The 144,179-nt window shown below is 42.5% G+C and overlaps 2 protein-coding genes and 1 non-coding gene across 6 annotated transcripts; 2 read left to right on the forward strand and 1 right to left on the reverse strand.

Moving 5' to 3' along the window:
- Positions 1-5,047: 5,047 nt before the first annotated feature.
- On the forward strand, positions 5,048-27,968 carry Seh1l (SEH1-like nucleoporin). Of its 3 annotated transcripts, none has more exon segments than NM_001394994.1 (9): positions 5,048-5,288; positions 9,503-9,553; positions 12,943-13,089; positions 14,190-14,401; positions 16,631-16,729; positions 21,024-21,164; positions 21,692-21,849; positions 24,383-24,533; positions 25,651-27,968. In NM_001394994.1, coding segments are annotated over 9 exon segments (1,083 nt in total). In that variant the 5' UTR covers positions 5,048-5,177; the 3' UTR covers positions 25,664-27,968.
- Positions 27,969-31,958: 3,990 nt separating this feature from the next.
- Cep192 (centrosomal protein 192) lies at positions 31,959-116,363 on the forward strand. 2 transcript variants are annotated; one of them, XM_087592730.1, is made up of 44 exons: positions 31,959-32,034; positions 32,506-32,676; positions 34,275-34,442; positions 35,558-35,686; positions 37,443-37,582; positions 40,410-40,462; positions 42,017-42,137; positions 43,275-43,420; positions 45,494-45,854; positions 46,833-46,976; positions 49,845-49,909; positions 50,898-51,107; positions 54,415-54,538; positions 55,669-55,799; positions 60,031-60,853; positions 61,140-61,260; positions 64,386-64,554; positions 66,421-67,324; positions 68,490-68,638; positions 72,690-72,920; positions 75,616-75,741; positions 75,920-76,063; positions 76,179-76,239; positions 77,168-77,307; positions 77,399-77,491; positions 78,336-78,454; positions 79,567-79,743; positions 81,229-81,319; positions 82,553-82,729; positions 88,153-88,413; positions 88,795-88,910; positions 90,503-90,612; positions 92,278-92,422; positions 95,448-95,638; positions 96,075-96,198; positions 98,057-98,162; positions 99,000-99,207; positions 101,955-102,034; positions 103,015-103,110; positions 109,959-110,078; positions 110,515-110,636; positions 112,433-112,562; positions 113,093-113,151; positions 115,945-116,363. In XM_087592730.1, exons 3-44 carry the CDS (start codon positions 34,279-34,281, stop codon positions 116,081-116,083), a joined length of 7,320 nt encoding a protein of 2,439 aa, XP_087448856.1. In that variant the 5' UTR covers positions 31,959-32,034; positions 32,506-32,676; positions 34,275-34,278; the 3' UTR covers positions 116,084-116,363.
- LOC120098367 (small nucleolar RNA SNORA33) lies at positions 82,120-82,248 on the reverse strand. Its single transcript, XR_015643179.1, has one exon. It is a non-coding gene; the product is annotated as a small nucleolar RNA SNORA33 (small nucleolar RNA).
- Positions 116,364-144,179: the final 27,816 nt, after the last annotated feature.

Raw genomic sequence — 144,179 nt, forward strand, 5'->3', positions numbered from 1 at the left:
ACCCTGGCCTCTAACTGACAGCAATTCCACCGTCTCAGCTTCCCACAAGTTAGGCTTACAGGTGTGAGTCACCATGCTAACGTTGAGTTCGAAGATTCTGACTGCTGTGGCTTTGAGGGGGGACAGTGTCAACAGTGCACCAGGGACTACTTCCATTCTTCCAGCCTGAAGGTAGAGAACAGTATCCTACACTTTCACACCTCATAGTGTCCTGTTATACTTTTGCTCTTTTTTTTTTTCTTTTTTCTTTTTTTCGGAGCTGGGGACCGAACCCAGGCCCTTGTGCTTGCTAGGCAAGCGCTCTACCACTGAGCTAAATCCCCAATCCCTTTTTTGTTTTTGATTTTAGATAAGATCTGCTTGTAGCACTGAATCTGTGCTTTGTGTCTCTACCTCCTCCTCCCCTTCCTCCTCCTCCTTCTTCTTGGTTTTTTTTTTAAGATTTATTTATTTTATGTATATGAATACACTGTAGCTATCCTCAGACACACCAGAAGAGGGCATCAGATCCCATTACAGATGATTGTGAGCCACCATGTGGTTGCTGGGAATTGAACTCAGGACCTCTGGAAGAGCAGTCGGTGCTCTTAACCGCTGAGCCATCTCTCCAGCCCTCTTCTTCTTGTTTTAAAAAGTGATTCCAATAGCTGCTTGAAGCAAGCATTTATTTATTTAGTACACTGTAGCTGTCTTCAAACACACCAGAAGAGGACATTGGATCTCTTTACAGATGGTCGTGAGCCACCATGTGGTTGCTGGGAACTGAACTCAGGACCTCTGGAAGAGCAGTCGGTGCTCATTACTGCTGAGCCGTCTCTCCAGGCCCTGCCTCCATCTTCTGAGTGCTGAATTTACAGGTACGCATCACCATACCTAGAATTGTTCATTTTAATTAGTTCCTCCGATACCTTTGAAACTTTTGTGAATATGTGTTTCAGATTCTCAATTTGAAATCTGTTGTTCTGATTGGATGTTTATATATAACATCAATTTCAAATCGTTTTAAACTTCTGTATCTAAGGGAGTCAATGTTGAAGCTTTTTTTTTTTTTTAGATTTATTTATTTATTTATTTTTTTGGTTCTTTTTTTTCGGAGCTGGGGACCGAACCCAGGGCCTTGCGCTTCCTAGGCAAGCGCTCTACCACTGAGCTAAATCCCCAACCCCAGATTTATTTATTTAATGTATATATATGAGTACACTGTAGCTGTCTTCAGACACACCAGAAGAGGGCATCAGATTCCATTATAGATGGTTGTGAGCCACCATGTGGTTGCTGGGAATTGAACTCAGGACCTCTGGAAGATCAGTCAGTGCTCTTAACCACTGAGCCATCTCTCCAGCCCCAAGGTTGAAGTTTAATGAGCAAAAAGAATGCAGTGACTGTCATTTAAACATGAATCTGAAGCATTCAAAATGGAATTCAGGTTGTCAAGACAGAAGCATGGCAAAAGAATGTCAGATGGCCACGGGAACCTTTGTTTTTCTGAAAGTAAAGTCTCAAGAAGGAAGAACAGAACTGGCAGGCTTTATCCACCATATTTAGAGCTGCAGATGGAATTGTTTAAAGTAGCAGACATAATGACTAGTCACCAATTGTGTTAATCCTTGAAGCGGTGTGGGTGCTGACTACTGTTAGTGTCAAACATAGGTGCAGGATGGTTTTGATACCTGTATTTATAATAAAAAGATGTTTGGGGTTTTGAATTTCTGTTAAAAGCTGTTCTCGTTTGTTACATGTAACAGACATGATAAGTTGTTTACAGTCTTTGTTTAATAAAACATGCTTAGAAGTTTTAAGTGAAGACAACAAAAAGGAAATAGGTGTTGGATATGTGATTTTGAGATGAAAGTTAGTCTTAAAATGTAAATAAAATATGGAATGTGTCTTCAAAAAAAAAAGAATGCAGTGATATTAAAAATATATGTGCAAAATTACAGGTGTTTCAGAGATCCCTAAAACAATACAGGGCAATACTCTTAGTTTTCTACCAGAATTTGATGGTAAGACCTTATTGTTAAAGACATTATTTTGGTTACAAAGCATGGAAAAATCAAACTGTTACTGATTGGCAGACTTCTCCCCTGCTGGGTTCTACTAGAAGGTGCTATATAGGTGGCTATGGAAGAAAAAACTAATAGTCTTACCTAGCTGTGAGCCTTGCAAACTATAATAATGACTGGTTTGGCAAGATATACCCATGGCTGCAGTAGTGGCATAAATGTTATTGGGTAACAAATTGCTTTCTGATTGGATTTAGGGCCTGCTCCATGGGAGGAAATTCATGCCTAGTGTATAAATTGTGGTGGGAGGTCATTGCTGGGGAAATCATCAGCTGTTGGGCTACTATTATTACTTTGCTGAATGGACGTGGTGTAAATATTGCTTTTTTATCTCTATACCTATAGATTAGTGCTGCTCTCAGTCCTTAGCTGGAAAGCTTCCTTTTTATTGAATATGGGGCTTAATACAGAGATTCGCAACTGGTCAAGGAGCAGAGAATAACTATCTGTGGAGTGCTCAGCCATAACCGGGGCATCGATAGTCACATTCTGTCTCCCAAGTCTCAGGATACGGCCCAGAAGACGGGGTGAAGAGACTGTAAGAGCCAGGCATGGGGAGGACTGCTGTGAAACTCTTTCCTAGACATTGCTCTCATGACTGGGGAGCAGTGACTACCTGCACAAGATCAAGGCACTCAACAATTCAGCATGGTTGGGGACAGCCTCACACGTGGAAGGGTTGGTGAAGAGGGAGTGTTTTCTATTAGCATAGGATCTTTAGGACAATGAAACAATTATGTATGATTTTGGAATGGTGGATCCACTTCCTGCTTGTCAAAACTTATAGAATATACACCAAGGATGAGCCCCATGTCAGTTACAGACTTGGATGCTGTTTATGGTCTTACTGTAGGGTCACTGACCATAACAGTAACACATGTGCCTTCTTGTGCTTTAAACACTTATGTCTGCTTTTTCTTTTCTTTCTTTCGTTTTTTCTGAGAAAGGGTTTCTCTGTGTAGTCCTCTGTTGATCAGCCTTGAACTCAGAGATCTGCCTGCCTCAGCCTATGGGTGCTGGGATTAAAGGTGAGCACTGCCACTGCCCAGCAGGTCTAGTCCTTCTATCCCATATTCTACTTTCAGTTAATGTTTACTGTCTGTATTTAAACTTGGCTTTCAGGAGCTGGAGCAATGGCCCAGCAGTTAAGCTAACCGGCTGCTTTTGCAGAGGACCTGGGTTCGGCTCCCAGCACCCACCACCCACCAGGCAGCTCATGACCATGTGTATAACTCTGGTTCTAGAAGATTCAACCTTCTCTTCTAGCCTCTACCGGTACTGCATACACATGCTATGCTACAAACATGCAGGAAATCCACTCTTAAAATAAACTAATCTTTAAAAAATTATAAACCTAGCTTTCTTAAATGTTTATTTTTGAAAGTATAGATTTAATTGTACTTTTTTTTTTTTTGGTTCTTTTTTTTTTCGGAGCTGGGGACCGAACCCAGGGCCTTGCGCTTCCTAGGCAAGCGCTCTACCACTGAGCTAAATCCCCAACCCCTTTAATTGTACTTTTATATAGTGTGTTTTGTTTCTGGAAATTAATGTCTCTGGAAATGAATGGTTAGATCCAATGGTTAGAGGACTTGGGGGTCTACCTCTAAAATAGGAATATAATCTAAAAAAGGATTTTTTTTTTTTGGTTTTTTAAAGATTTATTTTATTTTATATGAGTACATTGTAGCTGTTTTTATACATACCAGAAGAGGGCATCAGATCTCATCACAGATGGTTGTGAGCCATCATGTGGTTGCTGGGATTTGAACTCAGGACCTCTGGAAGAGCAGTCTAAAAAAGAATTTTTTTAAGAATTTATGTCTCTTCGTGTGTGTATCCGTTGTGTGCAGGAGAGTGCAGATCCTCAAGGAATCCAGATGTTTCAGATTCTCTGGAGCTGGAACTAAAGGTGGTGATGCATTCAAGCCATGCCTTAAATCTTATTAATTTAAAGAAGAGTAAGGAAAACTCAAGACTGGTAAGATCATTTCACTATCGGTCTCTGCGGGTTTCTGTACAAATCCATCAGGAACAAGTGCGATTTTGAGATCCTTTAGAGTCTGCTTTTTAAAGCGATTCCTATTCTTTTTTTTTTTTTAAACATTTATTTATTATGTATACATCAGCTTTCTGCCTGCATGTATGCCTGCAGGCCAGAAGAGGGCACCAGACCTGATTATAGATGGTTGTGAGCCACCATGTGGTTGCTGGGAATTGAACTTAGGACCTCTGGAAGAGCAGACAGTGCTCTTAACCTCTGAGCCATCTCTCCAGCCCGCGATTCCTATTCTTAAACATCTTTATTTTTAGGTGTATGCATGTTTCACCTATATGTGCACCGCGTGCATGGAGCCAAAGTCGGGAGTTTGATCCCATGGGCGTTAAACAACCTCTCACCTAAAACCCTCGTTGAAGGAATGTTCCACCACTTCCTGAATTTGACTGAATCTCCTGACTTGAGCACTTCCCTTCATAGGTTTCTCTTTGCTATTTTTATTTCATTTACTTCTCCATTAAAGACTGGCTCCATCAAAGTAAATATTGGGCATCATTTTGGGTCTTGCCATCACCCCGGGTGACTTTCTAGAACTTCTTTTTCCTCATTCTGGTTTTGCTGACCCTCGAATCTGTTGTACTTGTGCCATCTTTCAGCACTGACCGCTGCTTCAGGTCCTCCACTCCTCATCTCAATTTCTTCCTTCTGGAAGACTTTGTGCTCGATGAGCTTGACTCCCTAAGCGACAACTCTGGGCATCGCCATCATTCCTAAGAAGCTCTGGTTAAACAGATGAGCCTTCCATTCAAATCTGCAGCGGGACATCTCTACTCGCTATGTGTACCGATCACGTGTTTACGGAGGCACACACCCCCTAGGCTGACCCCGGAAGGCGCTTTCATTTTTCCATCCTCCTGCGTCTGCAGGCTCCGTCCGTGGCTGGAACAAGGTTTGGACACAGGCTCCGCCTGCGCAGGGCGTGTCCCTCGGGGCGTGGCGCGCCGGAGCGACGCGAGCAGGCGAGGGCCGACGTACCGTACGTGCCTCTGCCGCGGTCCGGGGGCTGCGGGCCGCACCGCCGCCCTCTCGGAGGCGGGCCCGGGCAGACGGCGGCGGCCATGTTTGTGGCGCGCAGCATCGCGGCGGACCACAAGGACCTCATCCACGATGTGTCTTTCGACTTCCACGGGCGCCGGATGGCCACCTGTTCCAGCGACCAGAGCGTCAAGGTGCGCGCGGCAAGCTCGACTACCCAGGGCCGGGCACAGAGGGGAGGGAGGCGGCACAGAAGGGACTAACCCTGACCGAGGCGTGCGAGACACAAAGCCGCGGACGCCGCCACGCCGGAAGCGGCGAGAGCCCTCCCCGTCGGCGGATTGTGGGGTCACGGCCGCCCGCGCTCGGGGCGTTTTCCTACCGCGCCTGCGCGGGGCGGCTCTCTGCCTCGGGGCACTGAGCGCACGCGCACGCTGGGTCTGCGGAGTGGGTCGCGGCTGTAGTCTAACGCGTTTGGCCTTCTCGTGGGGATGTGTGTCTCATTTCAGTGGGCCTCGCCTGTATTCCTTTGCCCAGGACGCATGGGATTCCTTGAAGGGATATTATTATTATTACATGCCAGTTACACACACACGTTTTCTAGACCTGGCAGTAGCCCTCCAGTCTCAGTTTCAGCCATGCTGGGGTTACGAGTATGAACTCCTTCACGACGCCAGAATAGCTGAACACCAGCTTTTAATTCTTGTTCGTGTTCAAGTGGCCTCTGAAGGTGGTTATCACAAGTGTCCGTTGAATATGCTCCGATGTACTTTTTTGGAAACAGAGTCTCAGTCCTGTAGCCCTGATGATCTGCCTGCCTCTGCCGAGAGTGATATGATTAAAGATGGGAGCCACCAGGAACGACTCCATTGCCCTAACCCCACAATTTTAAAGACTTATTCGTGTGAGTGTTGTGTCTGAATGTGCACTGCCCGGCGTCTCTGCAGGTCGATAGAGGGAGTTCAGATTGTGATCCTTCTTGTTGGGAGGACTGCGCCTGGTTCCTTGGTTGGCCAACGAGCACAGCTGATGTAGGTAGCAGACATCAAGTTATAGTCTTTGGGAATGGTATTTACTAAGATAAATATGGCAATCTTGGGAGAGGACGTAATTCTGCATTGCAAAACTTACGTGCATATACACTACCAAGACAAGCAGTGAAGGCTACCAAACTACCTTGAGCTTTCCCAGCTTGGCCTCAGGACTGCTCTGTTCACACTGTTGGAAGTAGGCAAGAAAAGAAGTCTCTCGAAGCCTTTTATTAGATCTTTATCACACTAGGAGAGATGACCTACAGCTGACTTACTTAGCCTGAGCAGCCTGCTTAGAGAACCAGAGAAGCTGTCTTGAGCCCCTCACTAGGTCACTAGGTGGAAATGGTTGGTGGCTCATCCAAAGTTCCTCAAAGCTCTTAAGAGTAAAAAGTGCAGGCGGCCGGGCTGGAGCTGTGCCTTCAGGAGGGCAGTCAGGTGCAGTCTTGGAGGACTTGTGGAAGAGTTCCAGATAGTTGGTACTTGGATTAAGGGCAGTTAGGTTGTCCAGAGCACATTTTCTTATATTTCTCATTTTTCGACACTACGTCGCAGCCTAGGCTGTCTTGGAACTCTCTGTGTAGAACAGACTGTCCTGGAACTCACAGAGGTCTACCTGCCTCTGCCTCCCAAGTGCTGGGATTTACAAGTGTGGGTCACTACTCCTGGCTAGAGTACTTTGTGTTACTTATACACCTTTAAAAAAAAAAAATCTGGGGGTTGGGGATTTGGCTCAGTGGCAGAGCGCTTGCCTAGGAAGCGCAAGGCCCTGGGTTCGGTCCCCAGCTCCGAAAAAAAGAACCAAAAAAAAAAAAAAAAATCTGTGCAAATGATAGACTTTCTCTTTAGAAAAAGTTCCTGGGCTGGAGAGGTGGCTCAGTGGTTAACAGTACTGACTGATCTTCTAGAAGTCCTGAGTTCAAATCCCAGCAACCACATGGTGGCTCACAACCATCTGTAATGAGATCTGATACCCTCTTCTGGTGTCTGAAGACAGCTCCAGTATACTTACATATAATAAATTAAAAAAAAAAAAAGAAAAAAAAGAGAAAAAGTTCCTGTGGGCTGGAGAGTGCCCCATGAGTAAGAATGAGTACTCCTCTCCAGAGGGACTAATATTCTGAGGCTCTCAACCATCTGTAACTGCAGCTCCAGTAGATCCAGTGCTGCCTTCTGGCTTCTTTGTGGTCTTCACTCAACATGTGCACGCGCGCGCGTGCGCACACACACACACACACACACACACACACACACACATACATGTAAGTGGTTCTTTAAAGAAAGTAACTAGTAAGTTCCTTGCTGTCTGCACACTGATTGTATTTACCAGTCTTTTCTATTCTTTGAATGATTTTTACTGTCTAAAATTTTAAAGAATTTCATCGAGCTGGATGTGGTAGCACATACCTTTAACCCCAGCTCGTAGGAGCCTGAGGTAGTTGGATTAGTTCCATGCCAGTGTGGTCTTATATAGTGAGTTCCAGGACAGTCAGCACTGTGTAGAGACCCTGTCTTAAAAGCAGAAGGCTAGGAGGTGGTGGTGTACGCCTTTAATCCTAACACTCAAGAGGCAGAGGCCAGCTTGGGTAACAGCAAGTTCCAGAACAGCCAGGACCTCACAGTGAGAAAAACAAAACAGACAGAATTTTGTCAAGTTCATTCTGGATAGTTGAATGTCAGTGCTGACTTTATAAGGGTCATTATTTTTATGAGTGCATGTGTCCGTACCAGGATGAGGTCTGAAGGAGCTGATTCCTTGGAGTTGGAGGCAATTGTGAGCCACATGTGGGTGCTGAGAACTGAACCAGGGTTCTCTACAGGAGCAGTGCTCTCAATTGGTGAGCCAGCTTTCCAACTCCTTCACTGTGTGTGTGCGCGTGAGTGAGTGTGTGTGTGTGTGTGTGTGTGTGTGCGCACGTGTGCGTGTGTGTGTGTGTGTGTTGTTAGCTTTACATGATAAATTACTTTTTTTCCCAATATTGCTACATTTTCTTAGTAATTACCAGTCCTTAATACATTTTTGATAGATTAAATTGGGACTTTTTTGTAATCTATGATTTCCTTGGTGTTTTTATTGAGTATTTTACTTTAGCTTTGTTTCACATACTGCTGATCAATGTTATCTTGTTTAATTTTTATTATTTTATATGAATGGATAAGTGTTTGCACATGTATCTGTCCCTCTAGGGCCTTCAGAGGTCAGAAGAGGGTATAGGGTGCTGGGAATTGAACCTGGGTCCTGTAGGAGAACAGCAGTGCTCTTATCCCCTGAGACATCTCTCTAGCGCTGGTTGATGCTATTTATTTTCTTTTGCCACATTAAAATTTGTTTGTTGGGCTGGAGAGACGGCTCAGCGGTTAAGAGCACTGACTACTCTTCCAGAGGTCCTGAGTTCAATTCCCAGCAACCACATGGTGGCTCACAACCATCTGTAAAGAGATCCGATGCCCTCTTCTGGTGTATCTGAAGACAGCTACAGTGTACTCATATATAATAAATGAATAAATCTTTTAAAAAAAATTGTTTGTTACCTCAAAGTGAATAGCCACCGTGTGTGTGTGTTTCCCCAGTCATCTGGTCTGGAATTTAGAGAAATACCTGCTTCTGTCTCCCTAGAGTTAGGATTAAAGGTTATGCCACCAAGCTTGGCCCCACTGTGCTCTTGCAATCAGTTATAAAAATGTGGGATGCAGTGTATCTGAAGACTGTTTTCACTTCTAACTTGACACTGTATCCAGTAACTTCTATCGTCATCTCTCAGCCTCCTGGTTGCATCGTCCTGGCTTAGATGGAACAGGATGACTGCCTTTGTTTATGTTGTAAGCAAATTCTTTTTCACAGTTCACTTACTTAGTGCCAGAGTTCGTATGTTCATTTTTTATCCTTTCTGTTGGTGAGTTCAAAGGTTAAAAATGGTTTTCAGGGGCAGTACTGAAATGCTTCTATAGTTCTGAAGCACAAGCAAAGTGTGGGTGCCTTAGAAAATGTGTCAGGAAGTGCCCTTCCAGCATGATTGCAGGCTTCTGGCTGTGAGTTAGGTGCTGGTGAATGGCCAGTTATGTCAAGTCAGGTGTCTGTAACCAGAAATACACACTAAAAAGTTCTAAACTGCTAGGAACAGTGTTTTCATTAGTCAAGTTCCTCAGTAGAGCATAGTTGGGGTAGCACATGAGACTCTGGGCTCAGGCTTAGTCTGTACACCACTAGCACCTGGGAGTACCAGGGTTTTGGGGAAAGGGTGGCGGGAGGAAGTGGAGGACTGCGGTTGAATGTTAGAGCTCAGCTTCAGTGCTGTGGGGTTGGCAGCCCGAGGGTGGGTGCGTCCTTCGTGGAGTGAGGTCCCTGGCTGTGCTCATTTGCCTTTGCTTTCTTACAGGTGTGGGATAAGAGCGAGAGCGGAGATTGGCACTGCACAGCTAGTTGGAAGGTCAGTGTTTTACATGGTTGAGAGGACTGAAATGTTTGCTGTTTTAGTGGACTGACTTGGTGCTCAGCTTTGAGAAAATGATAAACCTGACACAGTGTTCGTTTCTTGGAAATAGAGTTTCTGTTTTTTAACTTACCGTTTTGTTATTAAAGTAATAGTAAATTTGATAATAAGGAAATTTGTAGGTCTGGCCAGTGCCTTGGGAGGCTGAGGCAGGAGATTGCCATGAGTTAGAGACCAGCCTGGATACAGAGTGAGACCTTGTCTCAAAACCAAAGAGTGCAAAAATAGTGGTTTTGTAGCATTCTGAAATAACTACCTCTAGGGTTTTAGCATATTTCGTGTTTTTTCCCTTCCTCTTACTGTCCAACTTTATGTTCTTTCTCAAACAAAAACAAAAACGAAAAAATCCATAAAGCCCGTCTAAAACCACAAAATGAAAATTAAAACAAGCAGAAGACTAAGACAAAAAATGCCAGAAGAAAGCAAAATAAAGCAGAAACTTCATAAAATGACCATGGAGATCTTTGTGTTGGCCATGCTCCTGGGCACGGGGCCTGCCTGAGGTGTGGTTGATATACACAGTGAGTCGCCACCGGGGAAAGCGGATTTTCTCTTTGCTGACAGCTTTCTGTTTAGATAGTCTCATGTCTAAGGTGGGACCCTATGTCCAGTTCTCTCAGCCCTGGAACCTTCCTGGCCTGAACCTCTGTATGCTCTGTAGTCTGTGTTTGAATGTGCACTGCTCCTGTTGTGCTAGAAGACACGGTTTCCTTGGTGTCGTCTGTCACTTCTGGCTGGTAAAGTCTTTCTGCCTTCTCTTCAGTGTAGATCCTTGGCCTGGGAGGGAGGGTTTGGATGACAACATCCCATGTAGGACCAAGTGCTCCAAAGTCTGCCACTCCCTACCTTGTTGTGGGACTCTGTTAACTCCCATCGACCGCAATGAGCAGCTTCTCTGATGAGGGTCGAGCAAGGCACTGATCTATGGGCATAGCAGTCTGTCGCTAGGAGTCATTTTATTAAGATCTTTGTTAGAATAATACTAGTAATTGACCTATCCAGTTCTTGGCCATTTTAGCAGTGTCAGGTATGAGTTCTGTCTCAGGGAGTAGGCCTTAAGTCCAGTCAGAAAGTGGTTGGTTTCTTCCACAGTATGTTTTCTGCTGTGTTTTAATTTGTCTTGCAGATGGGTCACTTGTAGGTCACCCATGATTTATAGCTGGGTGACTCCAACGGTGACTTTCAGGTACTAACATGAGTTTTAGATTTAAATCATGGTCTTACTTCTAGTTTCAAAAATTGGTCTAAAGAGGTCCCTACATGACTGTCATTGCTTGAGGATCAATCTGTTTCCTCCTCAATCTGGTCCTCACAGAATGTTACTGGTCTCAGAAACAATTGCTATATTATTTATTTTCTTATTTATGTATATATTGACAGGATCTCTCTACATAGCCCTGGCTGTTCTGGAACTCACTTTGTAGAATAGGCTTGCCTCAGACTCACAGGGATCCCGCTTGCTTCTCAAATGCTGGGATTAAAGGTGTCCACCACCATGCCTGGTTTAAGAAGTCTCATGTTATTGAGAGCAGAGAAAGTATTAGAAATACAGAGGAGTTGTTGGGGTCGTAGCTCCGTTAGTACAATGCTTGCCCTATCATGCACAGAGCTCTGATTTGATTGGCAGTTGTGCAAAAACCAGATGTGGGCTCATGCCTGAAATCTTAGCACTCACCCTTAACCCAGCACTGGGGATGTGAAGGCGGGAAGAACAGAAGTTCTGGGTCATCCTTGGATACATAAGGAATTCTAAGCCCCCTGGGCTACATGAAAACACATGATAAAATAACAACAACAAAGAAACATTGAAGTGTGAGGTTTTGTAAGTGTAATGGGTAGAGTGATTGTTACATCATCTAACAAATTCCTTTCATGGTGAAATACATCAATCTGTTTTCTTTCTTGACAGCATGAGGACGCACAGTAGTAATATATGTCTATACAATGAAGTGCTCCTTAATGAGCTTTAAATTAGATGTATTCCTTGACTTAAATGGAGTTATTTACCAATAAACATAAATTAGGTTGTAAGTTGAAATGTTTCTAGCATATCCATCTTGCCTAGCATCCTGCATCAGTACAGCACACTCCGGATCCTTGGTTGATCCTGACTGATCAAGGGTTAGGGCTTCTTAGGTTTGAACTTAATGCTTTCATCCATAAAATAGTTTCTTGTTTAACTTCACATCAAATAATTTAACCATTTTGTTGTTACTTTTCTGTGTATTGTTTGCTTTTAAGATTTATTTTTATTTAAGAGTTTCCTGTCTATTTAGAAATACAGAGGAGTTGTTGGGGTCGTCGCTCCGTTAGTACAATGCTTGCCCTACCATGCACAGAGCTCTGATTTGATTGGCAGTTGTGCAAAAACCAGATGTGGGCTCATGCCTGAAATCTTAGCATCAAGAGCTTGCAGTGTCCTCAGGGGACGGAAGGCATCAGATCCCTGGAAATGGAGCTACAGATTGTTGTGAACCACCATGTGGGTGCTGGGAACTGAACCCAAATCTTATGTGAGAGCAGCCACTACTCTCACCCGCTGAGCCATCTCTCCAGCTTTCTGTGTTAGCTCTTGAATCAAATAATTCTGCAATTGTGAGGACCCAAGTTTGGAACCACATAAAATGTGTGTGGGAGGCAGCTTGTTCTTGTAATCCCAGTGCTAGGGTGGTAAAGCCTAGAGGATCTACAGGAGCTGGCTGGCCAGCAAGTCTAGCCAATCAGTGAGCTCCAAGTTCAGTGAGAGAGATGGAGAAAACACGTGCATGTGTGTGTATGCACATGCACACATTCAAACTAAGGTAAAGATAATTTAAAAAGAATACTAACTCTAGGAGCTGATGAGATAGCTCAGCAGTTAAGAACACTGACTGCTCTTCCAGAGGTCTGGGATTCAGTTCCCAGCAACCACATAATGACTCATGCCACCTACAAAGGGATCTGATACCATCTTCTGGCGTATAGGTGTACATGTGGACAGAGCACTCATACATAAGAAAAGAATAAATAAATAAATAAATAAATAAATAAATAATCCTCTCCAAGTCCACTATTCTAAATATCTTCCAAAAGTTCTGTTTTTAGAAATTAACTTTCTATTTAAATGTTACATTGCTGTCTTTCTTGTCTTACTGAAGTAAAACTTACTTGTGTTCTATTATTTTTATTTATTTATTTTTTTCCGGAGCTGAGGACCGAATCCAGGGCCTTGCGCTCCCTAGGCAAGCGCTCTGCCACTGAGCTAAATCCCCAACCCCGTGTTCTATTATTTTTGCAAGTAAAATGATATGTGTGAAGTGAGTAAAATCAGTTTGCTTTTTAAACAGACACATAGTGGATCTGTATGGCGTGTGACATGGGCTCATCCTGAGTTTGGACAAGTTTTGGCTTCCTGTTCTTTTGACCGAACAGCAGCCGTATGGGAAGAAATAGTAGGAGAGTCAAACGATAAACTTCGAGGACAGAGTCACTGGGTAAGATGCGTTCCTGTTCCTTCTTCCATATTCTCCTGTTTGTTTCACTTTGGCTTGGCTTGCTAGGTCTTTCATTGTTCCAGTGGGGAAACCAAAGGATTTCTTTGTACCAGATTCTGTGTATTTTGTATGATTTGTATAGTAATTACTATATGGTTTTAGGCTTCTGGTTTGTAGTTATTTTGCAATGCCTGGGATTGAACCCAGGGCTTCGTGCACTATCACTGAGCTATAGTCCAAGGTCCCCTTCCCTTCGCCTACTTTAAATTCTACCTCCGCCTTTGTCAGGTGATTTTACCTGTGTGCTGCTTAGATTCCTCAACTCTCTCTTTCTTTTTTTTTTTTTTCCGGAGCTGGGGACCGAACCCAGGGCCTTGCGCTTACCACTGAGCTAAATCCCCAACCCCAGATTCCTCAACTCTTAAAGAAGAGAATTAAACTAGATTATAAGTCCTTTCCACCACTTTCGTTGAAGTTTATCGTATGAAGTGTTTTATTTTCCTTTCAATTTCTTTTTCTCTTTTTTTTTCTTTTTTTTTCGGAGCTGTCAATTTACTTTTCTTAATAATCACACACAATATAAAATCCAAAGCTGTAAAAGGGTGTGTGCGTGCATCTTATCCTGCCTTCTGGTTCTGCTCTAAGGGTGTTTAGTCTGCGGGCGTTTGTCTTGTCTCTGGTGCAGTCCATTCCTTTACTGAAGCCGCAGAAGGCACAGGCCTTACGTTTACTATTAAAGGAGCCCACTTGGTTTGACTCACTGCTTGCAGCACACTTTGTATGACAGCTATGTGTACAAAAGTGTGAACATTTCTGGTGGTGACGAGTCTGCTCAGTGAGATTACTAACATAATACACGATGCTTTCTAAAGGCAGATTTTCTTCTCTCGTAAACTCATAACTGTTCATTAGTTTGTTATGAGATTGCATACGCAAAGTGCTTCACTGGAAATAGAGACCAGGAGTGGCTTTAAGTTCCTGATGCAAGGATGAAAACCTAATAAATGGCGAGTTGTCTGTGTGATTCTAAAACATTTGTTCTTCAGATCCATCATATTTCTTTTTGTGTATGGTTTAAATTGTATTTTATATTTTTCCAGGTGAAAAGGACAACTCTAGTGGACAGCAGAACATCTGTTACAGATGTGAAATTTGCTCCCAAGCACATGGGTCTGATGTTAGCAACCTGCTCTGCAGATGGCATCGTGAGAGTCTACGAGGCCCCAGATGTGATGAACCTCAGCCAGTGGTCCCTGCAGCACGAGATCTCGTGTAAGCTGTGCTGCAGCTGCATTTCTTGGAACCCTTCCAGGTAAGCGCACGTCAAACCTTTGAAAGTCTTCCAAAGCAGGCGAGGGGTTTTTCAAGCTAAGAATTTACTGGCTTAATTTTTCAGATGCTTTTTGTAATACATAATATTATCTAGAAGAAAGTTTCCACTTTCCTATATCCATAAAATGGTGGAACCCATTCAGTATCAATAGTTGAGAACTTCTACAAAATTTTCTATGTAAATAAAAATAAATTAGAATATTTTTAAGAGACAGATCTGTGCAGAAATACCAACCCAAGAAGACATACTATACTCAGTCATGTGTAGAACTCATACATTTTCCTCAAGTTTCTTTTTCTCACAAAAAAATACTTGTGAATAAAATATGAAGACATTTTAGTATATAATTTATTTTAAAGCATCCAATTAATCCCTTAAACAATTAACTAATTGGAAGGATTGTCACCTTATTGCCTATGCTGGTCTAGAACTTGCTGTTGAACTTACTGTCCTGCTTCAGCCTCCTGAATGTTGACATAATAGAAAGACAGTCATCATATCCGTCTCTTCATTATTCCTGTTTAACGCTCCATGTTGAGTGCGATTGTATGACTATGCTGTGGTTGCTTTTAAAAGATTTTAAACAAAGCTATTACTTAATTTTATGTGTATGTCGGTGAACACATGTGTCTGGTGTCCTTGGAGGTGTGAAGTGGGTGTTGGATCCTTGTGACTGGAGTTACAGATTGTTGTGAGTCACCGTGTGGGTGCTTGGAATGAAACCTGGGTCCCCTGGAGGAGCAACACACGTGATCGTAACAGCTGAGACATCTTTCCAGCACCCATATTTGCTTTCTATTTATCTTTTTAATCACTCCGTAAGAAAATCTGCAGATATCTAGAAGAGTAGAAAACAAAACCAAAAGTTCTCTTTTTCTAAAAGGAAATGCTATCATTAGCTTATATTCTAGATTTTGATTCTGGTAGCTACTGTTACATACGTAGATGATTTATTCTGTTGGTTCTTGCTCTGTTAGATCTAAAGTGTTTATATTCACTGATACCTGAATATGACTGGTATGTGTTTTATTTGTGGTAATCTTTATAGTTGTTATGTTGGTAATTAAGTTCTAAACTTATCTTTATTTAGTGATTTATTAGTTCTTAGATTATGACTCCTTGCTTAAACTTTAAAAGTTTTTATTTTATGTATATTGGTATTTCTTCTACTTGTATATCTTTACACCTCCATCAGGCAGTGTCTTTGGAAGCCAGAGAGGGCATTAGATTCTCTGGAACTGAGGTACAGGCCACCATGAGCCAGCATGTATGTGGGTGCTGGGAATCGAACCCAGGTCTTCTGGAAGAGCACCCAGTGCTCCAGTGTTAAGAAACCTTGTAGTCATCCATATAGTCCCAACGATTCCTCTCTTACAAAGGAGAAAATTAGCCACATGATGGTAGTGCATGCCTCATATCCCAGGACTCCAGAGGCAGAGGTGACTCTCTGAGTTTGAGGCCAGCCTGTACGGAGTGAGTTCCAGGACAGCCAGCGCTACACAGTGAAACCCTGTCTTGATAATCTAAAGGGGATGGGGAGGAGAAAGGAGAGGTGGAAAGACAGAGAGAATGGATGAGCTTATTTTGCTTCTGTTTCATGTTGAGCCTTCTCCTTTTGTTCATTTTTGTTACATTGTTATAAATGCATGATGAATATTTATAATATTTGGGTTCTGTGAATACTTAACATAGGTATAGATGTTTTGTCTATAACTACTAGTTGACTCTAAAATTTAACTAGCAGCCAGGTTATGTGAATATTTGTTATAGATATACTTTCTCATGAAGCTGTTGTTTACATAGAATCATCTCTTCATACCTTTAGTTATTACCATAGCTCCTTATAGTTTAAGTTTCCAATTGGATTAGTGGATCTAATCATGTGATGCTTTAGTAACAAAGCTGTAGTTAGCTTTAATAATAAAGAACTACATTTTTCCTGTTGCTGATGTTTGAAGTAAGAAAGTCTCTAAGGTATGTCAGCTGTTGGAATGCCCTTGTTTAGAAGAGCGCTCCTTGAGAAGCAGTCCTGAGGGACAGTGGGAGGTTCTCATGTGCACATGTAGTGTGGCAGGTCTATGGTGGACATCCAGATGTGACGGTGAGGTCAGGCTGACTTGTAGGTTATTCGTCTGCTTGAGTCCAGTTCTTAATTTTAATTAATGCAGTGGCTTACTGTATTACATGAGTGCTTCCCTTTCTTTCCAGCTCTCGTGCTCACCCCCCCATGATCGCTGTGGGAAGTGATGACAGCAGTCCAAATTCAATGGCCAAGGTTCAGATCTTTGAGTACAATGAAAACACCAGGTGAGTACTGCTTTGTTCAAAATTGAGTTATGTTTTAAGTGATTGTTTCTTTATTATCTGCATTGTACATGTTTCATTGTATAGTTACTGGTTTCCTGAGAGACACCAAGTTCTGTGCTATGCTTTCATTTATAGTTGGTGTTTTTTTTTTTTTTTTTCCTTCAAAACAGGGTTTTTCTGTGTAGCCCTGGCTGTCCTGGAGCTCCCTCTGTATATCAGGCTGGCCTTGAACTCAGAGATCTACCTGCCTCTGCCTCCCAAGTGCTGGAATTCATGGTGTGTGCCATCACAGCCTGGCCTGGTTTTTTTGCTTTTTAAAAAAAGATTTCTTTCCGGAGTCTTGCCTGCATTATTTTTCTGTGTGCCATGTGCATGCCTAGTCACATGTCTTAAGGGGTCATTAGATCTCTGGAATTACAGTTGTGGTGGGTGTGGGTGCTGGGAATAAAGACCAGGCCTTCTACAGGAACAAAAGTGTGCTCTTCACTGCTGAGCTGTCTCTCTAGCCCCATTGTTTTTAGCTTTTTGAGACAGTCTCATGCTACTCCCAGTTAGTCCTGAATGAGAGTTCATTCGATTTTCCTATTTCAGCCTTTTGAGTAGGTTGAGCTTAAAGGATGCACCCCGTTTGTGAAGAGGAAACTGAAGAGGAGATAGATAGTATCTGGTACCTCAACCTGTATTACCTTGTAGAGAAAATGGGACATAAGACTAAGGAGTGGGACAAGCTTTCAGAACTAAAAGAATCAGGATGTTGAAGAGTTTTCTACGTGGGGAAACCTGGTTTAAAGATTAGGTTAGGAATGTTTACTTAGCCCAGGACCTACGGGGTGAGTAGAAGTTGGCAGAAAGCCTTTCGTGTGACTAAGACTGTATCCGATAAGACCTGGGAACAAGACTTTGTTAGCCCTGCCACTTTAACAGAACAGGCAGAGGGGACGTGACAGGCAGGCAGACGCAGTAGCCTGTTCCACTGCTGTAGTGTCGTCTTACTTGTCGTGTCCATTTGAGCACAGGGCCAAACGGTACTTTAACTCTTCGTAGGAGTGATAAGTACTTTAGAAGGGAACGTGAGTGGTTGGTGAAGTTATCTAGTTGGGAGATGACAGTGGCTTTGGCATAAAGTAGGGACAATGAGAAAGGGGAAGACAGCAAGGTACTGCAGGTACCTCGTGCATTTATCTCCCTGCTTAGGACATCTGAACACAAAAGCTTTGACACTAACATTCTTCACAACTGAACACACCAACAGCCTGTGGTGAAGTCTTAGGTCAAATATCAAGAGTGACAGGTAGAAAACAGGGTCTTTGTTAGCCGCCCTGTACCTCTTTGTTTTGACAGTCTCACTGTGGAGTCTGGTCATTTCAGAACTCATTCTGTAGACTAGGCCTTCTGTGTGCTGTGATTTATTTGCTCTCCTGTCTCTCCCAAATTCCAGGGATCACCTCTGTACCTCCATACCAGGCACGCAAGGTGCCCCCTTCCTCTGTAAAAAATAAAAAATCTGACTAAGTCTGTCAGTTGGCTATTCTGGATAGGAACTACTTTAGACAACTGTTATTTAAATCTGTTTTTATGAAGTATTTTGAATATTTCAGAAGCACCAGTAAGAGCTGAAGATAAAAACATGAATGAATGTAATTTGGCATGGTGGCACACAGCTGGAATCTCAGCGCTTGGGAGACAGAGGCAGGCAGATTTCAGTTCAGGACTGGCCTGCTCTGCATAGTGAGTTCCAGGACAACCAGAGCTATGTAGAGAAACCCCGTGTGTAAAAGAAACTAAACCAAACCAAACCAACCCCCAAAAGAGAAACGTAATAGTGGCTGTATAGTACAGCGCTGACCATGGTAACATTTTCTTCATGTAGTAGAAAAAGAAGCAGCAGCGTAGTCTTTGACTGAGCCAGGTAAAGTACTGAGCGATAGCTGCCCCTCGCTTTCAAAGTGTTCTGTAGGTGGGGTGGGGCAGGAGCACAGCGTGGAGGGCATTCTCAAGCTCCCAGGCTGCTGAGACTGTGCCGAAGTGAGGTGAGATTTTTCAGGTAGGTATTTCAGAGTGAAGGCTCAAGAGAATTGAAGAAAGGTAGGATGGAGAGCTCTGTCCTGTCTTTGTACGTGAAGGGTTGCTTGGCTGAGTGCTTCAGTCATGTCCATGCTGTTGAACCTAAGAAGGACCAAACTTTTGACATCCTCTTCCCTTTACAGTTTGCTTGATTCCTGGTACAGTCTTATTATGTACCCCTGGCTGGCTTGGACCTTGTTATGCAGATCAGGCTGGCCTTGGAGCCCTGGGAATCCACTACCTGCCTCTGCTTCTTGAGTGCTGGGATTGAAGTTGTGAACCTCCATGACCAATTCATTGTCATCTTATTCTGTTTACTGCTACAGAACACAATGTGAGGATAAGATATTGCAGTCACCTTCAGTTTTTACTCATGCTAGGCAAGCTGGCTACCATTTAGGTTCTTGATTTTTTTTGAGCCAGGGTCTTATTGTGTAAATCAGGCTGCCCTTGAACTCATCGTGCTCTTTCTGCTTGATTGTATCTGTGTACCACCACACCCAGGTCTCTCTTGCAATAGCTTTCCCCCTCTAACCCTAGGCAGGAAAGAAAAGGATAGAGGGATCCGGACAACATTGCCATTAGGCTACTTCCCACTTTTGATTTTGGCTCTAAGGATATCCAATTTCCTCTTGTTTCTTTGCTAGTGACTGCTTAACAAAATGATGGACAGCAGTCAACGGCAACTTACCAACAGTCCCCTCCCCAACCCACCCACCTCTCAGGGCCCTAGCATTTACATACTTTCTCAAAAGTCCTTAGAATTCTAAACATTACATAATTACAGAAACTCTCCTATCAGCAGCTGGCAAAGTCATGGCTCTGCTAGAGCTCAAGGAAGGAAAGCATAGTCTCGGGCTGTGGGCTCTGAGGCTCCGTATCCCACGCCCAGGATAAATATAGTCCCATAATATTTTTGTTTTTCAATGAAAGTAAAATTCTCATTACAAGTACCTTTAACTTTTTCCTCTTTAAAGGAACTTGGTATGTTGCCCAGGCTGGCCAGGAACTCAGTGATCTTTTTGTGTACGTCCTAAAAGCTGAGGTCATAGGTGTATGCCATCAGCCAACTCTCCCTTCCCTCCTTCCTGTCTGAGAGCTCACTATCTAGACCAGGCTGAAGTCCTACAGGTCTCCCTCCCTGTGGAGTGTGGGATTAAAGGCATGAACCACTATGCTAGGCTCTTACCCTTTTTTAACAAAAAAAGGAAAACAAAAAAGGCTAATGAAGCCAGATTTTATTTGAGCTAAGTTTTGATTAAGTATTTTTATGGACTGGTAACCTGTTGGTGGGGTTCGGAGATCTGAAATCCAGTTGTTGGTTTGGTTGTGCTCTGAGGCAATCTTTTAGCTTTTGAGCCTAGGATCCTGGACTGTGGCAGCCACTCTAGGCATCTTCTCTGTTTTGTGTTTTTTTCACTCTGTTTTTTCTTAGAAACATTTTCTCTGTGTAGTCCTGACTGTCCTGGAACTTACTCTGTAGACCAGACTGGCCTCAAACTTGCTTCCTCTGCCACCGTAATGTGGGGATTAAAGGTGTGGGTTACCCCACCTTGTTCATCCTGTTTTGTCTTATCTAAGGGCATTGAACTTTAGGGTCAGTCCTACCCTAATGATAATGAATAAGGAATAGATAAATTAAAAAAAAAATTTTTTTTTTTGGAATAAGATTACATTTGTAGGCTCCAGTTTGGGCCTAGGAGTTAGTTATTTGGGGGCCACTATTGAGTGTTCCCGCAAAAGTCAAGCATTTACTGAGAGGAGTATGAAAAACATTGAGATACATTGATGAACCTTTTCATATTTCTGACTTTTTAAAAAAATTACTCATTTATTTTGAAATGGGGGTCTCCATCCACAGTCCTGGCCGACCTGGATCTCACAGAAGATTTTCCTGGCTCTGCCTCCACAGCGCTGGGCTTAAGTAGTACCCATCAAACGTAGCTCAAACTGTTTTTATTATAAAGATTTATGTGTGTTCATGTACATGCATGTGCATGAGTGTACATATGCCATCTATGTGCTGGTGCCTGCAGAGGCCTGAGGAGAAGGTTGAGATCCCTTGAAGCTGGAGCTGCAGGTGGGTGGGAACCCTGGAGTAGGTGCTGGGACTCCAGCTGTGGTGCTCGGGGACACAGCAAGTGCTCTTGCCCCGGAGCCGGCCGCCTCTCCAGCCTCAAGTTCTGTAGTTTTATTTCTGAAAATTTTAATTACTTTTTCTTTGACTTAGGAAATATGCAAAAGCTGAGACTCTTATGACAGTCACGGATCCTGTCCATGACATTGCGTTTGCTCCAAATTTGGGACGATCTTTCCACATCCTGGCAATAGCAACCAAAGATGTAAGAATTTTCACATTAAAACCTGTGAGGTAAGTTGTAGAGAAATGCAGAATTTGAAAGTACTCTTTCCTTCTGCTTCTCTTCCTCTGAGAGAACAGTAAGGGCTCAGGTCTGCAGACTGAGCCCTCTTCTGAATGTTGTATGTGACCTTTGGAGTGAGGATTTAGTTAATTGTTCCAGTTACTTTCCTTGTTTCTCTGCTTCCTTTCTGCTACTCTGTTGGATTTTGAACCTCGTTTAGGAGAATAATGTGCTCATTTGTGTCTTCTCCCCCTGCTCCCCCCCCCCAAAAAAAAAAAAAAAAAAAGAGGCAATGAGCTTCATCTGTGGGGTGAAATAAGTCCAGGTTTTGGAGAAGTCAAATGAAATGGTGTTTATGTAGCCCGAGGGCTGAGTGGTAGTGGGCAGTGGGCAGTGGGCAGGGGACATAAGTGCACATGTTGGGAAAGAATATGGTAAGCGTATTTATTTGTATTTTTTAGTTCAAATATATGTTTATGTGTGAGTGTATATACACACAAGACTCTTTTTGAGAACTTTGTAAATCTTTTTTTAGGAAAGAACTTACTTCTTCTGGTGGTCCAACAAAATTTGAAATCCATATTGTGGCTCAGTTTGATAATCATAATTCTCAGGTCTGGAGGGTGAGTTGGAACATAACAGGAACAGTATTGGCGTCTTCAGGAGATGACGGCTGTGTTAGGTTGTGGAAAGGTAAGGTTTTTAATAGAGGGGCAGTTGTTACTTATATTTACCTTTCACTTAAAAGTATAAATTCTGAAATATATATTTAAAATTGTTTTTAATATTATTTAAAATAATTGTCTTATGTTTGTACTATTTTGAAATACCAGATTACCTAGTTCATAGAAATTAATGGCCAATTGAATTGTTTTATTTCTATGTGGAAGAAAGCCAGTTTTGAAACTAATTAGAACATGCAGTGTCTTCGGGACAAGCTAATCTGGGTATCTGCTCTATTAAACCTTGACGAGGCCTCCAGTGGTCTTTGGTAAAAGTATTTGCCTCCCATGGGTAAGGAAATGAGTATGAATGTCTGCAACACCCCAGCTCCTTTAGGGAACTGGGGGCAGAGGGAGGAGACTTCTAACCTGGTAAGCACAGCTCAGTGAAAAAACCAGTAGAGTCCTTATCTTAAACAAGGTGGAAATAGGGGCCGACAGCTGAAGTTAACCTCTGCAAGGGTGCTATGGCACACATGTACCCGAACACGCATACACACATACACACAAATGCACGCATGCACACGAACACACACACACACACACACACACACACACACACACACACACTGTCTCTCATCCTCTCAGAGACTTTAAATCTATCATCTTTTTTTTTTTCTTTTTAGACTCCAAAATTCAAGAATACTGGAGTTCTGACTCTGTGTTTCTTGTGTCCCACTGAGGGAACTTGGTCTAATCAGTGACACTGCCTTTGATGTCTGTAGCATCACAGTGGGCTGACTCTAGTCTGACCATCAGCTATAGAACTGCAGTGGGTCATTTGTCCTGAGTGCAGGCTGGCTAAGCCCTGATGGCCTCCCATGTTCAGTCTTACTATATATTCTGTAGGACCAGCCCAGATTTTCCTTTCCTCAATTTGATTTTAAGGATTTCTCTGTCCTTTTTGTTTCTAAACTTAAAGTAGGATGGCCTGGTAGTTAACCATTAGATCCTTTAACTTTAATTTACTGACTTCAGTGACTAGTTTTGCATTCAAAGAATGAGATCATGTTGGATGAACTGCTACACAGAGGTTTTCTTATCAATACACATCTCTGACCATGATGTACACAGTGCCCACATAATGTGCATAGCCTAGAAGACAGCTCCAATCCTTATTTATATTCATTGTAAGAAAGACAAAGAATTTGGGTTTATTTCTTTTAAAGATTTTGTTTTGATATTAACTTGTATTTGTAGAGAGAGGTCAGACGACACTCTTGGGTATTGTTCCTTAGTTATGACTCACCTTTGTGTTTGAGAAAAGGTCTTTCTTGCCGGGAAACTCACCAGGTAGGCGAGGCTGGCTGGTCAGCTGTTGAGCCCAGAGATTTGTCTGTCCCCGATAGTCTGTTGCTGGTTCTCCCAGGCACACTGCTGCATCTGGGTTCTGTCGCTGATCCGGGTCCACACGGCTGCAAGTCAAGCCCAGCCCAGATATTAATAACCTCTTTATCTTTGAGATTAGATAATTGTGTCAGTTATTTGTTTCTGAAAGAAGAGAAATAGTGAAAAGCTTTCATTTTTTTTATTTATTTATTTATTTTTTTTTATTAACTTGAGTATTTCTTATATACATTTCAAGTGTTATTCCCTTTCCCGGTTTCCGGGCAAACATCCCCCTCCCCCCTCCCCTTCCTTATGGGTGTTCCCCTCCCAACCCTCCCCCCATTGTCGCCCTCCCCCCATAGTCTAGTTCACTGGGGGTTCAGTCTTAGCAGGACCCAGGGCTTCCCCTTCCACTGGTGCTTTCATGTTTTTTAAACAAGTAATTGTTTTTGATATAAGATCTTACTCTGTATTGTAGGCTGGTCTGGAGCTCACTGTGTAGCCTAGGGTTGGCCCCAAACTCAGACCAATTCTTCTGTCTCAATTATAAGTCATCATGGTTGCTTTAAATTAGTAGTTCTTTGAAAACCTTATGTATTTCATCTAAAAATTGTACTTACCGCTTACCTAGGAGTAAATGTAGCTTGCTGAAGCTGCGGAAATGCTCAGTTGGTAAAGAGCTGGCTGTAAAAGCATGAGGACCTGAGCTCAGATCTTCAGCACCTATGTAAAACCCAGGCCTACTAGTGTGCAGTTGTAACTCTAGCGCAGGGGAGCCTTAAGCAGCAAGGTTTTTGGAGCTGCCCAGACAGCTGGTATAGCTAGATTGGTGAACTCTAGGTTCAGAGAGAGAGAGAGAGAGACAGAGACAGAGAGAGAGAGAGAGAGACAGACAGACAGACAGACAGACACAGAGACAGACCTTACCTCAGAAACTATGATGGAGAGTCCAAGGGGAAGACGGCCAGGATCAACATCTGTTAACATGTGTAAGTTTATGCACACAAGCATATGCACATGAACGTGAATACAGGCACACGTTATACACAAATATTTTTAGAAATGTAGCCCATACCTTGTTTCATTTCTTGCAGCTTTAGGAGAAGAGTGCTGATACATGTATTCATATGAATAGGTGTTAGTCATGTTAATGTATTTGGCTGTTTTTCTTTCAGCTAATTACATGGACAATTGGAAGTGCACTGGTATTTTGAAAGGTAACGGGAGCCCAGTAAATGGGAGTTCTCAGCTGGGAAACTCAACTCCTTCACTGAGCTCAAATATTCCAAATCTTCAAAATTCATTAAATGGAACATCTGCTGGCAGGTAGGCTCTTCTGTGGGAAACTAGCAACCCCATCCCCTGCCCCCACACACACTTTTTACATGTATGGGTTTTTTGCCTGCTTGTCTATCTGTCCACCACAATGTGTGCAGTGTTTGGGGAGGCCAAAGAGTCAAGTGTTTTGGAACTGGAGTTATGGATGCATGTGAGCCACCATGTAGGTGCCGGGATTCAAACCTGGGCCCTTTGCAAGAGCAGCCATGTTCTTAGTTGCTGAGCCACCTCTCCTGGTAGCCGTACTAACAGGTGAATTTTAAGATGAAATAAAGTAATTCACCAGTAATTGTCACACTTACTCTTGAAATCTCACTCTTGCCTGTATTTAGTGGGCTAGTTGGTTATAATATGGACAGCTTTTAAGTCCATTGAATTATATTCTGAAATTCAGTGGTCAGTAAAGATGTTATTAGCTTTATGATTTCTGTGTTCTTTTCTGCAGCAGTGAAAGGAGACGTGGTTTAATAAGGTTGGCTCTTAGATAGACAGTCGGGTTTCTTCTGTTAGTGCCTGTTGGGTAGGCTTTGTATCAGGTCACGTTGAAGTTTTAATAAATACATAACTCCAGCTTTGTGAGACCATTGAATGAAATGAAATGATTTGTCTTTTGTGCTTATAATAACTAAGAGGAAATGGTAAAATATGAGATCTTGAAGTTTATGCAATTCTGCATACATTTAAAAATTTTTGACATAGTCTAGCCTCAGTTTTTCTCATTCAAGTTTCAAATAATGTAAATTTGTAATATAAAAATTTAAAGATATGCCTTTGGGCATAATTTGGAATAGAGGCTCTGTGGTTACCCTATTGTCATCCTAAGCAGAAGAAAAACATAGATTTTAATTTTCTCAGTTGTTTTGATACTACTGTATTTTTTTAATAAAGAAATCTTGCTGTTTGATTTTGAGGTCTTAGGTATTTGCAACTATAAAAACTTTCCAGTTACTATGGAGAAGAACAAATTATCTTATGAAGGAAAGCATATTAGAGTTAATTTTTCAAGAACCTGCTTTAGGTAGCAGCTTCTGTACTGTGTTTTCTTTAATCTGTGTTCGATGTGTGATGCACTCTCCCTTCTCCATTTGTGTTGTGTCCTTAGCAGAAAGCACAGCTGAGTGCACGCTAGCTGGAGTGACTGTGCTGCTGTGCTGCTTGTTGCATGCACACAGGAATGGAAACCAACTTCTTTCCCTCCCCAGCGCCGTGTGATCTCCACGATGCACCAGCAGCCTGTTCACTACTACACACAGGCCCAAAGGCCTTTAAATGACAGTGTATATAACTTCTGTACTAGTCAGACTCCTGACACTATAAATGGAAAGGCTTTTTGTTGACATATCATCACCAAAACAATTTTTTGGAATGTTCTGGAGACTAACTTGGGTTTAAAAACTGAAAAGATTGCTATTATCCTCATAAGCAGTTGGGAGGAGGGCAAATATAATTTTATTCCATTTGGAAAATATAGGAATATGTCTTTTATTTTCTAAAACAATAAGCTAAAATGATGAGTTTTTATAATTTTAATTTGAAAAATCAAATAAATATTTTCATAAAGATTGTTTTGAGTGGTAATGTGTTTACCTTTTGTAGAATTGCTCTGTAGGTGACATTATCCACACAACTACTTTACAGGTGACATTATCCACACAACTACATCTCTTGTAATTAAAATACTAGTACAGGAACAGATCAGTAACGTGGCACCAGTTGAGCTCAAATAGTTTGTAGCCAAGCAGCACATTAGCAATTGCTGGTTTTATTGGTAGTAAAATGGTGACAGCACTTCTAAGTTTTCATCTCATATTCAGGAGATGGCTGTTTCTAATCTATGCATGAATGTTTATGGTGTGATCCTATACAACTTGGTTTCCTTTAAGACAATTTGGAAACATGAGTTGACATTTTTCAGAAAATGTGCGTGCAGTTAAAATTCCGTGTCTCAGGATTTTTAATGTGTTATTTCAAAGAGTCCCTGTATTCTGAAACTTTTGACTTTGATGACAGTTATACACCTTTTCACTTACTAAACTGCATACATATTACGGGTAAGTTATGAGATGGTAGAATAACAGGCTATAATTCTTTGAGCCTTTTTATGCACCAAAATTCTGTAGGTATTCTAAGTTTTTTGCAGGAAACGAAGCCTGTGCAATGATTGTATTTCTCAAGCATGTGGAGTGCAGTAGCCAGGTCTCCCGGTAGTGAGTTGGAGCTGGTTCTCGGTATCATGTATGCACTAACGTGTGCCTGCTGCTGTAACACATGCAGCTCTGCTGGAAAGGAAGAGCAGATGTGTGAATTAAGGAATCAAATGAGATTAGACACGCTTTCAGTTTATAAAATGAATGTCTCTGTAACATACGTCCTGATGATTTTGGGGGCATTTTAACTTTAACAGATTGTATTTTTTTTTTAAATTTTTATACTTCTTAAGCAGCCTTGATTCAAGTGAGAGTCTTGATTTGTACTGTTCTATCGGTTGTGGCATGAATATACAGCTTTTTTTCCTTCCTTCCAGCATGTTTTCTCTTCTTTGGTTCTCTTTGTATTTACTGCTTTTCTCTTTTTCTTCTGTTTCCCTCCCTCCTTTCCCCCTGTTGTTTTTGTTTTGGTGTTTTGTTCCTGTCTTCATTATTTCAGGTATTTCTTTCCCCCTCTGGATTCCCCACGGGCTGGATCAAGATGGTCCAGCTGTGCCCAGCTCCTTCCTCCTCCTGCTCCTCTGCTAGAGCACTCTTGCGATGCAGACACTGCCAACCTCCACTATCCTCACCCTCGCAGAGGATGCCTCTCTCGGCCTCTTAATCCCTTACCTGAGAATGAAGGGGTGTAAAATCCTGATTTAAAGGCCTTACCCAGATGCTTGTAAATGCTTTTATTCCGGGCTGCTTTTGGTTTCTTCATTTTCTTTTAGAAGATCCTTCCTAGTTAGGCCATGTCTTGCATGTATCACAACTCGAGTGTTTGAAACCAAACCTGTTTGTACTTCTGCACCAGGAAACCTTGGCTTCACTAGTTGGTTACCTTGGACGAGATGAGCTTCAGAAAAAGCAATATTAACTGTGAACGATTCCCAGTATCTGGTTCAAAGTGCCTGTCTTGTACATTCATTCTGTGTGGACTTGTTATCATAGAGTTCAGTTTTGTCTGTTGATGGTAGCTTCAGAGGAAAGCATATCATTGTGAACTTCACTCTGTAATTCAGACATTAAGAAATGTTTGGAATTTTATAGGCTGATGTTACAAATGACTGTAAAATAAATCATTCCTGTGTATAAAGCAGCAAATCATAAGGATATTTTTGTCTTTTTTTTTTTTTAAAGGAAAATGCCTTTTACTACTTGGAATTACTACTTAAAAATTTTGTAACTGTTCTCCAAGTAGGTTATTTAATAAAAGTATTTTAAAAGATGTGAATCTGTTGTCTTATGAAAACCATGTGTACTTGGGTTTTGTGTTTTGAGAGCCTGTAAAGACTGACCTGGAACTGATTCTGTAGCCACACAACCCTTCCTCACATAACCCTTCCTCTCCCTCCTGGGGATTACAGGCTTGCACCATACCTGGCTAAAATGGGTCACTTTAAGATAAGTTAGGTTTAGTGTCCTTTTCCCATGTCCCAACACAACACAAAACAAAGCAAGCAAACAAACAAACCCAAAAAACAAAAAAGGAACAGGGGATAAAGCAAGTGTTACACTTAAAGTTACATTGCCAGATGGGATGGGTCAGTGGGTAAAGATGCCTGCCACCGAGCCTGACCACCCATCTACCCTCCAGAAACCACACGGTGCTGGGAGAGAAGCCGTCGGGCAGTTCTGACTCCACACAAGTAACATATTGAGAGTGAGTTTATACACACTAACACAAAAATGTCATTAAAGATAGAATGTCAACATGCAAATTAACATTCAGAACTGACAAGTGACTTCAGTCTCATTATTCAACGTTATTATGGTTATTAGTTCTTTTGAGATAGGCTCTCTACGTAGCCTGGGTCTTGGAACTCACTGTGTGCACCAGGCTGGTTCTTGAACTCAGATTTGCCTGCCTTTGCCTCCTGAGTGTTGAAGCTATGAACATGGACCACCATGCCCAACTCAGCATTATTTTGTACATGAAGCCAGAAATCAAGCTATAGTAAAACCATGGAGCTAGTAATGGTATTTTGGCCTATTATTTTTTGAATTGTTGAGGATTTACCTTTCAAGGCAAAAGGATATCTTTTCTAAAAGTTGTATTTTAATTATGTCTATGTGTGGGTACATGTATGAGTGAATACAGGTGCTCTTGGTGTCCAGAAGAGGGTGCCAGATTTCCTGGAGCTGGAAGAGTTACAGGCATTTGTGAGCTGCTGGACAGTGGTGCTGTGAGCTTAACGTGGGGCCTCAGCTAGAGTAACAAGCACTATAAACACTCAGTCTTCTCTTCAACCCATAGAGATGTGTATTTAAAAAAGCATTTCATATGTGCATGTACATTAGCTTGGAGAGGATAAAGATGAGATAGAATGGCTCTTATTTTAAAGGAATATTTGAATTGTGTTTAATGTCAAATAAGCCAGACATGGTGGTGCATTTCAGTGGCTCTATTACAGAGTTTGAATGAGACTTTGAGACCATTCTCTGACTTAATGTAGTGAGTGTTTCGTAGCTAGCATGTCCAGGATACTAATGGCGTGCGCTAGAGGATATGTGAAAGATAAAAAGGTAATCAGTCAGCCCACAGATGCATTTTAGTGAGAGAAAACACTTCTGTAGTATAGCGAGTATCAGGGGCTTTGCTTTATAGTCAAGATTGCACAACAGGCCTAAAAGCCACTGGCTCACTTTAGCTGGCAGAATGTGGAAGGGAGGTGGCATTTTCATGGGTGGAAGAGTTAAGGTGGAGACATAGGGCAGTGTTCAGGAAACATGATTGTTGCTTGATTTTTTTTTTTTAATATTTTATTGGGTTAGTATACCTCTACCTCCCTTCCAACCCCTGACACGAGGTAGGAGAGAAAGGTTAGAGGAGGAAGGGGACATAGGCATACTTTTGACTACTTCCTGCTGACTGGGGCATTGGGTTTTGGGAGGCCAGTGCATTCTTTTCATCTCCTGCTTCTCATCTCTTTGCTTACAAACACTTGTCAAACCATAACAGCAGCCTCCACAGCCCTCTGGGGCTCTCTCTCATACCCTCTCCAAAGTCCTGAGGATTAAACCATCTGCAGCTAGCATATATCACACCCTTGCCAGTGAAAGGCAAATCCGTCACCTGCTGTGAAGCAGTCTCTTATCCCATATCTGGGATTAAAACAAAGGTATTCACATACGTGGGCTTTTAAGGAAACCAAAATTCTCACTACACGATATTTAATGAAAGTAAGATTACTCCGAATACATATCCTGTAACTGGGATTGGATATTGGCTGAGGCATTCCACTGAAAGCATTTTGGAACTGGAGCTGTTCTGTTTTTATTTACTTTGTTTTGGATGGCCATCATTTTTACTTCTTTTTTTTTTTTAAAGATTTATTTATTATTTATATGAGTACACTGTCACTGCAGACGCACCAGAAGAGGGCATCGGATCTCATTACAGATGGTTGTGAGCCACCACGTGGTTGCTGGGAATTGAACTGATGACCTCTGGAAGAGCAGTCAGTGCTCTTAACCGCTGAGCCATCTCTCCAGCCCTCACTTTTACTTCTTTGGAAGGTACCACTGGTTGTAGGGCTTCTACTGGCTCTAAGTTCTAAAAAAGATACGCAGACTACATTGGGAGTTTTAGTTTTTCTTTCCAGTTGGCAAGTAAGGTAAGGTACAGGTGTAAGACATTCGGTGCTCCTATCACTTGAGTGCCAAGGGCTTCCATGTGCAAGTGCTGTCCCAGGTGTGCGAATTGATCCACCCAAGGCTCCAGTAATCCCCATTTTACAAACGAGGGCGCATAACCAAGACGAGGGAGGAAGACTCAGTTTACATCTAGGAGTCTAGCCTTAGAGTTCAGGCTTTCCCCCCTGCATATACTTTTCGGTTCATCTGTCACTGGAGAATCAACAAGTTGCTGAGTGTTTTAGGTTAAGTTCTAGTGGTTTGAGGATTGTGAAGATAGTTCTTGAGTTGGGAATCCAGGTGTACACAGCGAGAATGACACAAAGGAACTCCTAGACCCATTGCACAGCTCACCTCCAACTGGGTTAAGATCTTTGTGAAAGAACGGTAGTTTGTATCAATTGCTTTGAGTCCCACAGCTGAGGATTTGTGAAGTTTTTGTTTGATTTTGTGTTTTCATTGGATGTGACAATTACCACAAAAGGAAAAAAGGATGACAAGTGGACAGCGGAATAGAAGATAGGCTTTTTGTTTTTTTATAGTCTCAGTTTTCTAAGGCAATGCCTTAGTATGTACAGGCTGGCTATCCTACTTCCTCAGCCTCCCAAACGCAGGGATTGTGGGTGTGTGCCATCAATAGGCGTTGTTTCCGGAAAGTAGCTCCGAAGAGGTTAACCAAGAGTACCACCAAGAAAATGATCAAGTAAACAGATGCCTTTTCCCAGTCGGCCAAAGTCAGGTACAGCAACTGTGGACTTTGTATTTCTCTCCTACTATGTTCAAGTGTTTTTAAAATGATATGTAAAAGCCGTTAAGGAATTGTTTAGGAGCAGAGGGAGTCCCTTCTTCCCTTTTGAGATTCTGAACTTTTTTGATTTATTTATTTTATGTATATAAGTACACTTGTGGCTGTCTTCAGACACACCAGAAGAGGGCATCGGATCCCATTACAGATGGTTGTGAGCCACCATGTGGTTGCTGGGGATCGAACTCAGGACCTCTGGAAGAGCAGTCAGGGCTCTTAACCACTGAACCATCTCTCCAGCCCGAGATTCTGAACTTTTAAGACAGAGACGATACATTTTTCAGGTAAAGCTTGTGCTGAGCAAAGATGGTGATGGGATTTGTGTGATTTAGGAAGAATAGCAGTTAAAGAAAAAATTTCCCACTGTTGGTACTTTATCCCAGGCGATTAGGTGTAGTTAACTATCTTGACATGTGCACCCCAAGGAATGATTTGTTAAAAGCAAATCTGAAGCTTATGCATCTACTAAGCGGCGATATGAAAATTAAAAAAAAAAAAAACCAAACTAGTGGAGAAAGGCGACTTACGGAGACCTTTGCGGAGATCTCAAACTGAGGAATTAATGTTTTCAAAACGGCGCCTAAGAGAAGAAGGCCTTTCTCACCTATCTGGGCTGCGCGGCTTTGGGCCTTCAAATCCAGTAACGCACTGTCCTTACCAATCACAGGCTTCTGCCCGCCCCTTCCTCGAGCTTAGCCCAATCCGGGTCGGGTTCCGAGGCCACGCCCTCGCTTCCTACAGGAGGGAGGCCTCGCGGGCCTCCGGAGCGCGCGCACGCGCACTGTAGCCCCGCGGATCCGCCCCTTTAGCGGACGTTTTCCTAGCGCTCGTGAGTGGCGGAGCTGGGTGTCGTGGCCTGGTGAGGAGGGTCGTCGGTGCGGAGGACTTGAGGGAGAGGGCAAGGCTGTGGCTTCTAGGCGGCGGCGGTGACCGCTCGGCCTGGTGGGGACATGGGCTGGAGGTTGGGCTGGTCTGTGAGATCAAGCGTCCGCGCGTGGCCCAGGCTCCCTGCCTGGGCTTTGGAACGGCCGCATCCTTGTTTCCTCCGGTCCGGCTAGCGATTGCCCACTTCTGAGGGACGCACCCATGGCCTCTGAGCTTTGCGGTGTTTTCTTCTTGCAAAGTGCTCTGGTGACTGCCTTACCGTATTGTGATGAGCGGTCTTGTCCTTTTGACGGACTGAAGGAGTAACGTTTTTGTTCGCTCTGAGGGAGGGCTCTTATGTCAACCGGTGTCTGCTAAGCTTCATGCACATTTACTCCTAACAGCTAATGCAAAATGAAAGAGTGTTTTTACTATCCCCCTCCATTTGCTTTGCTCTTGATTTCAGACTTCGTGTCGTTAAGCATGAAGTCCCTTCTGAGACAGTCGTTTGGAGGCCAGTTGCATATAAGACAGTATATTTATTTGCCCTTACCCTTCTGAGGTTATGGTTCTGGTATTTTCATTTGGAACGAACCAACTTTTTCTTCAAATTTCAGCGTTGTGCATTAACTTCACGGTAAGTTTTTAAAAGTTATATACGAAATGTCTACCTAATTTTGACATGTATCACAGTGTGCCAGTAGGTAAATGATTGCTGGCAACTCTGTGTTTTGGGTTCTACGGCATGTACTTTTTAAAAATGTGTGGATATAAATAGACCTGCGATGACCACAGGAAGTAATCTTTTATGCACCCATGAATGTGGTTCATCAATTACAAGTAAACTAGTATTTGAAAATTGAAGCCACTCTATTAAGAAAACAGCAAGAGAAATTGAGTAAGTCGTTACTTGTTTAAAATACAGTAGAATGATAGCTACCATTGTATTTTCTTCACGTTACATAATGGCTAATGGAATCATAAGGGAAATTAGTGTGTTTTCCTGTTTAGGAACGTTTTATGAATGTGCTGTATGCATGCATGGATGGGGGTTCTGCTTTGTTTTGGTTAGCTTTGGTAATTTATCATTACCTGTGTGCATATACACATCACAGTTTAACCTGTGGGAGCTGGCTTTTCTTCATCATGTGGGTCCTAGAGTTCTAACTCAGGCTGTCTGGCTTGTGTTTTTAGTTAGTTTGTCTAAAAAGTATTTTTTAAATAGGACCTTCTTCCTTCTAGTTGGTACTGGCTGGTTATCCCAGTCTGGTCTGAAACCTAAGGTAGTCTCGTCTCAGTCTTCTAGATTACAGGCGTACAAGGCTAGACTTAGGATAGTTGGAGCAGTTGCGCAGTGGCTTTAAAATGTAATGAGCAACATGCATTGGGTCGTAGTAGTGGGTCTCAGCTCTAGAGGGGCATTCGAAATGAGGAGCATTAGAAGTAGATAACTGACATAGCAGGGGAAATTAGGATTATCAGAGGTATCCATGTATGCCACAGCTCCTTTGTAGATATCAGAGGACAGCTTATGGGAATTGATTCTCTTCTTGATTCCCGGTGCTTCTTCTACTTTGTGGGTTTAAACTTTGGTCATGGGGCTTGACAGCAAGCATCTCCACCATGAGCCATCGCACCAGCTCTAAATACCAACGTTGTAACTCACCCTAAAAGTCATTAGTTTTATACCACCTTTGCTTTTCTAACTAGCGAAGTTTGGGATTCTCCATATTCTCCACTAAACCGTGGGTGTCTCAGAGGCACCATGACCATCGCAGCTCATATATTAGAAAACATTTCATTGGGGCTGGCTTACAGTTTAGAGGTTTCGTCCATTATCACCATGGTGGACAACATGTAGTCAGACATGGTGCTAGAGAAGGACCTGAGAGTTCTACATCTTGATCTACAGGCTGCAGAGGGACACTGACATTCTAGGCCGAGCTTGAACATCAAAACTCACCTCCACGGTGACGTATTTCCTTCAATAAGGCCCTGCCTCCTAATAGTGCCACTCCCAATGGACCCAGGTTAATGTTTAGTGTGCATGTTCTTAAATGTAACGGAGCAAGGTGTTCTGAGCTAAAGTAAAGCTCAGAGTATTGTTAGTAACCACTCTTTCTTATTGATGTTACAGAAATCTTGGTTTTTAAAAGGAGGCATTGTTCTTTTAATCATTGGAAGGTGTTATGGTAATAACACATTCAACTTATTTTTAAAATGCTGTTGTTGCAGTGAAATGGAAGATTTCCGAGGTATAGCAGAAGAGTCATTCCCGAGCTTCTTAACCAGCTCACTACTTGGCAATAGTGAGGTTTTGGGAAATGTCACTCTTCAATCAAATTTTGGCTTGCCCATTGCTGTCTCTACACTTGCCAAGAACAGACCCAGCACTGACAACAGGTAAGACTCACTTACACAGATACTTTTTTTTCCTGTTTACCAACCATGTAATATACTGAGAGAGTAGAGTATGGGATGTGTTAGGACTTGGGTTTCTGGCTCCCGGTGCTTCTCTCTGGATAACTATTATTCTCTTATTCTCCCAGCTTACTGGCTTTATTTGCTTTCCTGTTTATGTTCAAAAATATGTCTGAAAATAACGTCTATGAATAGTTTTCTAGCTGGAGAAAGGCGACTGGTGAATTGTTTCTCAGTGTTGATCTATGATTGTGGCAGTCATTGCATCTTTTTATTGACAATTTCCCTTTTTTACTTCATTTCAGCCAGCTTCATGCTTTACTAGGTATTGAATGCTTTTGATTTTGTTTTTCTTTTCATAGTACTGAGGCTTGAACCCTGAACCTTGTGCATGCTAAGCAAGCACTTTATCCTGATCTACCTCCCTAACTCATGCTGTATGATTATAAAGTAATTTATCTTGTATTCAAATAATTTTAAATTACTCAGATCAAGTTTCTTATTTTTGGGAACTAAACCACCTTTTATCCTATTTTATTTTTTATATTTCTTATTCTAGTTCTATAACCAAGTACATGTTTGGCTTATTGCATTTTATTTATATCAGTCCACATGTGATATAGGTAGTCTGCACACATGATTTCGTGTATGGTCTTAGCAGTGTGTAAATATGACTGTGCTTAAATATCTGACCACTATTGAACTACCTTTCAATCTAGCAATTTGATGAGGGATAGCATTTTTACCTTTGGGATAAAGGAGTTATGGTAACACTGGGGCTTATTTGATGGTGGGGCTTATTTGATGGTGGTTATTTTATCTTTTAGCCCTATGACATTAGTTAATTTTGGTACAGGTTTCAAGTAGATGAGGCTGGCCTTAAACTCACTATAGCTCAGGATGACTTTGAGTTTCCGGTCTTCCTGATTCTACATAGAATAATGAGTAAGTCTCTGCTACCGTGACACGGGGTGTCGTGCTGGGGTCAGACCCAGAGTTTCATGCATGCTAGGCAAGTGTTCTACCAAAACTCCTATATTGTTAGCCCAACATGAGTTTTAATTGTAAGTAATTTAAATCTTAACAATTTTGTGTAGGTGTCCTGATGTCCAGGCATCGTACTTAATCGAAGGGAGGCTTTCAGTTCCTTCTGCATCGTCTCCCGGTTGCCAGAGTGAGAGCAGTGAGCCGAGAGAACGAGCGCAGCTCAGCTTTCAGGGCGATGAGTAAGTCCTTGCCTTCGTGTGCATTCTGATAAAGCTGGCCTCGGGCTGGGGAAGACGTATAACTTATTACTTCTTAGTGTCTGTAAGAAAGACCTTTCTATACATCTTTTAACTACGTTTTTAGCCTTTAAATTTTTTTTTTCTGACTATAAATGAAGCAGTCGTTGGAAAAGGTAAAGATACAGGCAGTTATTAGGAAGACAAAGCTTATCTGTTAAGAGACACTAGTTACATTTTATTTTTTCATTTTTCTTTTTTAAAAAATATTACATGGGGGGAGAGAGGGGGAGGACGCATGCATGTGAGTATGTGAGTGCCTGATGATATAAGCATGCCTTGGCACTGTATGGGTGTCAGAGGACGCCTTAGTGGTCTGTTTCCTCTGTCCATTACACTGGCCCTGGGAAAGAGGATTTGTGGTGAATAACCTTTACCTACAGATGCATCCTGCTGGCCTGCTATTATTTTTGATCTTTCACTCTTGAGGTAAAAATAATTTATGCATTTGTATGTATACACTGAAGAAAAATCAGACTCTTAAAATTAAAACTTAACTAGAAGTTCTTGGTGGTCTTCGTGTAGACACGCTTAAGGTTTCTGTTTCGTGCTGCGTTTAGTATTGGCCAGCTTGAATGTGCTAGGACATTATTTCCTACTTTCATTTATGTCGTGCACTGCCTCTTGATGGACTTTATGTGTGTTTTCTTTTCAGAGGTTGTTTGTCCATTTGTCATTTATTTGAGACTTTTATGCCATTTGCAGTAATTTGACCCCTGCGCTCTTTTATTGAAGTGAGACTTCCCTGTATTGTCTATGAGTGTGGTTTGGCTTAGTGTATGACAGCTTTAATAAAGGGATAGAGAAGAGTGGGAAGTAAATTGTGGTTAGGGCAAAGGCTGTATGGAAGCATGGCAGGGTTCTTACCTCTTTAACTTGAAGCTAATGGTTTGGTTTTGTTTTTGTTGATCCCCTTACTGAATTTAAGCTTGGTCCTTCGTCTCTATCAGAAGGAAAATTGCTGTTAACAAAAAACATTTTCATCTGCATACAAAATTATACAAACAGAAAGTTAGGTTCCGACCAGGGGCAGGGGTAGAAATAAGCTGGTGAAACCTTTATTTCCCAGTCATGGTGGCATACTATACCCTGGCATCTGGGAGGTAGAAGCAGGAATGTCAAGTCCAGCCAGCCAGGCCTTCAGTGACACCCTCTCTCATAACAACAAACAACTAGAAACCTTTACTAATTCAAAGATTTTATTGTTTTGGCAAGCATACTGTTCTAGTATCTGAAAGTATAACTTATTGTTAGAAATAGTTAGGATTTTAGTTAGGTGGTTGTGGTACACGCCTGTAATCCAAGCACTTGGGAGGCAGGTGGGTCCTTGAGTTCTAGTCTTGTCTACAGAGTGAGTTCTAGGACAGCCAGGGCTACATACAGAAACCCTGTCTTGAAAACAACAACAACAACAACAACAACAACAACAACAAAATAAATAAATAAATAGAGAAAAGGAAGTCGGGTTGTTTTCTACGCATAATACTTATGTGGTAAGAGAAGTTTTCTTTTTCACTTGAGAGGCAGGGTAGTGGTGAGATATTCTCTTTGGATCTGGTGAACTGTGGGAGCCAACATGCTTATCCTGTCCCCAGAATGCATTTCTAGAAAGATGAAATATAGAACTGAATAATAGGTATTTCTATAGATTTATCTAAAGATAACTAATATTTTATTATAATTTCTCCCCCTCAAAAAGTTCGGCTACAAGGAAAAACAACTACGTAGAAAGTGCACATGCTCTCGTGAAACAGAGAGAAGAAGAGGAGCAAGATAACACTGCCTCTGTTCAGGGTCAGAGTCTTCTGGGTGGACTTTCCCTTCTGCAACAGGTACCAGGTATGAAATGTTAGGAAGTATTTCATGTTTATGTTTTAGTGGCTTTAATTTCCCTTTCCTTTGCTTAGCATCTGTCTTCTGCTTTTGCCCTGTGGTAACCACAGAGCTTTGGCATGGTAGAGCTCTCTTGGTGGCTTTCCTTTGCCTTGGGAACCATGCTGTTGGTAGGTGAAGCACTTTTCTGTTCATCGCAGAGACTCCATTGCTAGTATTCTTCTCTCTTCTCCCACCAACTGAAACTTACTTCTGTATTAATATAATGGATAAATTAGAGAGTCTAAAATAAACTCTGGTTTATAAGACAGTCAAGCGTGGACTTTTGGGTGTTTCTTTTTTTTTTTTCGGAGATGGGGACCGAACCCAGGGCCTTGCACTTGCTAGGCAAGCGCTCTACCACTGAGCTAAATCCCCAACCCCAAGCGTGGACTTTTAAAATACTCAAAATTATAATTAAAAATTATTTTAAAATAGGAAAGCTATTTTAAAATAGGAAAGCGTGAGGCTCTGTCAGTAATTACAGCATGCTCCTGCGGTGCTTCCTGTGTGGTACGCTAAATTCTTGCCCTTTTTTTTGTGCCCCTTGTGGTTCTTGAGGACAGTTTTTTTTTTTTTTTTTTTTGGTTCTTTCGGAGCTGGGGACCGAACCCAGGGCCTTGCGCTTCCTAGGCAAGCACTCTGCCACTGAGCCAAATCCCCAACCCCGAGGACAGTTTTGCTATGACCTCTGACTGGCTTTGTACCTTGCTGTGTAGCCAAGGCTCTCACTAACTTGTAGCAATCCTCCTGCCTCAGTTTCCTGAATGCCAGGATGCAAATGTGTCTCACCACACCTGTGTTTCTTCTCCTCCCTCAACTTGTTCTTTTTCTTTGTGAAAGAACTCAAAGCTGGAAACTGAAAACTATACACTTTTGGTTTACTGCAGCAATAGTAGAAATTGAAGCTGCAGTTCAGAACTTACAATACCTTGTTTGAGTGTCAGAAGATTGGTGAGCAAACACACATTTATAGTTTGAAGAACTGTTAGGTGTGTTTGTGTTCTCCTGATGTAAACTGCCAGTTCTCTATGAAGATAGAAGAGATTTGTGTCAGCTACACTTGTAAGCTGTCAAGAAAGTGGCAAAACAGCCAAAGATGTAGAAAATATTTTTTCTGTATATAAATACATATATGTTTAAAATATAAAATATTTTCTGTATGTATTAATTACAAACTATATATACAGAAAGGTACTAGTATTCAGAATATATAAAGGACTTTAAAATTGGAAAGATAATATGTAAAGGGTTTGAGTAGGCATTTCTCTATTGTACACATTGGCCGGTAAACACACAGAAAGGTACTTCCTAACGTAAGTCATCAGAGAAAAGCAAGTCAAAATCATGAGATACTGCTTCATACCCAAAATAGATATATCAAAAAGATGAAAATGGGGCTGGTGAGATGAGCACTCGCTGTTCTCTGAGGGACCCAGATTTGATTCCTCCTGTCTATGTGGCAGCTCACTGCCATCTGTAACTCCGCTTTAAAGAGACCCAGCACCTCTTCTGAGGTCTGAGGGAACTGCAAACGCGTGCACAGACATACAGACAGACAAAACACTAATCACATAGAGTCAAAAAAACTGAAAAAGGAAAACAGCAAGCATTGTTGAAGATTTGCAGAAACTGAAGCTCAAACTTTGATGGTAGAAATAGAAAATGGTGGCTGGGTATGGGAGCACACACTTTAATCCCGACCTGAGGAGGCAGAGGGAGGGGAATCTCTTTAGTTTGAGGCCTGAGGTTCTATATAGCTTCCAGAATAGTCAGGACTATGTAGTGAGGCCCTGTTTAAAACACAAAAACAAAAACAAAAAGAAAAACCAAATCAACAACAACAACAAAAGACCCAAACCAATAATAAAAACAACAACAATGAAGAGAGAGAAAAGAAATGGTGACCTGTTTTGGAAATGAGTTGACTGAACTTAAAACAATCAAATAGACTAGGATATATACTAATCAGACTTCTTAATTGTGACAAATTTCTGGAAAGCCTTAGTTGGAGAAAGGATTTACTGTAGTTTGTGGTTTCTGTACCCTCTGTCCGTGTTTGGCTGATTGCGTTGCTGTGGGCCTGGAGAGAGGCCAAGTCTGTGACTCTGGGTGGCAGGGAGCAGAGACAGTTCTAACTCACGGTGCCTGGGGGACAAACTTAGTCTCACACGTGCTCAGCAAGCTGCCACTGAGCTGTACTCCAGAACTCTCCTTGTACTTACGTATGCTGACTGACTCTTCCTGACTTTGTAAAGTTTCCAGTGTCGTAGAGCTTCTATATGTTTCGACTGCTTCTCTAAGTGTTCCCCTTTGTGCGTGATTACAGTGCTCTTACCACTTGGTAAGCTTAACTCTTAGCTTGCGCTCTGGCATGGCAGGCCTTATTGATATGTTTGAATTGACACGTGAGGGTCATTTGTTTTCCCTGTGTGCCAGGTTTGTTGAAGTGAGGGAGGCCTGTTACTTACAGCTTATTTCTGTACTTGGACTTGTCTGTCTGCCTCATATGGAAGTCATTTCTCTCCCCTTTACTAAATCTCTTATTATTAAAAAGTTAGTTTTGCAGTCTCAGAGTGATACTCAAATTTTATGGCACTGTGTAATTTATGATATCCCATTCTAATAGTTTTTGAGTTTTAGTTGACCAGTGATGGATTCCTGTATTATCATCCTGTATTATCTATTCTGTTTCAAAATAAAAACTGTTTAGTTCTTTTATTTGTTGCTTTTAAATATGATTAAGTTGAAAAACAATTTTTCCCTTCATTTTTTTTTTTTTTTTGTTTAATAGATTCAGCTCTTGATTTTCACTTAAAATCATGGATAAATAATCAAGACCACAAGGTAAATTTTTATATATTATCAATTTCTAGAACTCTGTGATGGAGTAAAAGTTTATATTACACACATACCCTGCTATATTGGAGTAAAAGTTTTTATTAAACACATACACACAGGCACATGCACACATACACACACAGAGAACTATAGAAGCTTGTACATAACAGAACTTTTACAGAAAAAATGGAAATTTAGTAGTGCTTGGTGGTATATTCCAATATTCCTAGCACTTGGGAGGTTGGGGTGGGAAAATTGCTATAAATTTGAGGCAGCTTGGGCTATATGGGCAGACTCTGTCTCAGTTTCTCTTCCTGCTGCTGTGGTGAAAGTGCCCTTTGAAAACAAGGGGGAGGGTTTATCTTAGCCCGTAGCTCTACACTCTAGTCCATGATGACTGGGACTTACAGTAGCTGAAGCTTAGTGAGCTGGTTACAGGAAACCCGTAGTCAGAGCGCGAATGTGTGCATGCTCACGCCCAGATTGCTTTCTCTACGGTTTTGTTGTTGTTTTGTTTGAGACAAGATGTCTCTATGAAGTCTTGGCTATCCTGGAACTCACTGTGTAGGTTGGTCTTGAACTCGGCCTCCCTGTGTTCTGCCTCAAGAGTGCTGGGATTTTAATTATACTATCTTGGATTCCCTGCTTAGGGAGTGGTGCCACCTACAGGAGGTGGGTCCTTCTGCATTTATTAATAGGGTACTCATAGTAGATAACCCCAGAGACCTACCTCCTAGGTGAGTCTAACTTCTATCAGGTTGAAACACTAATCGTTACCCTCTGCCTCAAAAACCAAAGGTAGGAGTGGTTTACCTTTAGTGATGAGGAGAGTCAAATACAGTTCTGTCTAGATGTGGTTGTGTACACTTTTGAGTCTCTCACTCCAGAGGCCAGCAGATCTCTATAACTTCAGGCTTGTTCTACATGTCAAGTTCCAAGCCAGCCACATAGTACAGCCCTGTCTCAAAAATAATAAAGTAGAGGTCCTGGCACTAACGTGTGTCTTTATTGGACTAGCTGAGTCCCGTCCTGTGTAAATGTAAAGTCACATTAACATGCTGTGGTTTTAATCTCAATATTAGACACATTTTGCATGGTTTTAGTATATATTTAACATTAGTGTGAAACAAATGGGACAAGGGCTGGGCTGTCACTGTTTGTGGTAACCCACTCATGCTCTTTAGTGTTGGCTGGTCCTTGGGTGGGAGAGAAGAGAAATAGGTAGTTCTAGATAATGATGGGGAGATTGCCTGGATTAAGGGTGCTTACTCCGGCTTCCGCAGTGCATTCACTTCCTGGAGCAAGCCTTGTATTGCCTGCGTTCAGTTGTGTGTACGTTGACCACGTTACTGAATCTGTATGCTGTGGGGGTAGTTTGATAGTGCCCTGCTCTTTGACTAGTGGGTCAGAGCAGGGGAGTAGAGTAGGGCAAGAAGGGATGGTACTCGTCCATGGAAAACAATTCTGCATTGACTAACGTGCATCTTTCATTTTTTTAACTGCATTGCAGATTAAATACGTGGACTTTTTTGTAGCCTTGTACCATTTGTTTCCTTTTAGATTGCCATGCCTGATGCTAAGAAGTATCTTGAAGCCAAGAATCCAAACAGCGATTTCAGCCATACCAGCCTCTTAGACAATGAGAAACTTTTAACACTGTCAAACTTGGACGATTCCTCTGGTACTACAGAATGAGCGATGCTCTCTGCTTTTCTTTGCCACGTCACTTTCTGTCTGTATTGCAGTAGTTAGTACACTTTTGGTCATTTTCTCCTTTGTCTTTCCCTTCTGCCTGTAACAAGACTCTCGACTTGTTTTGCTTTGTTTTGTTTTTTGAGATAGGGTTCCTCTGTGTAACAGACCTGGCTGTTACCAGGCTGTAACCTTGAACTCTGTAGACCAGGCTGGGCTCAAACTAGAGATCCACCTGTCTCTGCCTCCTGAGTGCTGGGATTAAAGGCCTATGCCATCATGCCTGGCTTTCTGCTGACTATTCTGAGTAGCAAGATTTATGGTTTTACTTTTTTTCAGACAGGCTCTCACTATGTAGGCTTGTCTAGAACTCCCTAGGTAGATTAGGCAGCCCAGAAACTCATAGAGATCTGCCAGCCTCTGCCTCTGAGTCTTGCCATTAAAGGCATTGTTTTTGTTTAATTGTCGAGAGGAAAGTTTATACCGTGTAGTTCACACTAGCCTTGAGTTCAGGATCCTCCTGCGTCATAGATAACTGTATCAGTCAATCTCTCTCTGTCTTGTTTCTTTTCTTCTGTGGTCTGACCTCCTGCATGTTAAACAAGCACTCTACCATTGTATCCTAAACCCTCCTCCCTTCCCTGATTGCTTTCTTTTCTTTTTTGAGACAGACTCTCATGTAACTGTAACCATCCTGAAACTTGTTCTCTAGATCAGGGTGGCCTTGACTTTCCAAACTTTTTCCTTCCTTCCTCCCTTTCATTTATTATTTAATGTACATGAATGTTTTGCCTGCATGTATGTTTGTTTGAGGGTGTCAGAGCCCCTGGAACAGAAGTTACAAATAGTTGTAAGCTGCCATGTGGGTGCTGGGAATTTGACCCAGGTCCTCTGGAAAAGTAGCCTGTTCTCTTAACTGCTGAGCCATCTTTCCAACCCTGTTCCTACATTCTAAGTATACGTCGCCTCATCTGGCTTTACAATAGTTTTCTTATGCTTGGCATTAAAATAAAATTATATCATCTACTACCCTGCCATGTTTTATCAGCCCTTATGATTAAAAATTACGTGTAGTTCAGTTTTTACTTGAAAACCTATCTTATTTTCCATTTTTCTTTATCAATAGATGATGATATTAATGATGAAGAATTTTATGATGATCATTTAGAAGCATATTTTGAACAACTAGCCATTCCAGGCATGATATATGAAGCAGGAGGCCAGGAGTCACCAGAAAATGTTTTTAAGTTCCCTATAAGTAATTCCAGTCAGGTATGTTCTAATCTTTGTTTTTGTTTTTGTTTGTTTTTATGAAGAAATTTGACCTTGTAATCACTGACTTATTAGGGTTTTTTTTTTATGTTGTTTTGTTTTGAGATATGGTTTCATGTAGACCAGGCTACAACTCACTGTGGAACTGAGGAGGACCTTGAACTTCTCATCCATCTGCCTCCACCTCCCCAGTTGCTAGGATTAGAGTTCCATGACACCATACCTGGTTAAGTTGATGGACATTTTATTTAACTTCATAGTAATCTCTCATGTTTGTATGATACCAGATTTTCAGAAGAAAATTGTTGACCTCTGAAAAATACTGAAAAAATATAAAATTACTATTTCTGTGGTTTGTGTCCATTGTAGGTATTGTCGGCATCACTATCACACATTTTCTTGGCTTTAAGCATTTGATGTCATGCATTTAGTTATTCCTTTGAAAAGTTCTTTAACCTAGTATGTAGTCATTAGTAAAGCACATGGCTGGGTGTGGTGCTAGAGGTGAGAGGGTTGGGACTTGAAAGTCAGTTCAGCCGTATAGCTGAGTTCATACCTGCACATACGGGACACATGGGAACCTGTCTAAACATTAAAGAGAAACAAAAAACCCAAAGCAAACATTGTTTTTAAACCTTGCTCAGGGATGTTTCCATGTTAGACTTTTTTCTTTGTTCTGATGCCACCTGGCTTTTCCTGTCTTGGAACATGGCAGGCATTTCTGACGCCTTCCTTTTTTTTTTTTTTTTTTAAATTTATTTTATTTTATGTATATGAGTTACACTGTAACTGTCTTCACATACACCAGAAGAGGGCGTTGTTTTCCATTATAGATGGTCGTGAGCCATCATGTGGTTGCTGGGAGTTGAACTCATGGTCTTTGGAAGAGCAGTCAGTGCTCTTAACCGCTGAGCCATCAAGAAGAGCTGTTTTGGCAAGTGATTTGAGGAGATGCAGTCCTTCAATGGACGGCTTTCTTCTTCTTCTTCTTCTTCTTCTTCTTCTTCTTCTTCTTCTTCTTCTTCTTCTTCTTCTTCTTCTTCTTCTTCTTCCTCTTCTTCTTCTTCTTCTTTTTTTTTTTTTTTTTGTAGTCCTGGGTGTCTTAGAACTTACAATTTAGACTAGGCTGGCCTTGGACTCAGAGATCCACCTACCTCTGCCTCCTAAATGCTGTAATTAAAGGCCTGTACCACCTGGCCACCTGGCTCACTTCTTGAAGGCTTTTATTTATACTAGTTTTATGCAGCTTGTCACACTAATGGGTTTGCTTTTGTAGAGACTTTTATTGGTAACTACAAATGTGAATTTACAGTTCTGTCTTGTTACCTGATGCACAGAGAGGCCTGCTTTTGGTTTGTCAGTCTGTTGATGTGCGATTGCTAGGACCACATTTGTTTAAGGTCTGATCACTTACTTGTTACTTGTCTTTGACTGCACTCAGAATAAGGAAGGATAGCATCTCTTTCCTGGCAGTTGGTTCCTGGTGTCTTTCTTTGGCTTTTTTCATTCTCTTGGCCAAAAGTTGAACATGCTTTGCTGCCTCTTCTGCCTTTTCTTAGTGTGCGGTCTCTTCAGAGCAGGGCATCGGTGTTTGAGTTGTAGGACGAGTTGAGTCAGTGACAGGATGCCGAATCTGGGTGCCTTGGTCCTGGGCTTCTTACTTTGAGGCTTTCTGACAATATATTGGCAGACAGACCCAATCTGTCTTTAAAAAGATTGAAAAGCTTCTGGATTCTTCCAGTTCATTTGGACCCCAGCTGAGAGGGCACATTAGTATTTGTCAGTCTATGTATCCTTCTCTTCTTTATTTTATCTTTTTAAGTTGTGATAACCAAGTTGAGAACTTGTCATGCCCACAGCTCATCTGAGAAGAGTCGAGCCTGAGCATGTTGTACAGTTGGGCTTTGGAGATGCTTAGCTTTGGCTCGTATGTAGTCCAGGATACACCAAGTACTCTGAGGGCATTGACTTACCAATGAGCATTTGAAAGCAGTTGCATGGCTTTGATCATTAAATGTTAAAATGAGTGTGAAACTAAGCTTACTGATGTTCCACTAATAATAATTCTTAAAGGAATGTGGAGGAGAGGCTGTTCTGATGAGGAGGCTGCATGCTGTGGATGAGGTTCTCAGATCTACTTATCATCACTGCACAAATGAAACAAAAGGTGGCTTTGACCCAGCGGACTACATAAAACAGGATTCAGAATCTCCCCAACAAAACAAGTATTTGGCTCCAGATTTAGGAACAGTCCTGAATGTGGATAGATGCTTAAATACAGAGACTCCTACAGTGTCTATTCAAAGAGATGGGAACATTGCATCTTTGGATGCTAATGGCGACAATGGAATTAATTCTCCTGATACTGTTTGGTCACCAACTTGTGAAAGGAGAGCATGTGAATTTTATGAGTCCGGTGCAAAGACTAATGACGGTAAGTAGACTATTTGACGTTAAATGGAATTAGGGAAGTGTGCAAGATGCTTAGGCTAAGCTTCCACATAGAACTCTGATTATTTATGTTGAAGTATTTAAATGTTTTTATGGATTTCAAAAATATTCTTTAACATTGTTTTATTCATAAACAGTATATTTTGAGTATGGCCTCCTCTCCCCTCCCTTCATTCTCTCTGTCGCACTTCTAGCTCCACTTCTCATTTCCCTTCAGAAAAGAGCAGGTCTCTAGGGATGTCAGCTGAGCAGGCCATCAGAAGGTACAATACTGGGCACATAGCATATCAGGACTGGACAGGTAGCCCATAGGAGGAACAGCATCCCAAAAAAGCAGGCAAAAGAGTCAGAGACAGCCCCACTCCCACTGTTATGAGTCCCAGAAAAACCTCAGGCTAAACATGTGGTCACATTCACCCCTCTACCCTCTCTTACCCTCTACTCCTACAAAGTCCTCCCCCCCAAGACCCCATCCCACCTTCATGTCTTGTTTGGTTTTGTTTTGTGTTCCTCAGGGTTTGATCAGAGCCAGTAAGCATGGTTTTGAGCTTGTTCTCTGAAGTATAAGTAACTCCCTAGTAGCTACATTACTAAAGAAAACTTCCTCTTCCCCTCGCATCAGCCCTTGAGTGCCAGAGGTTCCCCTGGGTAGCACAGGACCCCATGAGCTTCTCCTGATTTTATTAGGGGTTTTAACGATTTTTAAAATATACTAGTATTGCATGATTGTTGCTCAGAAATAATAATGTTAAGCAGACATCTAGTGCAAATGTACCTTTCTTTCCCCCCATTATACCTCATTCTTATAAACTTGTAGGTAAACTTGTCTTGTTGCCATCAAAGGTATTTCTCTTTTTGGGGAAATGGATTTTCCTTTTTTAAACCAATTTTGAGGAGACTATTGTTAGATACGTTAGTTGTTAAATGCATCCTTCAATGGTTTTGGAATTTACTCTTTTAGATACAGATCTCTCACAGAATGTAGTCTACCAAAATGAGGATGGCAAATGGGTCACTGACCTTGCCTACTACACATCTTTTATTGATCAACAAGGTGTACAGATGTCTCCAAATAATGAAATGAATGAAGACTTCAGATCTGGTTGTAAGTATGGAGATAACCTCTTTTATTGTGCCAGACTCTTTGTTTATGATGATGGTTTGAATCTAGTTGGCTTGTCAATCATACAAAATCCCTTCTGAAATTGCATTCTGAAAATTCTTTAATACAAGGGATGTAGCAAACAGTTAAAAGGTTTGGTAGAAGGAAACACATTCAGTACCTCTTGTTGTTATAGCAGCTGAACTTTAGGGGAAGAGGACTGCTGTAGTATTTAACCAGTGGAGAAGTTAGGTGACAAATGAGATTATTATTTTAGGTTAGCTGATAATTAGGTTTATATTTTTCTAAAAGTCTGAAATTCTTCCTCTTTAATGTCCATGGATGATTTTTGAGGGGTAGAAAAGGCAACACTAGCGCATTGCAGATTAAATGGGAGATTCCTTAGAAAAAGGACTTTGAAATATAATAGACAGTATTTGAGGTATCAGGCCAGTGGAGTAAACATTGTGTGACGTTTAACTCATGCGAGCGAATTAAGGTTCCTCTGTTACCTTCCTGTGGGCTGAGTTTCTCCTCCTCCTTTCTAGGCTGTTAGAGTTGGTAGGCTGCTGCTTCACATTTTGCCATGGAGTTTTAGCTCTTCAGCAGTAGACTCACAGAGACTCGTCGACATGCCTTGTAATATTTGCATCTGGTTCTGGGGCCTCGAGGCTCCTCATGTTCAGTCGTCCTCTGTTTTGGCGATTGCTTCAGCAGATACACACAGCAGCATTCCGACAGAGTTGCTGGCTGAGTTGGGCACTCTGATTCTCCTGACTAGGAGAACTGTGTCTGTTCTTCTTTGTCTCTCAAGTTTTTAACATGAGACTGTCTACTTGTCCAAAAGGACAGTTTGAATCTAATTAGTCCTTTGTGGGTACGTGAGAGAGCCATGTCCTTGTTTGGGTCATGAGTGAACTTTCCCTTTGGATTCATTCTTCACAATCTTGAAGTAGCAGGCGGAGGCCTCAGACAAGCAGGCCAGGCCCTGGTCTCATGAACGTTTAAAATCCCCTTCGGTAGAGCTCAGCATTCTGGTTTCCCTGGCCTAGAGCCTAGGATGTGTGATCAGGCACCTCATACCCTCATGAGAACAAAGGCTCTCCTGAGGGTCTTTATGGTCAGATAGGAGACCTGTTTCCTGTTGTGTTGGGGTGTGGGACTCTGACCACACAAGTACACAGGCAATCTAGCAGTTGTCTTTGTAACTAACTTGTAAAGAGGCTTTTCAGTCAGATAAAAGCCTGGGTATACATAGACAGCTTTCTTTCTTCTTTTCTTTTTTAAAGATTTATTTTTGTTATTTTTAAAGTTCTATGCATGTCTGTATAGGTTTGTACACATGAGCGCAGGTGCCGACAGAGAAGTTGGATCGCATTTGAAGCTGGAGTTAGAGGTGATTGTGAGTCACCTGATAGTGGCTTGAACTCTGGTCCCCAGACGAGTGGTACATGCTGCTAACCACTGAGCCATCTCTCCAGTTCTAGACAGATTTCTCTCTCTCTCTCTCTCTCTCTCTCTCTCTCTTTCCTTTTTTCTTTTTTTCCATTTTTCCTTTTTTTTTTTTTTTTTTTTTTTTGTTGGCTCTTTGAGACATTGAGACAGGTTCTTTCTACATAGCTCTGACTCCCTAGAACTCAGTATGTAGACCAGGCTGGCCTCAAACTCACAGAGGTCTACCTGCTCTGCCTTCCTTGTGCTGGGATTCAAGGCTATGCCATCACACCCTCTCAGATAAAATTCTTAATTTGTGTGTACTCAACATTTTAAAGCTTAAATTAATCAGAGCCTTGCTTAATTTCAAGAATGAGTATTTATTTTATTTGTGTATGTGAGCATTGTATGTATGATGTGTGTGTGCATATGTGGATAGTCACACACGGTTGCATCTTGTGCGTCATGTGGATGGGGATTGGGACAACCTCAGATGTTTGTCTTTTTTTTTTTTTTAATTTAGATAAGGGTTTCTCTTACCCTCTTATTCACTTCTGAGCTGGCCCATGAGCTTCCAGATTTTCCTGTATCCCTGCAGCACACAGGCATCATAGACATGTTTGCTGCTGTGTCTGGCTTTTTTATGGATATTTGGGATTTGAACTTAGATCTTCCTGCTTGCATGGGAAGTGCTTTACTTACCTACTTAGCCATTTCATGAGTCTGGAACTTTTCTTACTATGGATAGAAGTCTTGCTATTGGCCAGGTTGTTGTCATTGCTCTGGGCTCAAGTGATTCTTGTCCCTCAGCTTCCTGAATGACTGGGTCTGGGCACATGCTGTCCTGCTTGCCCTCAGTTGGAATCACTTGTAAATACTTTCCACAAATCAACTAGGGCAGATTTTCACAACTGAAATCAGTCACAGTGGTGTGCATTTTAATGGAAATTTGACAACCTTACATACTTAATATAATTGTATAAATCATGTGAATGGAAGCTTTACATACTTAATTTGTATTTCATGAACTAGGGAGTTGGCCTAAAGGATAAAAGTGCTTGCTGTACAACAGGAGCGTCTGTGTTCCGATTCCCAGTGTTCGTGCAACACGTGGGTCGGAAGGCGGTTGGAGGCACGCACTTGTAACCCCAGTGAGGGCTGGGTAAAATGGGCAGGTGCTAGGGCTTGACAGGATACTGGAGAAGTGAACTTCAGGTTCAGAGAGACTTTTCTCAAAAATAAGACTTAGAGCACTAGAGAAAGACACCTGAAGGTGACTTGTGGCCTCTATAGCTGACAGGAATACCTGCAGGGGTACACCTCCCCCATATATGCACCCGTCCCCATAACAAAGTGTTTTCTTATTATTTCATTTTTAAATTTGCTTTTTGTGTATGCTAATATAAATGTAATTATATAAACTTGTTTTTCTTTAAGCTGACGCATTGGATTTAATTGCAAAAGATGAAGAAGAATTCAATAAAGAACATCCATTTATACAGGTTTGAAATTACTTGTTCCAACCTAAATTTAAGTCCTTCTTGTATTAATTTAAATTTAGATAAAAAAAAAACCTCCCCATAGCAGTTAGTATAGAATTACTTTAAATTTTTTTTCATGTATAGTATCTTTAACTCATTTGTTCTGTTACTAGCTGAAAACTGATAGGCTAAAATATATCTTTGTAAGGGAATTAGGTTACAGGTGTAGAAGTTACCTGGTACATAGAGCCTTCATTTTCAGTGCTGTACGCAGTAGCAAAAACAACAGAACAAGAACTGACCTTTTTTGTTTGTTTATTGAGTCCTGTGGGAGGGGTGGGATGTGTGGGCTGGCACATGGGTAGAGGTCAGAGGACAACTTTTGGGAGTTGATTTTCTTCTTCTACCATATGTCCTGGGGACCAAGGTGATGTTGTCATTGTCTGGCTAGTGACCTAACTTTTAAAAAAGAATTTTAAAAAGTTACTTTTGGTTATGTAAATATGTGCATAAGTAGGTCACTACCGAGGCTAGTGGGACACATCTCTCTGGAGCTATAATTGCAAGCAACCATGAACCCCAGCTAGTTGTAGGTGCTGGGTCCTTTATAGGAAATAGTTCACACTCCTGACCACTGAGCCATTTCTCCAGATCCTAAGCGTATCTTTAACTTACTTAAAATCATTTCTAAAATTTCCATGGATATCTCTGTGCTTTTAAAAAATCTGGCTTATAGAAGGTAATCCTATTGTGTGTGGTAAAGATGTGTATATTCTAATGTGTGACAGTGTTTGATTAAGTAACTTATTGAGACAGTCCATATTGTAACACAGATACAAAAATACTTCTGTAGTTATTCATCCTTAAGTCTATATAAATGTTTTTTTACCACATTTTGAAAAAGTTAGCTTTTAAGTTTTCCTAGTTTCTTTATTTTTACTTTCACACATTAGAAAAATAAGAAGTCTTGTTGAGGAAAAAAAGAAACAATAACTTTATTTTTTTCTAGGATGAAAAAATAGATGTTCAGAACACTTCGGCGGCACTTGGCGATGCATCCTGGGTAGCAACAGTTAATTACCATTTATTGAGAAAATCACTTGGCACATCAGAGTTTGATAAAGACGATGGCAGCTATCTACGCCTGTCATTAGGAGAGTTCTTTGCAGAAAGATCTGAAGCTCTTGGTTGCCTTGGTGGTGGTAAGGATGTGAAAAGAGTAAGTATGAAATGTGTGGGAAGTGGCGAAATTCACTTAGGTCCATTGTGTGTTGCTGGACCACAAGACCCACGACTGGATAAGCTGTTGTAGCAGCTGCTAGTGGGGAAGTGGGCATGTGTGAAAGAGATGTGTGTCAGAGAAAGCGAATAGAACCAAACTTACTTTAAATAACCCTCTTTTGGCTTTACTTGACCACTTTTCTGAGACCTACCCTAATGTTTTTCTGAGGGCACATCCCTCTTAGAACAAAAGCCTCTGAGAGACCCTACCATCTCATAATCTTGGAGACCAAACCTCAACATATTTTTGTAGAGACAGCCACGATACCAGGTTTCTTTTACTTTGAGTGTTGTAATGGTCTTTTTAGAATATAGCTACATATTCTAGACATTGTCAGAATGGTGGTTAATCTTAGGACTTGTGGTCAGTCAGACCTGGTTTCAGTTTTGGTTCTGCTTTTTAACTAGCTCTATGACACTGAATGGTTTGTCTTCTGTGCCCTAATTTCTCCATTTCTAAAGTGTAATGCTATTTCTGGGATTTTGTGAGACTGAAACATGTTGCTACATATGAAGTAGTTAACACAGCTATGCACCGAGTAACTTTTGGTATTATGGTCGATTGGTAGGAAGAATTCTAGGATTCATTTATTCTAGCCATCTGCAAGATGTTTTTAAAATGTTGGAATGTTTTGATTTTAAAAAAGTGATAGTTATATAGAGTTTTAAAATGCAAGCAGTTCATGTTGTGGTGAGCATTAAAAGGAATGACTGAGCAGAAGCTGTTTCACGCTGCGTTTAGAATGTTGTCTGAGGGGATGACACAGAACAGAGAGGCAGCCATACAGAGATCCAGAGGAACAGTGTTCCTGGTAAAGGAAAACCACGTGGGTGAGGCCCAGAGACAGGTATCAGAGTGGTTCATCAAAGGCAGACAGAGCTAGTGTGAGGGGCTGGGGCGAAGGTAAGTGGGGTAGGACGTTGGTGGGCATCTCAGTCAGAATAGCTTGGTCATGTTGTCTAGGTCCAGTTCCACATTGCCACTGCCTTTGCCAGGAGCCTGCATGGTGAACAGTAAAACACAGGAGGAACAGACGGCAGAGGCTTAGTCAGTGGGAAGAGAGGAGGTGAAGGCTGGGGGCAAGTATGACTTAATTGAAACATGAAGGTGCAAGGATTCAAGATTTATTCTACATAGGGGATTTGAGTTACGACATGACTTAAATTTTTATTGCGGAGTGTGGATTAGAGCATGTGTCAGCTTCCTAGTGAGATGGAGGTGAAGTGGCTGGGATCCGTTTGCACAAAGGAGGGTTTCCTTTGAGTTACGGTTTCACTCCATGGTGGTTTGGCTTTGTTGTTTTGAGCCTGTGTCAGCACTTAACATCCCAGCAGGGGTGTGGCCGAGGAAACTGGACCTCATGGCAGCCAGGAGGGAGCTAGGGTGAGGGACGGGAGAGAAAACAAGGAAAAGAGATAGCAAAGCAAAGAGGGCAGAAGAGGAGAGAGAGAAACAAGGAAGGAAATGGCTGGGGTCCTCATGTCCCCTTCAAGGACATGCACTCAGTGACACAGCTTCTTTTATTAGGAATCACCTCCTAAAGTCCCACCACCTTCCAGGAGGGCCACACTGCTCACTACTTCCTTAGTCCATAGACTGTGGGCCACTCCAGGTCCAAACTGTGGCACAATATAATGAACTCATGGAAGTCAGAGGAAGTGAGATCCCCTGGAGTTGAAGCTACATGAACTGTGAACAAGAGCCGTCACGTGGGTGCTGAAAATTGCCGGGTCCTCTGGAAGAGCAGTCAGTTCTTTTAACTGATGAGCCATCTCTCCAGTCCCTAAATTAATTTAAAAAAATTATGTGTATATGCATGTGTCTGTGTGTATGCATTTGTGCACATCCATATAGTGCCTGTAGGGGTCAGAAGGGGTGTCAGACCTGGGGCTGGAGTTACAGGCAGTTGTGAGCTAGCAGATTTGGTGCTGGGAACCAAACCTGGGTCCTGGGCAGGAGTTATACATACTTTTAACTACTGAGCTGTCTCTCCAGCCCCTCAGAACCTAAACATGGAACTGTGCTTTTGAACTGTCTGATCCATATAGTGAATTAAAAATTGAAATGCTCGAAAGAGGTGGGTTGATTGGGCTTTTAGAGACTATGAAATAAATGGGAAAATAACCATTCCTTTTATATCATCTTTATTTTAAACAGTGTCCCAGGTTGGCCTTGAACTTGTAGTTTTTTTGTCTCATCTTAGTCTGTGTTCAATTGTACTCATGTGACATTACACTTGGCTGTAGGTTGATGTCTATATGCAGGTGAGGGCTGGCATAACGGGATAAAAGGTTCTGCCTTTAAAAAAAATTTACTGCAACACTTGGGCTCTGAACTCTTTTTTTCTTTTCTTTCTTTCTTTTTTTAATATAGGGGATGTAGCTAGCTCTGGCTAACCTGAAAATTGTAGAGTAAGCTGGGCTTGAAGTCATAGACTCCTAAGTGGATGTTGGGATTACAAGCAGGTGCCACCATGCATGGCTTTCTGACCTCCTTCCAAAACAGATGAACATAGCATTAGATCTTAGGAAAAGACGTCTGACTCAAAGGTTTTGCTTTAGTACTGTGTAATTTCATATATTCGGCTTACTGGGTCCAGGGAAGAAACTTCCAAATGAGTGTCAGCTAGAATCTTAAGCCATATTTTAGATCTGTGATAGGAAAGCCATGTAAGAAAAGTGAAAACTCAGTTCTCTTTAGTAAGCTTCTTGAACCTAGATCTTTCTGGAAGTGAATGAAAGGCAGTGGGAGCATGCTTACTCTCAGGACACCTTTTCCTCAGGTTAGTCTCTAGAGCAGGACACGCTGTATTTAGTTTCTACATTTTTACCAGCCCCATTCAGGAGAGCAGCAGTGAACAGTGAGTGCTCGTGACGGTGGCTGAAGGACTGATAGAAGTGCCGCTTCTGACTTGTCTCTGACTTTATAGGAAGGCTTCCTTAACAACATCAGCTACAGTGGTTAAACGGTAGCTGTGGCTGAAGAAGGGTGTTGTCTGAGCATCTCCTCTTCTCCCCATGGTGGATGTAGTTCCCAGGTCTTTCCATGAGCAGACAGGTGCTATCATGGATAACCAGCCCAAAGGTTCTCTCTGGACTCTTAGAGTTCGCCTCTAGTTTTTTGATGTTAAATGGCAAGAATGAAGTTACTTGGATGTTTTAGTAGTAGTAGATAAAGTAATCTAGAGCTTTTCAAAGTGGTTGGAAATTAAGGAAAATTAATTTGTGTTTAATTATTTTTGCAGCCATCATTTGGTTATTTTATTAGATCACCAGAGGAGAGAGAACCCGTTGCGTTAATAAAATCTGATTTGTCAAGAAGTAATTTGGAAAAAGAAGTAACTCATCTTCGCCATGGTTTCTCTTCAGGTATGGATTAAATGAAAGACTTCAAGGAGCCTTTGTCTTAACTTGTAATTGTGTGATCATGTTCTCTGGGTGAAGATGTATACATTGCTTTATAAGATCTCCACATGGGTTGTAGATTTGATTTTTTATTTTTTCACATTCCCCTTTCAATTGAAAGTAGTGAAGAGAGATAAAATTCACTCAAACTTTTATATAAACTACTATTGCAAGTGTGAATATTTAAAATGATCTAGTTAAATTTGGCTTATTAAATTATTACTGTTAAAGAATAATAGAAATTATATTTGTTATCCAGAAAGATTTTAAAGAGATGCTTTGAAATTTAAAGTAGACTACATATAACATTCCTGTAATATCTATAGAATTCTTTTTCTTTTTTGAAGCAGGGTTTCTCTGTGTATCCCTGGCTTACCTGCACTCACTCTGTGGACCAGGCTGGCCTTGACCTCAGAGATCCTAAAGGTGTGGGCTTCCACTCTCAGCTAATAGGAAATGTTTTAAGTTAGACTTTCTTGGTTAGCTAAGTTACTGAGCTGTTTCTTTTTGCTAATCCAATATCTTTTGCTGCTTGGTTATGAAGTTGACTAATAGTGCTCCATCCTTTTTAAAATTATTTTATTGTAAGTATCTGTCTATTTTGTCTGTCTATGTATCTGTACCATGTTCATGCCTACCTAGTACCCATGAAGCAGCTGTGTGTGCTAGGGATCGAATCCAGGTTCTCTGGAAGAAGAGCCAGGGCTTTTTTAACAGCTGAACCATCTCTACACCCCCAGGATGTGCCTGTATTCCAATACAGGACGAAGGATAAAGAGCCTGGGTGTAGTTCATTTTTTTAATCTTTCTGAAGAAGTATATAATTTTGAAATCAATTTTTGAAGCCCAAATATATTAAATTAGTATATATTCGTAATTTAGGGGAGATCAAAATCCACAGACTTCCTTCAGAGTCTGTCCTTTGTCCAAATGTCTGTCATTTAGACATTCTTACGGAGGCCAACCTAACGTTTACAGTACAAGGATATTGTTTTTCCTTGGCGTTTAATCATTTTGACTGGTACTTTCTTTTCAGATTATTTCAAAGGGGTAATGCATGCCTTTAAATGGAATATTGTGTTTATTTCTTATAGGAGACTTGAATGAAAAGTCCCGGGCACAGCTAAGTAAAGGATCAGTTACACTTGAAGCTGAAGAACTGCAGAGAACATCCCAGGTGGATGAAGACGACAGGACACTGACCGCCAGCAGAAGCCAGACAGAGGTAGCCCAAGCTCTCCCTAAAGGGCATCTTAGATTACCTTGCTGTGGTTTTCAAATAAGGTGGCCCAAGGTCATCTGTGGAAAATGTGTGCCCTTATTTTTCTGGCTTCAGTTTTATTACAGTGTCCTTTAAATGAGAAACATTTTAAAATTAGTTTATGAGGTACACAGACTTATAGTGAATGTATTATCACAGTTTGTGTGTCTCAGATCAAGAAAAAGCACACTGAGGTGTGTACAGAAACTCTTTGTTTCTTCCCATCTGATGTCCTTCATGACTTGGCTAGTAGGCAGACTTTCAATATTTACCTTCAGAATCGTGAAAAGAATGAAAAAAAAATAGAGACTACGGTCAATAATTCAGAATTCTTTAAAAAAATTCTTCTAGACAGTATTTATTACTAGTGTACTAGTAATATTAGTTATAGAATTGAACTCTAATTCTTGCCTGTTTTTAACTTTGTGTAAAGACTCACAGCATGCATTCTTTTTCTTTGTCTGTTTTTGCTTTAGTTTTTACTTGCTAGAGGAACATATAGACAGTCATTTTCCGTAGAGTGCTGTGTTCTGTTACATGAGTGTTAGCGAATGTTTGGGATGTTTATGTGCTGAAATGACCTAGTACCTTTGTCTTGTTGGCTGACCCACGCCACCACCCCTGCTCTGTGTCTGTCTCTGTTGAGTGCAGCTGGTGGTTCTCACATGAGGTCTGACTTTCTCTGGTGTAGACAGTACCGTTGTCTCCCAGTGGTCTGTGATAGTTTCTGCTGACATATGTCTTCTCCTCACAGAATGGTATTCCTAACCATTTGAGTGGCTCTGTAGTGGGACGTCTTTGTTTTCATTTGTATTCCTCTGATTGCTAATGGAATTAAGCACTTTACACTTTTATTGGTCTTTTAGGTAGTTTCTTTTGTGAAGTTCCATTTCTTGGATTTTTTTTACATCTTCCAGTAGAATCCTTTTGTCATTCATGAAAGTTTTACCTATTTTCTTCCAGTCTGACTTATCCCTCCTTTTTCCTTCAAGATAGGTCTCACTGTATAGCTCACTGTATAGTTAGACTTGGATGGATTACACTGTGCAGGCTGGGCTCGAACCTTTCTAAGTCTTCCCGTCTCAGCCTCCTTAATGCTGAGATGTCACATGGGAGCCACCATGCCTGGCTCATTAGCCTCCTCACTAACTTTTATTTTTAAATAACTTCTTTAATTTTATTATGAGCATTGGTGTGAGGATGTCAGATTTCCTGGAACTGAAGGTACAGACAGTTGTGAGCTGCCTGCCGTGTGTGCTGGGAATTGAATCTGGGTCTTCTGAAGAGGGGCCAGTGCCCTTAACTGCTTACTCATCTCTCTAGCCCCAGCCTTTTCCTTCAGTGCTATCTAATGTCGTTTATTAACTAGTTCATGCTTTCTCTAGAGTTCACCAACGTGTTGACTTTTTAATAAATCAGATATGCAAGTTAATTGTTTTTGTTCATGTTAAATTACTCGTAAATATTGTTTCTTTGATAGTAAGCCTTTGGCATCTACTAAAATCATTTTCATATAGTTTTAATAAAACAAAGAACTAACCCACCAACAACCTTGTGCTTTTAATGAGATTAGTTTAATTTATGGAACAGTAAAATTCACATCTCTATAATACTGACTCTTCTGACCCATGAACATTTTATATTTCATAATCATTGTAGTTTTCCTCTACATTTTATGATTGGGCAAATTTTCCTTTGTTTTTTGTTAGTTTTTTTCTAAAGTTGTTGAACATTTTAATATTTTTTTCCTTCCTCTGGTTTCACTATAAAGCCCTGGCTATCCTAGAACTCACTATGAGAACCAGGCTGGTCTCGAACTTATCAAGATCTGACTATCTCAACCTCCTTACTGCAGGGATTAAAGGTGTGTGCCAACTAGGCTGGCATTATTTTTATTAATATTTTTTTGGGGAGGGGAAGTTCTTGTAATGTAGCTTAGATTGACCTTGAGCTCCTCTTTCTTCCCCTAACTTTTTGAGATTAATGTGTAGCTCACTGATTATTTTCCACTGAATTATTTCTGTTTTATCTTCCCAATATGAACATTTATCTGGTGGCATGAATTTTCCAGAGAGCACTGCTTTCACTCCATGTTACATGATAATGATACACCATATTGTCGTCATTCAGTTTCCTCCCTTCATCCTTCCCAGTCTACCTGTGCCAAAGCTTTTCTCTTCCCCTCTCTCCTTCCCTTCATGCTTCCCATTTTGGCTGTGCTGAGACTTGAACCCGTGGCTCCACGCATACTTAGGCAAGTTCTTCTACTGATTGACAGCCCCATTCCTCTTCAACATATTTTGAAAAAACTTACTTAGGTTTTCAAGTATTTATAAGATATTCCAGATTTTTTATTTTATTTTTACTATTTTAAGTTATTTCTTTTTTAAATTATGTGTATGTTGAGGGTAGGGTCTGGACGTGTGTGTGTGTGTGTGTGTGTGTGTGTGTGTGTGTGTGTGTGTGTGTGTGTGTGCTGTGCCTACCCCCTGGACTTTGGCGTTGTGGTCAGTTTTGAACTACTTGACATGGGTGTGGGAACCGAACTCAGGTCGTTTGCTAGATATTTCATGCTCTTATCCACCGAGCCATCTTTTCAGTCCAGTTCTCCAGATTTTAAAGTAGTTGGTTTTATGTTGCTTGTTGTGTGTTCCAGATTTTGCTCTCAGTCATTTATTTCATTAGGACATTTTCAGCACATCTGGGTTTGTTCAGTCTTTGAAACCGCGCTTTGTCCTCTGGGAGGAGACACCTGTCCTCCAGCTGCTGCTTTCTTCTTTGTTCAGTAATGTCTACAGTGTGGCCCTTCAGTTATTTAGGCTTGACATCACCACTATAGACTATATGTTTATCTGCTTTTCATTTTCAGTCTTATTTTTACTTTAAATTTTTTGAGGTTGTAGTTTAGGTTCATAGAAATCAAAATTGTCTGCCTGATCAGCTACCATTATTCGTATCTCCCTCTGTTCCCGTTGTTTTTTACTCCCAAGGTTGCTATCAACCATATAAATACAAACTTTTCGCCTTAGGGTTGTCATGCTGTTTTACCCACAATTTTTTATAGTCAAACATAATACATCTGTTTATTTGTGTTCACTTGCATGTTTCTCAGAGACTGTGTAAAGGTCAGTGGACAACTTGCAGGAGTGAGTTCTCCCTGCCGTGTGTCATGTGGGTCTCCAGGTATTGATTTAGGTCGTCAGCTTGGAGGCAACTATCTTTACCTACTGAGCCATTTTGCCAGCCGTTTAAATTTTCTCTTGTTCTTGTTTTGAATGTTTTTCAAGAACAGAGAAAAAGATTTAAAAAAATCCGTTTCACAGCCTTTCTACTTTTCTTTAGTGGCATACTGGTCCACAAATCTGTTTGAAGCCTCATTTCCTCTGAGTTTGCTTTCTTTATTTACTGGTATTCTTTTGGATTGTATGTTATATGAGCTTGTTTTTTTCTATTAATTTTATACATTTTTTTCTGTTACATTAGCAGTTATCCAAGAAATTATAACCTGTCTCCTTGATTAAACAATGTTGAATAAAACTTTCTTCCTCCCACTCTTTCCTTCCTTCCCACCTTCCTTCCCACTTTCCTTCCTTCCTTCCTCCCTCCCTCCCTTCCTTCCTTCCTTCCTTCCTTCCTTCCTTCCTTCCTTCCTTCCTTCCTTCCTTCCTTCCTTCCTTCCTATTTGCTTATTTGTTTGAGACAGCCTCTCATTTGCCCAGATTGGCCTTGAACTCATTGTGTAACTGAGGATGACTGAGCTGATCTCCCGACCACGTCCCAAGTGCTGAGATTATAGACCTGTGCCAGCACACTGAGGAACTGGGATGCTTTTAAATAAGCTGTCGGGTTCCAGCTGCTCTCAGCAGGAGGCTAGCATTGCCTATCCTGTAGTCACCAGAGGCACGTGTTTTGGTATGTGTTTACCATGGATAGTTTATAGTTTTTGCTCTTGGGCCCATCTCAGTTTTATATCTGTGGTTCCCATTATGTCTTGCTGTGCCTAATCTATAAATTAAGTTTTATCATAGGTTTGTGTATTGTCTAGGGATAAGCATGTATATATATATAGCTTGGTATGCCGCCTTGGAACATAGCCCTTGGATAAGAGAAGACCACACTGAATAAAGATTAAACTAATCTGTACATGCCCTTGTAAGTGGAGTTAGTGAATTTAATAAAAGTTTTTTACTTCTAGGACACTCTCTGCAGTAATAACAAGTTTCTGGAATATGAAAACACACTGTCTGGGGGTGGAGACTCTGTCCTTAGAATAAGCACCATTGCGTCAGCCATTGCAGATGTGTCACTGAGTACCGATCCTGCCCAGCTCGTTGCCATGATGAAGGCACTCACAAATAAAAGAGGCAAGACTTTTCAGGATGATGAGAGACAAGACCGTTCCGTCATCTCGCATTTCTTACCTAATGATTTAGAAAAAAGTAACAGATCCAACGCATGTGATATGGAGAAATACCTTATACAAACAGAACTGAGTAGCTGTGAAGGAGCCCAGGGGCCCTTCTCCACAGCAGACACATCTGACATTTGGGATTTATCTGTGCCCGAGCAGCAGACTGTTCAAGACATGAGTATGGTGAACGTTTGTGCTACGAATACAAGGGAGGCAGAAGAAGATACAGCAGCTATTTTCCATGATGAAAATATAGAGAGTGATACTCAAGAATCACTTAGAACAATGACTTGTTCAAATTCAGTTCTTACAAACATAAGAGAGAATAGAAACACAGCCATGCGGGGGGTGACGTGCTCTGCTGGCGAATTACTGGACATGCAGAACAGTGAGGGAGCTGCCTCAGTTTCCATCCCAGCACCAGCATCCAGGAGTGACTCATCACTAAGGGACCCCAGAGGGCCTTCCTTTAGCATTGCACAACAATGTGAAGAAATACAAGATAACATAGAACAGGGAAGGAAGAAGGAGTGTGTCAGTGAGACAGGCAGCGGTGACAAGCACGTCACCTTTGAAGACACTCACGTAGTCTTACCTAAAAGTGTCGGTAAGTGGAGTGACTGCTCACAGTGCAGATGTGCGGGGCGACTGCTCACAGTGCAGATGTGTGGGACTGCTGTTTGGTGCTGTTTTCTGTTCTTTTTTTTTTTTTTCTTTTTTTTTTTTTTGGTTCTTTTTTTCGGAGCTGGGGACCGAACCCAGGGCCTTGCACTTCCTAGGCAAGCGCTCTACCACTGAGCTAACATGCGCTTCCTAGGCCAGCGCTCTAACCGCTGAGCTAAATCCCCAGCCCCTGTTTTCTGTTCTTATTGGAGAATACACCTTTCTTGTAGATTTGCAAACCGCCTCTCCTGATAGTGGTAAATCTGGCTCTCAGGACCAGGAGAGCTTCAGACTGTCTATGTCACCACTCAGTCATTCTTCTCCCAGTGAGATTTCTGGAAACTTCTCAGGGTAAGTGCTTACCTCGACCTTATTTTTGATATTTATTTCTATTATTTGGGAATTTCATGTAGGCATATATGTTTTGATCAGATCACCCCCTACTTAATTATTAATTTAAAAATTTTACACTATGCATAGGAAAATTAAATTATAAAAATCAAAAAGGGGGTTGGGGATTTAGCTCAGTGGTAGAGTGCTTGCCTAGCAAGCGCAAGGCCCTGGGTTTGGTCCCCAGCTCCGAAAAAAAGAAAAAAAGAAAAAAAATATCAAAAAGAAGAAAAATCTCTTATTTTTAGGTTCATTTATTAAAGGTAGTACCTAAAATACTTCGAATTTCCTTACTTCAGTGTTTCCTCACCTTAGTTTATCCTGTGAAAGGGTCTTTGACAGAGCCTACAGCTCAGCTCCTTTTTGTCCATTTAAGCTAGTAAGCTTTGGGCAGCAAACTCCTTTGAGTTCTCTAATCCATTCCCCATAATACATTGTAGATACATACTGTCACACTGATGAGTTTTTGTTCATTTTCATTGTTGTTATTTTTCTTTATGTGGGTGCTGGGGATTCAAGCTCAGTTCCTCATGATTGCCTGCAAGCAATTTACCCACTGAACCCTTTCCCCAGAGAGGAAAAAGTTTATCCCAGCCTGCCCTGCCAGGTTACACACAGGACCTCACTGAGGCAAGTCAGGGCAGTAACTCAAGGCGGGAACCCTGTGAATGCTGAGTCTCTGACAGAAAGAGTCATGCTTAGCTAGCCTTCCTTAGCTAGTCTATGCCTAGGGATGTGCCATTTAAGACAGTGGAGGTAATTCCTCACAGACATACCCACATACCAACCTGTTAAACATAATTAAGACTTTGTTCAGGTGATTCTAGACTATGTCAAGTTGGCATTTTAATGCTAACTGGGACAGGGACTGTCATGGTTTTATTCAGTTTTTCTAGTATATAGTTCAGTGTGTCATTTGTGTTTTACTATCTTTTTTTGTTTTTTATTTGTTTTTTTTGAGACAAGGTTTCTTTGTGCCCTGGCTCTCCTAGAACTCTCTGAGGACCAGGCTGGCCTCTAACTCACAGAGCTCTGCCCACCTCTGCCTCCAGAGTGCAGGGATTAAAGGTGTGTGCTGTCATGTCCAGCTCTAGTGTTTTACTACCTTTTAAAGATTATTTTACTTCATGTGTATGAGTGTTTTGATCACACATGTAAGTGTACCGTATGTACCTGCTGCTTGAGGAGGCCAGAAGATGTCAGAACGCTGTAGAGTTCTGGGCAGTTGTGAGCTGCTGCGTAGTGCTAGGAATTGGGTTGCAAGTACAGCCGGTGCGCTTAACCTCGGGCCGTCTTTCCAGCCCCATGTTTTGCTATTTTAATAACATTGAGATGAACAGTTTTCCTCTAATTTTTAATTCTGTAAATGCTCTTTGGTGACTTCATAAGAGATTGTTCAAGTGTTTTCTCTGTTGACAGATACTAATAAATGAGCACATTTGAGTAGCTACCGAAATCTCAGAGCTGTCTTCTTCTCAAACTGTTTTTTTTTTTTTTTCCCTTTTGAATTCAGGCATTATTTCTGAAAAAATATTTTCCTTCTTCATTTCCTTCTGCCCTTAGGAGGGAATTCACATGATACATTTGTGGAATAAATTTAAAAATTTTTAAATTACACTATCGTGGGAAGGTGCATATGCCTCAGTGAGTGTGTAGGCTCAGAGGGCAGTGGGTAGACGCTGGTTTTCCCCTTCCACCGTGTGAGTCCTGGGGGCATCAAACTCAGGCGTCGGGATGGCTTGGCAGCAGGTGCTGCAGAGCCACCTGAGCAGTGCCCCAGGCTGTGTCGTGCAGCTTTCTTCCCTCCCTCCCATGTGGGCGGAAGGCTCTGACGTGGCTAAAGTAACAGCAGTTTGGGCGCATGCGTGTGCGCTGTCAATAGATGCGGGTTTCATAACAAGGCTGTCTTTATCATTTTACTTTTTATTTTTATTTTTATATTTATTTATTTATTTGTATGGGTCCTAGTAATCGATACCCAGGTGTTGTTTTTGTTTTTGTTTTTAAGCACCATCTGCCACTGTCCCACATCCTTAGCCTTCCTCCATTGGATTTTTTTTTAACTTAATATATTGTGAGTATCTTTCTGAGCCAGAGGATGGTACTCAGCACCATGGTTTAGGGTTTTTGTTTTTGTTGTGTGTTAGCAATGAGAGCAAGCATTCTGCCATTGACTTGTATCCTCAGCCTCACAGCATGGCTTTTGGTGGTCAAGAGTGTTTTGTTGTCCTCTTGTGTCATGTTTTGCCCCATCCCACGGGCAGTCAACAAGGGTCTGGGTCCACCTAGGAGAGAATGGGGGACAAGAGATGCAAAGAACAGACAGCAAGTCAAGAAGTCTGATCAAGCTGACAATTTTTAATTTTTCTGAGGCAGAAGATATACTGGTAGAAGCAAGATGTGGGTGGGGAGGGGTTAGGTAACCACAAAAGAATGGCCAGGATACTGGCTGGGTAAATCGGCCAGTGTGGGGAACAGTAGGGTGGGTTGCTTAGTGACCTGACCACCAGATTTATTCTACTGAGTTCAAGCAGAACTGCAGCTGCAGGCGTGGGTAAGGCTGAAGTATGATGGCCTTCGGTCTAACATGAAGACTGCATCCAGCATCTTGAGGCTGCTCCCAACAATGGTTTAGCTCATCCTACTGTATTATCAAAAATATTCCTTTGTGAAGTGTTTTATATTTATCATTAATTTTTTTCTTTCTGGATGAATTTCTTAAGTACAGAATATCTGAGTCAAGGAGCTTTTTTTAGGTGCTGCTTTATCTGTTTTTATATTTTATTACCTTATCTGTGCTATTTTCTGTGTTTTTGCTCTTTGAGGATAGAGACTTCTTTTTAAAATGGTTTTATTAATTGCTGTTTGTCAGGTACACAATAAATTTTTATTGAGTGAATAGCTAATTGTTATGTGTCTGTATATGGTATTTACTAATGAAAACAAGGCCAGGTAGGTCAGTAGCAGGAATATAGCTGATCATTTTCATTGAAGATAGTAAGCCGGTGACCGGGTTTCTTCAGGCTTACAGACAGGAATGGTCGTTTGCGTACAGAATCTAACACACGCCTGTATTTCTCTCTCAGATGTGCTCTGCAATCTCTTGATTCAGCTTGTCACCAGAGACTCCACTTAGAGAGCGACCTGTCCCAGTTGGCATGTTCCCATGCTGACATGAGCAGGCTGACTTATGTGTCTGGACAAGAAAACACCCTTCCTGTTACAGCTGCTGATGAAAGCTCAGAGGACCACAAGGTGGGTGGCACTTGGACTGTTTCTTTAGTATGGCCTTGAGACCAAAAGTATGACTCAGACTGGAGGTCTGCTCTGTTTAATTTCTGTGCTGTTCTATATCTTTAGACTGGATTAATGTATTTGTATGTATATGTATGTATTTGTACTGTGTCTCTACTTGGCTCCTGCCCACTTCAAAAGAAGTATCTTTGACCACGGTTGAGAGCAGCATTGACCCACAGGGAACATAAGTATTTAGGAGGCGCTTTGGCGACATCAGCACTAGTAGTAGGTCCCTTAGGGCCTGTGGCCTCCCTAGCTGTGCGCTTTTGACCAGGATTACGGTATCAGGTATGACTTCCTTCCCTTGGAGATGCCCTCAAATTTAGTTAGAAGGCATTTGGTTACCTCAGTAACTGTTAGGCCACTGTTGCCTCAATGAGTGCTTCTCTCTTGGTAGATCAGTATTATAGCAGATAGGGTCCCACTGTGTGAACCCATTGATGACCTTCCTCCTGTGATTGGCATAATATCTTTCAGTGTGAAGGTTAACTAATAGGGAGGGAGTTTCCGGGTCAGGTGTAGGCTCTGCAACCGAAGTCCGTTATGTCTTCAGTGATGGCGCTTATCGTCTGCTTGTGGTGAGCAGCCAAAAGCAGTTGCCGTAGCCTGTGTTGTTTTGGGAATCTTTAGGATCTTCCTGACCATTAGCTCATAGGAAGGTATTTCTACACTTGGCACTGGAATTTTCACACCCGTATCTTCTAGAAGAAGCATTGTTCATCCACGCAGGGTACCTCCACTCAAACTCCTTTTAAGATAAACTTACATTCTTAGTTAGCTTACAAAGCAGTGGGGTTCCGTAAGCTTTTGGTATACATTTTTAGTTTAAAATAATCCATTCCTGTCCCCGTCCCCGTCTCTCTTTCAACATGGTGTTTAACTGCCGAATGATGGGGCCTCTCTGCTGCTTTCTTGGGTTTCTAGCCCTCTCTAATCTGATTTTCTTCATCCTCGTGAAGGCTTGTGGTGTGAAGTCAGTCCTTATCACATAGTAATTTACTCCTTGAGGACTTTTTTTTTTTGTTACTATTAGTAATTGACCAATAATCTGGTTTTTCTGTATATCTTTGTTTTTAAAGCTTTGGCTTGGGAGCAGCTTCCAATGCAACCAGAAATAAGTGAGAGTTAAATTCTCGAGTTTAGTTCTAGAGCGTTCATTTTGCAGATCTATAGCTCTTAATCCTCAGGCTGTACATTATGAAGAAATAATAAAAATAACCATTCTGGAGTTTATAAGTTAGAAAAGGCTTAGTATTTACAAAAATTAGTATCTTTACCTCGAAGCATATTCAGTTATAGTGTATGGGAGGCTTGGGCGCTGGCTTTGCACCCACCCAGCCTCCTCTCCATACTGCTCTATAGCTTGTCCGCCCCCGTCATTTACTAAGTTATATTAGTTTATAAAGTTAACAGAGAATCCCTAATTTGAATAGTGTTAGATGACTTTGGTTCCTTAGGTCAGTGTTTTAGCTGTAATTGGTGTGTGCCTTTTACTTCCTTCCTGCTGTAAGATTTTTTATACAGCAATAGGTGTGGTTTACTTGTGTAAACCTGCATTTTATTTTTTTTTTCCTTTTTTTTTTTTTTTTTTAACAGAGCTGGGGACCGAACCCAGGGCCTTGTGCTTGCTAGGCAAGCGCTCTACCACTGAGCTAAATCCCCAACCCCAAACTTGCATTTTATATTTGCAGATACTTTCCTTTGTGCACTGTGTTTCAGGACACCATGTAGATTGCACATTGAGATTTATACCAGCATTGTTTGAATCTGTTATATTTTATTTAATTTATGGATTATTAAAGAAACAAAATTTGTCACATTCAGAGTGATCTCACCAGTGAGCTGAGTACCACAATTGTTCGAGCCAGTCCCACCCCACCAGAGGAACAAACTGTGGAGAAACTAAGGGACAAAATTCCAGGTCAGAATGCAGAACAAGTATCACTGCCATGTGTTACCCAGAGCAAGCCTGGTTTAGGAAACATGACAGAAACTCTTTCTCTGAGGAACGGATTTGAAGATGGAGAACCTAACTTTACATCCAGTCAAAATATTTCTTCCAAAAGTGGGAAACCCTTGGAAACTGGTAAGAAGGAGTCAACATCTAGCTCCAGTGAGCAGGATCTGATTGGCCAAGCTCTCCTGAACAAGGCAGGTCTAAATCACCGCTCTGGGCCAGCCATACTGAACCTCCCTGTACTGAGCCAGAAGACTGTGGGTCAGAGTCAAAGACTAACACCTACTTGTCTGTCAACTGCCAGCAGCGAGTCTAGCAGCCAGATTCCCGATCTGGGCACCTCTGGAAACCAGCATAACCCTGCACCCCACATTTTGGCTCATGCTTCTGTTGCTAAGGTGCAGAACCAGCCTGCTGTGTGTCCTATTCTCTGGACTGGACATTCAGTATACACAGCTCCTGGGGCCCCACAGTATTTGGGGCCTGTCTCTTCGTCTGGGAATGCCACCTTGTCACAGTGCCATGCAGGCATGCAGGTCTGTGGGATTTCAGGCTTCTCTCCTTATCCTCCTGTTGCATCAGAACATTTGGCTTCCGGGATGTATTTAGGACCAAATCTTGCCTCTGGATTGATGGCGCCCTCTTCTGTTTATAACAAATGTTCTACTGCTGTACACCAGAACTTGCTTAGTACAGCAAAGCCATTTCCTGTGCAGTCTGTTGGTACAAACTGTGAAACTGAACCATGGGACTCAGGGATGTCTGGATTTGGTAAGATGCATTTTCTTCTCCAATATTGCTTGTGTTACTACCTGAAAGTTGAATTTTTTCAAATGGGTCCATTTGTTTCAGAAATGTTAGTTGGAATTAATTTCTTTAATTTTTTTAATCTTTAAGATTTATTTTTATGTGTGTGTCTTTATGAGTGTATGCACATATACATGTGCAAGTGCCCAGAGAGGCTAAAAGAGGATCTTGGATCTCTTGGAGCTGGAGTTGCAAGTGATTGTGAGCTGCCTGATCTGGGTGCTGGGATTTGAATTTAGGTCCTCATTATAGAGCAGCAAGTCCTCTTAACTGCTGAGCCAGCTCTCCAGCCCCCTCTCTGTAGTTATTTATTTGTTTCCTTTTTAAAAACACAGGATTTCAGAATGGCTTACACTAACTCTGTGGGGAAAATGACCTTGAGCTTTTGATCTCAGTGTCTCCATCTCCCCAGTGATGGGATTATAAGCATGCATCACACAGCTTATTTTGGGTTATTTCTTAAAAGCTCTTCTTTCCTCTCATATTGAGAGCTTCAGAATGTTTCTATGAGGGGGTTACTGAAGTTGGCTTAGAACAACAGTGAATTGTGTGCTGGTAGTTGGTAGTTTCCTAAGTCTTGTCCTGATGTTTCTTTTCCTGTCCCCGCTTTTGTGATTCTCCTTATTAGGAACATTTCCCAGAATGAGTGAGTTCTCTTCCACTGGTTCTTCCTGAGGGTGACATAGTGAGAGTGAGGGAGTGGACTCTGCCTCCTCTACTGATGACAGACATTGGCTCTGTGGGGCTGGGGATTGTACATACAGCCCACCTGAGTGTGAGGATAGGGACAGGGCTGAAGACAGTGCTGTGAAGACGCTGTAGCTGGGCACAGCTAGAGGCAGAGTCTCTGGAGCTTCTCGTCTCCTGTCAGTGGCTATAACTTGGGAGGGAGACGGGGAATGACAGCAGCGACAAAGATCTGTCTCTGTAAATTTGCTGAGCTTGGTCAGCTTTACTTGTGTTGCGCTGTTTGTTTTTCCCAGAGATTGTTGGTAACTTCCACTGAGACCTTTATGTCAAGAATTCTTATACTCGGGACTTTTATTTTATAGCTCTTGTAATCGTTTCCTTTTAAACAGTGGTGCTTTTAGTCAGATGCTCAGTGCAACTTGCATTTACTCTCATGCAGGGAACGCCAGAGTACCTGAGGAACTGAGGTTTCCTCATGCTTGCTGTGTGGGTATTGCCTCACAGACCCTCCTTAGTGTCCTCAACCCAACCGACTGTTGGCTACAGGTCAGCATCAAAGTTCTCAGTATCTGTGTGAACGGTGAGAAGGTAAGTTTCCTGTGTTATCTCATTAGGCTTCACTGGTGTACTTGGGTTAAAAAACTTAATCCACTTCTCCTTCCCAGCTCCTGCTCCTGTAATGACCACTCTGAGACACATTATTAAATGTGTAGGCCATGTGTTGGCTCATCCCTGGCTAGCTCAGAGCTTATTTAATCCATTTAAACTAGTCTATGTCTTCTGCGTGGTTCCTTACCAGTCCTTCAGTCCTGGTCCTCTTCTTCCTTTGAATCTTTCTCTTATCTATCCTGAGTTTAGTTCCCTTCCATCTCCTTTTATTCTCTCTCTCTTTTTCAGAATTCCCTCTCTTTCTGCCAGTGTCTCACTTCTTATTTCCTGCCTCAGCTCCAGGCTTTTTTTTTTGGTTCTTTTTTTCGGAGCTGGGGACCGAACCCAGGGCCTTGCGCTTCCTAGGCAAGCGCTCTACCACTGAGCTAAATCCCCAACCCCAGCTCCAGGCTTTTTTATTGACAGGTGTTGCTTTTGAGAGATTCTCTACACACATTAGTAACATGCTTGCCTTCCCTCTTACTCTCCTTAGAAAAATAGCAGAGTACTTTTGTCTTTTGATAATTCCATACACATGGACTGTGTATTTTGGTCCTCCCCTAACTATTCCTGCCTCTCCTCTTTTTTTCCTTTTTCTAAGTGATTAAACTTTTTTGAAAGTTTTTTTAAGGTTTATTTATTTTTATGCATATAAGTGCTTTGTCTGTCTGTCTGTGCACTAAAACTGTGCAGCGGCCACAGAGGGAAAAAGAGGGTGTCAGATCCCTTGAACCTGCAGTTGAAGACAGCTTTGAGCTGTTATGTGGGTGCTGGGCCCTGAACTTAAGTCTGCTGCAAGAGTGTTCTTAGCCACAGAGACATCTCTATAGCTCCCCTTCTGAACTTTTTTTTTTTTTTTTTGGAGTTTTTGGAGTTTTAGACTGTTCTTTGATACATGATTCTACGTGTGTATGATCCACCCTGATCACTGTCTGCCCTCCCTATCTCGTCTTCCTCTCACCTTGTCATTCTCTTTCCCCTTGCAGGTCCCTTTCCTATATTCATGTTGTTTTGTTTTGTGTGTGTTCCAGTGATGTTAGCTGAATGGTGTGTGACCGCAGGTTTAGAACTATCCATTGATACCTGTAGAGCTCATGCTAGGTATATAGCTAAAGGCAATCTATGGGTAGCCAACGATAGTTGAGCAGGGAAAGGTAGAGCCCTATGAAGACCTCCCCAGTTCATGGTTGGTCTTACAGGCCAGTCCCATGCAGGCCCAGGTCAGTCAGGCAGCTGTGGCTGCTGTGAGGTCAGGTTTGCAGTGGCATGCCTGGAAGAGAGCAGGTTCCAGCCTTCCTTCCCATTGTTACATTTACAGTGTTCCCTGAACCCTAGAGGGATTGGTACAAATGTCCTTCCTGTTTAGGGCTGAGATCTCAGCTGTCTTTTATTCTGAGCACCTTGAACAGCGATGAACTTTTCATTGGTCACTGCTCTCTGCAACTCTGCAAGGAAAGCTTCTCTGAGTAAGGCTAAGGATAGCATTTGTCTCTGGTTTAAACCTGAATATAGCATGTGGTTTGGTACCGTGTTTAGCTCAGCTAAACAGTAGTAGTGAGTTCTCCCAGAGGACTTAGGACCTCCCTCATGATGAGGTTATCTGGTTTACAGTACTTGGTATGAATTTCCTTTTATTAAGCAGGTCTCAGGCTCAATCTGAAGTGGTTATTACCTACTAACAGTCATGCCGCTATTGCATGGGTGGCCACATCTTGTGCTTGAGCTCAAGTGCCTCTACCCACTGAGTCATCTTACTGGCCTCAGTTTTGGCTTTGTTTCTTTTTATTTTTAAGCAGACTGCCTATGTCGTCCTACCTGGCCTGCAGCTTTCTATGCATATCAGTATATCAGACTGCCAATCATTTTTTTTTTTTTTTTGTGGTTATCCTCTAGTGATTGCCTTCTAAGTGTTAGGATAAATAATAGATATATATCACCGTGCCTGACCTTTTCACTCCCTGACTTATGTCTATGCTGTTCCCATCTCTCTAGCATATATAGAAATACAAACACGATTCTTTTATTTCCTGTTTATAAGTGGTGGGTATGTACAGAGCCATGGCATGTAGCAGACACACGTGGGCTGTAGTTAGTTCACTCTGTTTGTTGTGAGCCTCGGTCTCATGTACTTCCGGCCAGTTCAGACTTGCTAAGTAGGATGACACTAGACTTTGGATCTCCTTCTTTCCACCTTCAGAGTGCTGGGATTAATACGCAGACATTATTATGCCTAGCTTTTTTTTTTAACTCAAATCTTTGTTGCCCACATAGAACTTGAATGAACCTAAATGAACAATTTTGGATCGGGGTTTGTTTGTTTGTTTGTTTCTTTTTTTTTCCAGAGCTGAGGACCGAACCCAGGGCCTTGCACTTGCTAGGCAAGCGCTCTACCACTGAGCTAAATCCCCAACCCTGGATCGGGGTCTTTTTTAAACCCCTTGTTGTAACAGCATTTGCATTGTAACACATTTAAATATATTTTACATTTTTCATCAGTTTTAAACTTATTAATCATTATTTCTTATTTATAAAGCCTGTTAATTTGCATTTAGCACTATTATTTTAATTTCTGGGTGTTTAGAGTTCAGTAGAGTACAATTGAATATAAGCTATTGAATATATCAAGGAAAGAAAGAAAAGAACTAAGGCACTTATTTGGGCCTAATCTTCATTTGGTAGGAGGGATATTGTTAATTTATCTGCTAATTTTCTTATATGATCTTATGAAATCCATTGAAACAATAGCTTTAATGTCTAGCAAGGATCTCACATAACCAACTCCAGCTGCTATCGAGAGATTGTGAATCTTTCTTCACTCTGATGGGAGCAGGGCCAGCAGCTTCTGCTGGGGTGTGTGTAGGCTTCCTTGCTGCTACCTGCCAGCCAGCAAGCACTGGGCGGGTTTCCTCCCTTTCTCCTCTCACCACCCTGATTTACCTGGTAAAATAACATTGTTTCTATCTTAGTTTCTTTTTCTGTTGTGTGGTAAAATGCCCTTGACTCTTAACAACTTAGCAGAGAAAGGTTTGCTTTGGGTATGGTCGTCATGGCAGCAGTTTAGGGCAGGAGGAGCTTGAAGCAGCTGGCTGCATCATATCCGTAGTCTGCAAGCTGCTACACCACTCTCTCTCCACATGTCGTCCAGGATCCCAGACAGGGAACGAACGGTACCACCTACAGTGGGTGGGTTTTCCTACTTCAAATAAAGAAAGGAAGATAATCTCAGGCACATCCAGAGGCCAATCTGCCAGGTAGCTTTTGTAGTTGACAGCGTCAACCATCACTTCTGCATCCTGTCTCTTACTTTCCTCACTTTCTCATCTGTTGCCAGATCATTTAATGAGATAAAGTAAAATGATGGTGGGAAGCACTGTAGGTGGGAGGTGAGATTTGACGCAGCATATAGAAATAGAAGTCATATCCTATATAGGCTTCTGGGACTGAGGATTACTTCTCTGAGTAAAGGCATAGGCAAATATGTTCGCTTTAAAGTCTACTAGAGTATATATAGTTCTTATGTAATGAGAATGGATGTTTTCACTTGGAGATGCAGGTGTGGAGGTCAAAGGTCAAAGGTAGGCATTGGTTTTCTCCTTTACCATGTGAGTTCCACGGGTCAAACTCAAGTTGTTAAATTTAGTATTCAGTACCTTTTACCTACAAGTCCTTACCAGCCATCAAAAAGCCTTTTGCTTTTGGACTGATTATACCTTTCAATTAGTGAGTTACAAGAGTTGACTATGTTTTGGGTTTTTTTTTTTTTTTTTTTTTTTTTGTTCTTTTTTTCGGAGCTGGGGACCGAACCCAGGGCCTTGCACTTCCTAGGCAAGCGCTCTACCACTGAGCTAAATCCCCAACCCAGAGTTGACTATGTTTTAAACATATAATGAAGGTCTAGATTTCATAGTTGGACTAAAAAAGAATTTTAAACTAGATGATTAACCTCAAAAGGGAAAGCCATTTCTAACATACTACCTTGCTCTATTTACAGGTGGATCTTTCAACACAAACCTGTTTGGTTTTCAAGAATAAAGTTGTAATAAGACCTCATGCCACAGAAGAGATAAAAATTCTTTTTATCCCCACAAATTCTGGAATTTTCAGATGTACGTTTAGTGTTGCTTCTTGGTCATTTTCAGCAGATGCTGATACAATAGCGCAAGCAGAAGCCCTGGGGAGCAGAGTCACCCTCACTGCCATTGCTGAAACCCCTGTCATTGAGGTAGGTATCCGTGAGCCTCATTCGCCAGCGTTTGATACAGGAAGAGCCTGGCGGCAGACGTGTCAAAAGTTTCAAGCTAAATCTTAGTTGTCTCTTAAAGTTTATCTGTTGAGACTTACTTACTTTCATGTCTATGAGTGCATATCCGCGTGTGTGTATATGCCCCACATGTGTGCCTGTGTAGGTTAGAGGCGAGTGTTGGGCTCTTCTGGAACTGAAGTTACAAATTGTGAGCCACCGTATGGATGCTGGGAATTGAATTAGCACTGGGAGAGCAACAAGTGTTTTAACCACTGGAACCTTAGTTCTTAGCCCTCCCGCCCTCCCTTCCTTTAAAAAAAAAAAAACCATACAGGCTTTTATTTCATAGACCAAGATGGCCAAAATACCCACTTGCCTCTGCCCCACTAATACTGGATGAAAGACGTGCACTGCATTAAGCCCTTACATTCTTTCTTTTTTTTTTTTTTTTTATTTTCTTTTTTTCGGAGCTGGGGATCGAACCCAGGGCCTTGCGCTTGCTAGGCAAGCGCTCTACCGCTGAGCTAAATCCCCAACCCCACATTCTTATTCCAGGATTTGAAGCTACTGTGTTTTTTAAAATAGGAGCTATGAATAGACTTACTAAAGGGATTGTAGAGCATCACAGTAATCTGTTTTCTATAATTGCTCTTGTATACATGCTTAGCAGAGTTCCAGTGATTCTTTTCTTCCTCTTCCTCATTTTTCTTTTGTCTTCCCATGTTGGGATAACGACTGTTAATTAGGTGATGTACCTGTTGAATGAAGGGCTCTTGGTTAATTTGTCATTTTGCAAAGACACAGTGACTTATACTGTAAGCCAGAGGTGCGGTGGGTGAGTGAAGGGCAAGGCGGCCTCGCTGAGAGACGGACTTGGGAGAATCAGTCAGAGGTTTTCCATAGCTCACGTTTTCCAGGGGAATTAGTTCAGCATTTATTTTGTTGGAGATGGAGAAGGAAGTGAACTTGGAGATAGTCTTAAGAACTCCGTCAGCTCTGCTGTTTGCCATTGCTAGGTCTAGGTTTTAAAACTGATGGTACAAGGGGCCTGTTTTGGGCAATGTAGAATACACAGCTTTCTGCCTGACCACACCCATTAGAAACCAGTTACTGTCCCTTTCCTTACTTGTGACAACCAAAAACATCTACACATTGTCAATTTCTGCCTGTTCAGATAGTGTTAAGGACCACGGAGACAGATATTTCTAACTGTCTGCAGGTCAGTACATCCCATGGTGCAAGGCTTTTGGACTTCCCTTGAGCAGCTTACATTTTTAGCAGATGTGAAAAATTATGACCGCACAGTGTTTAAGGTCTCTATGTCATGCCACCAGTGGCTCACAACAGTGGTTACTTTGCATTGTGGAGCTGTGTTGGGTCCCAAACCAAGGGGCCTACTGTACTCACCTGGCAAAGATCAGAAATGCCAACGTCTGTGAACTCTGAGAAGCACCAGATAGGTGTGATAAGGTGCAATAAGTCAGTGTAAACTAGGCCATTTGAGTTGCTGTCTTAGAAGCGGGGACTGACTGAAATGGGCCATTCTTTCATCCCTTCTGTTTAAAGTCTGTTTTGACCAGTGTGGATCTTTCTATATCATTTCTCTTTTGTTTGTATTCCAGTTTCTCTTAACATCTTTTTGTTACAACATCTCTTTAAAATTCAGCCAGTTTTTCCCCTCCCTTTTCACGAGTCTTTATTATCCCAAGAGCATGTTGTGGAAATGCAAAGAAGGCATGAAAGGCTCTGTGCGTCTCAGCTGGAGCCAGTGCCAGTGCTGGTGTGGCCGAGACTCAGACTCTGATGTTCTTGTAAACAGTCTTTTGAAGTGTACCCATCCCTGGGAAGGTTCCCTGTTGTTTTTTGAACAGCAGGACAGAATTTTCAGGTGGTTTTAAAAACAATATTCCTAGACAGTCACTCCGAGTTTCAGGACTTTTATGTATGGTGTTTACATTTTATTCCAGTTTTGCCCTGCCCACAAGGAGCCTAAAATATACTTACTACCTTGGGAAAGTGTCAAACTTCAACTGTCTTGGAGGTTAATTTGGACCTCTTGGCCTTCATTGTCCCTTGTGGAATTCAGCTCCCATATGCTAATATGTCTTTTATTCCCTTGTAGCTTCATAAACTACAAGAGAAACATTTATGTGCTTTAAATATTGAATAAAGTCTCACCCGATATGTTAGGCTGTTCTCTGATGTTAAAAATAAACCAGTTTGCTACATCGTTATACACTTGTTTTTAACCTCTGATATGTCTATCATTTTAAATACTCTAGTCTTTGTATCAGACTGAATGTGAAATAAACCGAGATCTCCATGAAGTTGTGAAAGGAATTAAGGAGTTAACCTAATGATAGGACTAATTAAGAGGAGATTTATGTTTTATAAAATGTTGGTTTCATTATAAGATCTAATAGTGTTTTCAAAGTAGCAGGAGCCACTTTGCCTTATTCTGAAGTATATTTGGATACATGACCTACTTTAAAAGAAGACTTTAACTCTTGGCTTTATAGCTAATAATGAAGTAAAATGGGAAATAGAATGGGAAAGCCTAGGTCTAAGTTTATCCATCATGTTGACTCTTAACTGTGGCTAAGAAAAGCACGTAGATAAGATCATTCATTAATAATAGGTTGCTTTTCTTACTCAGTCCTTTCTTCATACTTAGGTAGAAACAGAAAAGAAAGGCGTTCTGGATTTTGGCGACTTGACCTATGAAGGCTGGAAAGCGCTTCCTCTCAAGTTAATAAACAGGACACATGCTACTGTGCCAATCAGACTGATTATTAACGCTGTGAGTGCTAACCTAGAATTAGACACTACCTACAGAATATATTGAATATATTCCAATTACAGGCAGTGCTAGTATTCTTGGTTAATTTTTCCTTGTAAAAGTCAATTTTACTGCTAAAGAGCCTGTTGCCAGCTATACTATTGTGACTGTGCTGAAACTGGCTTTTGTTTCTGACCAGAACGCCTTAGCCTGGCGCTGCTTCGCGTTCTCTAAAGAGCCCATTCGTGCCTCTCTGAAAGCTGCTCCGTACGCCGATGTGGTTGCCCAGCTAGTGGCCCCGTCCGTAGTCAGTCACGTGATGCCTGCCAGTTACGACGGAAAGGTAAGTTGAGTCAGTTTGAGAGCCGGCTTAGGAGTAAAGAACAGTTGTAAGCTACTTTTAGCTCGTTGGGATTTCAGTCTTAATATACATTAAATTTTTGTTTTTCATTTCATAGGATCCAGAATTCCTGATAGTTTGGGTTATTTTCCATAGCCCAAAGAAAATCCTCACTTCAGGTGTCGTATTTTGTGGGGGGGAGGGTTATTCTGTAATTTAACTTCAAATTTACAGTTTACTTTGTTAAATGACAGTATTTTAGGCTATTGCCAAGAATTTCATGTTGTTTGGAAAATGAGGAAGATGGTGTGATATTTTGGGTCGGACCTATGTAGATGTAGGTAATGTAAGTGAGGGCTGAAGGAACCCCATTTCCTCTCGACCTATCTCTCTGGTCATACCTATATTTGGATTGTGTCTTAGGCAGGGTTTCTATCACTGCAAGGAAACATTACGAAGAAGCAAGGTGGGGAGGAGAGGGTTTATTCAGCCTACACTTCCACTTTGCTGTTCATCACCAAAGGAAGTCAGGGCAGGAACTCACACAGGGCTGGAACCTGGGGGCAGGAGCTGATGCAGAGGCCATGGAGGGATGTTACTTACTGCCTTGCTTCCCCTGGCTTGCTCAGCCTGCTTTCTTATAGAACCCAAGACCACCAGCCCAGGGATAGCACCACCCACAATGGGTTGGTCCTCCCCACTTGATCACTAATTGAGAAAATGCCTTACAGCTGGGTCTCATGGAGGCATTTCCTCAAGGGAGGCTCCTTTCTCTGTGATAACTTCAGCTTGTGTCAAGTTGACACATAAAACCAGCCAGTGCAGATGTTTTAAAAGCCTTAACTGAGTTTTCTTTTTAATTTGTTTAATGTATTAATACTGTGTGTCTATGGGCATGTGTGTGTGAAGGTCAGAGAACAATTTTATGTGGTTGATTTTCTCCTATGTCTATATGGGTTTTGAGGATCATACTTAGGTCATCAGACTTGCATGCCAATGGCTTTTACCCTGGTTCCTGAGTTTTCTTTGGACCCCTAAAGACATCCTTTTAGATGATTGGTGAGATTTGGGATCTGTTTACTGAACTAAAAAAGTAAACTTTTATAGAAATTCTAGGCTCAGCAGAAGAATTCTTGGCCAGAGTGGATATAGAAGTTGACAGCCCAAACCCTATCCCAGTTCTGAGAAGTGTGGACCTCCGAGCAAGGGCAGGAGTAGCTAGGATTCATGCTCCTAGGGACTCACAGGTATCCTCGTCTGCTCTCTATGCTATACTGATGTGTCCAGGTTGGTATTTCTTTAATTGTGACAAGTTTTTTAATGCATTTTGCCCTGTAGACTATCTATTTGTTGGCTGATGTGAATTCCTCAACAAAACAGCCCTTACCTTTGAAAAATGCTGGGAATATTGAAGTTTATCTAGATATAAAGGTAAGAATTTCTGCAAAAGTGTGTTAGTATTTGTGTCCCTTTCTTTCCAATGGCTGTTGTGTGGGCAACCTTGTCAGGATGCTATGAGAACTAAGATGAGAATTACCACCAGTGTTGTAAAAACAGAGTCACAGAAGACTGAAGTGTATGCTGTGGTTAATGCTGAAACCTAGTGCTTGAATATAAGGATGCTTGAGGAGTCGCTGAGAGGTTTGTGTGGCACCTGCGATTGTGTAGGAACGAGCAGTCTGCACGTAAGGTTGATTTCCTAGATCCTGAGGTGAGTGAAGGACAGCGGTCAGCAATCAGAGATGGAGTAGGAAGAAATAGTCTTTTGGAAAGGAGCGAGACAAGTTAGGGTTGTGATGAGCAAGAAGAAAGAGCAGCAGCGTACCTGGTTAGTAAGAAGGCACCCTCGGCGCTGGGCGCTGGCTCAGTAGTTGAAAGCAGTCGCTGCTCTTCCAGACGATCCAGGTTGGGTTGCCAGCATCTTGATGGCAGTTCACATTTGTCTACGACTCCAGTTCAGAGGAATCTGGTGCCTTCTTCTGGCCTCTGTGGGCAGTGCATGCAGCATGGTGAACATGTATTCATGTAGGCAAAGCATGTACATACATACATTTAAAAATGTAAAGCATAGCTGAGTAGTGGTGGCAGCACATGCCTTTAATCTCAGTACTCAGGAGGCAGAAGCAGAAGCAGAGAGGCGCAGGTGGATCTCTGTCTTTTAAGGTGAGCCTGAAGAAGAAACATCTAGGAAATAGCAAAGAAAGGCACACAATACAAGAACATCTGAGGGAGAGCTTGCTTGCATGAGTTAAGTTGTGGTTCTGTAATTGCTTAGGTCGCAGAACAAGGAAGTCAGTTTTCAGTGGACCCAGAGAGTTTGTTTCTTAAACCTGGAGAAGAACATGAAGTTACCGTTTCCTTTACACCAAAGGATCCCAAAGCATGTGAGGAGAGGTAATATGAAAATGTTTACAATGGCCACTGGCTTATCTGCTTTTCACTCATGGGCAGATATGTCACCTAATACATGCTATAAATGATACAGTGCGCTTTAATCTCCTTAGTAACCCTTCACGTGTGTGTGTGTGTGTGTGTGTGTGAGAGAGAGAGAGAGAGAGAGAGAGAGAGAGAGAGAAAGAGAACATGCACGCACAGTCTGTATACACATATGTAATTTACATAGACACACATAAGATATACACACACCTAGTAATTTATATTATCACTGTTGTAAGTGTGATATGTGTGGTATGGGCATCAGTGCCATGGTGCATGTGTGGAGATCAGAGGACAACTTTCATTAGTTGTTTCTCCTTCCACCACAGGCACAGGGACCAGGTTCATGTCCTTAGGCTTACGCAGCAAGTACTTTCCCCACTGAATAATCTCACTGGCCCATCTTTTCTATTTTGTTAGAAAAATGCTTCTCTTAAACTAATCAGGTCAAAGTTAAAAATTGCTCTTTCTGGTATACTCTGACAAAAACAAATAATAAAGCATGATTATGGTGTTCCTCGTTGACTTTTTTCTTCGAAAAAGTCTTTACTTTGTTTTTTTTTATTTATTACTTTATAATTCTTCCCAGGTCTCCTTCAGGACCTGTGACATTGACATCTAAGTCATTAGTAATTTTCAGTCAGAATGTTATTGTTGTTTGTGTTAGAACTTGACTGTGTGGAGTTTCCTTAGTATATGCCTCAGAAGTACCCATGGAGACACACGCTGCTTCTCCCCAGTGTGGAGTACAGAATGCTCATGTCTAGGGAGTTTATTACTAGAATCCTGTGGAAAGTGGGGCACTAGTTAAGTACTTGTGCCTCAAGTGCTTACCCTCAACCCTGCTGCTGTCAATTCTCCCCAAATTCCTCAAGAAGTTTCTCTTGTGGCACCATGAGGACCTTATTGTGATCATCACTTTGGTGTGGTCTTTTCCCTGGAACATAAGCTTTTGGGGTAGAGATACTGTTGACATCATAGACTCAGTCTCAGACAAAGGGAGAGGACAGGCTATAGGTGCCAAAAAACTGACTGTGGGACACTTGACTCCTGTTTTCTTCTTTGGTTAGGATCCTGATAATATTTGTGCAACCATTAGGACCTCAGTATGAAGTAGTGTTAAAAGGTGAAGTCGTTACTTCTGGGAGTAAACCTCTGCCACCTGGACCTCACTGCTCAGATATTTCATTGATTCTGTCCAATAAGCAATTTCTGACTTGGGGTGGTGTTCCTCTCGGCAGGTCACAGTAAGTATTCATAGCAACTGACGGGGAGGACTGAGATTCTGTTGTCTAATTCCCTGATGCTATTTTCTCAGACATTAAATATTCTTTTTAGATTTGAGATAAAGCTGTAATATATTTTTGTAATTTGTAATAATTAATGTTCTTGATGATAACCAAAATTTAAAACTATAAAAATTTATGTCTGATTTTTAAAATGCATCTCAAACTGTCTCTTATGTTTTTAGGCTCTTTGAGCATTTGAGAGCATGAGCGCTGCTTTTAAGTACACTGTAGCTGTCTTCAGACACACCAGAAGAGGGCATCAGATCTCATTACAGAAGGTTATAAGCTACCATGTTGTGCTGGGATTTGAACTCAGGACCTCTGGAAGAGCAGTCAGTGCTCTTAACCACTGAGCCGTCTCTCCAGCCCACACTTTTTTTTTTGGAGACAAGATCTCATTCTCTCAGGCTGGCCTTGAATTTCCTATATGTAGCTGATGCCTCCACCTCCAGAGTGCTGGGATTACAGGCATGCGTTAGTGTAACTGGGGCTGGGCTCGAACCCAGGACTTCATACATGCTAGGCAAGCACTCTACCAACTGAGCCACACCCCCAGCCTTTTTTTTTTTTTTAAAGATTTATTTATTTTTATTTATGTGAGTATACTGTAGCTGTCTTCAGACACACACCAGAAGAGTACATCAGATCCGAGCGCTCCTTTTATGGAAAGTCAGAAAGACAATGATTGATCAAAGCACTGTATCTTGTTTAAAGAGATTGCAATCCAGTGATAAATACTTAGACTGGACTTCATATTAGGTGATAATGGTTTTCTTTTTTCTTTTTCTTTCTTCTTCTTCTTTTTTTTTTTTTTTTTGTGTGTGTATGTGTGTACAACAGGGATTTCTACACTTATTTTGTATTAAGTGGAGAGAGGAAATAATTTCAAAGATGCAGGGTTTTTCATACTAGCAACCTGCTATTTATGTATCCATTTATATTCTAATGTCTTTAAAAGGTAGAGGGAACTCAGCAGACTGCTGAAAAGACTGTTGTACAAATAAGCATGGTAGCCTTGATGGCTTGTTTCTCTGAAAACAAGACCAAGCAAAGAATTCCAGCTCTATTAAAGACTTGAGACTTTCTTCAGTAACTTCTATACACTTTTTATAGTGTAGAATATGTATATAAAATGTATACACTAGAGATACTTAAGATGAGCTTTACGTTTCGTTTTTTTTTTGTTTTTTTTTTTTTGTTCTTTTTTTCGGAGCTGGGGACCGAACCAGGGCCTTGTGCTTCCTAGGCAAGCGCTCTACCACTGAGCTAAATCCCCAACCCCCCAGCTTTACATTTTTAGAGACAAATTGTGTAATTGTGGAGAGGTGAGGTGTACAGTCATCCTGCCTTTAGACACTATGGTGGGGTTTGGTTGGCTTTGTGTTTGCCGCTGTAGCAGTATCAATAGAAAATAAAGGCTTTAAACCATGTAATTGTTTTTAGGCTTCAGAAACTGGCTTTGAGAAACAGTTCTACAACAACAGCCCAGAATTTGCAACTGTTTATCAAAGGACAAGATCAGGATTGCTTTCAGGTTTGTAGTCTGATCTTTGTCTTGTCTGATTTAAACACCATCACCACCACCACCACCACCACTACCCCACCCCACCCCCAGAGCTGAGGACCGAACCCAGGGCCTTGCGCTTGCTAGGCAAGCGCTCTACCACTGAGCTAAATCCCCAACCCCAATTTAAACACTTTTTAAAAACTATTTTGTTTTGTTTATGCAGCAGGGTCTCACTGTGTAGCCAAGGCTGCCCTGAAATTCATGATCCTACTGGCTGCAACAGGCCTGAACCACTACATATGGCTTCTGCCTGATGTTTTATCTGAGTATAGAATACTCACTTATATGCAGACCATTTGTTGTTTAATTTGTCTAAGATTTCTCTTACTATGTAGCTCTGGCTGGCCTGGGGTTTGATATGTAGACCAGGCTACCCTTGAACTTACAGGAATTTCCCTGTCTCTGCCTTCCAAACACTGATTGTAGGTGTATGCCATTGGACCGAACCCAGACTACGTGTTTTCTGTATCTGTTTTTTGCAGTCCTGGGGATGGAACCCAGGGTCCATGTCCATGTCTTTCTGATTTTTTGTTTTTTTATAGGTTTTTTTTTCCTTAAAAAAGTTAGATGCAAATTACTTTTCCAGTATTACGTTCTTATTAACTATTTGATTAATTCTTTTTTTTTTTTTTTTTTTTTTTGGTTCTTTTTTTTTTTGGAGCTGGGGACCGAACCCAGGGCCCTGCGCTTCCAAGGCAAGCGCTCTACCACTGAGCTAAATCCCCAACCCCTATTTGATTAATTCTTAAAGTGCTCCTCAGAATTAACACTGTAGCCATTTTCAGGGACCTTAAAAACTTCAGCTGTCCTTAAGGCTCGTAACATGGCATTACTATTGCCAGCCTTTTCTACATTTCTGCAGAAACACAGAGCTAAGCAGACTAGATGGCTGGCTTGTTTATAGGTTTTAAAGATTTTTAAATTTTATTTTACGTGTATGAATGTTTTGCTTGCATGTATGCTTATGCAACATGTGTATACCTGGTGCCCATATTGTTCAGAAGAAGGTGTCAGATTCTCTGGGACTGGAGTTACAGAGGCTTGTGAGTGCCATGTAGGCACTGGGAACTAAACCTGGGTCCTCTGCAAAAGCAGTGCTCCTAATCGCTGAGCCTTCTTTCACACTTAAGAGTTTGTATTAATGTGTGTTTCATTTGTGCTAGTGTTTAAGTTTATACAGTGATTGTTTTTAAATTGTAGATTCAGAACACTTTTGGCTCAGAAGAGCGATTGACCAGTAACTGTGAGATCAGAATTTGCCCAGGAGAGGATTTTGTAATTTCTGTGCTATTTGCACCAACTCGATTATCTTGCATGTTGGCTAAATTAGAAATCAAACAACTTGGAAATCGATCACAGCCAGGCATTAAGTTTATGGTAAGAGAAGTTTACTGCTTTTTTTTCTTCCATGAAGTTCATGTAAAGTTGTAACCATTGCTTTAATATTGGTAAATTATGTATTCTGATTTTTCTGTTATATACTTAAAAACAAATTACAGAATAATTATCAAGTCAGGAAAAGCAACCATTATGAGTTTCATATAAAAAGCAATCCTAATGCTTTTAAAGTTTCATTACTGCTTGAGAAATTTGAAAGATACCTAACAATATCCACATAGAACTATTCAACTCAGCAAAATACTGTTTTAGCCCATTTGGTCCACTATAAACAACAAATGCCACGAGCTAGATATTATGTTATTATTTTATGTGTAGGAATGTTTTGTCTGCATGTCTCTGAGCCATGTGTGCATGTGGTGCCCATGGGTGCCAGAAGAGGGTGCAGCGTCTCCTGGAACAGAGGTACAGACTATTGTGAGCCTCCATGTGGTGCTGGGAACTGAACCTTGGTCCTCTGGAAGAGCAGCCAGTGCTCTTAACTGCTGAGCCGTCTCTCCTGATAGTCCTTAACATTTATTCCTTACAGTTCTCAAGCTGGCTGTCCAAGCTTAGTGTGCCAGCATTGTCTGTCTAGCAAGGAGCTACAGTCTGTTTCAGAGACAACACATCTTTTTCCCATGTCTTCTCCTGGTGCAAGGGTGAGGCGCTCCCCTCCTCTCTTACAGGCACACTAATTCCACGAGCGAGCAGGGCTGTCAGGACTCATCGCTTCTGAAAGCCCTACCTAGTGCTGCCGTGTTGGGGATTATTTCAACAGAAGAATGTGAGACACCAACGTTCAGGCTTAGGCAAATATCCCTTGATATAATTTTCTAGACTGTGTTCCAGAGACTGGGCTTACAAAGACAATTTTTTTTTTTTTGGTTCTTTTTTTCGGAGCTGGGGATCGAACCGAGGGCCTTGCGCTTCCCAGGCAAGCGCTCTACCACTGAGCTAAATCCCCAGCCCCACAAAGACAATTTTTTAAAATGGTTTTTAATTTTTTTTTTTTTTTATGTACAGTGGAGTTTTGCTTGTGTGCAGATGTTGGATCTCCTGGAACTGGAGGCAGCTAGGAACTGCCATGTGGGTGCTGGGAATTGAACCTGGGTTCCTTGGAAAAGGAACCAGTGCTCTTAACTACTGAGACAAAATTTTATTTTCAGCCTGACAAATTTTTAAAACTTGATTTAACCATTTGCATAAATATATCCCAAGCAACTACAGATAAAAAGGATAAGGCACTGAGGAAAGAAAATAAGGGCAATACAGTGAGGTGACATCACAGTGAGGTGACATCACAGTGAGGTGACATCACAGTGAGGTGACAGCACAGTGAGGTGACATCACAGTGAGGTGACAGCACAGTGAGGTGACAGCACAGTGAGGTGACATCACAGTGAGGTGACATCACAGTGAGGTGACAGCACAGTGAGGTGACAGCACAGTGAGGTGACAGCACAGTGAGGTGACATCACAGTGAGGTGACATCACAGTGAGGTGACATCACAGTGAGTGACAGCACAGTGAGGTGACATCACAGTGAGGTGACAGCACAGTGAGGTGACATCACAGTGAGGTGACAGCACAGTGAGGTGACAACACAGTGAGGTGATATCACAGTGAGTGACATCACAGTGAGGTGACAGCACAGTGAGGTGACAGCACAGTGAGGTGACAGCACAGTGAGGTGACAGCACAGTGAGTGACATCACAGTGAGGTGACATCACAGTGAGGTGACATCACAGTGAGGTGACAGCACAGTGAGGTGACATCACAGTGAGGTGACAGCACAGTGAGGTGACATCACAGTGAGGTGACAGCACAGTGAGGTGAGTGACAGCACAGTGAGGTGACATCACAGTGAGGTGACAGCACAGGGAGGTGACAGCACAGTGAGATGACATCACAGTGAGGTGACATCACAGTGAGGTGACAGCACAGTGAGGTGACAGCACAGTGAGGTGACGTCACAGTGAGGTGACAGCACAGTGAGGTGACATCACAGTGAGGTGACAGCACAGTGAGGTGACAGCACAGTGAGTGACAGCACAGTGAGGTGACATCACAGTGAGGTGACAGCACAGTGAGGTGACATCACAGTGAGGTGACAGCACAGTGAGGTGACAGCACAGTGAGGTGACAGCACAGTGAGGTGACATCACAGTGAGTGACATCACAGTGAGGTGACAGCACAGTGAAGTGACATCACAGTGAGGTGACAGCACAGTGAGGTGACATCACAGTGAGGTGACATCACAGTGAGTGACATCACAGTGAAGTGACATCACAGTGAGGTGACAGCACAGTGAGGTGACATCACAGTGAGGTGACAGCACAGTGAGGTGAGTGACAGCACAGTGAGGTGACATCACAGTGAGGTGACATCACAGTGACGCGACATCACAGTGACGCGACATCACAGTGACACGACATCACAGTGGCACGACATCACAGTGACATGACACATCACCACGTAAACGTGAACCCCTTCAAACTGCACGTTGATCTGGAAAGGAGAGCAGGATTGAAATTTGTGTTCTCTGTCTTGTGTCAGATGGGAATGTAAGCAATTAGAAGATTGACCAAAATAGCTTTATTTGACACATGAGTTAGCCTGTTATCTGTGGAGCAATTTACTTGGTCCCAGGGTGGGCCAGATGGTGTGAGTATGTAAAGCGGTCACTCTTAGACCCTGTGACAGAGTGTCAATGTACACAGCTGTAGAGTGTACTGATCTGATTTCTTGTGAAATAAAATTGGGTTTGTAGAGATGCTAAGTGAATGTGTCCCTCACTCCATCCTGAATATGATGTGCTGGATTCTAGGCTTAGTAACCTAAGTTTGAGATTGTTAGTCATTTAGGGCAGAACCATTTGATTTAACAGTCACCAAGACCTAGTTCTAGTCTGGGGCCTCCTTAAACCAGGGTCTTCGTGTGATTTCTGCCTGCATAGATTCTCTTAGAGCTGCGTAGGGTGGGGTTTGTCTGTGGATTCTCCAGCTCAGAATGGCTTGTAGTTCACAAAAAAGACTTATACCATGGAAGATAAAATAGCCTAGAAAAGTGGTAGGGGAAACCTCACTTGAGATTTGAGGGAATTGGGAAAACCACCCTGTCTCATCACTTACACCCCCTGGATTGGCACTTCAATATCTCCCCATGACAGGCAGCTTCTTGCTGTCCCAGCATTATGGTTTGGTTCTGAGGAACGAGTGGAATGTTCTGTGCTCTAAATAGCATAAAGCATGGTGGACTTAAATAAAAATTAATTTTTTTCCATGTTGAGTACATGATAAGCATCATTTTTAATTGGTAGATAGAATATCACATTTGTTTTCAACATAACCTGAGATAAAGCCGTTCTCCCCATTCTACTCAGGTTAACTGGGGATACACAAGTGTAGAATCCACATTAACTTCTGTGTAATCCCTGGGGTGCTAAATACATCTCTGTTTTGTAGTCTTTGAGAGCAGTGGTTCTCAGCCCCAGGCTGTGATGCTCCCAGAGATTTTTGGCAATATTGGAGACAATTTTGATTGCCTTAACTGATACTAAGACAAGAGTATTGTTCCCCTCACACCACACCACACCACACCACACCACACCACACCACACCACACCACACCACACCAAAAATCCAGCCCAAATGCCAATGGCACTGAGCTTAAGAAACCCTCCTTTACAACAATGATTAATCTCTGGATCTGTTGGCGACAAGTTGGTTTCAGCTTTTGTGTGTTAGCATGTATGTGTGATGTGTTAGCGTGTGTGTGTGATGTGCCAGAGGTTGGCTTTGGGTCTTCCTTTGTCACTTTGCTTTATTTACTGAGTCAGACTCTCTGAACCTCTCATTGCTGTTTTGGCAAAGCTTGCCTTAGAGCTTTTTTGGTTTATTTGCTAAGTACTGGGTTATGGGTGATCTGAACTCCTACCTCATGCTTGCATGGAAAGAACTTTATCTGTTGAGCCAAAAAAATCTCATGACCTTTATCTCTACCCAACATTTATACTGTTTCTCTTGATATTATTTTCTAAATGCCACAATTAATTTATATTTTAATAGCATTTATATTGATTGCATAATATATCTTGTAGAGATGATATAAAGGGTATGTTGGAATGTGCATAGGTCATGTGTAACAACAATTTCATTTTATATAAAGGACTTGAGCATCACAGAATTTGGTACTCATGGGTATGAGGGGCTAGCCTGGAACGGATGCCCTGAGGATATTGAGGGACAAATGTAGAGAAAGAATACATATATTGAACGTTTTCAAAGATGCCTTTTCTCTTTATCATTTCCTGTTTAATTTTATGCAGATAATTTATGCATAAAAGTATAGAAAATGAAGAAATTGAAATATTTTTGGTTCTTTCAGCTGTAGCAAATCATTTTAAATGATAAGGTTTGTAGGTTTCTGTTCTGAAGGTCTTGGAAATGTTATTACTTTATAATAAATCAAGCAAATTTATGAGGATCCTCAGTTTAGTGTCCAGTGTTGTTTTGATTAGATACATAAGGCAAATCAAAAGCAATTGTTGATTTTTCCATATTCTCTATGGACTATTTGGAACCTGTGAAAAGTAAGTTTTAGAGATGCCTGTTGACCAGCATAGAAGGTTACTTTCTAATACAGTAAATGCTTTTGTTACTTCTGTTATAAACGAAGGTCTCCATAAGCCCTCCTTGTCTAGAAGGCTCAGCTCCTGTCCAAACTGCAGCACGTATCTCTCAGACCTGGCTTTAGTTCCAGGTTTCCAGGTCCCTGGCTGGCCTGGAGTTTGGAGTACTAGGCCTGTCTGTGGGCTTCTCCTGACAGCACCTCTGCCAAGACACTGAGATAACAGCATAGCCCTGGCTGCCTGTGTGGACCAAGCTGGCTTTGAACTCATAGATTCGCCTGCCTCTGCCTCCCTGAGTGCTGCGATTACAGGCGTGTGCCACCAAGCACTGTTAAACCTGGCTTCTTAATTCTTATAGAGTAATTTGAGAAGGGAGATGCTCACATATCCCCTGAAGTCTCTGTTATGAGAAGTTTCTGATTATAGAGAAGTCGCAGAAGCACCACTTCTACAATTTACACCCAGCTGACCATTGACCAGTACACGTCTATGTTTTTAGGCATTTCAAGATAAACTCTAGTATTACTAGTATAGCTAGGCTTGCATTCATTTGCTAGGTGAAGCATATTATTCTTTGGTTAAGCTTGAGTTATGCAATGGGAAATGATGTTCTTTCTGTAGTCAGAAGGCTAATGGAGTTTGGAAGCGCTGTTTGTATTTCCTTTTCAAATGTACATAACTGTACATACACAGTGGTGAACGAGAAGTTGGGTAATTCCTAGCTCAAGGATACAAACACTAAAAACTTTAATTGTATTAAATTGGATGTGTGTATTTTTTGTTTTTAGATACCTTTGTCTGGATATGGAGGAACAAGTAATCTTATTCTAGAAGATGTTAAGAAATTATCTGACAGTTACCTGGTAACGGTGAATGACTTGATTCCTGGCAAAGAGAGCAAAGTTACTTTTTCTGTTCGCAACACTGGCTCCAGAGCTGCCTTCGTTAGAGCAGTGGGCTTTAAAGGTTCTCAAAGAAAAGTTTTGCTGGATCCTAAAGTATTGAGAATTTTTCCAGATAAATTTGTACTTAAGGAAAGAACCCAGAAAGTAAGTATACAATCTCTGCCCCAAAAGATAAGGTTATATTTTGAGTAATATTAGTTAGTATTTTATGGCCAAATGTTAGCATCGTGCTGGGAGGGAGTGTAGGTTAGAAGACTTTCCTGGTCTTTCTTGGAGAGCTGCTATACATATTTCCTTTCTTCCTTTTTCTCTCAAAATGGAGTTTCTCTTTGTAGCCCTGGCTGTCCTGTAACTGTTGACCAGGCTGGCCTTGTCCTCAGAGACTAGCCTGTTTCTACCATCTGAGTATCCATGGGTTCTGTCTGTGGTCTCCTTAGTAGTGTAGGACTGTTTATTCAGAGTGAGATAACTTACTGAGGAAAAGTATTGAGTACTCATGCTCCTGCTGTCCTTTTGTTGTATCAGGATATTACTTTAGTATACAATCCGTCAAGCAGGAAGATCGGCAGTAAACCTGAGACAGAGCTGATAACTGTCTACATGTTTGGTGGTGACGAAATCTCCAGACAGCAGTATCGAAGGTATAACCTACTTAAACAGCATGGGAGCCGACCAGTGCGGTCTGCACGGTTGATGACTGGGAACCGTTTAGAACACACCTCACTGTTCATTAGTACTATTTATGGTAGATGGAGAAAAACATTGGTGAATTGTGTGGCTCATAATTTGGCATAATGTGAGTTAGAGATACTTGGAGGAAACATAAGTAAATTTTCCTACGTTCTGCCTCCTTTCATGACATATGGGTGCTTTTTTTCCCCCTTATCCAGTAGGACCATCATGCTTTACACTGCTCCTACTGTATCATGCTTTTCCTACGCCCGATTTTATTATATAAACCTACATTGATTAATTTAGAATATTTCTAGGAAGGCTATAAATTACTAGAAAGGATCATTATATCTTAGAAATGTGTAGATGGTTTACCTTATAGATACTTTATAAAATTTGATACATCTAATATTCATATGATTTAATATACTGAGTTGGAAAGTTTGGGATATTGTCCTAGGTCAAGTGTGATTGAAATATTGGTACATTATTATGTGCTAAGTTCTGGGTGCTTCTTGTTGCATAATAGAGGTTTTTGGGCTAGAGAACTTAAGCACAACATAGATGAGACTCACGTTGAGAGCGATGGCTACTCTGAGGCTGACTTCTTTTTTCTTTTCTTTTTTCTTTTTTGAGACAGGGTCTCTCTACATAGCCCTGTCTGTCCTGTGTAGACCAGGCTGGCTTTGACTTCACAGAGATTTGCCTGCCTCTGCCTCCTTGAGTGCTGGGGCTAAGGTGCATCCTACCAGCAAGCACTGTTAAACCTGGCTTCTTAACTATTTTAGGATAATTTGGAGAAAGGACTTAGTCACATTTCCTGTTTCTCCTTCTCTATACTGAAACATAAAAAGAAAAACCAAACAAAAATCCCTATGTATTGTTTCATAAGTTCTATTGTCTTTGGTTGTGAACATCTGAGAACTACAGAGACATAGTTTGTTTCTCACTGTAAAGGTCCTTTGGACGATGCCTGTTTTAGTAGTTAAGTGGCTACTTAAATATTCTCATGAACGCTTATTAGTTATTGTTCTTCTCTCCCTACTGAGGCAAGTTCTTTGACCAAATTGTCAATAATGACAAGATAAGCCCTGGAAAGAATCCAGTTCTCAGCTGGAGAGATGGCTCAGGGGTTAAGAGCACTGACTGCTCTTCCAGAGGTCCTGAGTTCAATTCCCAGCAACCACATGGTGGCTCACAACCGTCTGTAATGAGATCTGAAGCCCTCTTCTGGCCTGCAGGCTTACATGCAGGCAGAAAGCTATATGATGTATACATAATAAATAATAAATAGATAGATGGATAATCTAATTCTCTTTCTCCTCTTATATTAAAGAGCCCCTACTTTGATACTACCATTGAACTAAAATTAGTGATTCCACTACCATTTAAGCTGAACTTCCAAAGCAGGTTTGGCTCTAAAAAGTACTTATTTTATGATTTAAGATCTGTGATCTATGTATGAATGTATCCTGCTGCTAGTGGGGTTTGCCAGATAATTTAATTAAAATCTGGTTTAGGTCACTTTATATATAAAGTGAATAAAAATCTTTTCTGGCAGAGCTCTGCTGCACAAACCAGGAATCATAAAGCAGATCCTTCCCAAACAGAGCGTGCTACAAAGCATCGACTTTGCTGAAGCCTTTCAGGACGAGCTGCTCTCAGACGAAGGTGAGAATTGTAAGAGCCTTGATGTTTGGGGTCACTTGTGTCATTATCTAGGCATGGGGTGAGACCAGGAAGGAGTTGACTTTGGATATGGTGTCCGTCTGAGCTGTCTGACTTTGGACAAGCCACATCCGTCTCCAGAGTTCTCGTTTCTCATCTGTAAGAGATATTTTGAGAATCACATGAAAGAGTTTGCTTTGTAGACATTTTAGATCTCGGCAAAGTCTCGATTTCAGGTTCATAAGTGGAAGAGGGACGGGGGCCGGCATTACACTCAGGTTCAGGCCGTTTTAGGTCTCATGATCGCGTTGGAGATGCAGTGGTGTCCAATCCCAAATAGCCATTCGGTGCCAGCCTGGACGCTTCGCCTCATGTGAGAGAAACGTTCAGGTGTTTGTGTTTGTTTATCCACATGAAGTAAGTGTACTAAGACATGCAAACTCTGTAAACACGCATACATAATTTTTATACCATAAAATGGGGCAGCACAGAGAAAGGGTCAGCCACTGAGAATGGGTTGACTGTTGACTCATAATTGAAGAACAAGAAATGTAGACAAAATGGAGAAGATGGGCTAGGATGAGGAGCAATGCTTCAGGGTAGCTCCTTGTCCAGAAATTCAAAAACTGTGTCGTGAGAAGAGGTGCCATCTGGGGTGGTGTGAGTTGGGACTTTGACCAGCTTTCTGGATACTAGAAGGTACATTGAGTGTTCTGTGTGCGAATGAAGAGACACAGCCCCACATGGCTGTGTTGATGGTGCCTTCCATTGCCTGTGAGAGGCTGCAGAGCCCTGTGATTATGTCAGTGATGTCTGTTTGAACATATCACTACTACAGATATTTGTTTTGGTCTCTCACAAAGTGGGTAATAATAACCTATTCTCATAATTTATAGTCATAGCATAGTTATTATAATTTAAATTCACTGCTTGGTATTGTGATAAATGAGTGTATTGCAAGCATTTCGGAGTGGAGTCAGCAGGGGCAGAAGTACAAGAGCAGCCTTGGCTTCATGAGACCCTGACCTTAGAAAAACAAATTTACCGTGTTATTTTATGATTTTCACTTAAAATGTATACCTTTTAAAGAAGGTTGAATGAAATACACTCTAAAATTTCTTAAGTTTCACATGTGTATATGTGTGTGTATGTATATATGTATATATGTATGTATGTGTGTGTATACACACACATACACACCCACACACATTTAGGAAGCCTAATCTAAAGATGTTCATGATGTACACACTTTTATTAATCTAGAAATACTTAGTGACTTGTTCCTAGATTTGCTTAACCTTTTTGTGCTTCAGAGTCTTCCTTTTAAATATGTACCTCATAATACCTACCTCGAAGTGTCACTGTGGAAATTTAGCTAACCTGAAAAACTGGAATGGTGCCTTGCTCAGCATATACTTGAAAAATGTTGACAGTGCCCCTGAGATAGATTATTACTACCCTTCCAGACGGCTGAGAAAGACTAACTCAGAGAAACTCATTAAGTTGCCAGCAGTCACAGGGTGGAAAGGATGAGAGTTTGCATCTGTACCAGTCAGTGGTATTAATAATTGGGATACTTCCTATCCCAGCCTAAGGAAATAGTTTGGCTATATGTAAATGCTGTGCCTGTGTGAGGATTTATGTGGTTCAAAGTGTACTTTTTTGCAGCATGTGATCTTCCTCAGCGGCTTCATGACATTCAGCTCTTTTATGGAAGCATGCGTAAAATTACCCTGTCAGTGATTGGAGAATTCAGAGATTCCATTTGTAGCAGAACATTTCTTCCACCTTCCTCCAGCGCTGAATCTAAAAGGTAAAACAAACACAGACAGAATCTTTTCCCAGATCCATGACTGACTTGTCCTGCAGTTCATCTTCTCCCTTCTAGACTGTGTTATTTTCTCTCAGGTTTTCACCTTTTTAGCTTAATTTAAAACTCCTAAGAACATTTGGAAATAGTGTAGTTTACTTTTGAAAACCCCAGTACTCAGATATCCTAATTGTTATCAGTGTACCACACTTTGCTGTCATCACTTATCGTAGAGGTTCTGTCTTAGTTACATACAGTGAGTTGCAGGAATGAGGAACCCTAAGTTGCTAAAATTACTCCCATAATTAACCTATCAGGGTTAGAAGGTGTAACAGCTAGACAGATATCCATGGTACATGGACTCTGTTTATGCATCTTTTAAGTGTTGCTATAAACTCTCCATAGTTAGGCTGTGGAAGAAGATCCTCTTTGTCTCTTGTCTAGGACCCAAGATTATGTTGTATTTTGATGACCTCTTTCAGTAGTGAACAGTCTCTGTCCTTCTTTACCATTCAGAGATGACTCATATGTGAATGGATTATCAGATCGGAACCTCAGGCAAAAGAATACTGTACTCACCTTTTGCTGGTAATTTGAGATCAAGTTTGAGATTGTCTGTGGTGCTTCCTAGATACTCCCCCCCCCCCCCCCCCCGAGCTGGGGACCGAACCCAGGGCCTTGTGCTTGCTAGGCAAGCGCTCTACCACTGAGCTAAATTCCCAACCCCTCCTTTTTTTTTTTTTTTTTTTAAAGACTTATTTATTTTATGTATGTGAGTACACTATTGCTCTCTTCAGACACACCAGAAGAGGGTAGTGGGTAATTACAGATGGTTGTGAGCCACCATGTGGTTGCTGGGAATTGAACTCAGAACCTCTCCAGCTGAGCCATCTCTCCAGCTCCCCTAGATACTTATTATGTTGACACTAATCCAGTTTACACAGGTTCTCTGTGTCCAGCAGTTATGGCAGAAGGGAGCTATTTCAGGCATGAAAGTTCTGTTTTATAGTTTGGTTTTTATATAATTTATATGATAATTTTTAAAGGGGTATCTCACAGGCTCATGAATTCCAGGTTTCTTCACCACAGACAGTTGTATGCAGTTGGTACTACTAACACGCCACTACAAGCATGCCATAGACAAAGGCATTAATGTATGGCTGTGAGATTACCAGATCTGCCCAAGTCATCTTTTTTTCCCCTGAATATTCCTAGTAAAATAGAGAAATAGTTTACAGCCCTCTGCTGGCCATTTCCTGAGGAATGGCTTTTTAGTTTGCAAATTCAAAGAAGTGACCCAGTTTAATTTTATTTCTGAGCATCTTCACAGGTGGCATATGACAGAGACCTGGCCTGGGGGCTTTTGTTTTCCCATGTATTAAGTAGTTGGCCTCAAACTCCCAGAAACTCACCTGCCTCCGCCTCCTGAGTGCTGGGATTGGAAGCCTGTGCCACCGTGTCAGCAGTAGCAATGTTTTTATCACTTGGTTAAAATAGTGTCTCCAGAACAAAATCAGTATCTTTAAACAAATATTCAGATATGGTAAATTATTATGTTATATTTTTTACATCTGTTGGTAATTATTGCCTGATTCATGCTATTCCTATCAGGTAGCCACAGATATTTCTTTTTGTCTTCTTTTTGCGTTTCTATTTGTTGACTGTCAGCTGTAAAGAGGAGACTGCTATGTACTTACTAGTAATAGGCGGCTTCCAGAGTCAGTGTGACCTTTTCCTCCCATCTCATTCTGGCTCATTATTTCTTTGGATGGATCTTCCATTATTCCTCCAGTATTTCCTTAACTCATTAGCACAGCAGGAGATTCAGAGTTTTTGTGACATCTCCTTTCCCAGGTGTACAGTGCTCATTTCTCTTAGAAGTCCCTGTTTTTAGATAATGACATTGTAAATCCGGGAATGGCACTGCATGTGTCCATGCTGTTGTAGTAGAAGAGCTAAGAAATGCATGGGTTCACGCATAAATCCATGTTTTATATGTCAGACAAAGCAAACATGAGTTCCTATCTAACACTATAGTATATCCTTCCTGTAATTACATATGTTCCTTTATTAACCCCATTGTCTTCTTTTGCCTTAAGGTTTCACTCAATCTCCCAATCTCCAAATGATAAGAGGAGGCAGGGGGTTCCCTCTGATTTTCTGTTTGGTGTTGACTGGAAACAGAGCTGGGTTCTATGTGTCAGGAAGAATTTCGACACTGAGCAATAAAACTTCAGTTATGATCTGTACCTTTGTGATTAAAAGACTTAGGAGAGAACAGTAAGAGCTTCCAAGGCTGTCTTAGTGCTTTTCCAGAAGACTTGGCTGTTTTCATGGATTTTGGTATCACTGTGTGAAACCATTTATCATTGTGCAGCTATAGATAGGTTTAAAAAATTTAGTTTTTCTTTTTTTTTTCTCTTTCTTTCCCTCCTTCCCTCTCTCTTTCTTCTTTTTATATCTTTGTTCAACAAGTTCTGACTGTGTAGTTCTTGCTGGCCCAGTATGCCTATGTGGACCTCCTTCACTGAGAGCTACCTGTCTCTGCCCCAAAGTGTTGGGATTAAAGGCATGTACCACCATGCTTAGTGAATTTGGTTTTTCTTTCTATAGTGCCATTTTCCAGTAAAACTTTTAAGAGATTTAAGGTTTAGAAATCAGGCAGAAAAAAAGGTGGAAATTACCAAATAGTTCGATTAAAGTTACACATATACTCTGTGGCTTACACTGTTTTTTGTTTGGTTTGTTTTTGTTTTTAATTTTCTGTCTTTTCTCCTGTAATGTTAGGGTCAAATTCCAGGGCATTGTCATGCTTGGTGACCACCCTCTCTCAGAGCTACATCCTAAGCCCTATAAGCTACCTTTACGTATATAGAAAAAATGGAGACTTTGTATTTACTGAAATATATATGGTATATCATACCCTTTTACTCCTGTCATAATTTTTTATTTTATGAAACATTGATATAAAGTGTGAAACAATTAGATTTGTTAATATTTTAATATATCTTTCTTTTCTGTTTTTAAGCAATTTATCCAGTGAAACTGGAACTTCTGGAAAACAAGGTGTCAGTGTCCTTTTGGATGTTTTACCAGTCAAAGGTCCTCAAGGTGCTCCTTTTCTCTCACAAACTGCCCACCCAGCTCAGGGCACACCCACCTCTGAAGAAAGATGGGCTGTCCATCCGGAACATTTGATTCTGGTAGCTCCTTCTTCTTGTGAGTATTTTGGTAAGAACTTCTCAGAAGTGCACTTAGGAATGAGGTCTGCATCCATATCTGTGGATCACCTTAGATTGTCTCCCACCTCTGAGACCTGACAAGTGGTTATTAGTCCACCTAAGGATCTCTATTTGCTGCTGCTTATTGAATTAACATTGATACTATGGGTTCAGAGTAGTAAAAAACGGTACATGTGTGTTTCCCACAGTGAAATCAGGTGACAGCATTTTCAAGTTTATAGTGTAGCCAGTGTCTTTCTAGTTTCTAGGAGTTATCAAAAAGACCTACTTTAACACAGACTCGAAATTCCTACAATTGAACTGTTGAGAAAAATAAAATAAACTAAGTGCATTTATTCAGGATTCACTATTACTAACATGTACCTTTTTTAGTATGACTAAATGCAATTAACATCATTTATCTGATACAATAGGTGATTTGGCAAAAACTGGATGTTTCCAGATTATAAACAGTTCTGTTACCTTACTGAAATTTGAGCTGTACTGGCCAGCACATTGCCTAACAGTCACGCCACAACATGGATATATTATGCCAGAGTAAGTATGCTTTTTTTTTTCTTCTGTATTTTATTCAAATGCCATCATGGAGGGTTTTTATTTTATTTTATTTTTGTTTCTTGGGGGACAAGGTTTGTCATTCTAGGCCTAGCTGTCATGGCATTTGCTCTGTAGATGAGGCTGGCCTTGAACTCAGAGATCTCCCTGCCTCTGCCTCAGAGTGTTTGGAATAAAGGGGCATACTACCATGTCCAGAGTTTTGGAGACCTTTTAAAATAATGTGTTAGTTACATATAATGAGTATAAACATCTTATATGTATTTTAACATACATGTATTTTGATCATATTTCCCTTCTGTTCCTACTCCCACTGATTCCTTTCCTCGTCCCAACTGAAGGACCAACTCACCTCATATAGCCTTGCTCTGGGTAATGCAGAGCTCTGTCATTGAGCTCCTGCCTAGCACGCAAAGGACTGGTTCTGTTCCCAGCATGCACAAATAAAGCTATTCAGTAGAAGTTTGCTTTGAGCCAACAAAGTACACATGTGATTTTTGTAACACACAGTTAAGAATCGCTCCTCTTAGTGGAGTAGAGATCATACGCATAGCTAGGTAGGGTGCCCTATCATGGCAGAGACAGGATTGATGAGGAACAGAGCCCTGGAACAGAAGACATCAGAGAGTTTCTGACACAATGTTCTGCTAACAAATTCACCATGTAGGGATAAAGCCGGGCGTGTGATAGGGTTGGCAGTCTCGTATAAAACCTAGCTGTTTTGCCTTCTGTCTCCCTGGTTTGACATGTGCATTCCATTTTGTGTGTGTGTTTGGTTTCTTGTTTTTCTGGAGACATTTCTCAGCCAGGACTTTCTGGTTTGTAACTTGTCTAAGTTATAACACAAGACGTTCTAAGATGGAGTTTTCTAAGAGCAGCTATTCCTCCTCGGGCGTTCTCTGTGCAGCCTGATTCTGGCCAAGACGAAAAGCATGGCTCTGCAGCTTCCCGAGGATTTCATCTGCTTAACACAGAGCTCTCCCAGCTAGGGTGTCAGTATTTGTCAGTAGCAGCATTGCAGAAGAATAACACAGCTCATTTATGTTTGCAAAATTATGGCTGTGCATATTTGTAGAGTTTACAGGGCTAATGCCCTGAACTAATGTAAAGACAGGGTTCCCAGAGTGTCCATGGAGTAAAGCAATCAACTCATCTTGCACTGAGTGCTTATCACACAGAGCAGGTCTTTGCCAGCTGATGAGTAAAAAGAAAGGGCATGGTAAAACAGTTGTTTACAGATGGCCCTGGGGCCCCAAGTGTTAGCTATTTGCAATGGAAAATAATTTTGCCATGCTGTTTTGACATGTGTGAATTTTCATAGATAGAAGTCTGATCTGTTCATTTAAACTTACCCTTAGCATACATGGTCCTGGAAGAGAAATTGAGAACAGAGATTGTTAACTGGATTATTAACACGTGCACGCGCGCGCACACATACACACATACACACACACACACACACGCGCGCATGCACGCACGCACACACATATACACACACGCACCTTTCTACATTTTCTGTCAGTTTACTGAAAAGTTGGCTTAGGATTTGTGCAGTATGTCTTTGTCTGGAGTTGATTCTGAAGCAGTGTTTCTGTCCCATGGTTTGTACCGCAGTGAGTCCTCCCTCAGGCTGAGGATGCTCTCTGTTTGTCACTGTCGGTATTGAGGCCAGGAAAGCTGTCAGAGAATTAAGGAGAGAGAAAACCACATTCTCTGTCGTTGTTTTTTCTCTAGCCATGGGAGGGGATTGGTTATTGGCAGAACAGTATTTCTAACATTTGTCATTACTAATATAAAAGTAAAGAATATTCTCAGTGTTCATTATTAATCTTTTTTAAAGGAGTAAGATACAAATTCTTGTGAGTCCTAATCTTTCCGTGTCCACAAAAGAGTCAGGGCTCCCATGGACTGGCTTGATCTACATACACTGTGATAACGGACAGAAGGTATGTCTCTGTTTTTCTGAGCAGCATTCCTTTTATTTTTAGTTTCAATTTCACAATCCTTACTAACTTTTACATATCAGAGGTCAAATGAAACCCAAGAAGGTATTCTTACTCAGAGCACTTAGTACAGAATTTTGCCCTTTGTGATCTGAACAGTTTTCTTGGGAGACTAGTAATAGAAAGTAAGGGCCTGGTAACTATTTGCTTTAAACTCAAAAAGGAAGGCAGAGGAGATGGCTCCGTGGGTAAAGCACTTGCCTTCTAAGTGTCAGACCGGAGTTCGGAGCCTGAGAACCTAGGAAGAGCCAGACAGGAGTAGGCATCTGCTTATCCCCATGAGCCTACAGGAGGCAGGGGAGGAGTCCCAGGAGGCTCAGTTGTATCTTAGCCACTGTAGATAAAACAAACCAGAGGCCTTACTCAAACAAGGTAGAGGATGGCACCCAAGGTTATCTTATGACTTTCCCATGAGTGCTGAGGCACACATGTGTACATAGCACATGCATGCAGGGATAGTAGAAAGAAGGGGTGGGGGGGAGGCTATTGCTGAGAGAAGAAATAGAACCAAGAGTTACTTTGAGGTCTAGAATAGACTATAATTTCTAAATTCCTCAATGTTTTATTTGTTTGGAACTTCTTTTTTTTTTTTTTTTTTTTTTTTCTTTTCTCTTTTTCGGAGCTGGGGACTGAACCCAGGGCCTTGCGCTTGCTAGGCAAGCGCTCTAGCACTGAGCTAAATCCCCAACCCCTCTTTGGAATTTCTTTACCATAATTTAAAACCATGTGTCGTTTAAACTGCTAGCTGCTTCGGTGTCTTACTCGTTTGGCTTGTTTCAGAAAATTATAAAAGTTCAAATTCGAGAAGATCTGACTCAAGAACCCTCACCTCATTCGCTCTCCTCCGGCACATTTGGGGTTCTTGCCCCAGCACCAGAACCTTCCATTAGTCATTTGACAAAACCACTAACAAAACCGCCTTCCACCAAAGTTGAAATTAGAAGCAAGACAGTGGTTTTTCCTCCAACAGAACCTGGTAAAACCTCAGGTACGGTGTTACAAAGTCAGGTGGGTGTGATGGCAGTCACTGTGCGGTCTGGTGCTTTGTTTTTAGTTGTTTTTTTTCTTCTTTTGTTTTTAGTATTCAGTTGTTTTTGTAGCTAGGGATCAAAGCCAGGGCATCACACCCTTTAGTGCTTTCCTGCTGAGCTTTACTCTTTGCCCTGAGTTAATAAGTACAACATTTACTCCTACTTAAGGAGAGCATCATGGAGCCACTGGCAGTCATTTCAGTAATTGGGTGGATTTGAAACACGCTCTTAAAGTCTGAAGCTCAGGCTCTAGTAAGTGTATTTAAGTTTCATTAGATGGTCATTACTATCCTGTTCAACCAGATCTCTTAGTAGAGACTTAGTAATTGAAGAAATGAGGTGGCTGTCTTAGTTAGGGTTTTATTACTGTGAAGAGATACCATAGTCACAGCAACTCTTACAAAAGAAAGTGTGGTTCTGGGTTCTGCCTCTCCTCTCAGGGTGTCCAGACATCTCTGTTACACCGTCTTAGAGAGGACTTGGCAAGTCTAGAATGGGTGGGGTCTGAGGTCCGTTTTCTCCTCCAGAGCCTGGAGGGGTGAAGGAGAGGGGTGAATCAGAGTCTAGGATGAACAGTATCCTGGGAGCTAGTGCCACAGAGGCAGAGAGAGACAGAGAGATGGGGGGGAGGGAGAGAGGGAGAGAGGGAGAGAGGGAGAGAGAGAGAGAGAGAGAGAGAGAGAGAGAGAGAGAGAGAGAGAGAGAGAGAGAGAGGATCTTAGTGTTACAGCTCTTTTAGGCAAAGACCTTCCCCAGTGAGCTTCAACGAACAGCACTCTGAGATGATCTTAGCTTGTAGACATACTTTTATTCAGGGTGGCCTTATACACATCCCTTTATTCAGGGTGAACCAAGGGTTACATAGTTTTGAGGAAATGGTGAGACTCTCCAGGATGGGCACAGGTCACTGTCTGAAGGTTAAGGATACTGAGAGGCCCCGTTAGCAGGGGGAAGAGTTCCAGGTGCTGGGCTATGTGACTGACACTTGTGAACACCTTGTTGGGGATGTTGGTTATGTGCTCTGAGACAGGCACATAAATGGAGGGAGTTAGTTCCACTCCTGCTGATGTCAGGTCTGGGGTTTGAACATGCTCTACCTCGCCAGTTCCATGCCAGTTTCTCTGGTGGCACAGCCTACATACCCCACAGGAAAGCATTTAATTGGGGTTGGCTTGTAGTTCAGAGGTTTAGTCCTTTAATGTCATGGCAGAAAGCCTGATGGTACCCAGGCAGACATAGTGCTGGAGAGGTAGCTGAGAGTTCTACACCCAAATCAGCAGGCTGCATGAAGAGAGAGGGCTACGTTCTGGGCCTGGCGTGGGCTTCTGAAACACCAGAGCTCACCCCCAGTGACACACCTCCTCCAACAAGGCCACATCCACTCCAACAGGGCCACACCCACTCAAACAAGTTCATGTCTACTCCAACAAGGCCATACCTCCCAATAGTGCCACTCTCTATGAGCCTATAGGGTGCGTTCACTCATTCATGTGCACTGTTATGTATTTTAAGCATTGAACCTGGTCTTTCCCATCTAGTAGACTCTGTAGTAAATACTCCTCCAAAGTCCTCACGTAATCTCTTTGTCTTTGTCTCTTTCTCCTTCTCCTTGCAGACCTTTGCTAAATGAACAATATTATTTAGGTGTTCTAGAAAGGACTTGGGTCCCTGTCTCGTATGGTACCTCCCATTGACTGCGTTGTCTTTGTAGTCCTCTCCCAGACTGTACCATTTACCCCAGTAGCTCACCTTACTCTCTTATCTCAAGTCCTTCCTGTCTTCGGTTCCATGGATTTTAGTCTTTCCAGCCTTGGCCCACATCCTTCATGCCCCCATCACTCAGCTCTGGTCCCTCTTTTCCCGTAGCCACAGCCTTCCCCCTTTTCCTTGATTTTCCTTGCCTTCCTGTTAAAGCATGGCTGCTTAGCTGTCTGGCCACTCATGTGCCCACTCCAGCGTTAGGACATTGCTGGGTGAGCAGGCTCCTAGCCCCGGATGCTCCTTTACCATGTCCGCACCAGCAGCCTGTGTCCCAGCTACTCCAAGTCCTTTCACTTTCTTCAACTCCTGACTTTGCTTGACACATAGAGAAGTTATTAGACTGAATGAAGTCTCTGTTTCTGTCATAACGGATGCCTTCCACTTACATCTAGGCCTGCCTAGTCTGCTTTTTCAGGTCTCAATCCTGGCCCTGTCCTTTGCTTGGTCTTCCGTTTCTCCTCCTGTGAGCCCCTTTCGGCAAGCCTACAGTGCGCTACTCTTGTAGCCAGCTTCTGGAGTTCTGTGAACTGGAGCTCTGGGCCCACTGATGCCCTGCACCCTGCCACCACCTGTGCCCTTTCCCTTCTCTGTGGTTTCCCTGAGCACTGACCTGTAAACGGCGGCTGGTGCTTGATGTGTGCTAGGGTGATGTAAAGTTTGTAGAGGTGTTGGACCCAGGACAGAAGCTTCCTCCCTTCTCCTCTGCCCATGTGAGCATTGACACCTGTCCTAGTCCATTGTAATCTTCCTTTCATGGTTCAGTCCTTCAATATCTATGCATTGTGCTTTTGAAAAAAACAAAAACAAAAACAGGATATCTGACACATCTGATTCTCTAGAAAATTCCGTAGTTTCCACTGGACTGTAAGGTCATGAAGTTTGTCACAGAACTGTTTGCCACTGACTTCTCAGAGTCAAGTGGTGCATTCTTTTTTCTTTTCAGAGAACTATCTGGAACTGGAGAATTGTGGGCCCACAAATGTAAAGTGGCACCTGTCATCTTTTGCTCCCCCTTATGTCAAGGTTAGTCATCAAACTGTTGAGACTCTGTGAGCTGTGTCAGACCCTGAATACAGGTTGACATCTTGTTGTGTGCTGCCAGTTCCCTCACTTGTGTGTCTCTGTAGGCGGGGTGGTGTGTATCCAGTCTTTTATACCAGATAATTCCAAGAGTCAGCTTGGAAAATTTTCTTAGTCTGATTTTTATCTGAAATAATTTAATTTGAGAAATGTTCAGTGTTTTGTTACTGAGCCTGCGTGCACACACTGTTTCCTTCTGTGTGCACTGTGCTCTGTGCCCTGTGTACACATGTTGTTACGTCTGCCATGTGTCAGCCCATGGGAGCTGCTACAGGTGGGGTGGAACACTGCTGGTGATTGTCACCGTGCCACCTGCTGTATAGCTCTTCAGTGCTACTGCCCAAAGAGAATAGCTTGTCATCGGTATGGTTCAGTATTTTGTGATACTATTTGTGGGTGGTTTTTCTTTTGTACAATAAGAGTTCTATGTAACCTTGCCTGGCCTAGAACTATGTAGACTAGACTGGCCTCAAATTCATAGAGATCCTCCTGCCTCTGATCCTGAGTGCTGGGATCAGAGGAGTGCAGCCCTGTGCCTGGCTGTGGCACAGTTGAGGTGGATAGTTACTGCGTACATCGCAATACTGATTTCGTTTTGCAGCAGTATTACAGTGTACGTTCAGCAGGGCGCTGGGGTCTTTGGGGCAGACCGTCATTTGGCATTATAAATAGCATCAAGCTCACAGAGGACAGATTTGAACTTTTGTGTGCTGGTGACAGCCGACGTGATGGCATGCACAGAGCTCGTCTGCGCAGGAGGCTCTTTCTTAGGAGTGTGTGCTCCAAGCTCCATTTTGAGATAGGTTTGTCCTGCCCTCCATAACTAAGAATGATGAGGTCTCTTTGATTAGTTTATTGGGTGTGATTTTTACCATTTGAATAATTAAATAGCCATCTAATTATTTTAAATTATTATTTCCCAGGGAGTCGATGAAACTGGAGATGTTTTTAGAGCTACCTATACAGCGTTCAGATGTTCTCCCATTTCTGGCACACTAGAAGGCCATGGACTCCAAAAGGTGAGTTTTGGGATTTTATTCACAGCTGCTAAGGGCGTATTATTTCACCAGCAATGAATCGTGTGACCTGGTTGCCTCAGTTTGTCTCCTTCAGACCAGCTTTCCACGGGAGAGGAGGTCCGCTTGGCACAGGCACACTTCTGTTATGCTGTGTCCACGGGAGAGGAGGTCCTCTTGGCACAGGCACACTTCTGTTATGCTGTGTCCACGGGAGAGGAGGTCCGCTTGGCACAGGCACACTTCTGTTATGCTGTGGCAGGTGTCTGCTTCCAGAGACGCGCTAGCTAAAGAGCACTGAGTGTAGGGACAGGGACTGCAGCTTCTGTGTCAAAATCAAACTTCACTGACCAAGACAGTTCTGTGTACCAGCTGTAGCCATTGGAACCACCGTTCTTCAGAAAAATTCAACAGTCACAGTAGAGTTTTCAGTATTTTTTCATGGGTAGCAAAACCTTCCAGCTATTGGGAACTTTTATTTATTTTCAAAGTATGATTTTTAAAATTGTTTCTTTTATATTTTGAGATTATAATAGTTACATCATTTTTGCCTTCCCCTCCTCCCTCCAAAACCTCCCATTACTCCTCCTTACTCTCTTTTGGATTTATGACCTCTTTTCCATTATTTTTTTTTAAAACGTTTATTTATTTATTATATATAAGTACACTGTAGCTGTCTTCAGACACATCAGAAGAGGGCATCCGATCTCATTACAGATGGTTGCGAGCCACCATGTTGTTTTTTTTTTTTTTTAACTTTTATTTTGTTTTCAGTTGTGTTCTGGTTTTATTTTTATACGTGCACTGGTGTTTTGCCTGCATGTATGTCTGTACGAGGGCATCAGGTCCCTGGAAGAGGAGTTACAGACAGTTGTGAGCTGCCTTGTGGGTGCTGGGAATGAACCCGGGTCCTCTGGAAGAGCAAGCAGAGCTCTTAACCACCGAGCCATCTCTCCAGCCCTCCATTATTGTTACGTACGTCGTCTTACTCAAAACCCTAGCCAGGGGCCTGGAGGAATGGCTCAGTTAGGAGCACTTCCTGCTGTTTCTCAGCACCCATTTTGGTGGCTCACAGCCATCTGTATCTCCAGCTTCAAAGGATCTGACTCATCTGGGCTCTAGATACATACATACATACATACATACATACATACATACATACATACATGTGTGCGTATATATGTATATATACATAATACATATAAATGCACATAAAATTTTTAAAAAATGTACGTGGGCTTTAAATTTTTTAAATCTTGTTTTATTTATGGGTTTAATTGCTTTTACTTTTCAGAAAAATTTCTGTATTTAAAAATGCTCATTTCAGGGGTTGGGGATTTAGCTCAGTGGTAGAGCGCTTGCCTAGCAAGTGCAAGGCCCTGGGTTCGGTCCCCAGCTCCGAAAAAAAGAAAAAAAAATGCTCATTTCAGAGCAAATAGGTGACTGCCATAGGGTTTTAAGTGTGCTGGTGACCGAGAAAGTTAGGAAGGAAGGCCTTGGGGCTTTGCCATGTCAGAATCACAGAAGAGGGTCCATAACTAACCTGGCATCCGTTTGACGTTGTATTCACGTTAGAAAGTCACAGGACAGAACTCCAGGTGCTTCCAGATTTACTAGGATCAGTTAGTTGGGACCACATGCAACACTGTGCTGAGTCACTGATCTGCTGTTACACTTGCACTTGACATGGTGACAGCCCATCACTGATGGCACTAATCTGCCTTGAGATTAATAGAAAATGTCATACTTAATAGGAAAGTTGGTATTAGCATAAACCAGGATGGCACCAGGTATGTTATGTATTATATCACAGAATAAGCAGGAAAAGGATGTGTGTGTGTGTGTGAGTGTGTGTGTGAGTGTGTGTGTGAGTGAGTGTGTGTGTGAGTGTGAGTGTGTATGTCTGTGTATGTCTGTGTATGTGTGTAGTCTTCTCCTTTTAGGTTTCAGTATCTCTGGGACTAAGCATTTGCTTTCTTAGTGTGTGTTCCTGTCCAACCTTCTTTTACTTCTCCGTGTTCCCACTATTGCTTCCTGTTAGTTTTGTTTTAGGTTGGCAGAGTGGTCCTAAAGTTCACAGAGTTGGATCCACAGGGATCCACGGTAGTGGAAAGAGCATGAGAAGAGCCCCGTGGGGAGGACTCAGTACTCAGTTTCAAACCTCCCACTGTCGGAGCATGGTGACAGGGGCACAGACAGTGGCCAGGAAACAGCCCTTATGTCTGTGCTCAGCTGGTATTGTTAATTAGGGAACCAAGGCAAAGCGGAGAAATACAGCAAATGCAGACGGATGACATGATCTGCGCAGGTCAAATGTGAGCCTCACCTGTCACCACAGCATAGTTACTTTGCTCATTGCAATGACAAAATACCTGACAGGCATCAGCCTGGGGGCTGGAAGTGTTTTGGCCCCAGTTTGAGGGGATTCAGCCCTTCATGGAGGAGAAGAAGTGACAGGAGTGTGTAGTTGGCCTCCCATTGCCTCACCTCTTAGCAGAATAAGAAGCACAGGGTGGACAGGAAGGTGGGCTGAGCTATAACACTTCGGGGCTTGTTCCCAGGGATCCATTTCCTTCAGGTGGACACAGAGTTCCCAAAGGTTCCAGAGCCTTCTGAAACAGCACCACCAGCTGGGCAGGAGTGTCCAAACATGTGAGACTGACAGATGTTACACATGCAAACTACAGCAATGATTCAGAAAATTAACTCAAATGGGTCAAGGAAAAAAGTATACAGCCTTAGAAAATACGTACAACAAATCTTCATTACGCACTGGTATCTTAAGTATGACACCAATAAAGGTGTCAAATGATGGCGAATTGTTAAAATTAATAATACTTAGGCATCTAAATAACTCCATAAAATAAAAAGATCCTCAAGGTGGGAGAAATATTTGAAAATCATGTATTTGACAAAGACTTGCATTTAGAATGTTTAACATTTATGCCTTAGATAAATGATTCAATTTCTAAAATAAGCCAAGGATTCAAATAGATGTTTCTCCAAGAAGATATACAAGTAGCCATTAATTCAAAACACTTAGAATAGTTAGTCATTTGTAAAATGCAATCAAAGTCAGAAATGATCTGTCACTTGATAATCTACTAAAATGTTTATGATGTGATTTTTAAAAACATAAAACTAGAATTCTCATGTGTTGATGTTGGGAATGTATTATAATATGGTGTAGTCATATAAATAAAGTTTGACAATTCTTTTTTTTTTTTTTTGAGCTGGGGACCGAACCCAGGGCCTTGCGCTTCCTAGGTAAGCGCTCTAACACTGAGCTAAATCCCCAGCCCCAAGTTTGACAATTCTTAAACTAAACGTAGAAGTTCAATATGCCTTAGCATTTCTACTTCTGGATATATACTTCTGAATAAATTCAAATAGCTACTAGACATGTGCACATACTGTTAATCCTAACACTTTGGAGGCAGAAGCAGGTGGATCTAAATTTGAGGCAGCCTGTTCTATACAGTGAGTTCCAAGGCTGGCAAGCCTGTTGTCGTAGTTACTGCTCTATTGCTGTGATAAGACACTGTGACCAAAGCAACTTAGGAGTTTATTTCGGGCTTACAAAGGGTTAGAGTCCATAGCTATCATGGCAGGGAGCATGGCAGTAGGCAAGCAGCCATGATGCTGCAGCAGTAGCTGAGAGCCACAGGCATGAGGTGCAGAGAGCTAACTGGGAGTGGTGTGGGATTTTTTTTCCGTTAGAGCCCTGCTGTGAGTGCATGAGGTCAGCAGTCCTGTCATGTCCAGAGGACACTGTTTTGGTTTGATCCTCTGAAGCGTCTCTTCCCAGATGGTCTCTGAGTCTATCTGTGACTGAGAACTCCCTTGATACGCTCCCTGTACTTTGACCATTTGTGAGTGTGTGTCTGCATTAACTCTATCCACTGTCCAAAGACTTACCCGATGAGGTCTCAATGCTGTACTCACTGTGCAGAGAGCCAGGAAGCCAGGAATTCTCGTGTGTGTGTGTGTGTCTGTGTGTGTGTGTGTGTGTGTGTGTGTGTGTGTGTGTGTGTGTGTGTATGTATGTATGTATATTTGTTTACTTAGAAATGTAAGCTCCATGGTGGGTTTTTTTTCCTCCCTCAGAGCTGAGGACTGAACCCAGGGCCTTGCGCTTGCTAGGCAAGTGCTCTACCACTGAGCTAAATCCCCAACCCCGTTTTTGTTGTTGTTGTTGTTGTTGTTTTTGTTTTTTACTGTGTGACTTTTCCTAGGGAAATGTGAACAGATGCACTTTCCCTCTGGATAGGACACTGACAATAAACCAAAGAGACCATTCCACCCGAGTTTGGCCTGGTGGATTGGGAGTTACTGGATAGGAACATAGGGTGACTCCCGGGCAGTTGCATGACTGAAAGGTATCAGTGGTGTGCAGTAAGCTTTTGAAGCATTTGTCAGTGGGCTCTACAGGCTGAGCGGGGTAGTAAGTGTACTGAGTGTGTGATGGACAGTGATGCCAGGTTTCCCCCTTTGTTTTGCTTTGAGTTTAAATGTTAAAGAGGCCTGACGTTTCCTGGTTGTAGACGAACGCCTGTTTTGTACTTGAGTTGGACGCTGTTGTCTTCATGCTTGCTTTCCTCTGCTTCGTTGAGTGTTTAATTTCCTGGGCTGGGACCGTGTTCTCCTCTGGGTCTGCTCCGTCCTTGCTGCTCAGCTCTCAGAATCTGGGTTATCATCTTCCCACTGTGCAGGGGCAGGAGTGAGGCCACATGCTCACACGAGACTTACATGTTTTAGTGTTTTATTAGTTCAGACTCAGAGATATGATTCATTGGTGACCTCTGCTATTAACTCTTAATTTCTTTGGTAAAGACGACTTTAAACACTGACTCTATAAAGTACTGCTTTAAAATATTGTTGCATTGTTAACACAGTGAGATGGCAAGTTTTCTTGTCCCAAGATATCCGAGAACAGAATGGGCAGTCAGTGGAGGGAAAAGGGCCACATGGGAGCAACAACTTAAATAGGAAGTGGAGGACAGCACTGTGCCCCGCACAAGGTGCCAGCTCAGAAAGTATCAGCAAGTGTTAGAGCTCCAAGTCTTCAGGGTCTCAGGATGCCAGCCAGGAGCAGTTCCTTGCAGAGCAAGTCTGCAGAAAATGAGTTATAGCAGCCTCTTGTCTTTGTGGCAGATCTTGAGGGCTATAGGCAGGTTCAGAGATGGACTCCTGTTTGCACCTTGGGGCGGGGTAAAAATGAGTTCCCTACTTACAGCTGTAGGTTGAATCCTTGAGGGCAGAACATTAGGAGGTCCAGTGAGTTCCTTACTTGAAGCAGAAGCTGCCAGCCACTGTGGCAAGCTACTAATAGGTCTGTCTTGGAGGCAGTCTTCTTTCCGGGCTGCAGAGCAGGCTGAGTGGATTCTAGCTGGGAGCCAGGACCTATGGTTTCCCTTCTCTTTCCCCTCAGACAGTCTAACCCACATATCTGTCTCTCTCGTGCTCTCCTTTCCCATCAAACCCAGGAGGGGCAAGAGAGCTTAGCAACACCCTTAAGGGTATATCAACTAGGTGAGTGGGCTCCATTCTCTGCCACTGAAGTGTCAAAAGGGGACCCCAAGTTTTTTTCAGACGTGGGTGGCTAATGACCTTTGTGTAGAGAGGGGCTGCTTCTGCATCTTCTACCAGTAGTCATTTCGTTGTGGTAATCTCCTCAGAGAGCAGGCAGACCTCACTCACTGGGGGCTGCAGCCTGTTTCCCCACTCCACTTGCACTCCGAGCTCCTGTCAGCGTTTGTTCAGTGGGGTTTTGCTTCATCCTAGTCACCACAGCAACGACACTGGAACCTTTCACATTTAAGGCTGTCAGACAGCCTATTGCCTTGGTGGGGTTTTGGAGAAGATTCCTACATGGGTTCAGTAGCACTTGGGTTTTTTCTTTTGTTTTGTTTTTGTTTTTGTTGTTTTGTTTTGTGCTTCATTTCCCTTGCTTGCCTCAGCAGCCACAGGGAAGGGAAGTAAGTGCCTGACTGTTAGAAGCTGGCAGCTCTGTGGGTTGTTGGTGCCCATGCAGTCAGTCCTAACTGTGGGTGACACTGGACACTGCCTGTATGAGAAGCAGGGTTTGCAGTTGGTGCTGTAAAGGTCCAGTTGTCTACACTTAGGTTTCTTGGACCCTGGATACTGCTACAGATACCTGATTACTGTTGGGAGCTTTCTCCTGTTGTCACCAACCAGAATCGCCATTGGGGGCCTTTAGCCGAGCAGTCACAGGTTGTACATGTGCAGGTTGTGTGTACCTAAGCTGTATGAGCAGGGCAGCTGCTGTACGAGCTGTATTAGCCCTGACTAGCATTCTGAATTACTTACTGTGTGTGCTGGTACAGGTTAGCACCATTTGCTTTATTGGGCTGGTGACCCTCACCTTCCTCTATTCTCATGTCTCACTGAGAAGGCCTCATTGATGAGGTTGAAAGAGGAGCTTGTTTCATGGTGGGATTTCAGAAATATATTTTAGATATGTCATACTAGTGATAAAATTGTCCAAATCCTTGTTTTAAAATTACTAGTTTATGTGTATGCATTTTTCATGTGTATCTGTATACCACATTCATGTAGTGTCTGAGGAGGCCAGAAGGGGGACTTGGATCCTTTGGAACTAGAGTTATGGTTGGTTGTGAGCCATCGTGTTGGTGCTGAGATTCAAACATGGGTTCTCTAGAGGAGCGGCCAGTGCCCTTAACCACTCTCAAGCCCTCAGATCAGTTGTTTTCAGAGGGGAAACTAGCCAATGTAGATGCATTTGTCACTTTACTCGGTTTACAGTGAACTTTGAGTTCCTAATCTGTGTGTAAAGTTGGGGCCCGTGTGTCTTGCCTTGTGTTTTGTAGGTCTCCATCACGTTTCTGCCCAGAGACAGAGGCAATTACGCCCAGTTTTGGGACGTTGAGTGCCACCCTGCTAAGGAACCTCACATGAAACACACATTGAGATTCCAGCTCTCGGGCCAGGTGAGTATTGTCCTGCGTTCAATAAGCAAGTGTGTATGTATTAAACCCTAAACGAAAAAACATCTCAGAACACACAATATGGTTTCCTTATCACTAATGTGTTGTGTAGCCTCGTATCTTAAGGTTCTTGTCGGGCTTTATTAGCTGATGTCTTTGCAGTCCGCATTAGCCCCTGTTGTCTAAACTCCACACGAACCACATTTGACCTAAGTATGTGAATTGCTGTCTATGTGTATGTAGTGTATGGCCATTTACATTGGGACAAAAAGACTAGGGTTTACAGAACAGAGTTTGCAGTCCACAGGATTTAAAGACAATCATGTCTTTACAGTCTTTCTTTTTAAATAATGGAATTCCTATGAGGAAATGTCTTTGTGCTTTCTGGAGTATTCTCCTTTTCTCCTCCCACTTTGTGATTTTTTCCCCCCCTATACAGAGCATCACAGCAGAAAAGGATCCTGAAGACTCACGCTCCTCCAGAGATACCCTCATTAAAGTAGACCCTGCAGTTGTGTCCCGGAGGCGTGCTGTGTCTGAGACCTCTTCTCACATGCCTGGGTGTGTGCGCTGTGTCCATCTTGACAGTTTCTGTTCACCTTGGTTCTCAGAGGAGTCACTTCCTTCTTCACCAAGATAATACCTCTCGCCCGAAAGGTTCTAACGCATCCCTTGAAGTACAGTGTATTCTGCTCTGGCTTCTGTTTCATAGGATTCATTTTGCTTTAGCTTTGTAAGCATGCACATCTCTGGGTCTGTTCTTTCAACATTACACTTCCTGTGATTCATTACTGCTGATGAGCATAGAGTTTATCCTTGTTACTGTTCTGCATTCCATTATAGGAACTGTACTTCCTATTGACATGTGGGTATCTGTACCCATCCTTGAACTAAGAGATGCACCTGCCTCAGCCTCCCGGGCAGGGAGTAAAGGCTTGTACTACTGTGCCTGTCTTTCATGTACATTTGTGAGAATAAATGCTTTTATTTATTTTGAATAAAACTAACTAACTACTACCCCAATAAGCATATTTTAACTTTAAAACAAGTTGGCAAATCGTTGTCCCAAAATGGTTGTGCTGTTTTATATTTCTGTAAGAAGAGCATGAAGGTAGATTCTGGGGCTGGAAAGACAGCTCGGCAGTTAGGAGTGCTTGCTGCTTTTGCAGGGGACTGCAGTATAGTTCCCAGTTTCCTTGTTGGGCTGTGAGAACTGCTCGTAATGTCAGCTCCAGGGGATCAGTCCACTGCTCGCCTCTGGCCTCCACCTGCACTACACAAAGGTTCTCACACGTGTACAGACATACCCATGGGCACACAATAAAATAACACAACCTTAAGGAAGTAGCCTGGTCTGTGTGTCTATGTTGGCCAGGCTAGCCTGCATTTGCTAGGATGATGTCAAACATCGCATCACCCACCCACACCTCCCAAGAACTGGGGTTTCAGGCATGCGCAGATTGAAAGTACTTGAGCATTACTTTTTAAGTCCTGTTACTTTCATTTGATGAGTGTGTGTGTCTGTGTGACTGCACACCACCTAAGTGCGGGTGTTCTTGAAGTCCAGAATACAGTGGCAGATGCCCTAGAACTGGAGCCACAGGCAGTTGTGAACTACCGTGTGCGCTCTAAAAACAACCCTGTGTCCTCTGCCAGAGCGGGAAGTCCTCTTAACTACTGAGCGGTCTCTCAGCCCTGAAAGTACATTCTTAACATTTTTTAAAGATCATTATACTGTTCTTCATATCATTATACTGTTCTAATGGTAATATTTATCATACCCAATGAAAAATCTTTTTTATGACAGATAAATAATTAAATTATTTCTGGAATAAGAGCTTTAGAAGAAGAAGGTAAACTAAAACTCACTAAGTTTGGTATATATATTTGGTCCTCTGCCTTCTAATGCTGGCAATAACGCACTTTGTTGTAAAGAAATAGAACACTTTATAAAGAGCGTCCTCTTTCTGCTGTCCACTTATCAGTTCCTCTCATAGTCTTTGAACTCTGATGTTGTTGAAAGATGCTAAAGTTGAGGGTAGGGGTGGTGGTGGATTGCCCAAGTCTCACCTCCAGTTTTCAAATGGAGGGGCCCTGACAGTCCTGCCTTTACCGTGGAAAGGCCACGGTTCTCAGAGAGGTCAGCATCTGTGGACACCTCAGAGTAGCCTATGGAAATATGATTGGCCTAGGTGACAGGAACTGAAGCAGAAATGGGAAAGAAGTCACATTCACAGTGCCCAGACCCAGCCCGCCTGAAGAGCCCCTGTGGCATCACATGATTAGATAAGCTCGGAACATAATGGAAACATTGTAGTCACAGACTCTTAATTGTCTTTGTAAATCTCTCCCCAAAGCAGGCAGCCTGACTTGAGTCATGGTGGAGTATATGCCCCAAAGGATGTCTACGTGTTCCTGCCAACCAAACTTGGGGAGTCCAGGATGCTGAAAGTCAATTTACGAAATAATTCTTTTTTCACTCATACAGTAAGTTGAAAATGTTACTTGGGGTTCAAAAAATTATTTTCTTTTTTTTTTTTTTTTTTTTGGTTCTTTTTTTCGGAGCTGGGGATCGAACCCAGGGCCTTGCGCTTCCTAGGTAAGCGCTCTACCACTGAGCTAAATCCCCAGCCCCCAAAAATTATTTTCTTAATGACTAGAGATATATTCTGTATATTTCAGTTGTAATGCATTTTAAAAATGCTTTAATGCTATCTGTATTTGAAAAGAAATTTATTTGCAATTTGTGGTCTTTATTTTGAAAATCAAATTTAAAAATTTTAACTTTTTTTCCTTATATCCTCTGCTACATAGTACATTTCTAAATAACATTTCCATTAATCAGAATAGAGAAAATTCATGTTAAAACTCTTTAAATGTGTTTCTGTTACGCGAGTCTCTAATTTTTTTGGCTGAACATAAATTTACCCAGTGTCTCTGTAAAGCAAAGCTGAGTTTTACATTTGACAAACTCCAAATTTCCCTACTGTTACAATGTGTTCCCGCTTACTTTCCAGCTGAAGTTTTTGAGCCCCAGAGAGCCTTTCCACATCAAACACTCCAGGTACTCTTTGAGGTGAGTTTAGTGAGAAGCACTGTTCTGTTCTTCTGACGGGTGGAGTCAGAACTTGCACTTTGGGATTGAGGATAGGAGAATTTCCTCTTTGCAGCTTCCTTCTTTCATTGGCGACACAGAGAGGGGTATTCTGCTCACCCTTCACGGGTAGCCAAGCAATCGAAGAATCCTGCCTAGAGTGTGTCATTACTCTCTGTAGGTCACTTAACAGTGTGGTGGCCCCTCAGGCTTTGTGATGGTCCCACAGGCTTTGATCCACGGCTCTTGCTCTTTTGTGTCCACAGCAGACACAGCTTAATCACCTCAGGGCTACCTTGTAACCATTGCTGCTCAGTGCTGCTCTCCCCAGTCAGGACTGACATCACCACTTTGAACTTTCACTAATGGAGATGGTACTCTGCAGTGAGTTAGGAATCGTTTATTGTGATGTTTCCCAGTCGTCCTCCTGCAGGTACCACTGGGTATTTTTAAGTCTAGACTTTGTGTTCCCTCTACTCAGAAACTAATGGTTTTTGGTTTTATTATTTGTTTTGTTTTTGAGCCATAACAGGTGTAAGCCAGAAAATGACCAGGTCTAAGACAAGTTTTGGGGGTAGGGCCACAGTATTCAGTCTGTTGTTGATATAAAATTAGTTATCTTTGTGACTCTATGCATTTGTTAATTATTGATACCACCTAAATTCAGATGTAATTTTGACAATTGAAATGTCAGATTATTTCATATGTTTTGCTTCATCTCAATTTTTAACAAAATGTAGTTCATCTGTTTGAAGCTGCCTGGATTTAGTCACCATTTTGCTACTTCTCGTAGATTGCACTATAACAGCCCCAGTAGAATACGGGAGCTTATTTCTATATATATTATTTATATAATGTATATATATGTATAAGAACATATACATCATATACGCGTGTGTGTGTGTGTGTGTGTGTGTGTGTGTGTGTGTGTGTGTGTGTGTGTGTGATAGCACTTTACTCAGTTTCCAAACCAGTTTTAAACGTGTAGAAGGTGCAGAGTTCTAGTGGGACACACCTGCAGTTTCTGCTGTCCTGAGAGCTGTCCTGGACACCACGATAAAACTGTCCTTTAAAAAGAAAAGGCGCCCATTATCACACAGGTTAATGTAAATGTCATTATTGACGTGAGTTTGTGGGCTTCTTGCCCTAGAGCTAGAGAATATTGTCTTAAGTTGAACCCTACTTTTGGTTACAACCTTGGTGTTTTAGTTATTTTTCTATGAAAAATACCCAACAAAAAAGCAGCTTAAGGAAGAAGACTCATGTCGTCTCCCAGTCTGTCCTGCTCTGGTGAGAAGGTCCATGTGAGGTAGCTAATCACATTGCAGCCACGGTCAGGAAGCCACATGCAAGAGCAGTGCTGGTGCTCAGGGCGCTTGTTTAGCTTGCAGTCCAGGACCGCAGCCTGGGGACTGGTGCTGGGCATAAGTAGTGCGAGTCCTTCTCACAGGCTTTGTCCTCAGTGGGTTCTGGATCTTGTCTGAAGGACGGTGTTAACCGTCACGGTGGATCCTGTTTACTGCCTCGAAAGACACTTAGGAACACTTTTGATTCTTAAAGATTGATTTTATTTTTAATCATGTGTTTGTGAGGGGAGGGGTTCACCACAGGTGAAAATAAGCAGATAGTTTTTCAGCAACTAGTTCTTTCCTGCTTTCTAAAAAGATGGTTTTATATTTTGTGTATGAATCCTTACCGGCCTGTATATATGTGTGACTTGTGTGCTTGGAACCAGCTAATCCACAAGAGGGCATTAGGTCCTCTGGGATTGGTGCAGGAGCAGCCAGTGCTCTTAACCTCCGAGCCGTCTTTTCCGCCTGGGAAGCCCTTCTGCATCTGAAAGCCAGTACTGGGTTTCATTAAGAAACATTAGTAACAATGTTTAGTAACAGAATTAACACAAAATCCCGTCACTCTGTGGAGGGATTCTAACTCTGACTTGTATGATTAAACCAAGAGTTGCTGACTACATATGGGCAGGCCATAAGTCTATCCAGGGACAGCTTTACGGACGAGACTCACCTCTGCTGCTATTGCTCTTTCACACAGGCCCTCCTGGCCAGTCTACATAACCTAAAAATAAAGCGTCAAGGATAATTCTTTATTCAGATTTTAGAGCGAACTTACACAGTAATGTTGATAAGAATGGGAGCTGTTTTAATTATTTCTTACAGTACAATATGATGCCTGAGTTAAGTAAAGCCAGGATTTTATATAGGTAGATCTGTAGGTCGATAGTGACTTAGATTTGTATATGGGTGCAGAGAAGCAAAATGCATTTCTCTTTCCTATTTTACCTGGCTAGCTCTAGCTAGAGTTCCAATGTTCTGTTAATCCAATTGGCGTATTTTGTTTTTTGTTTCATTTTGTTTGTTTTGGGCTTGGGTACATAGCTCTGTTGGGGACTGTGCTTCCCTTGATCATGATTGAAGCCCTGGCTTCTGTAACTAGTCACAGAACCCTTGTGTGGGAGGCGTAGGTAAGGAGGGTTACAATTCTGGGTCTCTCTTGGCCACACAGCAAGTTTGAGAGCCTCTTGAACTACATGAGAACCCTGATTCAAGAACACAGGAGAGTGCTGGGGATTAACCACACCTCAGGCACTCTATAGCTGTGTCACCTCCATTCGAGACTTTCCTTTCTTTAGCCTCTTGTTTAATATCAGCATGGAAGAAATTAGAGTTCCATGCAGCGCTTCCTGGTTCTTGGTTCTGGCCTGGGCTGTAGCAGGCAGCTGATGGCCGCTGTCATATCTCCCCATGTCCTTCTCCACAGGGCCCGACACTATATCCACATCCCGGTGCACTTCAGGCCAGAGACGGTGGGCAGATTCGAAGCTTTACTTGTGATCCAGACAGATGAAGGCAAGAGTATTGCTGTCCGACTAATTGGTGAATCCCTTGGGAAAAGTTGACTAGAATACATGCTGTGTAAATGACCTACTTACTTTTGGCAATCTCATTTTTCTACATCAAAATTATGCAGTTGTATATATTTTGTATGATAAATTCAATGTATATAAATTATAGATTTGTTTTTTAAAGAATTCATTCCTAAAGTCCTCACTAAATATCATGTATCTAGTTCACAGTATTAACATTTACAGGAGAGAAGGTTCTATTTTTACATTAATTATGACATTCTGAATAAATATGGCATATGTTTACAAATAAAGTTGATGTTTTTAAACTGTACTTGTCTTTTTATATGATGCCACATTATAAAAATGAGAATATTGCTTTACCCTCCTAATGGTTGCCAAGAACAGGCTTCAGAGTCTGTTCCGATTTCTTCTGTATTATACAGCTTCTGTCCATTAGCTGGTTGTTGAGAAAGCCTTCGAATTCTGTGTAGAGATGGGAGAAAGCTTGTTTGTTTCCAGTTCACTGGATTTAGTGCTGGACAGGACAGTTGCTCCCTGATCCAGTTTGGACAGGACCTTTGCAGTCATGTACTGCCCAACAGGATGAGGCGAATCTGTGGCATTCAAAGGGGATGGGAAGGGGGTGGGAGGGGTAAAGGAGCAGGACCTGTGAGGTCAGGAAGGCAGCATGCCACCCAGGAGGTGCAAGGTGAGTGACTGCTTTCTGGCTAGTCACTGGTGCATCTCCTAAACATGGCCGCAGGCCTAGCCAGCAGCCTTGTGGGAAGTGATACAAGCCCACAGCATAGGTGTTGCTTCTGTTGTGGTGTTGTGGCCCTGGGATCTCAGCTGGGTAGCATTTTAAGCTTGGATAAAGTTTCCCGGACAACATCCACACAAGAACAGTTAAAAGGCATGACTGTGAGTCTAATAGAAAGTGAACATCAGCATTCTCATTTCTCTCTTGCTCAGAGGAAAACCTTGCAAAGCCAGGTGTGCTACCTCAGGCCTGTGATGCTGGCACTTAGGAACCTGAAGCAAGAGGAGGGGTGAGAGAACCAGCTAGATTCACAGAGATCCACCTGCCTCTGCCTCTCAAGGGCTGAGATAAGGACATGTACCACCACACTTGGCTCTCTGCAAAGAGGTTTCAGCAAGTCAAGCAGGTAGTGTGCTTCCTGACCCAGCTCACTGTAGATTTTATGTTACGGATGTGACGTGTGTGGGCATTTGGCCATATGCAGTTTCAGAAATGCTGAGAATAGTGCGTGTTCTGTAATGTTCCCTCTGGTCCTTATTTCTTCAGGGTTTGTGCTGTTTCTGAGGAACTACTGCTTTGCACATGGGGTACTTTAAAAGTGACTCTGCTTCCACAGACCCTCTCCTTTTTCTGGACCTTCAGTTCTTACGCCTCACTGTCTTAGGAACACGTTTGGGATCTTCAGAGCGGTTGGGTATGAATAGTTGATTCCCGAGCCTGTTCCCACTGCTGAAACAATAGCAACCCATTGCTGAGTTCATCAGAGCCACTAGTGTGGCCACGTCTAATAGGTCAGCCTTCAGGGCAGTGGTCCCCCATGTCCACATTCTCCCCAGGCTCCAGGCTCATGTGTCTCCTTGGTTTTCTGATGGGCATCCCACATTTTTGGTTCTCTGTCAGCCTTACATGTGTTTCTCCCTGTTTTTGTTCAACTTAGTAAATGACATTGTTCATACTATTCTAAACCCCAGGTTTGGATGACTTGCCCTCGTCCCCCAAGTTGCCTCTTAGAAGAGTGTCTGGACTCAGCCGTCTTCAGACCGCTTTTAGCATCTGCCATAGTAATCTTAGAACCTCTCTTTCGCCATAAGCAGAGCTACTTCTTAATGTAAACTATTGCCTGTGCCTCCTGCTGTTCACAGCTGTTCTACAGGAAGGGTTGCTGTGGGACCCAGAGGTCAGGAGGCCTGGAGGCCTCCCTCATCTGCAGGGCCCTGCTTGCCTCTCAAGGTGTTCCTCATATCACCACTACTCACTGATCTCCAGCTGGCTTGTCCGTTCTCAGAACTGAACGATTTCCTTCCTATCTCAAAAGCTCTTTGGAGCATTGAAGGTCTTTCCTAACTATCATCCAAGATCACAGGGGTCTTCCTTGATCTGTTCTCCCTCACAGCGTCCTTCCTCCCCTCTTCATGTGATCTTTCATAGTTGCGAGCTAGTCTGCTTTGTTTGAAGGATGTTGACTAGGGGAAGTGAGAGACCTGGACCTCCTGGCTCCTGGGTATCTCTAATGCCTGGACAGTACTTCACATGGCACACACACTGCCCGTTACAGGCCATCCAGCAGCACCTGCTGTAGCCACCTATTCTGGGAGGTTTTCCGAGTGCTACCCTCATGCTGTGTCTAAAGACACGCATGCATGCTCTCTAGCTCTCCCCCCGCCCCCGACACTTCATCTTCTAGGACACATGATTTCCCCACCACTGCTCCCCTCCTCGGCTTCCTACTTGGCTTTCCTGTAGGTTCCCACACACATTTACCACCAGAATGTAGAGAGAATCTCTTATGTACTGTGTGGAAGCATCACCTGTCAATCAAAAGCTGATAGCCTATTAGCCAAGGTAGGAAATAGAAAGTGGGACATATGGAGGAGAAAGAGAGGATTCTGGGAAAGAGTCAAGAGCAAGGATTCACCCTGAACTCGGAAGAAGTTGGACATGAATGAAACTGAGGAGAGGTAGACATAGACTAGAATAAACCATGTGGCAGACATAGACTAGAATAAACAGGTTTTGTAAGTTAGGAGTTAGCGGGGGATGAGTCAAAGCTTAAGGCCTAGGCATTTATTCATAAATAATTAATTGGGAACGGGCGCAGATGTTACATCAGAAGTAGTTGATTACTGACTGCCTTCCAAGAGCCAGGTAGTGTTACAGGTGCCTCTGTCATGCTTCTAAATGACTTGGTAGACCCTGGGAGGTTGGGGCAGGCTTCTTCTTCCTGCCATGGTTTCTGTTACTGAAGGAACATCTTTAACAGGTGGGTTTATGGGAGCAGGTCTAGCTTAGAGCTGAGGCTTTCAAAGACAAACTAAACTCAGAGAAGTTAACAGGCTAAAGGTGTCCTAGCTGCAGAGGTTGAGCTGGGACTCAATTCTTAATTTCTATAACTTGAACACCTCGTTGTAGATAACAGAGGCTACTCTTGACATAATTAGTGCAAACATTGCATTCTGTGATCACCTTAAATGTTGTATTTCCTTCTGATTATAAAGCCGCTTTAAGATTGCCCAGTGGTGTGTTCTCCTGGCTTAGCTCTTTTGAGTCCACAGTAGTAAGGATGAGCTTGTCAGTCAGGCAAGACCTGACGTTCCATAGCCCTTGGTGATTAATGGGTATCATTGTTGGTTTCATTAGTCCAGAATGTGGTTGGGTAAGCGGGCATCTGTTTTCAGTCTTGAGCTGAACTCTGGGTTAACATGACTTTCTATGTATAATGGGAATATTTTATGGATTTAGGAAGAGAGTCAAATTGGGTAATTTCTTATGACTCTGAAATTGTTTGCTTCTTCTGAAACGGCCTTCTTCCCTTTTCAGTTCGACAGTTTATGAGTCTTGATATTAAACATGGGAGAGCCTTTGATTTTACAGAGCTTTGATAACAGTCTTGACCTGAAGCCAGAAACTCTCTTGCCAGCCTCTTGTGGAGTGGCACTGTTTTCCATGTATCCTTTTCCTCAGTGAGAGTTGATACATTTACTCTTAAAGACTAGGAGCCCTGGTCAGGTGGGATGTATGTGTTTCATGCTGCTTCACAAACTAGTCAGACACACTGGCATCTGACCATGTGACTACAGATTTTTTGCAAATTTTATCTTTTGTAGTTTCCAAGCTGGCTTTTATTGAATTTTGAAATGCTACTTTGTAAATTTACTTTGTAAATTTCTACCCAAGTCTGGCTCCTTGCCAGTTTACCTTGTATAGGTCTCTCTACCTTCCACTCTTGGGACCTTTTGTCTCCCAAACCTCTTCCTACATCCAGAAATTTTACAGAACCACTACTCTTCTTTGCCATCCACAGACCAGTGACACGCTGCCTTAGTGAGTTAAACAGTTAAAGGATTAAGTTCACTTTTCTTTGAAGAAGAATTAGTTATCCCACTTTTGTTGTTACACCATCTCCTGTATTACCTTATTTTGGATTAGGAGGGTGATCAGAGGACGTTAAAAAATGTTCAGAACGTAACATTCTAAAAATACTTTGTAACACTATCATAGAGTATGGTGAGTGCTTTAGACAGCTTCTGTAATGGCTCATACTGATCCCAGCTGCATACTCTTACAGCCTTATGTAACCTCCTCCTCAGGGTTAACTGAGTTTCTTCCAGTAGAATGCCTCCACATTGGTAGTCATGTTCCCAAAAGTACTGTTGGCTGTGTTGCTAACAGACTCCTTGTAGGTCTTAGTGAAGCAAGTTGCTATCTTGGGAGGGTTATGGGTGCCCTATGACCCACAGGTAAACACACTGAAGCTCTTTGCCCAGATAAATGAGCTTCCCTGGTGAGCATTCAAGTGAGACTCCAGTCCCAGGCAATGCTATGTTCACAGCTTTGTGGAAGGAGAACCCCCTAGCTGCACCCAGACAAACTGCCCAAAATAATAAGTGGTTGTTTTAAATCATGAAGTCTATGGTAATTTGCTGTGCAACAATAGAGAACCCAGTGGCTACTTATTTAAATATAAACACTAGTTACACTGAAGATTCAACCCTCACAATGTCACCCAAACTGTAAAGAACTGAATGTAAAATCTAGTGCTGATCTAACAGTGAGTGATGGCTTTGTGAGTAAGGACCCTTACATGGGTTTTTGGTAGAGTACATGTTTTGTATGTGAAAAGGCCCTGGGTTCAATTGTAAACATCAGAATAAAAACAAAACAAAAACTTTGAAAAACCCCTCTGACCTTAAATAAAATAGTCTTTTAAAAATATTTTTAATTTATACCTAAGTAAGAATATGGAACAAAGAAAAAGAACCCTGTGAATTGGTTTTAACTGAGCTCCGATTTAAGGTCTGTAGGCTTTCCAAGCTTATTAAATACCAAGAGCAACTATGGTTTGAGCATAAACGCCATTCATCTTTTGGTCCCAAAGGGTGAGATTGTGCAGACAGGGGACAGATGTGCCACACTCTGGCAGTCTGCCCCTCAGAGGCAGCCATTTCAACTCCTGAAGCAGAAAGCTGTGTAGCCCTGGCCTTTAGTCTGTTTACTGTTACTGTAGCAGAATCGGTGAGACTGGATAAGTTATAAGGGAAAATCATTTGTTTCCTATAGTTTTGAATATTGAGAATTGAAGTTACATCTATTAAGGCCTCCCTTGTTGTTAAGAACCCTGAAAAGTCCCAAGAGGAGATTCCCAAAGAGAGCCAAAGTGGCACTGATGCACCCCTCTGGGGACGATACCCATAAATGGAGTGGTCCACTGGTGAGAGTAGACCCTCAGGACCTAAGCACCCATCCATGGTTCTACCAGGTTTCATCATAAACAGTCACAGAGGTAAAAGAAGAGCTAAGCCAATGAAATTTTAATCCTCTCTGGAATCCTCTTTTTTCGGACAGAGTTCCATAGTGTTCCCTGCCACCCTCACGGCCAGGAGGAGCTTCTTTCTCTGTTCTCTCTTGGGCATCTCATCCTTGGCTGCCTCCCTAGGTCTCTTCACTGCACATGTCACTGGTGAGGCCTTCTCCCTTACTGCTTCCCCAGGACTCTCAGCTACCCTTGTTGCAGGTACATTCCTTCCTTACTCCTCCCCTGAGAACAACTTAAGATACAGAATTTAAAAGGAAAATAATAAACATGTTCACAGTTCAAACAATTAAACACATGCACATGCACACACACACCAAATAATACCTAAAGGAAGATGTTAATTAGGACATTGATAAGCTCCTCATCGATAGGACATGATTGATGTCCAAGAAAGCAAACAGCTGAATAAAAGAAGAAAGGTAAAGGTAATTCAGGATATGAAAATAGAATTCAACAAAGAGAAATACTAAAGGAAACTCAAACTGAAATGAAGTTGGAAATAAAATAAGTTACTTCATTAGATTAGAAAACAGAATCCAACTTTCTGTTGTTTATGAGAAACACATCTCACCTTCAAAGACAGACACTGTGTCAATGTGAAAGGATGGGATATTTCCTTGTGGGTCTAACAAGCTCACTGGAAAGCTTCACCAACAGACTGGGTCATGTGGAAGACAGAATATCTGGGTCATTCAATTAAAATAGGAAATTTTAAAAGAACCCATGCAATAGAACACGCAGGACCTTTGGGACACTATGAAAAGACTAAACCTTTGAGTCCTGAGTATAGAGGAAGGAAAAGGATGCCATGTCAATGGCATAAAAACATTTTCAATAAAATCATTGAAGAAAATTCTCCAAATCTACCAAAAGAGAGCCCATTCAGGTACATAAAATACCAAATAGAACCAGGAAAGAAAGACCCCCGTGCCACATCACAGCTCAAACCCTAAATATACAGAATGAATAACGTGTATTGAAAGCTGCCAGAGAGAAGACTCAGGTCACATACAAAGGCAAGCCCATCAGACTAACAGATGATTTAGCAAAAGAAATTTATAAAGCTCTACAAGGACATGGAACAATGTATTTGAAGTTAAGAAAGACTATAAATGTCAACTGAGACCACTATACCCAGTAAAACTGTCGTAATTGAAAACAAAACAAAAACTTTCTGCCCTAAAAATAGACTAAAGACATGTATGGCCACCAAGCCAAACTTACAGAGAATACTGGAATAAATACTTTGAAGATAGGGATAAAGCACATCCAAGAGGCTACAGGAAGAAATAAAGACAATAGGATAGTAGTTAGAAGAAAATGTAAGAAGAACGGTATGAGATACAGTCCTACGTAAGGACTTTCTAAACGGGACTCTAGTCAACAATTGACAAACCGGCTCTCACAAAGCTAAAAAGCTGTACAGCAAAAGAAATAGTCAAAATTAGAGGAAGAGGTAGCCCACTCAGTGGGGGAGAATCTTTGCCAACTAGAACACACAAAGAACTTATTAAAAAGAATCCAGGAAACAGCCCAGTTAAAAATGGGTTGTTAGGGGTTGGGGATTTAACTCAGTGGTAGAGCGCTTGCCTAGCAAGCGCAAGGCCCTGGGTTCAGTCCCCAGCTCCGAAAAAAAAATGGGTTATTAACTTAGTTTTAGTTAAGTAAAACTAGCCAATAAACATTTTTTTAAAAGTGTTCGACATCATTAGTTACTAGGGAAATAAAATTTAAAACTACTTTGAGATTCCTTCTCGCCCCACTCAACGTGGCTGTCCTCAAGAAATCAAATGGCAAATGAATGCTGGATTCGGGGAAGGAAGACTCTAATTCACTGTTGGTGCAAGAGTCAACTGGTGCAGTCATTGTGTCAGCGGTTGTGAAAGCTCATAGGAAACCCAGACACAGCACTGCCATAGCTCAGCTGTACTATCCCTGGGTATACACTTACTGTGGTTAGATTTTGTCAACTTGACACACGTTAAGTTACCTGGTAAAGGAAAACCTCAGTTGAGTTGGCTCCCGTCAGATTGGCTTGCAGTTAAATGTGGGGATGTTTTCTTGATCACTGATTGATGTAAAAGCTCAGTCCACTCTGGGTGGCACCATCCTTAAGCAGTAGGCCCGGGCTGTACACAAAAGGTTGCCAGCTAGCTGAGCAACCAGGGGAAACAAGCCAGGAAGCAGTGCCCCTCCACGGTCTCCTCCTTGGTTCCTGCCTCCAAGTTCCTGCCTTTGAGTTCCTGCCTTGGTTTCCCTCCATGATGGGCTGTGCTAGTGTTTTACCACAGCCACAGAAACCAAACTATGACAGCACCCAATGCACTCTATGTCCAACCATAGAGATACTTATGCCCGTTCATGGTTGCTTGGTTCACAAGAGCTAGGAAGTGAAGTCAGCCTAGATGTGCATCAGCTGATGGCTGGATATGAAAAGGTGGCACAGGTACACAGTGGAATTATATTAATATCTAAAGAAGGATGAAATTATGACATCTGCAATCAAAGGGATGGAACTGGGAGTTATTCTGAGTGACATCACCCAGGCCCAGAAAGACAAAGGCCACATGTTCTCCCTCACATGGAGATTTTCTCTTGGAATCTCTAGATTTGTGCGTTTAATTTGGAGTGCCATAGAAGCCAGGGAACTAGGAAGGATGCCTTCAGGGAGGAAGGATAGCAGAGGGGATAGGAAAGTAGAGGGGCTAAGAAGTAGGGGTGGGATGAGGAGTTGGGAAGGAAAGCAGGAGGCGAGAAGGGTAAGACCAAAACAAAGGTTAAAAAAACCCATTGAAACATATTTTGTAGGCCAATTAAAAAATAAACTAAAAAAAAAAACTGATTTAGAAAGGAGATGTTTTCTTGGCTGGTTAATGTTACTCTCAGAAGCCATAGGTTATTAAATAAAAACAGTGGTCTATCTGTCTTCACACTGGCAGGAGCCTTTTCTATGGGGCCTTCACAGGGGCCTGGGCACCTTTGGGAGCCTGGGCCAGAGCTGAAGCCTGGGCCTTGGCTGAAGCTTTGGCCTCTGCCTTGGTTTGAGCCTTGGGCTTTGGTTGGCAGAGCCTCTGACCCTTGGCTATGTAGCTTCAAATCCTCTTCCCAAGCTTGGGGTGAGCAGTGAAAGCCAGACGGCTGGCTGAGTTTGCGGCTAGAGCCCTTTGGCATCTTGGGCTTGACGGCCTGAGGCTTCACCAGGGCCTTGATGGCCTCTGCGTGTGCACTCACTGTCTTTGCATTGTTGACCTGCATCTTCTTCAGGCCTTTCTTGTTGTGCTTTCTTGGCAAAGCTCATGTTCCTCAGAAACTTGGGGTTAACCCCCTTAAGAGATTTGTATCTTTGTGACCAGGGTTTCTTGATGCCATTTCTGTGCCATTTCTGGGACCGGTTGTGTGTGGTATGGACTTGGCCATGTCTGTTCGGTAAGCCCCGGCTCCCGCAGTGCCTGGGACCAGAAGAGAAAGAGCACCTACAACCCGTCTATACCCCATTCCTTCCAACCCCCCAATACTAGGTAAACAAGAAAGAAGATTGGAGTGGAAAGGGGCACAGATCTCTTTAGATGACTTCCTCCTGTTTAGGGTCTTCGACTGCTTGGGGTGAGTCCAATCTTCATCATCAGGGTATCTCCAACCATCAACCGGCAGCAACTGGCAATCCATCAACCCAGCGAATAGCAAAAACAGGAACCACAGCAGCACTGAATAGCAGCAGCAGGGGGATCGGCAGCTGGAGCACCAGCGGCTGCAGCCTCTTGGTGCACAGGCCTTTTTATATCCTCCAAAGAGTCCCAAGACTTCCTAATGTAAACTATTTTTAGCTGGCAGAATCACGCCCCTGCCACAAGCACAAGACGAATCATAGTCAGCTGCTGTGGACAATCAGAGACAGCCCCATATCCCACATAACATACAACGTACTCCCATAATGTATCTGTGTTGTTTAAAGAAACCAAAATTCTCACTAGACTCTGTAATCTACCACACCAACCTGCCAGGCAAGCTGTGTCCACTGCTTAGCTTTAGCCGCCAATAAGGTCTGGGGCTGGGAAGGTTCTGGTACCAAAGCCCTTCTGAAGGGCGTTGGGCCAACAGACACCATGCGTCCCATAGCAACTTCTCAGATGGCCAGGCAACATCGAAGGAAGGCCAGTTTCACAGCGAGCCTTAATTTGGTTGGCCTCTTCTTTATTTCGTAGTTAATGGTAAATCCTCTTAAAGTTGTCAGGCACGGTTTGTAGGGCTATGTGGGTCTCACATCTGTACTGTGCAGATCACGTGAGAAGAGTTCCCTAACCAGGAGTTGGGGAGATTATATGTACCATATAACATGTATACTGTGTGGTGCATAGGATGGGGTTGGAAAGATCAGCTTCTCCCTCGAGGCAACATAACAAGGCCCCACACACATCCCTGTTATCAGAGGTGTCTGTGGGTTCAGGTGAAATGAGCCGGCACCAGATCCTGTAGCCACAGAGCTGTGGGACCATTACTAGAATTTATACGTGCATCTATCATTTATTCAGAGGTTATACGTTTTCATTTTAAAATTTCTCATCTGTTTTTTGAGACTGATGGATACCAGTGCTTTGGTGTCCCTTCAAAGTGGTCACTCCTCCTCCTCTTCTTCTATTAATTAATTACTTAATTAATTAGAGTCTCGAGACTTCCAAATGTAGACTCTCTTCAGTTGGTAGAATCACGCCCCTGCCAGAGCACGAGACAATAGCTTAATTAATTAATTAATTAATTAATTTTGAGATCAGTACCACCTCGGTTATTCCATCCAGGCTTCAGAGGCAATGTCCTTCGGCAATGTCCCCTGCTGCCTCTTCCTATCTCCCTCAGGATTATTTTAAAAAAAACAAAACAAAACAAATTTACTTCCTGTTTACTGGTGTCTGTGTGAGGGCATCAGATCCCCTAGAACAGTTACAGATGGGTATGAGCTGCCACGTGGGTGCTGGGAATTGAACCTGGGTCCTCTGGAAGAGCAGCTAAGTGTTCTTTTTTTTTTTTTTTTTAATTAACTTGAGTATTTCTTATATACATTTCGAGTGTTATTCCCTTTCCCAGTTTCCGGGCAAACATCCCCCTCCACCCTCCCCTTCCTTATGGGTGTTCCCCTCCCCACCCTCCCCCCCTCGCTGCCCTCCCCCCAACAATCTAGTTCACTGGGGGTTCAGTCTTAGCAGGACCCAGGGCTTCCCCTTCCACTGGTGCTCTTACTAGGATATTCATTGCTACCTATGAGGTCAGAGTCCAGGGTCAGTCCCTGTATATAGTCTTTGGGTAGTGGCTTAGTCCCTGGAAGCTCTGGTTGCTTGGCATTGTTGTACCTATGGGGTCTCGAGCCCCTTCAAGCTCTTCCAGTTCTTTCTCTGATTCCTTCAACAGGGGACCTATTCTCGGTTCAGTGGTTTGCTGCTGAAATTCGCCTCTGTATTTGCTGTATTCTGGCTGTGTCTCTCAGGAGAGATCTACATCCGGCTCCTGTCGGTCTGCACTTCTTTGCTTCATCCATCTTGTCTAATTGGGTGGCTGTATATGTATGGGCCACATGTGGGGCAGGCTCTGAATGGGTGTTCCTTCAGTCTCTGTTTTAATCTTTGCCTCTCTCTTCCCTGCCAAGGGTATTCTTGTTCCCCTTTTAAAGAAGGAGTGAAGCATTCACATTTTGATCATCCGTCTTGAGTTTCATTTGTTCTAGGCATCTAGGGTAATTCAAGCATTTGGGCTAATAGGCACTTATCAATGAGTGCATACCATGTGTGTTTTTCTGTGATTGGGTTACCTCACTCAGGATGATATTTTCCAGTTCCAACCATTTGCCTACGAATTTCATAAAGTCATTGTTTTTGATAGCTGAGTAATATTCCATTGTGTAAATGTACCACATTTTCTGTATCCATTCCTCTGTTGAAGGGCATCTGGGTTCTTTCCAGCTTCTGGCTATTATAAATAAGGCCGCGATGAGCATAGTGGAGCACGTGTCTTTTTTATACGTTGGGGCATCTTTTGGGTATATGCCCAAGAGAGGTATAGCTGGATCCTTAGGCAGTTCAATGTCCAATTTTCTGAGGAACTTCCAGACTGATTTTCAGAATGGTTGTACCAGTCTGCAATCCCACCAACAATGGAGGAGTGTTCCTCTTTCTCCGCATCCTCGCCAGCATCTGCTGTCACCTGAGTTTTTGATCTTAGCCATTCTCACTGGTGTGAGGTGAAATCTCAGGGTTGTTTTGATTTGCATTTCCCTTATGACTAAAGATGTTGAACATTTCTTTAGGTGTTTCTCAGCCATTCGGCATTCCTCAGCTGTGAATTCTTTGTTTAGCTCTGAACCCCATTTTTTAATAGGGTTATTTGTCTCCCTGCGGTCTAACTTCTTGAGTTCTTTGTATATTTTGGATATAAGGCCTCTATCTGTTGTAGGATTGGTAAAGATCTTTTCCCAATCTGTTGGTTGCCGTTTTGTCCTAACCACAGTGTCCTTTGCCTTACAGAAGCTTTGCAGTTTTATGAGATCCCATTTGTCGATTCTTGATCTTAGAGCATAAGCCATTGGTGTTTTGTTCAGGAAATTTTTTCCAGTTCCCATGTGTTCCAGATGCTTCCCTAGTTTTTCTTCTATTAGTTTGAGTGTGTCTGGTTTGATGTGGAGGTCCTTGATCCACTTGGACTTAAGCTTTGTACAGGGTGATAAACATGGATCGATCTGCATTCTTCTACATGTTGACCTCCAGTTGAACCAGCACCATTTGCTGAAAATGCTATCTTTTTTCCATTTGATGGTTTTGGCTCCTTTGTCAAAAATCAAGTGCCCATAGGTGTGTGGGTTCATTTCTGGGTCTTCAATTCTGTTCCATTGGTCTATCTGTCTGTCTCTGTACCAATACCAGGCAGTTTTTATCACTATTGCTCTGTAATACTGCTTGAGTTCAGGGATAGTGATTCCCCCTGAAGTCCTTTTATTGTTGAGGATAGTTTTAGCTATCCTGGGTTTTTTGTTATTCCAGATGAATTTGCAAATTGTTCTGTCTAACTCTTTGAAGAATTGGATTGGTATTTTGATGGGGATTGCATTGAATCTGTAGATCGCTTTTGGTAAAATGGCCATTTTTATTGTATTAATCCTGCCAATCCATGACCATGGGAGATCTTTCCATCTTCTGAGGACTTCTTCAATTTCTTTCTTCAGAGTCTTGAAGTTCTTATTGTACAAATCTTTTACCTGCTTGGTTAAAGTCACACCGAGGTACTTTATATTATTTGGGTCTATTATGAAGGGTGTCGTATCCCTAATTTCTTTCTCGGCTTGTTTCTCTTTTGTGTAGAGGAAGGCTACTGATTTATTTGAGTTAATTTTATACCCAGCCACTTTGCTGAAGCTCCCGTCACATAATAGTCAAAAACACCAAATGCACAAAATAAAGAAAGAATATTAAAAACAGTAAGGGAAAAAGGTCAAGTAACATATAAAGGCAGACCTATCAGAATTACACCAGACTTTTCGCCAGAAATTATGAAAGCCAGAAGATCCTGGACAGATGTCATACAGACCCTAAGAGAACACAAATGCCAGCCCAGGTTACTGTATCCTGCAAAACTCTCAATTAACATAGATGGAGAAACCAAGATATTCCATGACAAAACCAAATTTACACAATATCTTTCTACAAATCCAGCACTACAAAGGATAATAAATGGTAAAGCCCAACATAAGGAGGCAAGCTATACCCTAGAAGAAGCAAGAAACTAATCGTCTTGGCAACAAAACAAAGAGAAGAAAAGCACACAAACATAACCTCACATCCAAATATGAATATAACAGGAAGCAATAATCACTATTTCTTAATATCTCTCAACATCAATGGCCTCAACTTCCCAATAAAAAGACATAGATTAACAAACTGGATACGCAACGAGGACCCTGCATTCTGTTGCCTACAGGAAACACACCTCAGAGACAAAGACAGACACTACCTCAGAGTAAAAGGCTGGAAAACAACTTTCCAAGCAAATGGTCGGAAGAAGCAAGCTGGAGTAGCCATTCTAATATCAAATAAAATCAATTTTCAACTAAAATTCATCAAAAAAGATAAGGAAGTACACTTCATATTCATCAAAGGAAAAATCCACCAAGACGAACTCTCAATCCTAAATATCTATGCCCCAAATACAAGGGCACCTACATACGTAAAAGAAACCTTACTAAAGCTCAAAACACACATTGCACCTCACACAATAATAGTAGGAGACTTCAACACCCCACTCTCATCAATGGACAGATCATGGAAACAGAAATTAAACAGAGACGTAGACAGACTAAGAGAAGTCATGAGCCAAATGGACTTAACAGATATTTATAGAGCATTCCTCCCTAAAGCAAAAGGATATACCTTCTTCTCAGCTCCTCATTGTACTTTCTCCGAAACTGGCCATATAATTAGTCAAAAAACGGGCCTCAACAGGTACAGAAAGATAGAAATAATCCCATGCGTGCTATCGGACCACCACGGCCTAAAACTGGTCTTCAATAACAATAAGGGAAGAATGCCCACATATACTTGGAAATTGAACAATGCTCTACTCAATGATAACCTGGTCAAGGAAGAAATAAAGAAAGAAATTAAAGACTTTTTAGAATTTAATAAAAATGAAGGTACAACATACCCAAACTTATGGGACACAATGAAAGCTGTGCTAAGAGGAAAACTCATAGCGCTGAGTGCCTGCAGAAAGAAACAGGAAAGAGCATATGTCAGCACCTTGACAGCACACCTAAAATCTCTAGAACAAAAAGAAGCAAATACACCCAGGAGGAGTAGAAGGCAGGAAATAATCAAACTCAGAGCTGAAATCAACCAAGTAGAAACAAAAAGGACCATAGAAAGAATCAACAGAACCAAAAGTTGGTTCTTTGAGAAAATCAACAAGATAGATAAACCCTTAGCCAGACTAACGAGAGGACACAGAGAGTGTATCCAAATTAACAAAATCAGAAATGAAAAGGGAGACATAACTACAGATTCAGAGGAAATTCAAAAAATCATCAGATCTTACTATAAAAGCCTATATTCAACAAAACTTGAAAATCTGCAGGAAATGGACAATTTCCTAGACAGATACCAGGTACCGAAGTTAAATCAGGAACAGATAAACCAGTTAAACAACCCCATAACTCCTAAGGAAATAGAAGCAGTCATTAAAGGTCTCCCAACCAAAAAGAGCCCAGGTCCAGACGGGTTTAGTGCAGAATTCTATCAGACCTTCATAGAAGACCTCATACCAATATTATCCAAACTATTCCACAAAGTTGAAACAGATGGATCCCTCCCGAATTCCTTCTATGAAGCCACAATTACTCTTATACCTAAACCACACAAAGACCCAACAAAGAAAGAGAACTTCAGACCAATTTCCCTTATGAATATCGACGCAAAAATACTCAATAAAATTCTGGCACATCAAAACAATCATCCACCATGATCAAGTAGGCTTCATCCCAGGCATGCAGGGATGGTTTAATATACGGAAAACCATCAACGTGATCCATTATATAAACAAACTGAAAGAACAAAACCACATGATCATTTCATTAGACGCTGAGAAAGCATTTGACAAAATTCAACACCCCTTCATGATAAAAGTCCTGGAAAGAATAGGAATTCAAGGCCCATACCTAAACATAGTAAAAGCCATATACAGCAAACCAGTTGCTAACATTAAACTAAATGGAGAGAAACTTGAAGCAATCCCACTAAAATCAGGGACTAGACAAGGCTGCCCACTCTCTCCCTACTTATTCAATATAGTTCTTGAAGTCCTAGCCAGAGCAACCAGACAGCAAAAGGAGGTCAAGGGGATACAGATCGGAAAAGAAGAAGTCAAAATACCACTATTTGCAGATGATATGATAGTATATTTAAGTGATCCCAAAAGTTCCACCAGAGAACCGAGGTCACTGTCATATGACAAAGGCTTTGCTGCAGTTCATCTTCCTTCCTGTGTACCTCCATTTACCTTCCAGGATCTTCCTGGTGGCTGCCGCCTTGGAGAGCCCGTGGGCAGCACCCCACGAGCAAACTTGAGCCTCGGGACCACAGGTAAGACCAACTTTTCTGCTGCAAGTGACCTGCCTGGTGAACACCAGACACAGGCCCACAGGAACAGCTGAAGGCCTGTAGAGAGGAAAAACTACACGCCCGAAAGCAGAACACTCTGTCCCCATAACTGACTGAAAGAGAGGAAAACAGGTCTACAGCACTCCTGACACACAGGCTTATAGGACAGTCTAGCCACTGTCAGAAATAGAAGAACAAAGTAACACTAGAGATAATCTGATGGCGAGAGGCAAGCACAGGAACCCAAGCAACAGAAACCAAGACTACATGGCATCATCAGAGCCCAATTCTCCCACCAAAGCAAACACGGAATATCCAAACACACCAGAAAAGCAAGATCTAGTTTCAAAATCATATTTGATCAGGATGCTGGAGGACTTCAAGAAAGACGTGAAGAACTCCCTTAGAGAACAAGTAGAAGCCTACAGAGAGGAATCGCAAAAATCCCTGAAAGAATTCCAGGAAATCATAAATAAACAAGTAGAAGCCCATAGAGAGGAGTCACAAAAATCCCTGAAAGAATTCCAGGAAATCATAAATAAACAAGTAGAAGCCCATAGAGATGAGTCACAAAAATCCCTGAAAGAATTCCAGGAAATCATAAATAAACAAGTAGAAACCTACAGAGAGGAGTCACAAAAATCCCTGAAAGAATTCCAGGAAAACACAATCAAACAGTTGAAGGAATTAAAAATGGAAATAGAAGCAATCAAGAAAGAACACATGGAAACAACCCTGGATATAGAAAACCAAAAGAAGAGACAAGGAGCTGTAGATACGAGCTTCACCAACAGAATACAAGAGATGGAAGAGAAAATCTCAGGAGCAGAAGATTCCATAGAAATCATTGACTCAACTGTCAAAGATAATGTAAAGCGGAAAAAGCTACTGGTTCAAAACATACAGGAAATCCAGGACTCAATGAGAAGATCAAACCTAAGGATAATAGGTATAGAAGAGAGTGAAGACCCCCAGCTCAAAGGACCAGTAAATATCTTCAACAAAATTATAGAAGAAAACTTCCCTAACCTAAAAAAAGAGATACCCATAGGCATACAGGAAGCCTACAGAACTCCAAATAGATTGGACCAGTAAAGCTAAGTGTTCTAAACCACTGAGCCACCTCTCCAGCTCTTCCCTCAGGATTCTTACTGTGTCCGGATGGCCAGCCTGGTCTAGACTTCTTTCACTTTGAGACTCTGGTCCCAGATCTCACAGTCAGTAGCCTTGATCCCTGGGAAGGGACCCTGGAATGACTGGGGGGATGAGCGTCCTAGCTCCACAGACCTCCTGGGTCTGGGAGGCTCTGGAGTGGCAGCCTTTCTGCACCAACTGGGGTCTTGGTGAAGGAGATTTTTCCAGAAAAGTTGCAGGAAGCAAGCATTCCAACACAAAGGGGAGTGGAAGCGGGGTGCTGTCATGGAGGACCGAAGCCAGAACAGCTCCTGAAAAGCTTCTTTTGCAGTCTCATTTCATACTCTAAAACCACAAGGTGGGTTTTATAGAAGCCCACGTGCCGTTCGAGCAATGTGGAGCAGTTTCTCTGGGTCATTTTGTTCCAGATGGCAAGCGACGTTATGCTGGGCAAGTACACAGTACAAGCAGTGCTTTGAGTAAATCACCGAGAGAAAAAAATCAGTACCTAATTTTCTCACTGGTCTTTTTATACTTTATTCTATCACAACCTCCTCTGATTGGACCCGAGGCCTGCTCTGCAGGAGCTAATTCATGCCTGGTGCTGTAAAATCAGTCAGACACCTAGTACTGGGCAATGTGAGTCCCTACAGGAGAATGCAGTCTCGTTGTTTATGTAAATTGATCCTGCATCAACTGCCTCCGGAACACATTTATATTCATAAACAAATGCCTTAATCAGAGGCTTCTCTGAGCAGTCAAGAGCGCCTTCCAGGCCTCTTTTAAATGTTTAATTTTATGTTTCTGAACGTTTCTAACGAAGTCGGCAACAAGGTAGAGCAGGTTTTTCCCTCACCAAAATGTTTTCTTCTATCACGACGTCATAAAACCATTCTGTAAAAATTGTGAAATTGTAAAACCTCTCCATGTCCCATTTCTGCCTGGTCAACCCCTACCCATCTGTTTTTTTGTTTTTTTTGTTTGTTTGTTTGTTTTTTGTTTTTTTTGTTGTTGTTGTTGTTTTTTGTTTCCAAAGTCAGTTACCATTCTGACAGGAAGGAAGACATTCTAAAGAGCCTCTGTGTCCCTCCCTCTGACTATCACACTACTGCAACTACGGAGCCTAAGACCAATCTTGGAACTTCCTTAGGAATTTCATGCTGGAAGGAAAAGGCCAGGAGCCTGGTGCCAGCTGGAGGGGCAGCTGGCCTCCTGACAAGAGACATCACGAGGTTCTAACAGCTTGTCAGACCCCCTTGCAGGAGAGACACGCCAGGGAAGACCATGGGGTTGAATGGTGACAAGATTGCTTAGCTATTGTGCTGACTCATCAGTGACATCTGGAATCAACTAAAAGCCGAGCTACAGGGTGCACCCGTGAGGGGTTTTCTCAGTCAGGTTATTTGAATCTAGGAGATGCGCTATAAATCTGGAGCCACATTTTCTGGTGACAGGCCACTTAGAGGACACGGAAGAAGGACGCTTTGGGTTTTGCCTGCTTGCTTTCACTCTTACCTGTGAGTTCCTCTATCCTGTTTCTGTGGTGTTTCCAGGAAGAAAATGTGTAAGATGCCTACTAAGTTTCGTTTGATCTGTAGATGTGGAAAAATTCTCAATACCTGAAAGAAAGGAAGGCTACTCTGGTTACAATAATGGGAGTCTCAGCCAAGAGTTGAGTCAGTGTCAGACCCAGAGCTCTTGAATGCTAGGAAGGCTGGGTCTCCGAAAGAAGTTCTTTCTAAACCACCTAAGGGTTTTACTGTTAGTCTTTCCCTCATCATTCCCCAGAGGACTCTGAGCCTTTTCACTAGGACATCTGTATATCAGGGAAAAGGAAGTAATAACATTTTGGGAGGTCTATTGGATGCTGGTTCTGGATTGACAGTGATTCCGGGAGACTCCAAAAGCAAGTAGGGGGTTACGGAAATCAAGTGATGATGAAGTTTTGACTGAAGTCTGACTCATGGTGGGTCCAGCTGATCCCTAAACTCCTTCAGTGGTTATCCCGTCAGTGCCAGAATGTATAATTAGGGTAGATATACTCAGAAGTCAGCAGATTCCCACACTGTTTCCCTGACCTCTGGGGTGAGCACTATTATGGTCGGAAAGGCCAAATGGAAGCCAGTGGAACAGCCTTTCCTTGGGAAAAGAATGAACCAAGCACAGGAGTGCACCCTTGGAGGGCTTACAGAAATCAGCAGCACCGATGAGGAATTGAAAGATGCACGTTGTGGTTCCCACATCTCCCTTTAACTCTTCCGTGCGGTCCATGCAGAAGACAGGTGACAGCTGGCCATCACTAATTTAATCAGGTGGCTCTGACTGCAGCTGTTGTACCAGATTCGGGATCCTAACCCGAGCAAATCAACCCATCTTTGGATGCTTGGTGTACAGCTACAGATTTAGGAAACGCTTCCCCCACCTGCTAATACCGGTTCCCAAGGACCACCTGAAGCAATCCGAGGTCAGCTGGCAGGGCCAGGTGTTTATTTTTAAAGTGTCACCTCGAAGGTCCGTTAACTCTCCAAACCTGATGGGTACTTTTGTTGTCAACTTGACCACATCTGGAATCAACTAAAACCAACTGTGAGCTGGGCACAGCTGTGAGGGATTTTGTTTTTTCTTCCTTGATGGGGTCATTTCAGCTCAGAAACCTGCCCTAAATCTGGTGGCAGCTGACATAAAAAGACACGGGAGAAGGAAGCTTTTTTTTTTTTTTTTTTTTTTTTTTGGCCTGCTTGCCCTCACTCAGACTGGCAGGTTCATTTTTCTTTTAGCTGAAGCATTCCTTTGCCAGTATGAGACTATACTTTAGGATTTCAATGCAGACTGAAGACCGGCTGAGAAATCCAGCCTTGTGGACTGAACAATTACCAGATTCTTGACTCTTCTGTCTGGAGACAGCCATGGTTGGGCCAACCAGACCTATACACTACTCTAGTTCCCTTTTAATGCACATATACATATATATAATTTATTGTATTGCTAATATTATTAATAAATGTTCATATATATTTATGTATCTTATCCATTCTGTTCCTGCTTTTTGGCATCTAGTTGATTCCAGATGTAGTAGATAACTAATGATGAGCTGCAAGATTTGGGGGAGATCCCCATGCAGTCACCGGCCAGTCATAAAGACGTTCTATTAGGCTTTAAAAGTGGCTGCATGTTCTTGGTGGAATTACCTCACAACAGCATCATGCTAATCATTGGACGGATGAGCAGGGGGTAGCAAGCATTTTGGACTTTTGGTAACATACATTTGATCAGAATGTGGGAAATGAATCCAAGAAAAACTCAGGGGCCTTCCTTCTACCTCAGTGAAATTTTCATAACTGGGCTTTTCCACCCTTGCCAAGTTCCCCGAAATAATGACACTGAGACTAATCATTTATTAATAATTTATTTAATTTATTAATAATGGCTTAGGCTTCTGCTTGTTCTTCAACTAGCTCTTAACTTTTACCCCTTTTATTTTATTCTGTGAGTACCACATGGCTGGTTACTTTTCCTCAGGTTTATGGAACTCCTCAGAGTTTCAGGTGAATCATTCATTCCCTCCCACCCCCACCTGACTCTTTCCTGGAACCCTCCCTCCCCCGCCTTGCTGGATGTCCCACCTCCTATTCTCTACCTCATCTCATTGGCCATAAGCTTTTTTATTGACAGGTGAATGTTTCCACACATGGCACAGAAGATTCCCTCTACAAATTTCTAGGACTCCAGCGTTTGAAGGGTAAATTATTGCACTTGGCACTTCCTGCTGCCATGAAAGAAGCATGATGCTTAATGGGTTCAGTGAGACAGGACATTCCTCACTTCGAGTGTTACTTTGCCCTATACACCAAACGACCCAGAAAGCTGCTAGCTTTGACTGAAGCCTGGGACAGGAAAAGGCTCTTCAACAGGTCCAGGCTGCTCTTCAGGCTTCTCTATTACTTGGACCATGGGATCTAACAGACCCAGTGGTACTTGAGGTGTCCATGGCCTACGGGGATGCTGTTTGGAGCTTTTGACAGGCTCCTATAGGTGAATCCCAGCAGAGAGCCTTGGGATTTAGGAGCAAGGCTCTAGCATCGTCTGCAGATGGCTGTTCTCCCTTTGAGTGATAGCTTTTGGCCTGCTACTAGGCACTAGTGGAAAGTGAGTATTTGATAGTGGGACACTAAGTTACCACGCTACCTAAGTTAATATCCACCGGGTATTAGCTGAGTCACCAGGCCATAAACTAGGATGTGCACAGTAGCAATCCATTATCAAATTCTGAGGGCACAAACAAGTTACATGAAATTGCCCAAATATCTATGTTTTCTACTCCTGTTATAGTATCTCCTGTTACCAAGCATCCACCTCATGGGCTGTGGATGACAAGTGGACTGTCATAGACATAGAGAATACTAGGGCTTGTCTTACTAATGGTTCCCCATGATATGATATGCAGACATCACAAAAGTGAACAGTTGAGCTGTTCTAACCCCTTTCCGGGACAACTCTGAAAGTCTCTGGTGAAGGGAAATCTTCTGTGAGCAGAACAAAAGCAGTGTGCGTGATTGTACGATTTTCTTGGAAAGAGAAATAGCTAGATTCATGATTGTTTATTGATTCGTGGAACGTAGCCAGTAGTTTGACTGGATGGCCAGGGACTTGGAAAGAACATGATTGGACAATTGGTGAGGAAGACATCTGGGGAAGGAGTATGTGGTTAGAGCTCTCCAAATGTGTGGAGGATGTAAAGTGTCCCACGTAAATGCTCATCAAAAGATGACTTCAGCGGGGGAAGTGTTCAGTAACCAAGTAGGTGAGATGCCTACTCTGTGAATACTCAGTTTCCCCAGCCGTCCCTGTCACTGTCCAGTGAGCCCATAAATAAGCGAGCACGGTGGCAGAGATGGAGGCTATGTGTGGGCTTGCCAACATGAAGCACCATTCACCAAAGCGGACCTAGCAGCTGCCGAGTTTCAGATCTGCCAGAAGAGGCCAACAGTGAGCCCCTGATATGCCACCATTCCCCAGGGTGACCAGCCAGTGACCTGGTGACCTGGAAGACCACTTATGACTACTTCCTCTGTAGAAAGGACAATGCTTCGTCCTTATGAAGTAGATACTTATTCTGATTATATGACTGTGCCTTTCCTACAAGCAATGCTTTTGTCAAACCTACCATCCATGTTCTTATAGAACACCGCATCTACTGTCAACACAAGACACACAAGACATACTGTCTACTAGTCCACACAGTATTGTTCCTGACCAAGAACTCACTTCACAACCAGAGAAGTGTAACAGTAGACCCACGCTCATGGAATCCACTGGTCTTGCCATGTTTCTCGTCATCCCGAAGCAGCTAGCTTGATAGAACAGTGGAATGGCCTTTCGAAGGGCTTAGGCAGGGATCTTCAGAAGACTGTATATATTTCTAACCAGCATCCAGCTAGGATTCATGAGTCCAGGAATCAAGTGGGTAGAGACGAGAAACGGTTCCACTCACTATCACCCCTAGTGACTCACAGGGAAAGTTCCTTTTCAAGCAAACTTAAGTTTTTCTGACTCAGAAGTTTTGGTTTTAGATGGAGTGGAGAATTGCTCCTGCTCAGGGACACAACAAATATTCCATTGAACTGGAGCCATAGACATCTACCAAAACCACCAGCCAGGCAAAGGATAGTAAGCACCCTTTGAGTAGTTTGGGGACCCAAGAAACTCCCAAACATGCAATGTTCAGTGAACTAACGAGAACACGCCACTGGTGTTAAAACGTTTGTCTGGTTGTTTAAATGCTGCGAGTTGGCGATGACGTTTCTAGAAAGGATATGGAAATGACATCTACTGATAAGGTTCTGTCTTAGTCAGGGTTTCTATTCCTGCACAAATGTCATGACCAAGAAGCAAGTTGGGGAGGAAAGGGTTTATTCAGCTTACATTTCCACATTGCTGTTCATCACCCAAGGAAGTCAGGACTGGAACTCAAGCAGGTCAGGAAGCAGGAGCTGATGCAGAGACCATGGAGGGATGTTACTTACTGGCTTGTTCCCCTGGCTTGCTCAGCTTGCTCTCTTATAGAACCCAAGACCACCAGCCCAGGGACGGCACCACCCACAATGGGCTGGGTCCTCTCACCTTGATCATTAATTGAGAAAATGCCTTACAGCTGGATCTCACGGAGGCATTTCCTCAACGGAGGCTCCTTTTCTGTGATAACTCCAGCTTGTGTCAAGTTGATGCATAAAACCAGTCAGTACAGGTTCTAAGGCTGTTTGTTCCAAGTCTGGAACGCTCTCACTTTTCTGAGAGTCATCTCCTCTCCTAATATGTAGTTCAGGAGATGGACATCGCTTGCTGGTGGTTACTGTCAAGGACAGGCACCCAGAGACATCTCGGGAAGAGAGACCAGGCCCCTGACTTGTTGGGAACCAAATTGCCCTGCTTCAATGGCTTGGCTGTTAACTGCTGGGTAACACTGCGAGTTTCTTTCACATCTGTTGTCCCATGTCAGTCTTAAAGCAACAGAAGAGATTTCAAACAGTTCTGCTTATTTAAATCTTTAAAGCGCTCTCTCTCTCTCTCTCTCTCTCTCTCTCTCACACACACACACACACACACACACACACACACACACGCGCGCGCGTTGTTCTCTTGAGTATTGATTGTGATGGCAGTGCCAGGGCCCTTCTACAGAGATCCCAGCCTGTCTCCTAAAGCTGTCTGGAGCCTTCTGCACACGGGCAAGACAGAATGAAGGAGAACGGTGTGCTGTGTGAGCCTTTCCCGCGAGGAGCACCCGCTAATGCTGGATCTTAGCGATTGTGGCAGAGCCTCCTTTCAGGATCTGTCTCTACCGAGACACGAGGTGGCCTGTGGGAAGGTGCTGACACACTCAATACTGTCACACTTATCCCTTTGACAAAGAATAAATGTGGCCTGAGAAGTGTGAAGGAAATCAGCGTGACCAGGCCAGTGCACAGAGCTAATGAGGCCTTCTAAAGTCTAAACCCAAGGCTGTTCTGAGGGGTGGAACCAGGGGCTAAAGTTCACATCTGGCTCTAATATTGTGAGGAGTTCAGACCATAATACAGAATCTATTGCTGAGAGGGCCCTTAAGTAGTGTGCCTGTCCATGGAATGCCTGCAGACTGCATATTTCCACAGGCCACGCCTGTGCGTATGCCTGCCCATAGAGTACCTGTGGAGAGTTGGTATATCCAATGCTTGCACACACAGTGTCTGTGCCCAGTGCTGCTGCATTTGGGACACACTGGCTCACAGCTAGAGAATGTGAGGCTGCCCTCCCGGCTTGGCAAATGCAGGTCACATGCAGAGCCTTAAGGGTGCTGAGAAGGACGTGGCCTATGGAACCCAATTGACAGGCAGGCCAGGGGTGGCCGCTTGGGCGGTAGTGGAGACATCAGGCAGGTGTGCCAGGTGTTCTGGTCCCTCGTTGAAGTCGCTGCGGCTCGCAAGTTAAAAGCGAGATCCTCCAAAGGTAAGGAGGAAGTGCCTGTGCCACCTTTCCCTGTCCACACCTTCCTGCCCCTCCCCCAGAGAGAAACCATGGGCGGTGGGACTCATCCCTCCAAATCTGTCCCACGTTGTGGCCACCCTGTCACCAGTCAGAGCTGTCAGTCAGGCCGCTTTGTGACTGTGTCACCAGCATAATCGGCAAGATTAGGTGGCCCCAAAGCGATCCCTGAATGAGGAGGTAATTATGTTAAAAGGGAAACGAGATTTTTCTTTTTTTAAAAGAAAGAACTATCCTTTTTCAGTAGGGCCTTGAAAGAAGTGACAGCTAATATTTTAAGGCTGGAACAAGATAATTGTGGCATGGGATCTTTGCATGTTCTCAGGAAAGAACGCAAAACAAAACGCTGTGCGCCCATAATAAATATTCAGAGGCTCGTTTTGTATCGTGAATAACTATTTCCAGTGAGACCATTTGCATTGGCCTTTTTTTTTTTTTTTTGAGACATTCCAGTCCCAGCCTGTGGCTGTCAGAATGAGCCCCAACCACGCAATCCAGGGAGGGCTGAAGCCAGTGTAGTAACCTGAACCACTCAGCAGGACATTGGCGGGTCCCTGCAGGACACCCCCACTTTTACAGGAACAACAGACCAGCCAAAGCCTCAGGTATGTGCTCCTGCCTACATACTTCACCCCCAAAAAGGAACACACTTGCTGGGAAGGGTGGCCTTCAAGAAACTGGTAAGTGGAAGGAATAAAGTTACGTAAAGCAGCCACCTCCAGGAAGCCACTGAGCGCACTTTCTAACATTAAGTGAAGATCGGTCACAGAAAGAGGTTCAGGCCTTCAGAATTAAAAACCAACCAGATCCCCCCAGAGCTCCCAGGGACTAAACCAACAACCAATGAGTACATATGGGGTGGGGGAACCCATGGCTCCAGCATCATAGTTAGCAGAGGATGGCCTTGTTGGACATCAATAGGAGGAGAAGCCCTTGGTCCTGTGAAGGCTTGTTTCCCCAGTGTAGGAGAATGACAGGGCAGTGAGGTAGGAATGGGCAGGTAGGAGTGGGAGCATCTTCATAGAAGCAGGGGGAAGGGAAGATGGCCAGTGCAAGAGGGGGAAAAGGGGATAGCATTTGAAATGCAAATACATACAATATCCCATAAAAAAAAATCTCATCCTGCTCCTGTCTTAGAAAAGATCCAGTTATGGTCTCTATACATGGGCCAATGGCCTATCCCTAGCTTCGAGTGACAAGTTCACCCACATAACACAGGCCATTCCTGCTATTCTGGGAGCTAAAGGAGAAACCAGACCCACAAAGCAGCAAGAGCTACTCTTAGGCTGCTTGCTTGATTTTGTGGATTTCCGTGAATATCCTACTTGCCGCCTGGACACCCTGACAGCTCAGCTCCACACGCTTCCTTCACAGACTTCAGCCCCAAGAGGTTCTCTCTTTTCTTTCCTTACTTTGGAGCTGGAACCTAAAGTTTCTGGTGGCTGAACTCTTGTGAGCGTCAAAACCACACACAGACTCAATGAGCAGGAGCCGGCTGTGCAAACCCCTGGGAGTTTTATGAGTTTTTATTCTTTGTAGGTTTTACAGACAAAACCCCACAGGGGTCCCATTTAGGGCTTTGTAGCAACTTTCAGACAGGAGGGGCAGCTTTTCCCCTGAAGGGCCCTCCTCTCTACACACTGAGGGGACCGCTGCCTGCCTGCTATTCACTCTTGGGGTGAAAGAGCTAGTGACTATGGCCATACCCTGGGTACCTATCCAGTCTTCCAGGGTCTATCAGTCCTGCTGAAATGGCCCTGATTTTTTGACGTATTCTGAAGTGTGTTGGGACTTAACAGACCACGAAATATTCCCCAGTGTCATGCCTCAATGGAACACTGCGGATGGGCCATAGAAAAGCACAGGGAAGCTCTAGACTAATCCTCCAAACCTCAGTGGGAATGGCTCTGCCTCTACAGGAGGCCCCATTCCCAATTCTGGCTCATTCTGAACACCAGAAGCAAACTCAGTTTGGGGCCACACTGCAGAGGTCCCAGGGCAAGCAGCCAGACACACCTACCTGAGCGTCTCGACTTCCCCTTGGCACCAGAGCACATCAGACTTGAGGGCAGGGAGGGAAAGCAAACTGGAGCCAAGGAACATGCCAAACAGGACAATTACAATGGTCATGGAGACTGTCCACGACGGTGAGAGGACAGGCATGTTCTAATTGCTCTCTGTCACCGGGATAAGACACTTTGACCAAAAACAACTTGGGGAGGAAAGGGTTTATCTGACTTACTGGTTACAGATCATCTTTGAGGGAAGCCAAGGCAGGAGCCAAAGCAAAGACCACAGAGGAACATGGCGTGTGGGCTTGCTTCTCCAAGCTTGCTCAGCTGCCTCTCTTAATACAGCCTAGGTCTGGCATGTATAGGGTATAACCTTATACCTGCCTAGAGCTAACGTGGCCCGCTGTGGGCTCAGCCCTTCGCTCTCAGCCAACAAGAAGTATAAAAATATCCCATAGTCATGACCGCCAGCCACTCCAATAGAGGCCATGCCTCAGTTGGAGAGTCTCTCTTCCTGGGTGACTCCAGTCTGTGTCAAGTTGACACAAACTAACCAGGGCAGGAGAGAAGGCTAGAGAGTGCATCTGTGTGGACCTGTAAGGTTTTATGGATGACTACCTGTTCACACCTACCCAGAATTGGAAACCTAATTCACACCCCACCCCCCACCCCATTCAATCCTTAAACTTTGAAGAGGGATAAGAGATCCCCCCTCCCATTTATTTGGTGGCGTTTTAGCTAAAAACATAGCATCTTGACCTTCCTGCAGATGCTGCTGGTTAAGCCAAGGCTCGACCAAGATATAAAAATGCTTTGCCAAGTATGGCAGGCCAAGTGAAAATGGCTGCCAGGGACTCATGGGGAGTTTGGAATGGCATCATTGCAGGCGTGGCCTTGTTGGAGGAAGTGTGTCATTGGGAGCGGGAGTGGAATGTGAGGTTTCGGAAGCTCAAGGCAGGCCTAATGGCTCACTTCCTCTTCCTGCTGCTTGCCGATCCAGACAGAGAACTCTCAACTCCTTTTCCAGCACCATGTCTGCCTTTGTGTGCACCACGATGACAATGGACTAACCCTCTGAAACTGTAGGCCAGACCCAATTAGAAGTTTTCCTTTCTAAGAGCTGCTGTGGTCAAGGCGTCCTTGTACAGCTGTAGAAAGAAAGCCTAAGACACCAAGCTTGCCTGGTCTGAGATGCTGAAGAGGCCGTGCTCACCATGGGGCACTTTGTCCTTGAAACTCTGCCACCAAGCTGATCTGAAGCCGAAGCTCTGTGAGGAGGGGAAAGAGAGAAAGAAGCTGCACATAGACTCCAGCTCCTGAAGGGTACAGTTCTAGGTGCTGGTGGCTGACTTGTATCTGAGGTCCCAGGCTCTATGAAACCTCAAAAGGCAGTAAAAGCCTTATGCAATCATTGAAACCCGAACACGGATGTCAAAGTCTGGTGGCGTGTGATTGGACTATGGAGATTATTGTTTCTCAGTCATAGCTGTGAAACAAACTTAGATACTATTCAAACAACAGAGGCACACACACACGCGCGCGCGCACACACATACACTACACACACACACATACACTACACATGCACACATACACACACATACACTACACACACATACACTACACACACATACACTACACTACACACACATACCCTACACACACACATACACACACATACACTACACACACATACACTATACTACACACACACACATACACACACGTGCACTCAGGTATATAAAAATTCTAAATTTTTTGGTTTTCATTCTGCTTTACCA

The sequence above is a fragment of the Rattus norvegicus genome, chromosome 18 (genome assembly GCF_021556685.1).
Source record: "Rattus norvegicus strain SHRSP/BbbUtx chromosome 18, alternate assembly SHRSP_T2T, whole genome shotgun sequence".
In the NCBI taxonomy this organism is placed as follows: domain Eukaryota; kingdom Metazoa; phylum Chordata; class Mammalia; order Rodentia; family Muridae; genus Rattus; species Rattus norvegicus.

Coding starts and splice junctions, on each gene's coding strand:
- Cep192 (XM_087592730.1), top strand. CDS start 34,279: ATGGAAGATTTCCGAGGTATAGCAGAAGAGTCATTCCCGAGCTTCTTA. Junction 46,977..49,844: donor TGAAGACTTCAGATCTGGTT/GTAAGTATGGAG, acceptor TTTTTCTTTAAG/CTGACGCATTGGATTTAATT. Junction 81,320..82,552: donor AAGATCAGGATTGCTTTCAG/GTTTGTAGTCTG, acceptor TTTAAATTGTAG/ATTCAGAACACTTTTGGCTC.